Source organism: Cryptomeria japonica, chromosome 1 (assembly GCF_030272615.1).
Source record: "Cryptomeria japonica chromosome 1, Sugi_1.0, whole genome shotgun sequence".
NCBI lineage: Eukaryota > Viridiplantae > Streptophyta > Pinopsida > Cupressales > Cupressaceae > Cryptomeria > Cryptomeria japonica.
This window is the reverse complement of record NC_081405.1, coordinates 471,630,361-471,774,539: the sequence shown is the minus strand read 5'-3', so window position 1 is coordinate 471,774,539 and position 144,179 is coordinate 471,630,361. Positions and strand designations below refer to the sequence as shown.

Here is a 144,179-nt window from a genome sequence, read left to right as displayed (position 1 = left end):
CTTGGTCTATCATATCTTGGACCAAGTTTTTCAATTTGTAGCATCTTGCCGTTTTGTGACCTTTAGTCCTATGATGATCGCAGAAATCATTATCATTCCACCACATGGGTTTGAAAGGACCTGGTTCATACACTATTACTTCAGGTAAAGTGATCATGTTTGTCTGTATTAACTTTTTGAGCACTGACTCAATTGGTTCTCCTAAAGGTGTGTAATTTCTTCTTGGAGCGTTTACCCTGGGGTATCTTGTGTTGGTGTTTTGTGTAGCGTTTACATTTGCTGATGTTGTGTTATTCCCTGTATGTGGGTTTGTTGACTAACTTGTTCCCAAAGATAAAACAGGTTGAGTTCTGTTTATCGTTTTGGCGTCTACAATACCATCATTGGTCACATTTTTGTTTTTTGACCAAAACTTAGATTTGTCATTGTTGTTGGTGTATTCATACTTAATAAGACCTTGTTCTACTAATCCCTTCTCACATTTGAGAGCCTTTTTTGTGATTTGTTTGAATGTGGTTAAACATTGCATTTGTATCGAATATTTAATCTTAGGAATCAATTTTTTTGTAAACATATCCACTTGCTCTATTTTTGGGATAACTGTCTTGCACCTCCTATAGAGAGCCCTCCATTGTTGTATGAAGGATGCAAATGTTTCATTCTCATATTTTTTAGTGGCAAATAAGTCCATCAAAGTAACCAGGGTGTTAATGTTGTGCGAGAAGTTTGCTATAAATTTTTAGCTAATTCTTCCCATGATGTGATGGTTGGTATTAAATGTGAAAACCACTCTAAAGCCGAACCTCCCAGACTTTTAGGAAATAGTCTCATTAGATAAGTATGTTCTGAGGAAACTTCTATATATACCGTAAAAAATTCTCTGATATGATCTCTAGGATCACCCTTCCCTCGATATCTATCAAATTTGGGTGTTTCAAAATGTTGTGAGAAAGGTGGCATGTATAATGTGTGATCGAATGGATAAGGACGTAGGTCCTGCATTGTGTAGCTCTTTTTATCGTTACCAGTTTGCATGGTTGTCATTTGTTGTTGCAAACTCTATATTTGTTGTGTCAGAATATCTGTTTGTGTCAAAGGTATACCTTGTGTTTGTGTATGTCCCACAAAAGGATTCGTGGTTTCATAACTAGGAGGTTGTTGGAAGGTACCAAGATTATAACCTTGTGTGTTGTGCGTTCCACTAGGTACTATGAAATAGCTGATATGCGAACCCATGTTTGGTTGAGTTGTACTTGTTGTATTGGCAAGAGCTAGATTTGTATTTTGTTGACTATATGTGGATCCCATAGAATAGGAAACTAGAGGTTGGGTTGCACTAGGTACTGAGACACTTGATATTATTGGTATGCTCTGTGATGGTATACTAGCATTGATCACTGAGGATGACACACTTGTTTGAAAGTTTGCATTTGTGTTGACATTTGTTTGGATAGGTACGTTTTGAGGAAAACTGGAGGTCGTTGCTTGTATTTGTGTCAAGGGTGGTGTTTGATTGTTATCTTGACCTAAAGTTTTTCCTAGTGGTAAAATCTTTGTGACATCAAAATCCTTAGGTAGTTTTGCCCCATTTTGTATTAACAGTGAAAGATACTTGTCCCTATCACTATGTATAAGTGCATCTAGGATCATGAGGACATGTGGGTCTTGCTGTGCAAACTCAATTTCTTCCTTTGTCAAATGTTGTTGTAATTCGTTTATGGTGGACATTGTCTGTGTACCTGAGTTTTGACCTGTTGACATGTCCATGTTCCAAGTAGGGTTTATAGGTTGTATGTTGTTCGGGTCCATTATTCTTTTCGCTTTTTGTGACCTTGTGACAGGCATCTAAAATTGCCTATATGAAGGTGGTTCTATGCAAGATGATGACCTAACACTAGACAGTAGACGTAAATATGAGGTATGCACAACTATACTAGACTCTATTGAGGATTTTGATGTGAGACCTTTTTAGCATTTCTATATTTCTCTAATGCAAGTCTTTCCATTTGTTGATGAAGTTGTTCAGCCTCAATTTATCTATCAATTATACAGTAAATCCTAGACTCAATGTCAATCTCGTGTATGACTCATATATATTGAGGTGCGCTTCTTAAATCCCAAGCTAAGTTAGCTAGACCATCAATGATTTCTCGTTGACCGCCGTTTGGAACTAGATTAGGTTGCTCAAAGGGAAGCAAACCATCGCCTGGGAGACCTATCAAGGCACATGCTATGAACCTATAACTAACAATGGACTTAGACGTATATGAGGTCTAGATGAAGACATATATGATAATGTAACTAATATGGATGATAATGCAAAAAATACTTAGGACGATAATGAGGACGTAGGTGGGACTATGCAAAAGACGTAGGATGATAATGAGGACGTAAGTGGGACTATGCAAAAGACGTAGGATGATAATGAGGACTTAAGTGGGACTATGCAAAAGACGTAGGATGATAATGGGGATGTAAGTGGGACTATGTAAAGGACTTTGTAAAAGACTACCTAGGGTCACAAGTATGTAAGGACTTTTGAGAATCGATTTCAAAATGGACTTTGTTTTCTGTAACTTAGTGTGTAGGACAATGTTTTGTAGTTTTCCAAATTTGAGAACAATTGCTGGTACGTATGTATAGCTAATTGACTCAATTTTTAAACAATCTCAGAAAATTCAGAGATACGTGGGATAGGGCATGAAATAGCCCAAAGGACTGACTCGATACCGGTCTATCACAACGATACATAAAAAAGCATGGAATACAATCTTAGGCTGGATAGTGGACACCATTCAGTGAGGCCCCCACAACAAAATACCAAAACAAGATGGACAGATAGAGAGTCTGGCAGCACTGGTTCCACTCCACGACACACACTTCTAGAGCATGCTAGTCTCTCTTACCCCGAAGATCCGAAGATCTTATCACCGAGGGATTTCTATCTCATAATGTAAGGTACATGAGGGGTATCTATGGGGTATGATCTGCACTCTCGGAACCACTGAATGTAGGATTCTTGGCAACTAAATTGGTTCTTAGTATTAGGTTTTGAGGTGTCCCGATCCAACAATGGATTCTCAGAGCAAGCCACTTAAGGCTTTAGTTGAGCTTATCGTTGCAGGGAAGGCCCTGACATACATCGAATTCACTCAACACTCTAGCCACCTGACCAATATATTTATATAGCGGCTTGAAAAACCCGCTCGAGAGTACGCTAGGAGAGATGATATCCCCAACGCATCCCAATTCGAAGTACCTTTGTGGGGTGATGAAATCCCCAGTCAAAGATACCCCTCACTATGTAGAACAAAAGAAAATTTGGATGTCGTTTTCACCTTCCTTCTTTCTCCCAAGAGCCCGATGGTGGGTAGAAAGTCAGTTAGTGCAATAGTAGGTCCACCCCAGAAACAATAAAGAGTTCTTTTCCCTTAAGAAAACAAAAAATGATTTAATCTAATGCAGTTTGATTCACATTCGTTTTATAGCCCAAATTTGGGTGTTAGATCTGCATGTGCATGTCAATTTTAAACACCAAATCCAAGAATGAAGGCATACATGTCAATTTTAACCATTTGTTTGATTTTTAAGCACCAAAAACCAAGTGTAAGATACATGCATGTCAATTTTAGCCCATTTTCATTTTAAGCACCAACAACGAAGTGTGAGATTATCCATGCATGTCAATTTTAATTGTTGTTGATTTTAAGCTCTAAAAATTGAAGTGTGAGATTATCCTTGCATGTCAATTTTAACTGTTGTTGATTTTAAGCACTAAAAATTAAAATGTGAAGTGTGCATGCAAAATTACTAATCTAATCCCCTCTGCGAATCCGCCACAGGCTGCAAACAGAAGATTAGTAGTAAAATTAAACCAACAAAAAACAGAAACTCAAAACTTGATAGAGGCGATTGCGTGATACTACCTGAGTGATTGCGTGATACTTACAGTCTGAATGCATAAATCTGATAGACTGAATGTGTAATGGTATCTAGTCGATTGCGTAGCACTAACAGCTCGATTGTGTGACAGAATGCAGAACAAAAAAAGTTAGAAAGAAACAAGAAAACTAAACCCGATCAGGAACCTGCGAAACCAATTGTGAAGCCCTAGCCAAATCCTGCATCATCCATTCAATATTGATTAGATCATATTTAACTGTATAAGAAATAACTAGGCTATTATATCTACCTAAGGCTAGTTATTCTTTCGAATCTTGTATCAATTTTGCTGCCTGGAGAACTTTTGAAATCATTTGGCTTCTCTCCTTTGTTGTTTCGTCCTTCTTGCACCTGAAATCTTGAACTGAACTTTTCTTGCCATAAACAGTGTTAATCAAATTATGAAAATAAAAAGCAATTTGATCCTGAATTAACCAATTTTAAGACATAATTAAACAAAACAGATAACAGACAGAAGAAAAAATTAAACAGCAAAGCTTCATACGAATGCGTGATCTAAACAAGGCGATTGCGTGACCCTATCTAGATGAATGCGTGACCCCAAAGGGTCGAATGCATGATCCTGTCTATGTGATTGCATGATTCTATAAGCTTGCTTATGTGACGGAAAATCTTTTCTTGAAATTCGGGCAACCTACAAAAAAAAAAATGAAAAATCTGCACAATCTGCAAAAATCACACAGAACACAGAAAAAGGTTAAATTGTTGTTAGTTCATGTCGGGTTCACCAAAATGTGGGCATGCAAAATTCATCTTCTATTAACAAAGTAATCAATTAGAAATAAGGGAAATCACGAATCCCTTCTAATCAAAGAATTTAACAAACTAACGATGAAATGATACAACCAAGCAAAATAGGAATTATAAATGAATATCAATAAAAACTCCCTATTTTGTGACTGCGTAGAACTTCCATTGCTCTTCTCCTCTTCATGGTATGATGACTCTCAGATATTGTGCTGGTAACCTGCAAGTGACACAAAGATTCAAAGTTCATGATTGTTGAAAATGGAGATTGGATGCTCAATTTATAGAAAATTGGATGAGATTGATTGAAAGGTGGAACAGATTAATCAAGAGGTGTGAACTCAGGTGAGCTCAAATGAAAATTGATAGTTGAATGACTGATTGTAGGAGTGAAACTCAATAGATTGAATAGATTAATTGAGTCAACTGATTGAGAAAAAGCTGACTGGAGGAAGAAAAAGAATGATTGGTGGAAATAAAGAAGATGACACAGAGAGCTTAATTTAGAAAAAGCTAACTGAAAGATGGAAATAGAAGTTGAAGAGATAAATGATTTAATTAATTGATTGATTGAATTAATTAATTTAGCATGTGCTTGCATTTAGATTTAGATTATTAATTTAATCTTTGCGTGAGATTTATTCAAATAATTGAATTTATTAATTCAATTTGGTATTTGAATATAGTTAGAACTTGACTTTGATTTTCAATTTGGTTTTTGAAATATTGAACATGTAATTGAATTTGGAAGAAATTGAAATTAAATGAAATTAGAATTTGGGGATTTGGAATTGAAGAATTAATTAGATAATTAAATAATTTAAAGAAACTATTTAATTATTTAGAAATAGAATTTAATTAAATAATAAAGATTATTTAAATTGGGGAATTAATCATAATTAATTAAATAATAATTATTTAATTAATATTTAGAAGAGGGTTGAATGATTAGATGCTTAGAGATAGAAATTGAATAATTAGTAACTTATTTAAATAATAAAGATTATTTAAATTGGGGAATTAATCATAAAAATGATTAAATGATGATAGAATAGGAAATATAATAATTAGTAAGATGATGAGGAAATATGAAATTAGAAGAAATAGATTAATTAAATAATAAAGATTATTTAATCAATTAGAGGAATAATTAGTACATGATCAATGAGACATTTTTAGGTGTCTACAATGAGATGATATTATCTTTATGCCTAGAAACTCAAGACCTATTCCTCCTCCTCATGATGGACCTAATATCCTTCCTACACTTTCTATTTCTCCTATATATGTCGTAGTTTCACCTCCTACGTCCTACAAAGGAAAGTGCTTGGCATCTCCTATTTCTCAACCTTGTAGATCTTCTTCTATTCCTCCTGCTTTAAAGGATGAAAATAAGCCTATGTCCATTCATGCTAAGCCTTCACAACCCTCGGCTAAAACTAAAAGAAACAATTGTGCGAGAGAATGTCGATGAAGATGTTGTGCTAAGGCTTGTGAACTTGGTTCTCAATCCAATTCCTCCCCGAAGACACCAATGTTGACTTGGTCCCATTTGTCCAACCTTCACCTAACCCTAGGGATAAATTTCAACCTAAATCGCCAAGCTTAAAAATATTTAAGAAAAATGATGGTTCATGCTAATTCCATGTGAGAGATCCTATTTTTATTAATCTTCATGAAAAAATAGGTGATGATGTTGTTCATGATAGCAATGTTGATTCTAATGTTTTCGATGATATGTTATGTTAGGTTCTCTTTAGATGATCCTTGTCACTTCGTTGGTAAAATGTAATAAAGAGACCGAATCTATTATGATATTCTTCTATTTGTATCTCACTTCTTCTATTTGTTGTCCCTTGTGTTGTCTACTTGGGGAAGATGCAAAGCATTGCAATCTCTTTTGGTCTCTTCCATGTTGACTCAAAAGACACATGTGCTCTTCTTCCATTGCGCTTGTGGTTCCTCTACATTTGGGGGATGAGGTCAATTCAATACAATCATTTCAAGATATACATTATTTATCATAAGAGCACACTAGCCCTAGAGTTAGTGGATCCCTTATGTGTTTTGTGACCATTATCCTTTGATTTGTCCTTTCTTGGGGGTAGCTCATTGTGGTAACATGCTTGCCTTTGGATGCATGCTACCTTAAATCAATTGCTCTTGATAAGGCATATGCAATCACTTTAATGTGTGGGCATACACTTTGCTCAATATTTCACTTTATGCACACACCATAACATGTCTCGATACTCAAGTTTCTTTGCAAACTAAGCCTTTTTCTTTGTAATTTGGTATTTTTCTTTTTCTTGACTCATAGTAAGTGAGCCTTACTAGGCTAGTAGTCATGATTCTCTCTCTCTTTCCTCTTTCTTATGATGTCCCTCTTATCTTGATATTGAAGTAGTAAGATCCTAAAGTCCCTTGGGGACTTAGTGTATCTTGTCTCTTTGATGTCTTAATGAAAGTTTGTAATGTTGACCTTTGTACTTTACTATAAGTATGCTTAGTCTCATACTCCCGCTAAAGTGGGGGCTAAATGTAAAATCCTAAATTGTACTTTCCTACAATTTTGTCATCACTTAGGTCTCACCTTGGCGTTTGTCCTCTGAGGCCTGACTAAAGCTCTCATTCTTCTCACCTCAATTTTTCACTGTCTGCACTTTTTTGCCCCTTAATCCTAGGAGCCCTAATGCCCAAATAATGGCACCCAGTACCATGGTCCTCTCAAAAAGGGCCCATTTTTGGGTCTCATAAAAGTCACCCAATTTGGGTGGGGACCTAGATCCTGTGTCGACTTGTGTCGGAAATTCAATTTGTTTTTCAACCAACAAGTATAAAAGGAGGTCTACCCCTCTTATTTTAAAACCTAATTTGAAATCATGATCAACTTAAGAGAGAAAAATTGAGATCCATCATTTAAGTGAGCAAGAAATCAATCTTCTATCAAGCATTGGAGTAGAAGTGAAGTAAAGATTCAAGAAATAGAGATGATATTCACGTTCCTATGTTTTATGAAGACTATCTTTATGAAGCCCTAATTCCTTGTGTGGACAAACAAAACTTAATTAAAGGTATATCATTAGTGTTACATTCATTTTCAGCCTTTCCCTTAAAAGGAAACCATTTTTACTACAATACTTCATTTACATTTCAATTCTATTTCATGGTTAATTCAAAAACTGGTGTTTGACCTAAGGCAAACCCCTATTCCCAACAATTTCCCATTTTTCATTGTGTGTAAGAATAGGTATAGAGTTGCATTTCAAAGGATAGACAAGATTTGTAGAGGCGAGCAAGTTCCCCTCTTGGCTGTAAAAATTTTGAAGGACCAAGGAAACCACCACGAGGATCTTGAAAAAAGAGCTAAAATTTCTAGGTACAGATCCAAACCTTCACGTTCTACTCAAATCCAAGTTTGTGGCTCCACACGATGACTGTAGCTTATTGTTTATGTATAATCTCTTTAATAATGCACTATCTTGCCCTAATTTTTAAATTATTCAAATTCAATTCAATCTTGAGAAAGAAGAGCCCCATTTAGGAGGCTTGGAATCTAATTAGAATCTTGTTCTATTAGGATTGGATCTATCAAATTCCTATCTTTCCCTAATATTATGGTAATTAAGCAAAATTAATGGTTTCATTATATTTTATAGCGAAACCCTAATTTTCACCACAACACAATTTATATCATCATTGGAGTACTTGATATTTACCTCTATTATGCTCCTTGGCATGGTAGTCGTTAAGAGTCTAGGGGGTGAATATATTGGTTGGATAAACTCTTGTTCTTCCCTTACAATATTCTCTACAATATCCTCAACCACTATTATTTCCCCTCCACTTTCCAAAATTAATTAATTTTTCTTTTTTTGTAGGTTTATCCTTAGGGGAAACAACAAATTGAGAGTGCTCCTAAGTAGTGGATTCACTTGTTGCATGATTATTATGTGGGACTAGAGCACTAGGACCCCTTTAATAGGTTCACTTATCCTTTGCTATGGGGGCCTCTCTAATTAGTGTCTCTACATCTACAAGCATATTTTCTATCCTGAGGATTAGATCCTCCTCATTTGCATAGGCACCATGATAATCAAAATGCATCTCCCTTCTTTTCTCTTCTCCCCTTATGGTACCTATCAATTTTATTCTTTACTCATTCACCTCTTTGATGGTGGAAATTTATTGTAACATCTTCCTCATATAATACCTCATATACAAATGCAAGCCTTTGATGCTTATCTTGATTTGATTTACGAATATTTAAAGATCAAATATCCTTGTGCATTCCAAGCCCATTCTATAAGACTGCAAGATTGGATAAATTTGATCCAACCCATCTTTATTTATATCTAGGAAGTCAGAAAAATTACTAGAAGTTGGGAAGAAGGATTTCTTTTTCTATCCTCTTAAGTGAGCCTTGTCTGACTAATTCAACTACCAAATCACTTCTAGATATGCCAATCTCTTAGGAATAAATTTTGGCAGTATGTGAGGGTTAACTTGTTGCCAATATGTGTTTTCATTGACATCAATCGAATGTTGTCCTTGATTACTATCATCATTAATGACATGGTGATTGGTTGGATCAAGAATTGTTGCAGTTGTTAAGGAAGTGAAGATGGAGTTGTATGCTCATGTTTGTTAGTGTATAAGGAGATTTTTTGCAGTTGATTATTACTTGTTCTCATTTTGTTTTGCATGAATGATATGAAGAGATTGATGTAAAGAGCATATGGATATTGGTTGTAGATGATTCATGGATATCCACCTTCTTTGTGTTTGAAGTCTACACTGAGTATGATATGTTGATACAATTAATGATATAGATAATATGGTTGATGGCAATGATAGCATGATCAGGTTAAGATAACTTAAGATATTAAGATGAGGATTAGATGCATGAAAAAGTAATGAATATATTGTAGTAAGTGAGAAGTTAATATTTTTGGGATATTTTCATGCTTTAAATTTTTATTAAGTTTGTGTAAAATTATTTATTGATGTGTGTCCAGAAGAATTCTCTACATTCCTCCACATTTGTTGATATGGTATTGTAGACTTGGATATAATGTTTATGTTATGTGGACATTTCACTCCTATTATTTTAAGTTGTTGGTGTTGTGGCTAATGTGGTTGGTGATTGTAGTTGGTTGAGAGTCTGGTTGTTTGTTAGAATTGGTCTAAAAAATGCTCCACAGTGATGTTTTAAGTGTTGTAGTTTAGAGGACATGTTTATAGTATTTGTGCTATATGTCTCAGTCAAATTTTAACAAGTTAATGTTATTTGAAAGTAGTGATAATGGTGTTTCATCTTTGATTATCTCTCTTGAAGGGAGTTTTTAGTATCAGTTGTGTTCTGCCAATATTATCTTGATATGAAAAGATAAAATAAGATTTTGAAAATGTTTTTGGACGTACAAGGAATGTCCTTATGTTATTTGTATGGTACGAAAATGTTTGTTTTATAGTGCATTGTGACTAGAATTTGTGTTAACTACTCCTGTTCGACCAATAAAAGATGTTCTTCTACTGGTCATGAGTCATTGGATTTATTTTCTTTCTTTAAATATTTTTTTGCATTGATTTTGGGTCCTTTATTAGTGTGTGGGGATCCACATCGAGTTTGTTCATTTGGAAGCTATGTTTTGGGCTGACTAGAGATGTGTTGCTTACACATTACCTTATTGTCAACCTTTGAGGATGCATGATAGCATGTGAATCATTTTAAACTTCTTAGAAAGAATTGATATGATGTTTGTAGGTCCTTTCTAAATCCTGGATTGGATTGCTTCCACCACAATTATATTTTGGTGGCCAACTTGATAGGACCTATGTTCATCCTTTACTCCGGCCAACCTGATTGATATTTGTAATAAAGAAGATGGTATATATAGAAGATAAAATTGATGCTAATGGTTTTGATGGGTGTATGGATCAATATGTGTGTTGCAATTACATGATTATATCATTTGCAGAAGTCAGTGATGGGAAGTTGTGACAGAGAAAGTTTGTGGTTATTGTTGAGAAGTTGGTTGCTTGAGATAGAGTTTCAAGGATAGCTTCATACTTGGAGATTGTCATAGGTAGTGTTGTTGAAGGTTGATTCATTCTTGCTTCATATATTCATGTACCTTGTTTGGGGACAATGAGTCTTCTCTAAAAGTTTTGTATATTTCCCTAAGGTAGTGCGTCTTAGCCTACAAGTCCTTTAGGGAGTAGTAATCCTAAAAGAATATTGTAATAATTTCATATATTGTGAGTTGAGTCCCACCGTGGTTTTTTCCTTGTTTGTGTTTTCCACATAAATATAGTGTTCTCTTGTGCATGGTGACTCATTATTTCATCTTTATTATTTCTAGTAAGAATAAGGTTAATATGATTGTGGATTGTGAAATAAAGTTTGTATTTGGTCCAAACTAATTCAGCCCTCCTCTTAGTCGTAAAGTGTGTTTGATAGTTGCTATCAAAGACAAGCTCCTCTAGATGAAGCTTAACCATTGGAGGTAGCTTCGAGATGGCACAAGATTTATCTTACAAGATTCCCTAGTTTGATGGAATAAACTACTGCTTCTAGAAGATGAGGATGGAATCATATTTGAACTCTATGAGATTTAAAAATTGGGACTCTATTATAGATGGTTATACTCATCCCTCTACTCCTCTTGCTACTTCGAATGAGATGATAATACATAAGAATAATGTAAATTCAAGGAATGCAATCATAAGTGGTTTGTCTGACACATAACTCTTGAAGCTAATGGACTACAAATTTGATAAGGATGTTTGGGAGAAGCTTAGCATCATATACGAAGGTTAAGAAGATAAAGCAAGGGAAGTTGTAGAATCTTAAAAGTATATTTGAGAATTTAAGAATGTTAGATGATGAAAATATTGATAGCTACTTACACTAGGAGATTGAATTTGCTAGTAAGTTTAGAGGTGTTGGTGCAAAGTTAGATGAAGACAAAGTAGTAAAGAAGGTACTTAGAACTCTACCTAAATCCTTTATTTCTACAGTGTCTTCTACTGAAGAAAGTAGATGTTTGGAAATATACACAATGGATCAACTCTATGAAGCACTCACTGCCTTTGAGATGAGAGATATTGAGCTGGACAATTCCAGGGAAGTTGCATTCAAATGTAGTAAGAGATTAGAAGGCAGTGCTAATCCTGATGATGAATTTGATAATGCAAAATCAAACTTTGTAATAATATTGAAGAAAGAAATTTCCAAATGTAAAGGTAAGTTACCTTTCAAATGCTTTAATTATGGTAGAATTAGCTACTATGCATTTAATGTACTTTTAGAGAAGATAACTGTAAAAGAGGAGATGATGAGAGCAAATCGGAGAAACCTAAAAGAAGTTTTTATTCCAAATAAAGTAGCTACTCATTTCAAGAAGAAGAAGGTGATGTTCAAATGATGAAGCATTGTTTATGGTAGTAAAAATGGATAACATTATCAAATGTGAAAAATATTGTACCTTGTCTAGCAATAATAACAGTGAGAGATCCTTGATTGTGTGGACTGCCCTTCATGCAAAAGAAGAACAAAATGCATGGGCAATTGACAATGGATTCTCTTATCAATATGACTGGAGATGCAAGAAAATTCATTAATATTGAAAAGTGAAATGGTGGACCAGTCAAGTTTGGTGGTGAAGAGGCTACTCAAATCTATGGTAAAGGAACCATAACCATTTATGAAAAAAAACAAAATAGAAAAAGCCCTTTATGTCAAGGGACTAATACATAATATTATCAATGTCAATTAGATATGCAATAAAGGTTACAAACTTACATTTCATGAGAATGGATGTGAAATCAAAAAAGAAAGCTCAAGAAGACTAATTGCAGAAGGTAAAGGATTGTGGAAATGTCTACCATCTAAAGGAAGCCAAAGGAGGAAATTGTCTGATAGCCTAGATTAGTGAATGTTGGCTTGGCACAAAAGGATAAGACGCATCAACTTTGATAACATGGTGAAGATCAAATCTACACATGCATTAAGAGATATGCCAAAAAAAATTAAGCCTTCCAATGCACTATGTAGGGAAGTGTTAGATGGGGAAGCAAACAAAGACAAGATTCAAGAGAAAAGAATTTTCTACTTCAAAACTTTTGGAGATAGTACACACCAATCTATGCAGACCTACCAGAGAAAGAGGACTAAATGGTGAAATATACTTTATGATCTTGTTGATGATTTATCTAGAATGACATGGGTTACTTTTCTAAAAGAAAAGTATGAAGCATTAGATAAGTTTAAAACCTTTAAATCTATGGTTGAGAATGAAATGGACATTAAGATCAAATGTTTCAAATCTGATAGAGGAGGTGAATTTACATCAAAAGAGTTTAATAAGTTTTTAAGGATCGTGGTATTAGAAGACATCTATTTACTCCTAAGACCCCTCAACATAATGAGGTTGCTGAAATAAAAAATAGAATAGTTCCAAAAATGGCTAGGACAATGTTAAAAGTTGCTAATTTGCTTGATGTTTCTTGAAAAGAGGTTGTGCATACTATTATTTATATTTTTAATAGTGTACAAGTTAGAAAATGAAATTCAATGACTCATTATGAGCTATGGAATGGAAGGAGTGCCACTATTAAGTACTTTAGAATCTTTGGGAGTGCGTGTTATATCAAAACAGATGAAGAGGATCTTGGAAAGTTTGATTCAAAAACTGATGAAGGAATCTTCCTAGGATATTCAACAAGAATCAAGTCCTACATATGATATAACAAGAGACTCAAGAAGATAAATGAGAGAACCAATATCTAAGTGGTACAAAATTGGAATTAGACCAATAAATAACTTGAGTATTATGGAATAGAAAGTGTAATCTGCACTACAAAAGAAGAAGAGGAAGATAAGGAAGAAAAAGAAACAAAGGAAAAGGAATCAAACAAGACCCAAAGACCCTAACAAAACATGTTCAAAAGAACCACTCTGAAGATCAAATTATTGGTAATGAGAATGAAGGTGTCCAGACCAGAAGAAGACTTGGCAAGGCAAGTGAACAAGTGAACATTTGTATTTTACCAAAAGTTGAGCCCAAGACTTTTTATGATACAAGCAAGGATGAAGAATGGATAAAGGCAATGGAAGATGAACTTAATTGGCTTGAGAAGAACTATACATGGGAACTTGTTCCCAAACCTATTGACAAGAATGTATTGGAGCCAAGCAGGTATTCTAGAACAAATTAAATGAAGGGGAAGTGACAAGGAACAATGCTAGACTGGTATGTAAAGGATATTCTCAAGTAGCAAGTATTCATTTTGATGAGACTTTTGCTCGAGTAGATAGAATGGAGGTAATAAAAATGTTTCTAGCATTTGTTGTTCACAAGTATTTCTAGGTGTATTAGATGGATGCCAAGTCAACTTTCTCAAATGGAGAACTAGAAAAGTGTATATAAAACAACTTGATGGTTTTCAATCAACAGAAGATCAAGACATGGTATGCATGTTGAAAAAGGAATTATATGGTCTCAAGAAAGCCCCTGGGGCTTGGTATGTGGATTGGAAAAGTATCTTCTACAACAAGGGTTAAAGAAGGGTACTATAGATAGTAATCTCTATTTAGAGATTGAGAATGACAAATTGTTGATTTTTTTTTTGGTTAGTAATAGAGATAGTTTTTATTAATATGAAAAAAGATCATTACACTACTAGATCATGATTTTTATAAATCTTCCCATGAAAAAAGAGATTTCTAAAATCCCCTACATTCAATTACACCTATCACCCTATCATATAGAAAGAAGCAAACACCAAGTTACTTGTTGGTATGAACAAAAAGGAAGCCAACCCTACAATGGGAGGGAAGACAAAAAAACCCCATCATAACCAAAACACCCCCAACTACTACCTGAATACACAAAAACAACTATGAACTTCATAGGCCTATATCTCATTTACAAACACCCAATTAAATACATTTCAGCCACACAAAAAAAATGGGCCATACATTGCAAAACCAAAACCAAGACAAGGAGGAAAAATATCAACATCGCCAAACACAGAGCTACGACACATTCCGCAGAAAGTTACTCATACCCTCACCCGCCACATGCACCTTGGTTGCCACCTCCACAATACCACCCTACCACTTCATCCTTCTCCTTCATCATGCCTTCCCTAGATTGGTGTCCTTTCCTTTACCTTTCATCATTTCTTCCTGCATTGAGAGTCCACAAACACAAGCTCCATGAGATTCCACCTCCTTATCCCTCAAATACAACTTCAGTGAGTCCCATCCAATTATAGCTTCTACATGTCATTCATCCTGATTAACCCCAAATTGCCAATGAATAAATGAGACCAATTTCTTTAGCTCATGCACCCCATCAATGTTAAGGCCCCTCCCCTACATCAAACCCTGCTCCTAGCATGGTTATTTCCACAATTTCCTCTAGTCCACACAACCACTCATCCTCCACACAACCCCTCAAAACTTGCACAATGTTTTCTTCATTCTCTCCCAGTTCGAGCCCCCATGCGAGAACCATGGTAGTTATATCAACATTCATTTTATATTTATGCATTGTCCTCTGAAAAATAAGTGCCCAAAAGGGTTTCCATTTTCTGCACAAATGCCTCATCCCCATGCTTGAAGATACTTTCAATTTGCCTCATAGAGACATCACCTACAAAATCTAGTTGTTGCTTGGATGTATAGAGTGTAAAGGTGGCCTCCATCCTCACCGACACCTTGTCACCAACAACCCCAAGACAAAACAAAAATGGACCCCATCACCTTTAAATATTGCAAACTTCACCTTTTCCGACACATTCGACCTTGCAGGATAATAATTATTACTAATTGTAGTATTATAATCCCCATCCACTTCATCATCTATGAGGTTATTGAAATCCTCAATATGAACTTCGTCCACTTCTACAAATGAGAGCACCCACTTTGAAAGTACATTCGCCACCTCATTCCCCTCCCTCTGTACATGTGAAATGCAGTAATTATTACATAATTTTAAATCATTTGCAATGGAAAAAATAAATTTGTTGAGATGCCAAGCTTGAGCCTCCCCTTTAATGATTTCTTTAATAATTATTTGGGAATAACCTTCTAAATGTAGATTTTGAATACCCAGTTTTCTATCCCAATGAATGACCAACATGGTCGCTTTTGCCTCAGCCTCATTAATCGTACCCACCGACAATTTTTGTGCTCCCATCACCAAAATATTCCCCAGCTGGTCTTTGATTATAAATCCTACCCCTAAAACTTTTGGATTACCTTTTGAAGCTCCATTAAAGTTTACTTTATACCAAATCTATTGAGGAGCCACCCATTTCACTTCACTCCTTTGTTGCTCCACCATATTGACCTGACAAGGCCCATTAACGGGCCTTAACTTTATCCTTGGCCAATATTGTTGAATTTGGCTATCTTCTTTCATGAATTCAACCTTTTCTATATGAAGTTGTGACGCAACTGCTCCAAACATCTCTAAAATTGTTGTGTTTATTCTTTTGCAAACTTTGTCTATAGATTCATATCTATCCTAGAAAATCTGCCTATTTATTTCTTTCCAAATCTCCCATATTATCATCAAAGGAATTAACTTCCACACATAAGAAAAAGTTGACTTATTTCTAACCAGTGGTCACTCAAACAAAACAACCTTTCAACAACTTGCAGAGAGGGCCATACCATTCCAACTTCTGCAAGTCCATCATCTAGCACTATCTGGAAAAGTCGCAATTTAAAAAGAGATGATCCACATTTTGTTATGCCTTCTCACACAACACACACTTTTTTGGTCCCATAAAACCCAAATTTTCCCTTCTTTCTCTATGAGAATTATACCGTTTATGGCCAACCATGCAAAATCTATTGCCTTTGGAAATAATTCCTTTCCCCAACACAAGCTAGTTAACCATCTCTCATCTCTCTCGACTTTGTCAAGAAGTTGAAAAACAATTTTAACTGAGTAGGTGTCATATTTTGTTTCGTACCACACCACCTTGTCCTCTCTCTCTCCAATAAGAAAAACTTCATCTTCCTAAAAATATCCTCGACTAACCTTTTATGATAAGCATTTCTCAACATATTTTCCACTGATTTACAACGTCATTCCATCTTACAATCCACCATTTTTGGTTCCATATAATCTCTCTTTTGATCCCCACTGCATACAAAGGATCCTCCTTACCTCTTCCATATTTTGATCCCCACCTAAGGCCTCCAACCCATCCATGAATCCATCCAAAAATCAACTTGTCTCCCATACCCAATCTACAATGTAATGTGCTTCATGATGATGCTTCTACACGAAACAATAAAGTTCCATATGGCTAAGCCTCTTGGAGAATATTTGATAGTAAGAATTTGTTGATCCTCTTGACTATCCAAATATTTTTCCCTCGGGATTTTAACCCAAAGTTGATTAGGGTTTTTGTACATATACCAAACTAGTTTGGCTCCCATTGCTTCATTTATTTGTTTCCAATTTCTCATACCTGGACCTCCTTCATGCTTTGATCTACAAATTTTTTCCCATGCTAAAAGCAATATTTAGTCATCATCCCCAGCACCATTCCAAAGGAACTTCCACATCTTCTGCTCAACAACTTTTATTACTTTAAAGGGAATCTTCAAACACGTCATAAAATATAAAGGAATCACTGAGATTACAAACTTAAGCATCAAAATCCTTCCAACTAATGTAAGCTATTTACTTTTCCATCCATCCATCCTTTGCAAACAACTATCAACTATATTTTTCCATAGATTAGAATGACTTGCCCCTATAAAAAGAGGGATGCAAAGATATTTCCCAAGTAAGCAGCCAATATTCATATCTAAAATTTTGGATATGTCCCCTTATTTTTGAGTTGAGGTGTTGAAAAAGAGGACCTTAGATTTTATCCAAATCACCATATGTCATGAGAATCTACTATAATTGTCAATGGTGTTCTTCATTACCTAAGATTCTATGAAAGATGACTCCCCTAATAAGAGTGTATCATCAGCAAATTTAAAATGTGAGATGGATCTTATCCCTCGGCCCACATTAACACATTTCCAAACATTTTCACTTCTTCTCTTCGAAATCAAATGTCTTAAAGGCTTCTACCATAATGATAAATAAGAAAGGCAATATCGGGTTCCCTTTTCTGAACCCTCTTGAAGACCTAAAGAAGCCTTGGGGACTTCCATTTACTAACACTAAAAGCTGTAGAGTGCAAATGCAACCTTTAACCCATTCAATGCACCTTTAACAATAACCAAATTATTGTAAAACTTTGATCAAGAATTCCCACCTTACCTTGTCATAGGCCTTTTTAATGTCCAATTTCACAATCATCCTATCCGTACTTGCAATTGTAACTGAGTGAATAACCACATGAGCTATAATTATACCTTCTACAATGGACCTATTAGGGTAAAAACCATTTTGATCTTCAGAGATGAATGAGTCCAAAGTACCTCTTAATCTACTAGCTATGACTTTGGAAACAACTTTTTAAATTGTATTACATAAAGAAATGGGTCTAAAGTCATTGAAGGATACAACCTCATTTTTCTTGGGGATAAGAACAATAAAAGTGTTGTTCAAATCTTTCATCATAAATACACCTCTATGGGATTCCTCCACCACTTGCCATAGGTCTTCAACAAAAATATCCCAAAACTTTAGAAGAAAATTGCAGGGAATCCATCTGGACCATGGGCTTTGTCACCGCATAGAGCAAACAGGGCCTCCTTCACCTCCTCCAATGAGATAATTCTCGTTAGCATATCATTATGAGCTTGCAAAATACAATTTCGTATTACATTCCCAATACCAAAATCATCATCCACTCATGGTTCCTTATTTGTCTAGAATTTTGAAAATATCTTACAATGTCCTCTTGGATACCTTTTTGATCAATCACTAACTCACCATTTTGATTCTAAATAAAGAAATTTTTATTATTAGATATTCTAGATTTCACTATATTATGGAACAATTTAGTATTTCCATCCCCATCTTTTAGCCACATTTTACATGATTTATGTCTCTAGAAAATTTCCTCTCTTGATAGAATTTCATTATATTCCTAATTCAAATATCTCTCCTCATCGAACTCAGTTATAGTCATTCCCCCCTTATGTGACTTTATTATGTAGATCCTCCAACTTATTTTCAATTCTATAGTTTTTCATGAAGATGTTTTTGAATTTCTCTATGTTCCGCTTTTTTAGACACTCATTCAGAAATTGCAACTTCTTAAAGAAAATGAAAGCTCGGTTCCCTGAACGTATAGAAGTAGTTTTCCACCAACCTTCAACCAAATATTTGAATCCTTTTGCCCTCATCCATATTTTTTTAAAACTTTAAAGGACACCTAGCAGTCATAAAATCAGCTTGAATGATAAAACTTATTGTATAGTGATAAGAATGTAAGGGTACAATATCAGTTTCAACAACCCATGGTTGTTCAACCTAGTCCCCTGCAAAGAGAAAATGATCTAATTTTTCAACAATGTAAGAGAAACTCAAATGCCTATTTGTCCAAGTAAAGACTCCTAATTTAAACTTTACTTCCAGCAAGCCATTCTCCATGACAAAACCATTGAAGTCTTTTTGCACTTGACTAAACCACTTAGTACCTCCTATTTTCTCTACTAGGCTTAAGGTGGCATTAAATATAGCACCTAAACCACACACTTCCCCCTCCAAATCCATCAGTAGTCCATAAATTCAATGCCAAATATTCCTTTTACATACTATGTTTGTAGGGCCACAAATATTGAACAATCCAAAAAAATTATGCAACATTTTTTAATAGGCCTTCACCCATTGCCAGTTCTTCTCTTGCTTGATCACCTTAACATAAACTATTGATTTGTTCCAAACAATACCAACACCTCCAGAAGCTCCATCTGCCTTCATGAAAAAATGTCCCCAAGAAGAAAATCTAGTTTGAAAAGAGTTTATCTCATTAGCTTGAATTAAAAGTGTATACACCTAAAAATGGTTTGAAGATGATTAATTAAATAAGCAATTATTTAATTAATCTTCCATCCTAATTTAATTGAATTCATCAACAATTTGATTAAATCCCCCCTTTTCATCTACTTATTAATAAATCTAAGGATTTATTTAATAGGTTCACTTCATAATCCCCTTTAATTAATTAATTCAAATTAATTAATTCCCCCATCAAATTCATCATCAAATTCCTTTCTTATAAATCTCCTAATTAATTAAAACAAATCAATTTATGAGTTGTTGAGATTAATTAGCCTTTCCTATTATTTGAATTTTTAAATTCAAATTCTCCTAACTTCTAACCACCTAACCTAACCTCTTCTAAACCTAACTCATTCCATCTAACCCCGAGTTTAATTAAATCCATCCTAGCTTGCACATCCTAAGCACCATGTCCCCTTTCCTTGAACACTTTTCCCTCTCATGAGCAAAGCTTTGTGACACTTGTCACTAAGTGTTCCCTTTCATCCAACCTCTTCTAGAAGCTTCTTGACACTTGTCACCATAGAGATGACATTGCACCCTTTCATCCAACCCCTTCTCCTACCAACCTCCAAATGTCCCCTTTCATCCAACCTCTTTGACAACCTCCTCCAATTTAACCATTGATATCTTCAGACTTAATCTTGATCGTTGATTCCTGCCACCTCACCCCTAGCCTTGGAAATCCTATAAATAGACCCCATTTTGGAGTTCAAAGGATCTGATCCCGAATCCATCTCATTTGTATTCAAGTATTGTTACTATAGTCATATAACTCTTAGTTTATCATTTTTAGCATTGTTATCATGTTCAATTTTAGCTTCATTCTACCTTATTTTCTAGCATAATCATGAAATCATGTAGCTTAATCATGCTATCATTGCTAGCTTATGCATCTTCATCATTTAAATCCTCCATTTAAGTGTAGTCAAGTCACTGGAATTTGCATAACTAGATCTGAGAGCAAAATTCATACTCGCATTTACTAGGAGGCAATAGATCGATTAGCTATGGTTTTATCTTTCGTTGCTTAATTTTCTAACCATTGCTTGTAATGATTTATTGACTATTTTGTGTTGCAACTATAGGTATAACAGGTACACACTTCACAGAAACGACATTTTGGCGCCCACCATGGGGCCAAAATTATCATTTCTGGCCTCTCAAGCTTCATCAACATTTATCTCTGTCGAGTCTGAATCAGAATGTCATACGAACTCATTTCTAGCCTAGTACGACATTCTTTATGACCTGAAACGACAAGAGATCCTGTATCGTACGATCCTTTAGGAAAGTTACAGTGTCGTACAAGCTCTCATCATGACTCGTATGGTATCAGAAAGTGGCTCGTACGATCAAATAAAGTTTGTCGTACGAAATTCTGCTTCTGTGTTCTGAGAGTAAATTGCATTTCAGGTTTCATACTTCAATTTGATTATGACTAATGCTAACTTTTTTCTGTTTATGAGATTTTTGGCAGCCTAACTCTTTTCTGCAGGACGATTGTCGAAGATACGCTTGTCAAAGACCAAATTCAAAACAAATCAATGACTACTAACAAATTTATTTTTCAAATAGCCTAAGAAAATTCGACAAAACTTTGTGTATTCATTAAAGTTTTCTAGGCACACTTGTCTTTTTGGCTAAAAATGAACAATCATGTATTTTGTGTCTTTGGTGATAGGTGAGTATGCTCTCACCTTTCTTAGGTGATTAGAAAGCTAGACTCATCATTTTCTTTTATTAGTGCATTTATTTAGCAGGCCTGCCCTCCCGAGGAGCTAAAAACTCTTAAAGCCATTAAGGCCGATGTGAGGGGAATGACCTAAGTGGGAATGGCTAACGCCAAGTAATCCAACCCACTATAAAATAAATGTGGTTTTATGAAAATCAATTCAACGGTAGTGCTCAGGAATAGCTCTCCTTGGTACCTTCAGGAATATCAAACCTTGGTTTTCAAGGTTGGGAGACCTCTTAATTGAGTATTATACCCTGACGCGCCGAACGGATCCCTTACTAGTTCCGATTAAAGTAGAAGCTACCTGATTGACCTCCGAAAGGGTGATAATATTTGTGCAAGAGAGATATCAACTCTCCCAAGATACTTGCCATATCGTTCCCCCATTAGCGTTTGGAGTCAGATAATACGGCGTTGAGAATCCATTGCGTGAGACTCAACGGTTGTATTCTGATTAGCTATTGGGTGTGTACCTAAGCTAGCAAGAAAAGGTTTTCATTCTCAGCCAATTTCCTTAGGATTTAGCATGATTGGAGTCACTTATCACATCATGTGTTTGCTGTATATTCATCCCTAACTTGAAAAACCAGACATCTAAATCTGGAAAACATAAGCAAAACACCAAAATTCACTAATCAAATTCGGCAAAAACAAACATATTTTTCATTGTCCTTTTCTCTGTTGTACGAGTCAGGTGATCTGTCGTACGAGATATATGTTTTGTCGTATAGTTCATAAAGATCTGTTGTATGAGTCTCTACTCTTTTAAAGGAAATTTCTGACTTGTCATTTGGTCTTGTATCTTTTGTTGTGTGGTTCATGAACTATTGTCGTACGAGTCTCTGTTTTTATCAGTCTAGAGTTGTCACTTTGCATGACTTTTTCAGATTTGTCGTTCTGCTTGATCAATTTGCAATATTCATAAACATCTGTTATTTGTCATTTGGTGCTTAATTTGTCTTCTTGGTTTGCTTGGTCAAGTTATCATTCGTCAAAATCAGACTCTAGAAGATAAACACCTTAAGATTTTCAAAGTGCTCATCCTCAACAAGTTCAAGATCTAAACATCTCAAAGTGCATTATCACCCTCTTTGGTAAATTGATCACTCAAACATAGTTTCTCATCAGGACCAATCATCCTTTATCATGAAACTGAAATGCTTGGTCAAGACAATCTTGTCCCACATCGTAGGATACATCGTTCCTACTGGACTTGATTTTTATCAAATCATCATCATTGCACTCCTAAATCAAAGATCAAAAAAACTTGCAAAATTTTAAGCACTTGAATCATCTTTTCATGTCATATCATTCTAGCGTATCTACCTTGACAATAGATCACTTACCCAAAACAACTTTTGGACAATCGAATTCTAACACGTGTATGCTCATTCTAACTAGAGCTTAGAGACGAAAAATCGCAGAGACTTAAATTGAAACATTGTAAACAACTATAATCATGGAACATGAAGATGAAATACAAGTTGAAGGAGAAATAACAGAACAAAATATCAGAGACATCAAAAAAGATCTTCAATTTGACAAATTTATGTAGAAATTATTAGAGGAAGAAAAAGAAAAAAACTTCCTAATGTTAGCCAAATTTGGTGCTACACTCCCCCAAGATTTTGATGTGAACAAATTGACACAAAAGAAAAGTGATCCTCCCCTAATAACAAAAAATATGAGGATAATTTTGGTTTCTGCATGAATGACACATCAATTCCTAATAACACCTGACCCAATGAAGAAACTTACATACCCAAAAGAAATGAAGTAGAAATTCTGAATAACATTCAATCCAATGAAGATGCAAGAAGGATTAGAGATGAAACAAGACGAGATCCAGATCCTCCTAGAATAAAAAATCATGGTCATGCAAGAACAAATCATGTTGATAACCCTATCACAACTCTCACACAACAACTACAAACACTGCAAACAAAAATTCAAGATATGCAGAGAGGAAATTTTAGAAGATGCTCACTACAATAAATTTGTCCTTATCCATTCGACAGAAACCTAAACATGATACCATTTCCTATAGGTTTTAAAACTCCTAGATATGAAAAATATGATGGAAGCATGGACCCTCAATATCATATACGAGGATTTTGCACAATGAGTATGGAGTTTGCACATTAGGATACCTACTTAATGAGATTATTTCCGAAAAGCTTAACTGGACTAGCTATGGAATGGTTCTCCAAACTTCCACCTGGAATCAGATCATTCTCAGAATTGGTGGATAAGTTTGTTTCATAATACTCTTACAACATACAACATGAAGTAACAATGCTAGACCTATATAACACCAAACAAAAGAGTGGAGAACCTTTCGTGACATTTTTACAATGATGGAGACGGTTAGCTTCTCGATATCCTCGGACAGTGCCAGAATACGAAAAAATGGACATATTCATTGACAACTTAAATGATCAAATGAGTTATTACTTAAAAATGCAAGGAAATTAAAGTTTTGGAAAAATGGTCGATAATGGAATCAGAATGGAGGAAGCCATGATAAAGAAAGGTGAGTTGAAAATATACAAAGAAGGAGTCCATCCACCTAACAACAACAATAACAACAACCACAATGATAAACCAAAGTTTTGGAATAGAAATTGAAATGTCATCAATGATGGAATAGTGGATAACAACAATGTGAAACCAAAACAACCGATTTTTAATTTATCCACTCACTCAACAATGGCTCAACAAAACAACAATCACCAAAGAGAAACTATCAAAACTTTATTTCAAAGACAATTTACAAACATTGGTGAACACCTTGGGTCAGCACTAAAGACACTTCTCACAAACAAATTGATCACTTTACCAGAAGAAAGGAACTACGAACCTCAAATCAAACCACCTTGGTGGAATGATAACCATTATTGCGATTTCCATCAAAAAAATGGACATCACACAGATAGTTTTCAAAAGTTGAAACATATCATAAAAGATATGATTGATAATGGAGTAATAATAGTGGATGGACATACAACAAACGAATCTCACACAAATTTTAAAACTCCACATCCAAACTATGAGAAAGGTGAATCATCAACAACAAACAATGGTAAGGGTAAAGCGAAGGTAAACTACGCTTATACATATGACAATGTGGTAAACGTGATTGTAGTTAAAGAAAAACAAAATCAAGAACATGCTCATGCTATCACAAGAAGCAAAGCCAAAGTTGTTTTGTCGAGTCCTACAACAAACACATCATCCACTACCAAACAATATAGTCTAGTGGGGCAATTGCAGAAAACACCCGCACAAATATCCATCTTAGAACTATTAAAGCTTTCACCTGCACACAAAGAAATTCTTAGAAAAGCATTAATTGATACAACATTATCCAAAGATCTTTATATCAATCAATTCCAAACCATGGTGGGACACCTCACAACCCCTCACTGCTTATCATTCACTGAAGAAGATGACATGTCCTTACAATATCCCCACAACGCTCCTTTGCATATTGAAGTCTTCATTCACAAAATGCTCGTTAAATGTGTTCTAATAGACGGTGGAGCTGCCCTAAATATCTGTTCATTGAGTCTTGTTCATGCCTTAGGATATCCAAAAGATGGAGTTGATGTCTAAAAAAGGATCACCATAAAAGCTTATGATGAAGAAGAATGTTCCTCCAAGGGAATTGTGATACTACCCATCATAGTGGGACCTTTGCAGAAGGACACAACATGCCAAGTTCTAGACTTGGACTTATCATATAATGCACTCTTGGGAAGACCCTGGATACATGAATTGCAAGTTGTCCCATCAACATACCACCAGTGTGTAAAATTTCCCTACAATGGGCGAGAAATCACAATATCTGCAGATTCAAATCCATTTCAATGCAACAACAATCTAAAAATGACCGAAGAAGTCATTGTTCCACATAACAGGGAGGCATCATCTTCGAACACACAATCCAAGGAACAATCATTTGCCTCTATTCTATCAAGTATGGAAAAATAAATACAGCTAAGAGATAGAGGGAATGAAGAATATTCAATATCACAATTACCACTTTCTCCTAAATCCTTTGGAAAACCATCAAACTCTAAACAACAACCAATTGTGAAACATCTTCCGATATTTGATGGAGAATTTATTAGTGTTGGAACCTTATAAGAGGAAACATAAGACAAAGATGTGCTACAATGGCTATACAAGGATGAAGAATGTCAACAAAAGATCAACAATGTCAGAATACCTACAGAAAAGTATGAAAAAGGATTTAACATTCTTAGAAGAATGGGATATACCAGAACAGGTCCTATAGGAAAAAGAAAAGAAGGTATCTCGGAACCTATCCAACCTTACACTCAGCAGACTACAGACAAAATAGGCTTAGGGTATGGACAAGTCACTCTACCGGAAGACACATCTTTTAATCAACAACAAGAGGAATATGAAAACAAACAAGAACAACTGGCAATTGAAAGAGAAGAAACATCAGCTAAGCAACAAACACGAGCAAACATGAAATGGGAAAAGAAGCAAGCTTCAAATCAACAAGAGAAACAAACTAAAAGCATCTCTAAAGCAACATTAAATCCAAATCAAAACAAGAAAGAAGATAATATAAATCCAGGAGAGCTCATAGCAAAGTTGATAGAACTCAATCTTAGTCCTGAAGAAGTTGAATATGAAAGAAGAAAAGATATAGCCAGAAAGGCAAAAGAAATACTATATGACCAAATCTGTAGACTGCAAGCTGCAAGTGATATAGATTCTAATGAATGGGAATGGGATTCCTATCACTCTGAAGAATCAACTGAAGAAAATTTCTTTGAAGGAGATGTAGGAGTCGATATAGTTCACATGTATGCAGGACAAATGTCAGGAACTAGTTCACTTGAATTAGAATCACATTCGACTGACTTGGACTTAACCGAGGACAATCAGGAACTCCTTATGCGAGGTCATTCTGATGAGAGTATCATTCTAGACATCGACATACATATTGAAAACTTTGATACATCCATCATGACCCTTAAAACCCTTGAAATATCCCAACCTGGAGATCCCCTACCTCTAATCCACCCTGAGCTTATTGATTGGGAAAATGAAAGACATACCGCCATTGAAACCTTTCTGAATGACCATGTCATATCTGTATATCTTAATGCAATCAAACCCGTAACAACTTTCACCGGGAATGTCAACAACGCATCCTCTAGTCAAGTGGGTGCCAAATCTCCTAGTCGCAAAAGTGAAAATAACGAAAAGAATATCAAGTCTAATATTGAAAACCATTTATTGGCAACATTAGATCAAGAAATAGTGAAAAGAAAGGACGCCTCTAACGATGAAAACCTCCTTGAGGCACCGAAATATGGGAGATTTGACACTTTACCTGAGCACTATCAAGAAAGGTCATCCATTTTGATCGAACCAACAGAGGCAGTTAACATTGGCACAACAGAGCAACCAAAGATTCTTCATCTAGTGACTTCTCTGTCCAAAGAAGAAATGCAACAATATGTAGAATTCTTCAAACGACAGCAAATCAATTTTTCCTGGTCATATGCAGACATGCCAGAGTTAGATCCAGAGCTTATTATGGATCACTTAAATGTTAGTCCAGGAGCCAAACCAGTCAAACAAAAGTTAAGAAAAATGCATCCTCATATCGCTCTTCTAGTCAAAGTAGAACTAAAGAAATTATTGGATGTCGGATTCATCAGACCTATAGCCTATCCCCAATGGATATCCAACATCGTTCCTATTTCAAAACTAGATAAAAAGCATCAGAATATGCACAAACTTTAGAGATCTTAACAACGCATGTCCAAAGGATGACTTTCCTTTGCCTAACATCGACATAATTGTAGATTTAACTGTTGGACACTCCATGTTTTCTTTAATGGATGGTTTCTCTGGATACAATCAAATCAAAACAACACCTAAAGACCAAGAAAAGACAGCTTTCACATGTCCATGGGGTACTTTCTGTTGGAATGTCATGCCTTTTGGATTAAAGAACATAGGTGCTACATATCAAAGAGCTATGACAACTATATTTCATGACATGATGCATACATTCATGGAAGACTATGTGGATGACATAGTGGCTAAATCATACAACAGAGAAGAACATATAGAAATACTGGAAAAGATCTTTGACAGGTTAGAACAATACAAGATAAGGCTAAATCCTAAGAAATGTGCCTTTGGTGTTACTTCAGGAAAGCTATTGGGATACATTGTTTCAGCTAGAGGTATCAAAGTGGATCCAACTAAGGTTAAAGAAATCATGGAAATGACATCTCCCAAGAATATCAGTCAACTAAGATCACTCCAAGGAAGACTCCAGTCAATTAGAAGATTTGTTGCTCAACTAGCAGATAAATGTCAACCATTTACTCATCTATTGCACAAAAATGTTTATTTCAAGTGGGACCATCAATGTGAGGAAGCATTCAACAAGATCAAGGCATATCTCATGCAACTACCCGCCCTAATGTCACCAATTCCAAGGAAGTCATTGTTACTTTATGTATCAACCATTAAAGCATCATTAGGAGTTTTGCTTGCACAACAGGATGATGAAGGAAAAGAATGAGCTATCTACTACATCAATAGAACACTAGTAGGATACGAGATCAACTATTCACCAACATAAAAAGCATACTTGGCAGTAGTTTTTGCTTCTCAAAAATTACGACACTATTTACTATCTCACTCCATCAAGTTAATAGCTAAAATTGATCCTCTGAAATATTTACTCAGCAAAGCAACATTAATAGGACGACTAGAAAAATGGATCATGATCCTGAGTGAGTTTGATATTGAGTATATTGACAAGAAAGCTATAAAAGGGCAAGTCATTGCAGATCAACTAGCAGAGGCAACACTTCAAGATGATCATCCTCTACAGATTGAGCTTCTCGATGTTGATATCCTAACAGTCACAACAAAAACATGGCAATTATACTTTCATGGTTCATATACACAACATAGATCAAGAGCAGACATTCTATTCATCACACCACAAGGTCATACAATCCCAAAAGCATACAAATTAAGCTTTCCATGCACCAACAACACCGTAGAGTATGAAGCTTTGGTTATAGGTATCAAAATGGCTATAGAATGGAACATAACACAACTTCAAGTCTTTGGAGACTCTTAGCTTGTCATTAATCAAATAAATTATGACTATCAAACAAAGGATGAAAAGCTAATGCCTTATAAAAAGATGGTTGAGGATATCAAGAAATACTTTGTAGAAATAACTTTCCAACAGATTCCACGAAATGACAACAAAGTAGCAGATGTCATGGCTACACTTGCTTCTCTCCTTCAGACACAGGAAAATCAACAACTTTATGAATTCTTGGTGGAAGAGTTGTTTTACCCTACCTATAATTGTCCTAATTCCCAAACCATCTGTCAACTTATAGGACATGATTCCTCCTGCTATGGCCAAACTTACACATACCAGAAAGATAACACCTTACCTCACGATTTATCGAAGAACCAAAAGAGAAACTTTATTTGCCAATCCTCCCATTTTACTCTCGTCGAAGATACCCTATTTAAACGAGGTCTAGATGGTACTCTTTTAAGATGTCTCGAACAAGAAGAATCTGAGAAGGCCTTACATGAAGTCCATAACGATATTTGTGGCACTCATTCAAGTGGTCTTACCCTTTCAAAAAAACTCATACGCTTGGGCTATTATTGGTCGACTATGGAACGAGATTCTTTTCAGATAGCTAGAACATGCAAACAATGTCAGATCCATGGAAATTTGATTAATGCACTAGCACAAGAACTTCATGCTTTAACAACATCTTGGCCTTTTTGTCAAAAGGGTCTTGATCTAGTAGGAAAGATAAATCCTTCTTCATCTAATGGTCACAAATTCATCCTTGTAGCTACAAAATATTTCACAAAATGGATTGAGGCAGTACCTCTCATAAATATCATAGGAAAACAAATTGCTGCATTTATCTTGAACTATATCATATGTCACTATGGAATACCAATGACCATTATCACTGATAATGGGCGACCATTCAAGAATCAGGACGTACAAGAGCTATGTGATAAATTCAAAATCCAGCATAGATTCTCCACACCCTACTATCTGCAAGGGAACGGGCAAGCAGAAGCATCAAACAAAACTATTCTGAAAATCCTCAAATAGACAGTGAATGATGCTGGAAAAGATTGGCATATTCAATGAAACCCTACTCTATGGGCCTACCATACCAGTATCCGCACACCAATAGGTGCCACACCTTTCTCTCTTGTATACGGATCAGAAGCAATATTGCCAATCAAAGTAGAGATACCCTCTCTACGTGTATCATTAAAAGGTCTCATCCCGAATGAAGAACATCGAGTATCTAGATTGCAAGAGTTAGAACTGATCCATGAACGAAGACAAAATGCCTTTGATCATTTAAAGGCATATCAACAAAGAATGTGTCGGAGCTATAATCACAGGGTCAAACCACAAATATTTCAAGTAGGAGAACTAGTATTAAAATAAAATCCACACAACCAGGCAGATCGAGAAAAGAAAGGAAAGTTTGAACCAAACTAGTTAGGTCCATTTGTGATCACAACAGTATTTGGATCAGGAGCATATCAGCTATCAACACAGGATGAAGATCAGCTTGAGGAACCTATCAATAGCATGTGCCTGAAGAAATTCTATGTTTGAAAATAAATAAAAATAAAAAATAGTGAAAAAACAGAAAAATCAAAAACAGTGAAAAATCAGCAAAAAACAAAACAAAAAACAAATAGTGAAAAAGCAAAGAAAATCTCAAAAAATCAAATATGAGAAAAAGTGCAATAAAAATAGACGGTGAAAACCTGGCAAATAGGCGCTATCTGTCGGCTAGCTCTTTCATCTATTAGTTCATGCATCTTTTTGCTTGCATTCATTTTCCATCAATGCAGTTCATATGCATAATAAAGCTTTTGTACATACGCGGGCATCGTAGCTGCTCTCTCACCATGGTTTGGATCATTGGGTATATCATAATGAATTTGTTTCTAGGCTTGGGGAAAAATCCTGCACTTAGCTGGGGGCAAACCTTTTGATCATTTTGAGCTTAATCAAACAGGTAGAAGAAACGGTTAGACAACTCTTATCAAGCGAAAACTGTGACATATCCAACATTGAATGCAAGATCAAATTATCAACCATCAACCTATCACAAAATCAGCCTAAACACATGGATGATATCTTTTGGATAATGATTTTAACATGATTGTTCAACTTTTCTATATTGATTTTTGCTATCATGATTTCTGAGTAACTCTAGGATGTCTTTGACTAGAGGAACAAGGAAGAAACGTGATATTTTTCTTGTTTGTTGTCTGAAGAATGATCATTAATATGTGCAAATTTGTCTCAGGACATGATCATCGAAGTATCATCGAAGACATTTCCAATTTGCGTATTAAAATGATTAATACTACCTGTTTTACGCAAGCAACACTCAGGTCATCTCGGTTCAATTATACCTTGATGCTTGTGCTAACTTGCTATATCAAAATCCAGGAAAGTAATGCTCAGGTCATCATGGTTTAATTATACCATCGATGTTTGCACTCACTTCCCACATTTAAAAAATATCAATGATGACAAAAATGCAATAATCTAGTGACTGGTCTGCTCGTAGCATTGCATTTCATTCTTGCATGGGATCCCACATGCTCCTTTTATCCAAGGTTCAATCTATCACATGAATCATCAAGGTATCATCACAAGTGTATACGCAATCAGACTGATGACTCATATCTCTCTATATATTGTCGACCCAACGAAAATCTTATGTTACCCTCTCATCAGAACCAACATCAACATATCCAAATCTTTCTGCAACTTGATATCAACAAACTGTCAGTTCTTTATCCAATCAATCTTATAAATTCTATCAATCAATCACATCTAAATTTATTTTCTCATGTCTTATACAGGATGTATCTTTCCTGAAACCAGACGTTCTGATCATATCTTATACAGGATATATCGTTCCTAAAACCAGACGCTTTGATCATCTTTGTCTTATACAGGAGGAGTCATTCCTGAAACCAGACCGAATCTCTATCTTATAAATCTAATCAATCAAACCTTATCAATCATCAAGAACCACATTACCATGATCAAAGAACTCGCATTTTCATCAACCACAGTTGCAGACATCAAATCATTTCTAATCAGGACATCAATCTCATAAATCTCAATTAATCTCCCAAGGAGGCATCATCGTATCGCAATTTATCAAGAGCTGGGGCATCCTATAAAATCAATATTATCATCAAAATGAGATTATTCTTTGAATCAACACATCATCACACCTCGCTTCAAAGAGGGGCAAAATGTATACACCTAAAAATGGTATGAAGATAATTAATTAAATATGCAATTATTTAATTAATCCCTCATCCTAATTTAATTGAATTCATCAACAATTTGATTAAATCCCCCCTTTTCATCTACTTATTATAAATATAAGGATTTATTTAATAGATTCATTTCATAATCCCCTTTAATTAATTAATTCAAATTAATTAATTCCCCCCATCAAATTCATTTATTGTAAATCTCCTAATTAATTAAAACAAATCAATTTATGAGTTGTTGAGATTAATTAGCCTTTTCCTATTATTTGAATTTTTAAATTCAAATTCTCCTAACTTCTAACCACCTAACCTAACCTCTTCTAAACCTAACTCATTCCATCTAACCCCAAGTTTAATTAACTCCATCCTAGCTTTCACATCCTAACCACCATGTCCCCTTTCCTTGAACACTTTTCCCTCTCATGAGCAAAGCTTTGTGACACTTGTCACTAAGTGTTCCCTTTCATCCAACCTCTTCTAGAAGCTTCTTGACACTTGTCACCATAGAGATGACATTGCACTCTCTCATCCAACCCCTTCTCCTACCAACCTCCAAATGTCCCCTTTCATCCAACCTCTTTGCCAACCTCCTCCAATTTAACCATTGATATCTTCAGACTTAATCTTGATCGTTGATTCTTTCCACCTCACCCCTAGCCTTGGAAATCCTATAAATAGACCCCATTTTGGAGTTCAAAGGATCTGATCCCGAATCCATCTCATTTGTATTCAAGCATTGTTACTATAGTCATATAACTCTTAGTTTATCATTTTTAGCATTGTTATCATGTTCAATTTTAGCTTCATTCTAGCTTATTTTCTAGCATAATCATGAAATCATGTAGCTTAATCATGCTATCATTGCTAGCTTATGCATATTCATCATTTAAATCCTCCATTTAAGTGTAGTCAAGTCACTGGAATTTGCATAACCAAATCTGAGAGCAAAATTCATACTCGCATTTACTAGGAGGTAATAGATCGATTAGCTATGGTTTTATCTTTCGTTGCTTAATTTTCTAACCATTGCTTGTAATGATTTATTGAGTGTTTTGTGTTGCAGCTACCAGTATAACAAGTACACACTTCACAAGCACGACAAAAATAATTCTGGTTGGGATTGATCAACATAGCTTTTGATCAAACACTGCTTGTCAAGGGAATTGCAGCCCTTGACATTCCATGAAAGGATCTTCATAGCTTTTAGGAAATGGCATAGCCCTTTCCCAATCTCAATTTTGTTTTTCCTTTGGCAATACCTGCAATCTCTAGCGGAACCCTATTTGGTTTTGGTCCTTTTTGTTTCTTTTCACCAACCTTTGCCTTCTCTTGAGTTGATTCTGATTGATTAAAAGATCACTTCTTAGAAATCTCTCTCAACATGAATACCTAGATCACCTAGATCCTTATTCTCATCCCCTACATCTTGAGAACCTATATTTTCCTTTCCAAGAGAGTTCACATCCTTCATCTCCTCATCTATGAAGTTTAGATTTCAAATGGAAGAAATTTGAATGTCTTTAAATATACCATCATCTAAAAAATCTAAACCCTCACCTTTAGACTCACAATTCAACTGATCATCACTAATTTCTATTGATTCAATGGATGTGGGCTTCAAATTTCTACCCTTTGAATTATTCACACCACAAGGGTTTCTTACACCTTTCATTATACCATCATCTATTGGCTCCCTTACATGACAATTGTGTCCAGCTCATGAATTAGAATCTTCAAGTCCTTACCTTTCATCACTTGGTCATCTTGCTTAGAGTCTTCCTTTACTTTTTCACAAGTAGAATTTTCCTTTTCATAAAGAGAGTTTGGGTCAACATCATTTTCATTAACAAGATTACCAATTTCAACTTGCTTCCCTCCTTGTGTTTCAAAGGTGAAAACTCTCTCAAGGGTTTTATTATTGTCCATACAAATTCCCTGCTTTGAGGGAGTTCCATTATCCTTTGCAGTCTCCTTGCAAGCCTCTTCACTCAACCTAATCAATAAGTCTTGGAGGGTATTTTTCCCCAATTCTTTACCTTTTGAGTTCCTTGGGCATTAACCACCTTTATGCCCTTTTTCTTTACATATTGAGAAAATTTCTATCAAATCCTCTACTTCAATCGTCTACCACCATGTTCCCTCCATATATTTCAATTCTAAAGTTTGCAGAAGAGGGTAAATGGATTGCCACAAAATACATATTCAAGCATACACACTATACTCCTTTTAATCTAGGGCTTTGTTCGCTTTCAAAAACACACCGAGTTTATTTCCAATCATTTTGGGGGTTTCAACATCCCAATATTCACAAGGAAGGCTATATAGCCTAATCCATATAGGAATTTCTTCAATTTCTGCCATTTTAGGGTGAAAGTCTGGAACCCAATGTTTTATAAAATAACCCTTCCCCCCAATGAGAAATGATCCATTATTCAAAATCCATTTTTTATCCTTTTCACTCGGGCAAATCACCAGATAAAAACCATTTGGAAGGGTTTTCAACCCACAGTCCTTTACCCAGTTTTCATCACACCAATTATAGACTCTTGAGAAAGCTGGCCAATCCCCATTTTATTTAATGAAAAAAACCCTTTTTAAAGCATTTGAACCAACTCTTTCCATTCAACATTTTCTAAGAGAATAAAAACAACACTGGAATGGTCAAAACCCGTACATACCTTCTTCACATGTGATTTCGCCTCCTGCTACTTGGGTTTCCAAAATTTCTTCTTGATGGTCATGAAATCAACTCTGGGACTGGAATGAATCACTGTAAAACCCCATTGATTATGCCCTTGATCATGTCCATGAACAAAACCCTTCTTTCATGATATTGACTCAACTCTATCTCTGTTTGCCTAATCTTTCCATGCTCGAAATGGTGGTTGCTATGCATTGTTTTGGCAGCCTTCAAGCCATCGACCTCTGTAATGCCATACAGGTCAAAATATCCTCTCCATATGAAATCCTAGCTCGCACTCCATCGCATGAATCATCAAAATTTTTGGTAATGATTGTTGTTGTTGTTAATGCAAATGACAAACTGTTGATTATTATTCTAGATGTTGATGATATTGTCTTCGGAGGAGATGATGAGGTATGCAAGAAGTTTGCAGAATAAATATGAAGGAATTTGAGATTTCAGTGATTGGTGAGTTGTCTTTATTTCTTGGTCTTCAATTTTCTTAGTTAGATGATGGAATATTTATGTCTCAAGCAAAACATGTTGAGGAGACATTGAAAAAGTTTGGTATGGAGAATGCTAAACTAGTAAGTACCCCCATGGCTACTAGTTGTCTCTTAAGCAAGGATGATGAATATCTAGAAGTCAATCAAACTCAATATAGGTCTATGATGATGGCTTATTATAATTAACTACTTCTAGACCTAATATTATGCATGCAATATGTATGATTGCTAGATATAAAGCTCATCCCAAGCAATCTCATGATAAGGTTGTCAAAAGGATATTCAAATACTTGAAAGGAACTCCAAATTATGGTCTATGGTATAAAAATGATAGTAATTTATTTTTGAAAGCATATACTTATGTTGTTTAGGCTATTTGTGCTAATGACAAAAGAAGTACCAGTGGAAGTGAATTTTTGTTGGGAGACAAATTGGTGTCCTAGTTCAATAAGAAGCAAGATTCAGTGTCCTTATCCATTGCAAAAGCATAATACATTGTTGCAGCATCTTGTTGCCCTTAGGTAATCTAGATGAAGTAGACATTGAAAGATTATAAGGTAATTTATGATGAGCCTATTCCTATCACATTGGATAATACTAGTGCCATAAACATTTCAAAGAATTCAGTGATGCATTCAAGGACCAAGCACATTTCTATCCGACATGATTTCTTAAGGGATAAAGTGTTACTACTTATCAAATTGCCATTAGTTTCATATCCAAAGTCATACTATATATTCTAGTCGGTTAGTATTGCTGAATCATGCAGTCGGTACACACAGAGAAGTCGGTATGAACAGTCTAGTCGGTTATAGAAGAAAGTAGTCACAGAATGCAGTATTCACTGAGTTGTTTACCGAGTAATGTTTCGTGGCTACTAAGCAGTAAAGTTAACTCACCGAGTTGATATTCACTGAGTGAAACATTTTACCAGATACATTGAACCTGGACATGCACATGAAAACGTGTTACAAGATCGAGGCACATCTAACCATTTTTGCATTGGAAATTGCACCAGGAGATTGTGTTGGTATTTTGGTATGGTTTTGTCATTGATGTCAACACCTGCTAAATTCACCTACTTTGGAGATCCAGCAACATTCACCGGCAATCAGTAAACCGTGCAAATAGTTACCGGTATATGGTTAACCGACAGGATATAATGTTCACCGGTACCTGCATTGACATGGAAGTCACTTGGTAATGTCGAAGACATCATGTGGACACTTTACTTTGAAGTAATAATCATTGGTATATTCTTATCTGCATATTTGCTTTTACCGGCAAATAGGTCTAGGTTATCTAGGGTTACACCAACAGGTTTATCTTTTCCAGATCAGCATGGCACACTATGGAGATGATTTATTATTGTTGTAAATGCATTAAGTCGACATGTTCAATCGGTTATTGCATCGGATATTATATTATTTGTAAAATGTTTTTATTGTAATATCTTGTAGAGCCGACCTACTAAAATTGGTCTTAGGGTATGGTATAAATGTAAGATCTTACTTGTAAGATCAAGTGGGGAATGCAAAAAAGATTTAAAGAAGGATATATGTGAGATCAAGTAGAGATATACACGAAGACATCATTTGAAGGTGAAGCTAGGTTTTTGTAGAAGCATATCAGCATTACACCGGTACTGAATCCAGCATATGAAGATGCTATATTGTGCAGTACATTCTCATTGGATTTAACCATCCAACTGTAGTCAGTGTGACTCCCATCTGTGATTGAGCAGTGAGCTCTAGGCTGTTGGCCTTTATGCATGTGCAGACCCCTCTTTGTACACTTACTATCTGCAGTAGTATCATCTGATTGTGGGTAAGGTTTCCCACCATGGTTTTTCCCCTTACAGGGTTTCCACGTACAAATATTTGTGTCATGTGTTGTGGATGACTTTATGTTTATGTTTCATGCATTAATTCTTACCGGTAAAGCAATTTTCTGTTAACATTGTTTACCAACATACTTAACTGTCTTACCGGTACTAAGCATTAAGTTGGTTAATAAGATTTTGGTTGAATTTATTAGACAACTAATTCACCCCCCCCTCTCAGTTGTCCCCGAGACCTACAATTGGTATCAGAGCCTAGTCCTCTTTTTGCAGAAGTTTAAACAACTTGAGGAGATCCAATGTCTACTAATTATTTCAGAAAGGATAGTCCTAAACTTGATGGAACCAACTATGGAATATGGAAAATCAGAATGGAGACATATCTGAATTGCATTGGTAAAGACATCTGGGAAGTTACAAAGAATGGTTATACTACTGCTGTAGCTGGTCAGACTGCTCCCATTACTTTAGCTAAAGATGAAGAAAATGATTGCAAAGCAAGAGAAGCACTTTTGAGCGCATTATCATATCAACAAATCATGGGATTATCAGATAGATCCACTGCAAAAGCTATTTGGGATCATTTGGAAACACTGAATGAAGGGGATTCCACAGTCAAAATTGCAAAACTTGAAAGCTTCTGAGTCAGGTATGAACATCTGAAAATGGAAGAAGATGAAAGAATATCTACTTTTATGGAAAGAGTAAATGAAATTGTTTTAGGTATCAAATGTTGTGGAGGAACCTTGAGTGAAGATGAGATTGTTTCAAAAATCTTAAGAGGTTTTCCACCAGCATATAAGATGAAGGTTACTGCTATTAATGAGTTAAGAACAATGCCTAATACATCAGTAACTAGGGATACATTGATTGGAAAACTTTCAACTTTTGAAATTGAGGAATTTGGTCCTGTTGCTACTATAAAAACTGATTTGGCCTTCAAAGCATCAACATCATCTACTCCATCTTTTGATAAATCAAACTGGAGAGCCTTTTATGCAAGAGAACTTGAAGAAACCAGAAAGGAAAATGAAGAGCTTGAAGAACTTGAAGCACTATTTGCAAGAAAAATGCCAAAAGGTCCCATTGGAAGTAAGTATGAAGGTAAAGCACCCTTTAAATGTTTCAACTGCAATAAGATTGGTCATATGGCTTCAAGATGCCCTGATAGACATGCTAGACTAAGAGAAGAAGCTAGAAGGACATACAAACCTAATCCTGAATATCAGAGATACAGATTTAAGAAAAACAAAGATAAATCTTATTACATTGCTGATGAAGGTGTGACTGATGATTCTAATGAGGATCCAATAGACAATGGATGGGTCTTTGTTGCTATAACAGAAGATCAACCGGTACCTATTGCTCAACTCGTAGAACAAGCCCTAGCAGCTAAAGTTGAATCAAAGGATGAATGGATTATTGACTCAGGATGCTCACATCACATGACTGGAGACAAAGGTAAATTCTTGAACTTTCAAGAATACAATGGAGTTTTAGTAAGATTTGGAGATGACAAAGCCCGTTCAATCAAAGGTAAGGGTTCAATATCTCTTGATGGTAAACATAACACTAACAATGTCTACTATGTTGAAGGATTAAAACATAATCTTTTAAGTGTTGGTCAATTAGTTGAGAAAGGTTTTCAGTTACAATTTAAAAATGGAAAATGCAAAATCATGAATAGAATTGGTTTGGAAATTGCAGCCGGTAATCAGACTAGAGGTAATATCTTTCATTTGAATAACAGTGAAAAGGCATGCTTAATTGCTCATATAGATGAAAGTTGGCTATGGCATAAAAGACTATGTCATGTACATTTTGATTGCATGGTAAAAATCAGTACTTCTAAGGCAGTTAGAGATCTACCTAAAATTATGAAACCTCAGAATACAATTTGCAAGGAATGTCAATTTGGAAAACAAGTTAGAGCTAGTTTCAAAAGTATTCCAGAAAAATCCAATAATGCTCTTGATTTAATCCACGCTGATTTATGTGGTCCGGCTAGAACTAAAAGCTTACAAGGTGATAGATATTTCATGCTAATCATTGATGATTATTCTAGAATGTGTTGGGTTACTTTTCTCAGGGAAAAATCAGAAGCACTTGGGAAGTTCAAACTATTCAAAGCAATGGTTGAAAATGAAACTGGTAAGAAAATTAAATGTTTAAGATCAGATCAAGGAGGAGAATTCACATCTAGAGATTTTAATACATTCTATGAAGTAAATGGAATCAAAAGACAGTTATCAACACCTCAGACACCACAACAGAATGGAGTTATTGAAAGGAAAAACAGAACTATTTTGGATGCAGCAAGAAGTATGTTATCAGAAGCAAATCTACCACATGTGTACTGGAGAGAGGCAGTAAGCATTGCTGTCTATACGTTCAACAAAGTTCACATCAAAGGTGAAACCGGTAAGGCCCCTCATGAACTATGGTTTGGTAATACTCCTACTCTTAAGTATTTCAGAATTTTTGGAAGTAAATGTTATATTAGAAGAGATGAGTATATTGGCAAGTTTAATCCTAGAAGTGATGAAGGAATATTTCTTGGTTATTCATCTAAGAGTAAAGCTTATAGATGTTTCAATAAAAGATTACAAAAAATTGTTGAGAGTACAAATGTAAAGATTGATGAACAATTCAGAGGAACTTCAAGGTATATAGACTCTAAACCGGTAATAGAAATTATGACAAATGAACCAACAGTAAATCCACCGGTACAGAATGATGATCTAGTTACTCCGGTATCATCAGAGGATTCCACAGTAATTGAAGAACAACAACAGACTAAGACAACCCAGTATGTAAGATTGAATCATTCTGAAGATCAGATAATTGGAAGCAAATTTAAAGGAGTCATGACAAGAGGAAGATTGGCAAATGAAGAGGTATGTCTTATTTCTCAAATTGAACCATTATCTATCAATAAGGCATGTGAAGATAAATTCTAGATTAAAGCTATGGAAGAAGAATTAGGACAAATTGAGAAAAATAATACTTGGACATTAGTTCCCCGACCTAAAAATAAAAATGTAATTGGAACCAAATGGGTATTCAGAAACAAACTCAATGAAGATGGTAAGGTTGTCAGGAATAAAGCAAGACTAGTGTGTAAGGGATATTCTCAGAAAGAAGGAGTTGATTACAATGAAACCTTTGCACCGGTAGCCAGAATTGAGGCAGTTAGATTATTTTTGGCCTTTGCAGCTCACAAGGATTACAAAGTTTATCAAATGGATATTAAATGTGCACTTTTGAATGGAGATCTTGAAGAGGAAGTCTATATTGAACAACCTGATGGATTTTCTTTGACAGATGACAATATATGGTTTGCAGATTAAGAAAAGCTCTGTATGGATTAAAACAAGCTCCAAGAGCCTGGATGCAAGATTGGATAAGTATCTTTTAAAAATTGGTTTTACTAAGGGAAATGCATATAGCAATTTATATTACAAAATAACTAATGATGACATCTTGATTATGGAAGTATTTGTTGATGATATAATCTTTGGAGGAGAAGATGGATTATGCAAAGAATTTTCTCTTAAAATGGAGCATGAATTTGAAATGTCTATGATTGGAGAAATAAAGTTCTTTTTAGGATTGCAGATTTTACAGACTGATAAAGGCATATTTTTGAGTCAATCTAAGTACTTGAAAGAACTACTTAAGAAATTTGGGATGGAAAAATCTAAACCGATAAGCACACCTATGACTACAAATGACAAATTATCTCAAAGGGATGAATCTACACCTGTCAATCCAACTAGATACAAATCTATGATAGGAGGTTTACTGTATTTGACAGAAACCAGACCTGATATTATGAATGTAGTATGTATAGTTTCTAGATTTCAGAGTAATCCTAGGGAAAATCATGAATTCGCAGTAAAAAAGATTTTTTGGTACTTGCAAGGCACAACAAATCTTGGATTATGGTATCCTAAAGATGAAAATTTTGATTTATATGCATAAAAAAATGCAAATTAGGCAGGAGATGTGGATGATAGAAAAAGCACCACTGGAGGAGCATTCTTTCTTGGAAAGAGATTAGTTTCTTGGTTAAGTAAGAAACAGAGTTGTACATCTTTATCAACAGTAGATTCAGGATATGTTGCAGCAGCAACAAACTGTACACAGGTACTTTGGCTTAAGCAAATGTTGAAAGACATAAAGGTAAAATGCAAAGAACCTATTACTATATATTGTGATAACACTGCAGCAATTGATATATCTAAAAATCCAGTATTACATTCTAAAACAAAACATGTTTCTATCAAACTGAATTTTCTAAGGGAAAAAGTTGAAGAAAAGGAGATAAAACTGGTTTATGTGAATACCAAAGAACAACTTGCAGATATTTTTACAAAACCTTTGCCTAAGGAAACTTTTGAGTATCTCAGAGATCAGCTCGGAGTCTTACCTCCATTGGTAGAGACTTATACAGTTGATGATTGTCATCAACCGACATAATTAAATGGACAAAACTTCTATTCCAGTATTTGATGAGGAAGCTACTTCTCAGGGGGAGTAGTTGGTATATTGAATTGGTTGGTATTTTGTATGAACTTGACTTTTTGTGACTTTGGCATTTGATGTCAAAGGGGGAGAGATATATGGAAAAACATTAGGGAGAGATAAAACAAAACATTGAGGAGAGATTGGTATGAGAGATTAGTATGAACACATATTACTCCCAGGGGGAGAAATGGAGATTGTTAATTTTTGTACTTGGCATTTCTGTTTTGACACTTTGATGGTTTTTCCATCTTGTGTTGCCATCAATGCCAAAGGGGGAGATTGTTGGTATTTTGGTATGGTTTTGTCATTGATGTCAACACCTGCTAAATTCACCTACTTTGGAGATCCAGCAACATTCACCGGCAATCAGTAAACTGTGCAAACAGTTACCGGTATATGGTTAACTGGCAGGATATAATGTTCACCGGTACCTGCATTGACATGGAAGTCACTTGGTAATGTCGAAGACATCATGTGGACACTTTACTTTGAAGTAATAATCATAGGTATATTCTTATCTGCATATTTGCTTTTACCGGCAAATAGGTCCAAGTTATCTAGGGTTACATCGGCAGGTTTATCTTTTCCAGATCAGCATGGCACGCTATGGAGATGATTTATTATTGTTGTAAATGCATTAAGCTGACATGTTCAATCGGTTATTGCATCGGATATTGTATTATTTGTAAAATGTTTTTATTGTAATATCTTGTAGAGCCGACCTACTAAAATTGGTCTTAGGGTATGGTATAAATGTAAGATCTTACTTGTAAGATCTTACTTGTAAGATCAAGTGGGGAATGCAAAAAAGATTTAAGGAAGGATATATGCGAGATCAAGCAGAGATATACACGAAGACATTAGTTGAAGGTGAAGTTAGATTTTTGTAGAAGCATATCAGCATTACACCGGTACTGAATCCAGCATATGAAGATGCTATTTTGTGCAGTACATTCTCATTGGATTTAACCATCCAACTATAGTTAGTGTGACTCCCATCTGTGATTGAGCAGTGAGCTCTAGGCTGTTGGCCTTTCTGCATGTGCAGACCCCTCTTTGTACACTTACTATCTGCAGTAGTATCATCTGATTGTGGGTAAGGTTTCCCACCGTGGTTTTTCCCCTTACAGGGTTTCCACGTACAAATATTTGTGTCATGTGTTGTGGATGACTTTATGTTTATGTTTCATGCATTAATTCTTACAGGTATAGCAATTTTTTTGTTAACACTGTTTACCGGCATACTTAACTGTCTTACTGGTACTAAGCATTAAGTTGGTTAATAAGATTTTGGTTGAATTTATTAGACAACTGATTCACCCCCCCCCTCTCAGTTGTCCCCGGGACCTACAGATTGTGTATGATTGCAAGGTCAATCTAACCAATGAAATATTTTGTTTAGTTATTCATTCGAGGAATCTTTTTGTAAGATCAAAGTAATGAATCAGATCACTGCTGTAAGAGATCTATTTATACAAAATGATTTTAGGGTTAGAAAAAGAGAGATATACAAGAGATGTGAGATATGAGTGTGTATGCATGAAGGAAGACTGTTACAGAGACACAGAGAGGTCACCGAGAGTGTTATCAGTGAATAGTCGAAGAACAGAGTAAACAGAAGGGTTTATCGAGTTACAATATGGGTTACCGAGGTATGCTACAAGCTAGGTAATCTTATTCTGAGCACATAGAATCTTCTATAACATTTCAGATGTAAAGATGCAGATATTTGTAATGATTTTATTATAATATTTTGAAGTTGTAAGAGAAACCTTTAACAGGGTAAAAGACTCTAACCAAGTCTATAAATTGTAAATCCTTTAACCAGGTGCAGCATTTATATAGGGTTGTAAAATCCTTTAGTAAGGTAGATCTAACTGATCTTGATACTCCTAACAGGGTAAGCTATTAGAAATAGCTAAATGTAGCTCTAACCGAGTGTTCTTTATTATTGCAGTAGTGAAGTTGTGGGTGCCATCCCCACTGCAGTTTTTCTCTCTAACCAAGAGTTTCCGCGTGACCAAAATATATGTGTTATGGAGTGAATCATGTATGATTGTTATCTGTTGATTTTAGTTTTATTTTATGTTACTGCACTATTTTGTTTATGCATAACAGTAAGGTTATTATCAAAGAAAAGTTTTGGAGTACCGATTCACCCCTCCCCTCTCAGTACATTAGCTTTCCATATTGGGCCTAACATAAAGTTGTAGCGAATGAAGTTAGATTGGAGTATGGATTGATGAAGGATTAGATTGTAGATATATTCAATAAGGAGCTCTCAAAAGATGCCTTTGAGTATCTAAATAAATTCTAGGTGTTATTTCCCCTCTTTCCAACTAAGATGCATATATTGGTGCATCCATAAAGGGGGAGAATTTCAAGGTATATCCTTTGTCTTGGATTGATTTTGACTGCTACTCTTAGGGGGAGTAGATAGTTGGTTTGTTGTTAATGAAAGGGAATAATATAAATCAAAGAAAGTACATATGGATTTGAATATATATTTAGGTGAATATATGCAACCTCTATCCTTTATGTCAAAGGGGGATAGATACTATGGTAGAGATACTAGTATATGAAAGGAGAGAATATTGCATTACGTATACATTAGTAAGTGTTTGCATCAATGAAAAAGGGGGAGTTTGTTGGAAATATTTGTTGTTATTGATGTCAACTAGATGTTGTCCTTGATTTTTGTTGTCATTGATGATATGGTGATTTTTGGATAGAGAACTACAACAATTGTTTACGAAAACATGATGGAGTTGTGTGCTCATGTTTGTCAATGTATAAGGAGATTGTTGGGGGCTTGTTTACCAATATATAATTAGATTGTTGGCAACTGATTGTTAGTTGTTGTCATTGTATTTTGTATGGATGATATGAAGAGATTGATGTAAAGAAAATATGTATATTGGCTTTAGATGGTCTGTGGATATCCAACTTCTTGGTGTTTGATGTCTACACTGAGTATGCTATGCTGATATAGTTAATGATTTTGACAATGTGGTTGATGGTAATGATAGCATGATGAGGTATATATAACTTGAGATATTAAGATGTTGATTAAATGGATGACAAAATAATGAAGATATCATACTAAGTGAGAAGGTGATATTTTCGAGACATTTTGGTCCTTGAAAGTTTGATAAAGCAAGTTGGTACAAAAGTATGTATTGATGTGTGTTCAGAACAATGCTTTATATTCCTCCATGTTTTTTGATATGGTCTTGTAGACTTTGATATAATGTTTACACTATGTGGAAATTTCACTCCTATTGTTTTAGGTCCTTGGTGTTGTAGTTGATATGGTTGGTGATTACAATTGGACAATAATCTGGTAGTTTATTAGAATTGATTAGGAAAATACTCTGCATTTCTCCACATTGTTGTTTCAAGTTTTGTAGCTTGGAGGACATGTTTATAACATGTGTGTTGTGTCTTAGTCAAATTTTTAAAAGATAGTATTGTCCGCAAGTAGTGATAATGGGGTTTTGTGTTTAACTAGCTCTTTAGAATGAAGTGTTTAGTGTCAATTGTGTTGTGCTAGTATGATGGTGCATTGTGACTAGAATTTGTGGTAATTATTCTGGTTCAACTGACAAAATGTGTTCTTATATTGGAAGTTAATCCTTAGATATATTCCCTTTCTATTAAGATTATTTTGCATGTATTTTGGGTCTTACCTTGCCATGTGGGGATTTGCATTGAGATTTTTTATCTAGAAGATATGTTTTAGGCCAACTAGTGATGTGTTTCTTACATGTTACCTTGTTTCCAACCTTGGAGGATGTGTGATATCGTGTGAGTCATTTTAAACTACTTAGAAAGAAGTGATACAATGTTTTTAGGTCCTTTCTATCTCCAGATTGGACCAATTTATGTTTTGGTGGCCGACTTGATAGGACCTATGTTCATCCTCTACTCCAGCCAACCTGACTGAGATTTGCAATAAATAAGATGATATATAAAATTTAAAATTGATGTTGATAGTGTGGATGAGTCTTTCAATAAATATGTGTGTTGCACTTACATAAAATATATCATTTGCAGAAGTCAGTGATGTGAAGTTATGACTAAGAAAGTGTGTGGTCATTGTTGTGAAGTTGGTTGCTTGAGATAGAGATTCAAGGACAACTTCATACTTGGATATTTTTGGAGGTAGTTTTGTTAAATGCCTATTAATTCCTGATTCATACATTCATGTACCTTGCTTTGGGACAATGAGTCTTATTTACAAGTTTTGTATCTTGCGCCGAGGGAGTGCATCTTAGCCTGCAAGTCCTTTGTATCTTGCCCTAGGGTAGTGCATCTCGGCTTGCAAGTCCTTCAAGGAGTAGAGAGATTCCTTGGTAGTGAGCCTAAAACAATATTGTAATAATTTCATATATTGTGAGTTGACTATCACTGTGGTTTTTGCTTGTTTGGGTTTTCCACGTAAATCTGGTGTTCTCTTGTGCATGGTGCTTCATTGTTTCATCTTTCATTTTTGTTGATAAGAATATGGCTAAATTGATCATGGATTGTGAAATAAATTTTACTTATTTGGTTCAGACTGATTTACCCCCCCTCTCAATCATAAAGAGGGTTCAAAATACCTCTACATCCATATACTTTGATGGAAATGGTGTTGGCATGTAAAAACCAATCACCCTAGTTATGTTGGACTCATAAGATAGGGTTCTTTTTGTTGGCCTCAACAAATCCATTATATCCTTAGAAAACTTGAATTGGTCCTTTCCAAAGAAATTCAAAATTCTTCTTACAAAGCATCTTTAAGTACTACATAATTAGCATTTTCACAATGCTTATCCCAAATGTAGATCCAATATTTTGAACATCATTGTTATCAGTTGGAAACAACTAAGATCACTTGCAAAAATAAATAATTTCCACAAATTAGCAAGATGCAAAATGAGAAAATGTCACATTATCATTTGTAACCAAATGCACAAAGAGGTGCATTCTATTTAAAGGAAAACAAGAAGAGGTCAGAAGGTAGGAGTCAAACTTTGAATACCTCTCCAAGTATGCAACAAGTGTAGGACTCCATGGACAAGTGTCAAGACGCTTGGTGAGCCTACATGAGTTGAGACAAAAGTATTTCTACCCTCCTATAAGGTGAAGAGAGAATATATCACCCTTTTGAGTGAGCTTAAATTTAGTGTGAATAGAAATAAACTAAGTAGGCTAAAAGAAAACTAGTTAGGTAAAACACCTTTTTCATACTAGCACCCTCCCTTAAGTGAAACTTATGGAGTAAGATAATCAAATAAAAGATGAGTCCCAAAAATATGACCTAATAAGGTACTCATATACAAATAAAGATCTCTCAAAAACAAAGAAAGAGAGAAAACCCTATGGGAACAAAACTCCCATCTAAAAGAGAGAATGAGAAGGCTAAACCTCCTATAAAGATGAACATTAGGATGAATAACTTTTGAATCATGTCAAAAATTGTAAAATCTACCAAAAAATGAACAAGTGTATGCTGGAACTAGTGAATGTCCAAAGATGTAGATCAAGAGATACAATAATGATCAAATAACATAAATAAGAAAGGATGAGTCTCACATAGTATAAAACTTAGAAGTGCTTTGTGTTAAACGAGAATGATCAAATAACACAAATAACAAAGCACCACTGTCATGTAGTACACTACTTAGAAGTTCTCGATGTTCATGAATCTCACAATAATGATCCATCAAAAGAATGCCCCACATGAGAGATACAAAAGAGTAGGTCTATGTGACTCCCTTGCAACTATGTGAAGTCCATAAGACTCCACGGGGTTTCTCCACTGCTCCATTTAAAATAGAAAGCATTAGCAATACAAATGTCAATATTCCCCCCTTAATGTTGATGAGGAAGCGTAATGATGGTAAATCAACTAAGATTAGGCACAATGGAATGCACATGAATAAGAGCCAACATTAGATCTATAATTCCCTTCACAAGGAACACACATTCAATTTTGCAGCACTTTATATAAGTGCATTTACAAAAATATATGTCGAGAATGAGTTCTTACAATGTTTATGTGAAGAAGTGGACAATTAAGACATATATCAAGTTGTCTTTCAAGCCTCAATAAGTTGAAAAAAACAATAAATAAAACCCCCATGATGCAAAAAAAATAGATCTCCTTGAAATTATATAGTGATATGACACTTTATTTTAGTGCATTTACAGAATAGAAAAGATGTACAAGGCATAAAAAAGGCATAATTAGAATTTGATATTCTAGCATATTGTCATCTAAAACAAACATCACCATTATGTAGAGCTCAAAATATCTTTCAAAATCTAAAAAAAATGATGCCCAAAAATGTGCATGTATGAGCCCAAATGAGACTCTTAAAGTTCCAAAAATTGGGATTGTGCGGGGTGCCCTTTGAGAAACAATTAAAAAAAAAATAAAATTGTACACCATTCTACAAAATAATATATCACTCAAAATGACCTATGTATGACAAAGAAATGACCTCTTGAAGTTGAGGTAAAAACCAAAATAGCTCAACAAAAAGGGGTTAAAGCTATGGGATAAAATGATCATGTCAACACATTGACATGGTGCAATGTAGTTTTGGTTTCTAACTATGTGCACATGTGGCAACTGAATGGACAAATTTTGGAATATTCTTTATAGACAATAAAATATTAAATTTTTATTTTAACAAAGTACATGACGTATCACAAGCACTACACCACTACATAGGAACATACCTATACAAGCACGCACATGTGTAGCTACATACCTATGAGGGTACCCAAAAAAGGTACTTTTTTTCATTAAAAAATATATATTTATTTTATGCAAAACAAATTGAAAAACAATTTTTTGACCTACAACAATAGACATACTTGCATGCAAACCTAAATGATAGTATGATGGTATAACCATATAAATTATCGTATGACCCCACTAGGGGAATATTAAGAACACCAAAAAATGAAGTATTATATATGGATCTTTATTTATTGGCCTCTCCGAACGCAACCGTGGCATCCCTTTTGCTCCAACAAACACTATTTTTTGCCTTATGCCCACGAACCTTTTAAAATCAAGCATAAAAGGGAGATATTTTGCAAGTTTTCATCGATACCATATTGGAAACAAGTAAGATCACTTGGAAAAATAAATACTCTCCACAAATAACAAGATGCAAAATGAGAAAATGTCACATTATCATTTGTAACCAAATGTACAAAGAGGTGCCTTGCATATAAAGGCAACTAAGAAGAAGTGAGAAGGTAGGAGTCAAACTTTGACTATCTCTCAAAGTTTGCAACAAGTGTAGGACCTTGTGAACAAGTCTTGCAAAACTTGGTGAGTCTACTTGAGGCGAGATAAAAGTCTTTCTATCCTCCCATAAGGTGAGGAGAGAATATCTCAACCCTCTAAGTGAACTTGAACATAGTGTGAATATGACTTAACTAAGTAGGCTAAAATAAAACTAATTAGGTAAAACACATTTTCACACTAACATTATCTACTTGTCTTGTAAATTATTATGCCATAATCCCCTCACTGCATACATAAGGATGTGGCATAACAAGGAATACTACTTGAACTCAACCTTTTTCTCATTGACCCAAATGACCATCATATGTTTTTGCATACCCTTTGCAATAAATGTAGCATAGCCAATCTCACTAATCAACATTAGAATTTGGACATATGTTGTCATATTAATGAAATGAATGGGAATTTTCAATTTTAAATCCTCTCTTGCAACATGACACAAGGTATAATATGTTTGAATAAAATTTTCCTCAAATGTGTCAAGGACTAGAGAGTCCTCATTTTATGGTAACTTAACTAACCCTTTTCCCAATCCTTTTACCTTGTGGCTAGGGGAATACATTGTTTGTATGTAATTTTATGCACTTCATATCTCTTTGAAAGTATCAAATTTAATGGCTTTACTAGCTACTAGGTTCAAACTAAAGACACCAAAGATGTACTCTTTGGGAAAGCTTATCATTTGTGCACCATTTCTTATCAACACTCTCATGTTCTATGCATCATATATTTGTGCCACAACTCTAATAAAGTTATCATTCACAAATATGTTTGGAACCATGAGCTTGGCTAAGTCTAGATGCTAAGCATTTGCTAAAGGAAATCAAGCTTGTCTATTCCTATACTAGTGCTCAAATAGAGACCATGCAGTCATATCCCTACATCCACCTATACTATCAAGCAATATATATGTGAAACAACCTAGAACACATACATTCATAGGCATCCTTGATGATCCCAAAAATTGAATCAAAAAATCTTCGTCTAGTGTTCTCTTTGAAGTAGATGATTGATCTATTGAGCGTCTCATTTTGTTTAAGCACAAATCTTAGGGTTTCGTTCAATTGTTAGGATTTTTAAATTATTTGTAATTTGACCTTCTCTTCACATAATATAAAATCATAGAAGCATAGAGGAACTCAATAATGGAAAATGCATGAAATTGAATAGTTTTTCAAGCATAAAATCATGACTTGAGTTTTTCTTGCAAACCCTAATTTTTGAGCCAGAAAAATGTAGTTGAGAGCATATTTTACATGAAATTTTTGATGCAAATGAAAGTAGACAATGTAATGACCCAAATGCTCTATTAATTTCATTCCAACAACTAACTATTTTGGAGTTTGAACATGAGCAATTGATTTTATTTTGGTGCGATAAGATCTATGGCCTTGATTGACCAAACTATATTTAAAAAATCCATCGTACATGCATTGAAAAGTCATAGCCAATCATATTTTTTAAATTGAGACTACACTTTCCATCCTATCATAAAGACTGCACAGCCTAGCTTTGACATTGTACATGTGTTGTGGAATCATGAGATCGTGCCATCCACTAGGTTCCTTCTTTTTGATATGCTACTAAGTGGGTTGTATTGTCTCCATACTTTCTCAAATATCTGGTGTGGTCCCGAGATTCATGGTAGAAAATTGTAGAAGTTTAATGCCAAATAAGCTTTAATATTTTGACCTTTGAGCTAGCATACAACCACTTGAGAGTTTCTCTATTGGATGATCCATTCACTTAGCTTTGCAAAAGGTTGGGGCCCACTAGACAAGTGACAACATAACACAAAAGTGTGACTCTAACAAAGAACTGACCTCTAGAGATTGTAGGCATGTATTAGGCTGTGAAGTGTCATCATTGTGCATGCCTGCTCATGGACTATAGACTTATGAAAAATTAATTCTCAATGAATGAATGAATGAAGGAATTTTAATGATGTCCACAAGATCCAGCGGTCTAAGGGACCAAGAAACAAAACTAACCCATTTTCAAGCTCTTTTCCACATTGGTTCTTCTATTATGGATTTTGAGTAAGAAACTCGATGTTTTGTGTATCTTTGTCTCTTCAAAAAGTTCATTCAGACTATCCGCCTTTAATTCATTCTCAAACTGACTGCGAATATCCTCATATATCACACACTCCTTATTGAAATGCCATTATGTTTCTACCGCACTCTTGCTGCAGAAAATGCATGTCCTTTCTTCCCAGTCTTCTTTTGGTAGCTTCCACCTACTAGTTTCGCATCTCAAATGACGAGATCCAGTCCTCAACTGAGCAATTAAAATTTTGGCCTTTTCGCTAATCGTCAATCTCAAATAAACTTTTTTATCATGATCCCAAGTATAGTTAAATTCTTTATTATAGTATGCTTTCTTTCTACCTAACTGTTTTGTCCACATGACATTCTTGAATTTTTTTAATACCCACTTTTTAATCTCCTCTCTAGTGCTAGGACAATCACTCATATTTAGGTCCCACTTGTTCATCCACTTGTTTTGTTTCTTCCATGTCTTCTTTCTACGACATAGCTCCTCTTCAACAATCATTTTGGGTTGGTGATGTTTATCCATACTTTCAAATTTTTTTACGTAGCATATCAATTGAATTATTGCTGAGGCCTCGATTGGGAACATAGTAGCTTCCACTAAAATAATCTCATAAGGTATCATTGATTTGACTTTGAGGTTGCTAGTGATTAGATGTTTTTGAATTCTTTCTATTTGTTGTCATTTGTGCTTTGACATGTTGTTCCCCCAAACTTCACACCCATAGAGGATAACTGGTACCACTAACAAACCAAAAAGAGTTTTCTTAGTTTTCCAATCCCACAACTCAACTTTTCTACATATGTTTCGAAGAAGGTATAAGGCTCTGCATCCTCCTTGGATCCTCTTTGATCTACATGTCTTGCAACTGAGCCTACTGTGAAAATCAATTCCTAAGTATTTGTAGTCCACCTCTACTTCCAAGGGGCTGCCCTTGAAGATGAAATTAGGTTGCTACTTCTTCCTTTTCAACGAAAAAATCACGACTTTGGTTTTGCTAGTATTCAGTTGCATCCCAACCTATTGACAAAAGAGCTCAAGATCCTTTAGATGCTCTCTCAAACCTTGTGCTGATTTTACAATAAGAATAAGGTCATATGCATTTAGAAGTAACTTTACCACGTATTCCACCAATTGGATACCTTCCCCATTGGTATTGTTTAACCACTCTTCAATTTTATCAATATATAAACCAAATAACGTGGGAGACAAATGACACCCTTGTTTGACCCCGATGTCACTATCAAAGCATTCAAACATACCCTCTTTAGTTTTGATTTTGGCTCTAACCTGCTCGTAAAGTTTGTGGATAACAACTCTAAACTCTTCTGCAACTTCCAATTCTTCCATTCTATTCCAAAGCTTATCCCTAGGGACAATGTCAAAAGCTTTTTTGAAATCAACAAATTAAGCAGCAAAAGGCCCCTACCCCTTGTCTATCCCAAACTTTTTCAATGAAGTGTCTTAGAGTGATGCAGTGATCTATAATAAAATGTTTAGATTGGAAGCCAACATGACCTCTTGCCCTTTTTCCCTCTTTTTCTACCCATTTACTAATTATACGCCCTATCATGCTCCCAAAAAGCTTCCCAAAGAGAGGGTTGACCATAATAGTACAATAATTAGATGGGTTATTGATGTCTCCCCTTTTGTGAAGAGGGATAACCACACTAGTTGTCCATTCAGTTGAAAAGATGGTTTGAGTAACTCCATTAAATATCTTCTCGATATGTAGAGCTAGGAGATCAAATCCCCACTTTAATTTTTTTGCCTATAAACAATCAATGTCTTGTGCTTTACCAATTGACAAATTATTTATACCTTGTTTGATGTCTTTCAATGATAAAATCTCAACAAAAGTTTTAATTGTGGGTGGATTACTTTTCTCATTTGTTTGTTCGTATAAGAGCTTCACATATTCTAACTATTGGGCATCTATGATATTGTTTTCAATTTGTTTTCTCTTTAGCTGTAGCTCCTTCCAAAATCCTTTGGGGTTGTGTTTCCCCAAATCAATTAATTCTTTCCTCCTTGAAATTACATATCTTTTTTTTTATTATTGAATCAATTGTTTGTATATTATCTTGTTTTCCCTACTTGAATCCTTCCTTTAAGAGATTTTTTAGAAACTTTGCACTCTTCGTCATACCAAGATTAGTTGGAAAGGTATTTGAAACTTTCTTCATAGTTTAGTTCACTTACACACCTTCAAAGATTTGTGTATCAAAGGGATCAACATGTTATTGCCAACATACTCTTTTTCTCTTTTGTTACCCTTGCATTCTACACTATGTTTTGCCAATTGTAGGTGCTCTTCCAAAGTAGCCTTGAAGAGCTCATGATTTTCTTAATTTATAAGGATTTTACCTTTGTTAACATCCTTCTTGTGATATTGTTTTTGTTCTTCTTGTAGGCCCTTAACATTTATGCCAAGCTTAATAAAAAGAGGCAAATGATAAGAGTTCAACTCTTTGGTTTATCTCTCGATATTGAAGTTCAAAAACTTGGAAATAGAGCTCTGAGAACATATTACATAGTCTACCACGGTTTGCCCATTGTAAGTCTTGCAAGTAACATTGTTGGATCTTGGCCAATTCTTCATGCCATTACATATAAACATTCCATATAAGCTACAAAGGCCTAACAAATTTGTCCCAAAGTGTGAAATACTTTCATTCCTGTCCTGTGAAGTCCGTCTCCAAAGGTGATCCTCATTTTCCCCTTGTCTTCTCCTACACCATTGCTTAACTAAATAGATTGATTATTCGTTGTCCTAAAATTGAAGTCTCTAATTAAGATAATTTCCCCTACGTTGCTATAAGTTGAAATATCTTTTTTTAAATGCAGCATAAGGTTCTTCATTATCCAAATTTATCTTCTTGTAAAATTTTGAACTTTTTGGGGCAAAATATAACAAGCAACCACCCAAATAGTATCCTTAGTGTCTGTTATTTTCAGCCATGTAAACTGTTTATTTGGGTCCTCTTTCTCCAATTTTATAATATCACACCATATTTTATTTATTAATATATTGTTATCCCTCCATGCCCTTTACCTATTTCTATCTCTTCATTCCACACTGAGATTTTAATGTATCATTTAATGTTTGGAACCTCGCATCCATCATGTTCATGTGTTTCCATAAGAAAAATAATGTCTTTTCCATTTGCTATGGGCCCCAAGCTCGGTCCTCTTCTCCATCGGTAACCTCTACAATTCCAACTTGCCATGTTTATATACTCCCAGGGGGCCCCAAATCCCTATTTCTTGTGTGTCCATTGCTTGTTAATTTGATCTTTCCCATTTTTCAGCCATGCCCATTTTCCTACTTCTCTAGCTGATTTCACTTTCTCCCACTCTCTCCTTCGCCCTTCTCGTTACGCAAAAAACAAATCTTCATCTAAATAGATATAAGTACCTCTAAGCATCCCCGTATTTTTTAGGATCATATATTTGTCTGCCAAACTTATAAAAGTAACTCTCATATGTCTATCCTTTCCTTCTCCTATTTTCTTTCGAATCCTATTCGCTTGTTGTATACAACCTATCCACTTTAGTTAGTCCTTGAGAAAATCCCTTGCTAGAATATCCGTTCTTTCCTTCTCTCCAAATTTATTTAACCTTTGATGATGATATTTACCTCCTTGCCTTGTTTGCCTTTTTCTTCTCTTATTTGTCTTTTGATTTGGTTTTCTATGATTTCCTTTTGTCCACTTGTCGATTCATTAACAACTTCAGCCTAGGATTTGGCTTCCTTTATCTGCTCCTTTAGTTTGTCTTCTCTTAATGCCATATAATCCATTATTCGATTGAAACTCCTCCAATTGTGTCATCATATCAATTTTCATTGACTCTGAAGTATCTTTCCCTATTGTTTTTGCTTGTTCTAATCCCTATTGTGTAATGGGATGAGCCCATAGCTAGGAAATTGGCCTGGTAATCAATGAGGCTACAAGACTTAAAGTCATAACTTAAAGATTGACTATAGTGTATTTCAATTCATCGATAAAATATAACTAAAAATCCGCTAGGGGTTGGAGTGACTGCTAGGGCTTCCATACTTAAGAAAAAAGCAAGACTAGGCAATATTAGAAGACCTAGAAAATTAGTATGGTGCTACTATCCTCCATCATCACCTATTTCTACTTTAGAGTTATATGTTTCTTCCTCGGGAACTTCCGTTGATTTATCACAATAAGATATTAATATCAACTTTCTAGATCCTTAGGCCACATTTTTACTTGGCATCTCTTACTTTTTAATAGATTCCCACATTTCAGATCTTGATGATGGTATTGAGGATATACATATTCTCTTTGATGATAGTTCTTGTGCTACTAAAAAGTTCAAAGAGACTTCACTAAGGGATTCGAGTGATTCTTTATAGAAAGACCTCATGTAAGATTCCTTCTTTGTAGGACTTCATGTGGGATTTTTATTATAGCCACATGACATGTATTGACATACTGCACATCACTTCTTTGATTATTATTTCTACATTAGTCTTCACATGGAGCATTTGAGCAACATTAAGAGATTACATAATTGTATTTGGAACTTGTGCATCACTCAACATTGTAGGATCTATTGTCTTATGGCGGTCTCCATAGTCTCTCTTTTCTCTCCTATGGGGGATATTTCTTGTATATTTTTAGTATATCATTTCTCTTTTAGACAGTGGTTTTTATTTCTCAATAGGGTATTCTCCTTTACTCCATTTGTGAGAAATTTGTACAAGAGTACTCAACATGGCCTGGTAGTTGGGACTCATCATCATTCATACATTACTCAATAATTGCATTAAACTGGGGATGCTGGTGTAAATAGTGACATTATGTTATAATATAATGTTATTAGGGTTTACACCCTTAGACCATTCATATATTGTTCTAATATAAGATTATATGACCTTACATGTTAGATGTTTTATTAAGAATATTTCATTTTAAATAATTATAGTCTAATAGCTATTAGATTATTAATTATTTATGAATGAGTGTTATTGAAAATGTGTGACTAATACCCTTTCATGTAGTTTGCCACCCTTCCTGTCATAACCCTTCTTTGGACATTGGATTATTGTGATTGAATAAATACGATAATTAAAACATTTATTAATATTGGAAAATCATCTCATTTATGAGACTTCACAATTTTCCTCTAATATATGATTATTAATGTTTATTATTTGTTATGACTATTATTTATTATTATTGTTTTATTTTAATGTAACGTTCATATTTCAATTATTAATATTATATTAACTATTAAAGAAATTTTACGATAAAATACTATTAAAACATAAAATAGATATATTGAATATATTACACTTATCATATAACGTGCTATTTAATAAATATAAAATATAACATGAATTGTCAAAATACATTATATCATATTAATACGATACCATAAATAGAACCAATATTAAAATACAATACAAATTTTGATCAGATTATGGATAGCTGTTCAATTTCTACCAATTATGAAAAGCCCTTGACAAATCGCCTATAATAGTTGTCATGTCCCCATCTTTGACCCAAAAAGATAACAGAACCCATGAACAATTGTGGGATTAAGATTGGTAGCATTTTCAAGTGGTTATTAAAGTAATAAGTTAAATAGTAGCAATAATAGATGAAAGGGAAAGTTTAAAATATCTTATCCAATTAACATCTTATCCAATTACAACGTGCTGCCAATAACCCTCCATTATTATAACTTTGTAACCACTAGTTCATCATGTAATGGAATATCGATAGTTGTATAAATATATGTATCTCATTGATTTATTTAAAATCCACATTAACATGTTTAGTTGGTGAATAAATGCATAATTAACATTGTATCAGTATATAAAATTAATTATAGTTTATGTGTGATTAATGTTTATATATTAACAGATTGGTTTGTTAATGAGCAGTAAATTAATTATTAATTATTAATTATTATGGATGTTAAACATTAACAAGCTAAACTAATCCTATCGGGCTCCAAAGGAAATACGACTTCAGTAAAAGAAGTCGTGACTTTTGGAGAAGTCACGACTTCCTCTTTGCATCACCTCTGATCCACATGTATACATAGGTGCACGTGGGGGGGTTAAACGGGAGGGCACGATAGAGGAAAGAAGGAAAAATGACGCCCAGATTATACCCAAATGGAAGAAGGAATCTGATTCAGGAAGATCGATATCAGAATACCATCCATTCTCTGTATACATATTCTAAGTATTAAGGATATATTTCAGTCCCAGAACATAGCGTATATATCAGAGAACTAGCCCATTCTCTGTATTAGTATTTTGTGTATTTAAGGATATATTTTCAGTCTTAGACATAAGTAGGTACACCAGAAGATTAGCATATTCCTGCATAAATGTTATGTGTATTGAAGATACACTGTCAGATTTAGAACAGATCAGATCTGTTATTAAATACTGGCAGTACTATCCTTGTTCTAGGTGGTATGCTCTACATAGAGAGTCAATAGCTTGACCGAATTGCACAGGCAACTGCGTACAACATATTTAGAGAGTCAATAGCCTGACCGAGTAACCAGTTATAATATTAATCACCCCTAAGCGACCACATTCAGGTTGACATAATATTGATGAACCAAGTAGGGGACATTACATTTATCAATAATTACGTCTCAAATTTTATGAGAATGATACCTTGGACAGCGTATGGGTGAGAAAGATACGTCTTATGAAGTGGTGCAATCTATGTTATCTTTGAGAGAGTGCGATCCAAAGAAAATAAATTAAAATATTAACAAAACCTTAATAAGAATATGGAATGATTAAAAATGAAGGGGTGTAATTTGTTAAAATACAATGGGGAGTTGCATCTGTAATAAAGAGACGCATTCTTTGAAAAAAGATTACAGCTGTTCGATTAAGTATAAGATATCAGTGGTAATGAATGATGGAGGGGGGGAAGTAAGAAAGAAGATATATCTCATATGCCAAAGAAGATATATCTAATATGCCAAAGAAGATATACGAAGAACTTCGTATCAGATTCATGAAGAGAATTTGGACAGTTTTAAGGGTAAAAATAAAGAGCTCCACTATAGCAAAATTTAAGACGAGAGTAGTATTGCAAACCTATACCAGATTGGTAGATTGATAGCAATGATTGTAAAGATAAGTTCTATCTTTCATACTATTCTTAGAAATTTTAAGTCAAATATTATAATAAAATGTTCTCATATTTGATAAAATTATATTTATATATATATTATAGTTATCACCTTAAGTTGGAATTGTTGTCTCAGGTTTAAATTAAGGAAAATCCCAAAGAGGGACATTACACTTCCTCCTATATTTAAGGAAGTTCTCTCTCATTTTAGAGTGGTGAATTTGGAGTTTTATAGAAGGTGCTATTGGTTATGTGGAAGTAAAGAGAAGTGTCCCCAAGTTTAATTTATTTTTAATAGACTATATTTTGTAAGCATTTTAATAAAAAGATCCTATATGAGGTTTTGTATTTGAAAGGGTTTTTCCCATGTATATCTTGTGTAATGTTCAAAACATATACTTGTATGATTCTCATTTATTTATTTTATGCTAAATTTATAATGACTAGTATCTTAAGATCCTAATTTCTAGCGCATTATCTATTTAGCGAGATTTTAGCCAACCTAGGAGAATTCCTATTCACACTAGTTAAGTCTCCACTTAGGGAATTTTATCTTTTTGTCTCCATGTTGTTGAGACATAGGTATTCACCTATTGAGACACCTAGTTTACACACACTTAACACAATTGTCACTTGATCTTAGATGTGTAACAAATTTGGAGGGGTAGTAAGAGTTTCATTGCCACCTTCTCACTCCTCATCCTTTCCTATATATGCAAGACACTCAGTGAATATTTACATACTTGTAGTTCAATTTAATTCAAGTATTGATACATATTTGTGTATTTTCATTAATCTTAGGTAGTGCATGCATTTGCTCGTCTCACATGGTTTGTTGACACTAGTATTCTATCTAGAGATCCTATAACATATATAGGAATGAGGCTTTGTTTGACATGAAGTATTAGTTTTGATCATACTTAAAAAATGAATCTTGATATATGCCCAATTACTCATTAGATGAGGGTCATATATGGCCTTCCAATCCTATCTGACTTGATTGATGAGATCTTGGATGTAGTTCTTAAGTTTCATGTATTTTGAGAGAGTGTGGTCTTTAATGTGATGGTACTCACAATAATAATTTTCTCTATACCATGTAGGTTTGGGTGTTTTCTCATCAAAATATTAGTTGTATGGAAAGTTTATTAAGCTGGCTTGAATGAGTAATTGAAATGCTACTTTGGTAGTCCCCTAAGGAATGCATTTATGTTTTGAATAATTAGAAGCTTTTTGTTGTCCTTTAGGTATTGAAACATGCATTTGAATATTTAAACATTTAAACTTGTTTGGTATGTGTTTTTAGTACAAGTTTGGAGTCAATTACCTTCTCACCCATAATATTTTTATTCTAAGCCCAAAAGTGTAGTTTGTGATTGGTTTGCTTGTTATTATCTTCGTCTTTGTTATATCTTTTAACCAAACCTTTGGCAAAAAGGGCATTCTTGAGAGTGATCCCTTTGTTAATATTATTTTCAAGAGTTAAGATATAATGGAATTGTAAGTGAGGCTATTTTGGGATTAAGATTTGTGATGAAAATAATGAGAATTTTTTTCTTTCTTGTATTAGTCATGGAAAGAGTCTAATGGGACTTCTCTATGATTGAAGGGAACAAAAACCTCACCTTTTCAAGCTTAGTTAACTTGTGTTTGATATTATATTAAGAAATGGGTTATCAATTTCTTAATCAATTCAACAAAGTTTTAGTGGATCCATGTAGTAGGTGCAATTACCATTCGACTACTTATCCTCCCAAATTTTAGGAAAGATTCTCATAAGATACACACCATAGTACCCAACCTCTTAATATGCCAATAAAAATTCCATGATACGATCTCAGAGGTCCCTTTTCCCTTTATATTTATCAAGTTTTGGTACTTTAAAATTATGAGGGAAAGGTACCATCATTATTGATGTATTGAAGAGGTAGGGAAATAGTTCTTAAAATTTATATGTTTTCTTTGGAGTTAAGATCCCTATTTATACCTGCTTCAACATATCCTTCATCTCTTGATACTCTTAGGTGGAGAGATTCCCAATAGTTGGATATAGGGGGTGAAATGGTAGTTGTTTATGGGTGGATTGGTATATGTTTATTGGTGGAGTGTGTTGTTGTTGATATGATGGTGGTTATTTATAGGTGGATTGTAAAGCATTTATTGGTGAAATATATTATTTATGGGATAGTTGTTGATAGGTGGATTAAAGTGTGTTTGTTGGTGGAATATATTATTGATGGGATGGTGGTTGTTGATAGCACAAGTAGAAATATTTTATTGTTTATAATTTCCATTAAATAAAAAAGTGATTCTAATATGAAATTGATATCTAACAAAAAAATCTATTTAAGGAATCTCTCAAAGGGACCAATTTATAACCATTACTAAAACAATTTTACATAAAATACATAGGATAAACTTTAAGAGCATGTGTCATGACCAAAACTATATAAAAATAATTTCACTTGTATAGAAACTAGCACTTTTCTATCTGATTTTGCACTCATTTTAGTGCCCTCATTTTTAAGCATGGCTTTTGGAACTTTTTTCTTTTACTACCTCTTATAGCTTTAATTGATTACAAAATTATACCTAGTTTCAATGTAGAATCCTAGTCACACATGAATAACTTAATTTCCTCATACTGACAATTTTTGCATCACAGAAGTTAACACATCACACTCCTATCCTTTGAGCAAGATTGTGCACATTTGCATCCTCCACATTTAAAATCAATTTGTTTTGCCCAAACATTTGCCTTTTTACACCCCAAAAGTTGTTGATTAAACTCTAAGAGTAAAAGTGTCATATGTGTATAGAAAGGGATTAATTGAAAACAAATAACACAGAATGAGCATTTAAGACACATACTTGAACATCTAAGACATCATAGGAGCACCCACTCATATAGGAAATATCAACCAACGTTTATTGTTAGACTACCATTGTTGTAGTAGTTACACCTTGCACCTATGGATTATTCACACACTTCTAGAGTTTATTTTTCATAAAATTGTTGAATCAAACTAGTGATTTGACCAAGCTAGATCCCCAAAGGTGCCACAAACACCTTTTTTGTTTAAAAATAAACATTACAAGTTAAAGTACAAATACATACAAATTCATTAGAGTTTGTAAGTTCATGCGAGGAAGTTGTAAAGTATGTAATTGTGGCCATATGAGACACTAGTGCCTTACATGAATACAAATGTGATCATATAAGGCTTAAATGTACAAATGAGATAAAATTAGAACTATACAACATTACTTGCATTCCCATATTTGATAACATACAACTAGAAGATAGATAACTAAACTTATTTTTGAAAATGACATCTTCCTTCCTACTCTTCTTTAATTATCAATATCTACACCAATTATGAATTTTTTTTTTTCAATTTCATTTGTAGTTCAAGCTAATCCTTGAACTATATAATTGTCTACTTTAAAAAACAAATTTAATTAGCCACTAGGCTTGTATTATGTGGGCTTTGCCCACTGGAAGTGTCTCACACTCCCAATAAAAAGTCTCAAGCATTTTAGCAAAAAATAATTAGTTTTCATTATTCAATATATCCTAGCAAAAGTCTCACACATTCCGATAAAATTTAATTGGCATCGATGGTGCGTGGCAAAAAAGAGAACACTAAGGTAGCTTCCAATTTCATGTAGCTGTCAATTAAAAATTCTAGAGAACCTTTACTCAATTTTAATCATTTACATAAAAGGAGGACCGACACTAAAGGAAATGTACTCTACTCTTTCAAATGCCCAAGTCTTGTGGACATTATTAAGTCTTTATTTGATAATTTTTTTATTCTAATCCTCAAAAGTTAGTTTGTATGGACTTTTGTAAGTTGTCTTATGTTTAAGTAAACCAACTAGCATTAGTCCTAGTGTAATATGGACATGTATAATTTATTTGTAAAATTCTCAATATAGGGTTTTAAAATACATGAAAGAATATATTTTGTGTATTCTATATATTATTCTCGTGCAAAAAATTATTTGAGAATAGGCCTAAAATCAAATTTGGATCTTAACATAAAAAAAAATCTTTATTACTAAAAATAATAATAATAATTGGCAATTATGAAACCAACGATTATAATAGCAGACCAATTTTAAGTGTCCAAGCAATGGAGATTTGGAAAATAAGGAGGTAGGATTAGATTTACACTACATTAAAGAGGAGATTTTGTGTATTCTAAATGCTACTCTTCTAACTAGAATTTTATAAATATCTCCAAGGAACAAAATGTTCCTAACGTAGAGGAGAAAAAAGATAAAAGTATGAACTTTGTTATTTTAGATTTTTCTACTACAAATTTCAATCAATTTAAAATGACACAAATTCATAGCTTGAATTTTTGTCTGTTCATTACACACAACATACAACATAAGCTAATATAACTCGAATTTTTGTACTTAACAATATACTTTAGAATATCTTATTCTAAGTTCACTGTAAAAACTGTGATTGAACTATAACAGTGCCTTTCCTTTATCTTGCTTATCACCTTCACATATTATACATAAGTGTGAGCATTTAGGCATCATACATTTACGCTCTTGCCATCATACACTTCAGTTTCATGAGCATTTAAAAGAAACATGAGGTATGAATTAAGGTTGATAAGGGATGACTATTTTAGAGTTCTCGTGCTTTGTTTTATGGTGACAATAAAAATATTAAACATAGCAAATTATAGCCTACATAGATTAGTTTTAAAAGAGAATGAAAGAGGGACTTCTCCTCTTATTTTTGGAAAGTTAAGTTCATCAAAAAAATGATACCTTTACACTTTTATTACCATTCTTAATTTTTAAGAAATTTAATTCATTTACACTTTTATTACTATTTTTAAGTTTTAAGAAATTTAATTAATGTAGAATTTACTAAGAAATTTAAGGATTCATTTATTTTTATTTATTAATTTATTTTAAAAAATAAAATAAGGAGAGATTAATTAAGAAGAACTATATTAATTAGATGTTTATCTACAAATAAAGCTATTTCTTGTATGTAAATTAAGTTTGTTTATTTTTCCCTAACATAAAAATAATAATATGTATAATAGTTTATCCATTATTTTTTTAGTTGATTTAGTCGTCAAGAGGGAAAATTAGATTATAAATTAAGTTTGTTTATTTTTCCCTTACATAAAAAAAATAATCTGTATAATATCTTATCCATCACTTTTTTAGTTGATTTAGTCGTCATGTAGGAAAATTAGATTTTAATATTATCCTCATGTTTAATTTTAGGCATTACATTAGGTAATTATAAGGTCAATGGTTTTGTAAGAATACCCTTGAAACCTAAATGATGGATATATTAACTGCAAATGCAATCAAGCTTTTGATTTATGGAAATGCGGGCTTATCTTTGTACATCCAAGTATTCTCCATATCACATTTTGGGAATGGCCCTCAACAATCTAATCGATATAGATTAGATATTTCTGATGGACAAACACAAAGCATCCTTGCCCAAAAAGTATAACAACCATATAATCTCTCGAGATATCAAAGTTGGATCAATACTACAATCAATTGAGTATAGCTTCTCCAACTCAAGAAAAACACAATAAGCAAATGAGAGTGACATTGTTTTGGAAAAACAATTATCAGATTATTATGTTACAAAACTTCTCGCTCATAGTCTATCTCATTATTCATGTGTAGGTGGATTATAATTACGAGCTTGAAGATTGTATGTAGAAGGCATGACATAGTTAGAGAGCCAGTCTCCCTCGATGCAGACCAAGAATTGCAACAAGAACAACCCACACTTGTTATGTTTGATTCATATGCTAGTACAAATAGCCTTAATGAATCTAATACTCTCATTCAACAAAGAGTACTATTAGGCGTAAAGCCACCCCAAAGTTCAAGTGAAATGTCAATTATACTTATGCTTAAAAAATTTGAATCCTTTCCAACCAATGTGGATTGTCATAGACCATGCAAGTATGAAGAAGGAGATCCATTGATACAACACACATTTATCCCTCTAAAGTCAAATGTACTAAATGTACCCACTCACGTCTTAAATTATACAAATATCCTACGTTATATTTAAGAAGGAGATCCATTGATACAACACACATTTATCCCTCTAAAGTCAAATGTACTAAATGTACCCACTCACGTCTTAAATTATACAAATATCCTACGTTATATTTAAGACTGTCAATCTTTTATCATATATTATTATCGACATTACAATTGCATGTCTATTTGATATAAATGCTATTATTATTATTATTATTATTATATTAGGTTTAGGTACATTCATTGAAGTGATTTACATCAAGTTAAAAAATACTAGGGTAACTCGTACCATAAAAAAAAATGAAATCATTTCATGAACAAATTTACCCAAGTAGAAACCACTTGGTTCTCACCACTGTCGTTAACATTCTAATATTATCGAGCATTGAAGCAGCACGACGTGACTAACTTGCAACTGAGAGAAAAACACACTGCCAATGCACAAAACAGTGTGGGAGGAAGAGGTGGCCCCTCACCCTGACCCTCACACTGCAATTCAGCCATGGGATTCTTTAGCCAGAATGCTGTATTCGCTGGAGTCTTGGCCATTGCTTTTCTCTCACATTTCATACTTTTCAATGTATACGAGAAGAGGAGGAGCAAGAAGAGGAGTGTGGCAGATGGAGTAATTGGTGCCATTGGCAACACTCCACTCATCAAAATTAAGAGCTTGTCCAATGCTACGGGCTGCGAGGTAATCTAAACAACTCATTTCTTGCGTTTTTGTTTTCTTTTGTTATTCAATTAATGCCTCTGACATACACTAAACTGAAATGAATTAATCAAATCTTCTACGGTGGCTCAAAGTCTGTCATGTCTTATCTATCCCACGGTGGTTGATCGATTGACGATCGCTACATGCTATGAAGCTTGCAAGCCTGGATTATTATCTGGCCCCTTCTGCATGCCTTCGCTTAAAGGATTGGATAGAGCTCGCTCCTAAACCTGCTACAACTACCGTAAACCCTAGAGCGGAAATACTACGATTGAATTTTTATAAATTTGAACTGTAGAGATAGAATTCAGAATGCTCCCACAAAATAAATATCTTTTTTCTTTTCTCTTATAGAGACGGGGAGAGCATCGTTAGTATTTTTTTAGCTACCACTGAAACTTCAGTTCAGGCAATTTCTTCTCTGGTATAGAGACCGGAAAAGCATTATTAGTATTTTTATTTTTAGTAGTACTGAAACATAAGCTTAGGCAATAGTAGCGAAATCATTTCTGAGGATGTATGGATTCCAAACTAGGGCAGGGAAGTCTATATGCAGAGATACAGTCCATATGAACCGTGTTCAAAAATCACATGTGTATGTACTCACTCACGTGGATAATTAGGATTTTAAAAAGAATACCGTCATAACTAACAAAACAAAATTGTTTGACCTAAACATGAAATCCAACAGAAATTATAAATGACTATCAAAATTCATAAAGAACCCGAGAAGTTACCAATAAATACCGTCAATGGTCAATTGAGGATTAATCATTTATTAAAGGACACATTTTTAGATTTGAAGGCATATGTTATACCGTGCTTCAACCTTTTGGATTGTTTTCTCTGATTGTTGACACTTGACCGCAATCCTAAAACATTACTGGCATAATGTTGAAAGTAAATTTTCCATATATATGGAGGTAAGGCTTGATGCTTGTTAAATGAAACTAAACTCTGAAAGCTTTTGTTGTTGATTCTTTTCTCTTCGTTTCTCTCTGGGATAGGGGCTGCGTGCTTTTCAGATGTTAGCATATTACAGTGTGTTCACCTGATAAAGTATCTTGATTGCAGATTCTTGCTAAGGCAGAGTTTTTGAACCCTGGAGGAAGTGTTAAAGATAGAGTAGCAGCAAAAATAATTCAAGAGGTAATCCTTAACTTAGAAATTGTTCTTGTTCACTTCAACAGTAGCTTATGAAGGTATATGAAACTTAATCAATATAGAATAAAATATAAAGTATCATTGAAAGTGCACAACTTTATGATGTCATATCTTATCTGTTTTTTCAGCTAAATTAAGTTTATAATTAAATGGTAAATATTTGTCTACCTAATTACATAGCAGGAAGCACCTACCTAATGTTGACATTAGTGAGATTCGTGCTGCAAAATGTGTCAAATAACAAACAATTAAGCTTTTGGGATATGTATTTATGTCCTATGACTTCATATGGAGGGTCACTGTTTGTCAACTTTGGGAATACAATTTGATAGTCTTCATGCAAATTCAAGTCTTTTTGAAAGTTTTGAGCAAAGCAAGAAAGGAAGTTAGGTTTACTATTTAGACCTTTTTCAATATTGCTTTTATGTGTGTTTCCTGTTTATTAAAGTACTATTAGTCTATTTGTGGCTTTTCTTACAAGTATCACATCCACACAGCAGGAGATTTGAAGAAACTAGCATATTGCAGAGTGATTGAGGCCTCACTTTCCATTGGCATTTAGATCCCTTTCTCACTTTTTTTTGACAACATAATGGGGATAATGCAGAAGTCTTTTGCAAGTGTTGGATTGAGCCATTTTCTCAGTGTCAAACCTAAGAAATGTTTCAAAAATTTTACATTTGTAAAACTATGTTACACTTTAAGAATTTGTCTCCTGCTTACTTACATAGGTATATGTCTAGAGGTGGAAATATTTACCTATCATTTATATATATAAGTCCATGAGCTGGTATTTTACTAGATGCAAGAATGGTTAATTATGTTTGATCCTTACTTTGATTAAGAGGAACGAGGCATGATGAACCCTACGTGTTATTCTTAATCAAATGACCTTTCTAGTTGGAGAAGTAGTCACTCTAATTGATGTTTCAATTACATGGTTCCTATGGGTAGGTGTCTGCTAGAGGAAAATGACAGAACACTGTAAAATAAAGTCTCAAATTGGAAAAATGGATATATAATCCATACATGCTGGTTGAGAATGATTGAGGATGTTGAAAAAGAGCTAAGAGTACCTCATCTTTTGCCTGAATTATTCATTCAGGTCTCATTATTTCTCATGATCAAGCAGTTGCAGTGTTTTAGAGTGTAAAGACAATCAATTTCTCATTCATTGTAGCAGCCTTTATTTGGACTCTAATGAATTCACAAAATTGGTTCCATATCAACTCATAAAATTCCTAATGCATTGCATAAATTATCCCTAAGCATCATAATGGTACTTCTATGAATTGTGCTTTGTCAAAGCAATCATGGCGCTAGGTATCATAGTATGCCAGGGCCTTTCCACATGCCATCCTTTCATAGGAAATCCTAAGTCCTTCTACTGAATGAATTATTCTAACAATACCTTAATCCTCAACTTTGCTTGTTGCCAAAATGTGCTGTTAAGTTTAAAAGCATATATTTCATCTTTTAGGTGAGGCAAGGAATTTGAAATTTCAACCTTTTGTCTCACCACTTTATTTAAGTATCACAACTTCATTCAAGTAGAGACAAGGGAGCTGTTATGTACTCATAAATCCATTGACAACTTGATAATATATTAAACCTGTCCCACTTTTGCTCAAATCTGATCTGTAATATCAGGGTCAAGTTTCTCCACTTCATTTTCAAGAATCTTATGCTTATAAGGCCGAATCATTAAGAAGACCCAATATCCTACCTAAAATTCTGTCACTACCACGATGGCACAATTGGGGTTTAGTCCTATCATGGGACCATTTGAGGTTCTTATTGAAGAGTTTCATTACCCACTAGCTTTCCTCAAGAAAAATTCTGCTAACCAGAGATCAAGTGTTCTTAAATTACTTAATAATCAAAATAAGCAAAACGAGTCATGAATATGGAGGGGTAAACAACATCATTCTAATGAATTTATGGCTTGTTGTATTTTATGGATCTTGTAATAAATGCTATTAGCTTTGGGAATGAAGTTTGTTGAGCCTCATTTATAGCATAGTTTGCTAAAACCCCTTTAGAGATGTATTGACAATTTGATTGTTTTTATCAGCCATTTAGTTGAGGGTGATAAGTTGTACTTGGGGTAATGGTGTTATAGACATACTATCATATTTCTTTCCAAAATTTGCTGATATATTTTGAAATGATAATTTGTTATTTACAAAGGAGATGATAACTCGTTAAATAGAGAGTACAAGTGATGTTTTTATAAAACAAATGATTGAAAATGAAAGACAAAAAGGAAACTTCCTAAAACTAATTAGATGACTATTACACGCTAAATATTACAATATTATTTTAATACCCTCCCTTAATGGTCATTCTACTAACTACCCTACAAAAGACTTGACATAATCTGCAAGTCATTTGGCCATGAATGCATAGAAGGCTGACTCCTCTTCAGAACGCTCTGCGACGAGTCTGCTGCTGAGACCCTCCCTGGGTGGACTTATTGACTAGCCAACTGCTTTTTGCACAACTTTTTCATATGACCAAGTTTATCACAATCCTTCCAACATGATGTTGGGTAACGAATCTATCCCTCCTGATATCCAAAGATATGGAAATTGAGATCAGTTTCTCAAAAAACTTCCAATTTTTATTGATAAAAAAAAAGGCAAAAAATTGAAACCCATGATTTAAAAAAAAAAAGTTGTGCAAAAACTCTAAAAATCGATGATTTTTCCAAAAATGATCAAAAGAAAACGAGGTCAAAAACCCTCCATTGCTTTAGAAAAACAGCAACATCCACAATTTTGTAAAAAAACTGTCAAAAACATTTCCAGAAGAACATCGTTTGCCCTAGAAACCCTAGGTGCGTGTAATGTCCCCTACTAAGTTTAGGCTTGTTATAACAGTAATTAATTTATTTCAATATACTTATGACTTAAACTAAATTGGTTAGGAGACAACTCTATTTTTAGCTTTTTCCTTAACATAAATCAAATCTATGATATTTTATACTTTTAAATAATTTATCAATTATTCATGAATAAATTGTCAATCCACCATACTAGGCAATTAATTCTATTATTAGATAATTAATTGTCTCATCCATAATTCTTAATGCAAAGTTCAATCCTTGTTACTACTCCAGTTTTAAGGAAGGAGGAGATGACTATGTTGCCAATCGCTTAGATACCAAACTCAATAGGCTCCCTCAAAGTTTACAGATCCAAGCCCTTACCCTATCTTGGGACTACGCCCTCAAGGTTTACGGGACGCTGATCCCTACCCTATCTTGGGAATCATCCTATTGGCTGGATTTAGACTGCCCCTGTTGGAAACAACTCAATCCCATCTTCTTAAATATTGACAGTAATAACATGATTCAGACTATAAGTATACTAACTTCTCATGTATTATGAATATATATGAAATTAAGTATGACTGCCATACATATTGCAGTCTATATTAATATTACAACTAAATTCTGCATAACAACATTATCAGGCTTCATATATTAAGCATACATATTCAGCACATCCCCATGCATACCACCAAAAACAAAGATGCTACTGCCTGTAACTTAATAACAGTTCTGATCTGATCCAATCTATCGTGTTGTTGCTGGATGCTTTGATTCCTTTCCTTTATATCTCTCAATGTGAGGGAGAGGTCACACCTCTTCATCATGTATGCCCTTTGGCAAGAGACACACCCTTTCACCATTAGCACCTTTTGAAAGAGTGCAACTCTTCATTATTTCTGCCCTTTGAAAGGGACATAACCTTTCATAATCAGATCTGCACTTCTAATTTAAATCAGATGTGCACTTCTGATTCCCAAATTATCCCCCTCCCAAATGAGGTCCTCTTCTCCCTTTTATATCTCATTGTTGAGGGAGTCACAACTTTTCCTTCCATGTCTTTTGACCATTCATTAACTCAATCAAATTTTAATTAATTATATTCTTTTATATTTTAGTTTAAGTTTTAATATTTAAATTTTATTATTATTATTTATTATTAAATTCTATTTCAAAGTGGGGACATTACAGTGCGACCCAAAACAAGTTGCTAGAAACCATGATTTTAGTGGAAAAATCATCAAAAAGAGCACCTCAATTTTGTGGAAAAATCGTCAAACCCTGCTGGCACAAATCCCTAGGCATTGTTTAGAAAAAGAAAAACCTCTGATTTGTCAAAAATCAGGCAAAAATGGTGCTAGCAGAAATCACACATCAAAAACAAAAAAAACTTGGCTGCAGCACATGAAACCCACGATTTTTATTAAAAAAATCAACCAAAACCTTCTGGAAAAATTTTCCAGGTAAATCACATTCTGCAAACCCACATGGTTTTTTTAATTAAAAAAATCCAACAAAAACCAGAAACCCTTGATTTAAAAAAAAAAAAATCGGGCAAAAAACAAGAACTTTCCAGGTAAAGACTGAATTTTTATATTAAAAAAATCATCAAACTCCTGAGCTCTGATACTGATAATTCGTTATTCACAAAGGAGATGAAAACTCCTCAAATAGAGAGTACAAGCAATGTTTCTATAAAAGAAATGATGAAAAACGAAAGACAAAATTGAAACTTCCTAAACTAACTAGATGACCATTACACGCTAAATATTACAGTATTACTTTAATCTATTTTGGTTGTTGGTTGGTAAAGTGTAATGTCCCCTTTTGGGAGGACACTAAATCTTGCCCACTATACTTTTAGAACTATTGCAAGTTATGTATTTTCAGTCTGCTGTGGTAATTTGGACAGATTCAACTCAATGTTTTTTCCCTCTTTGAAAGCTGAATGCTGCTCTCTTGGATGAGTACTATTGCTGAATGGTTTGATCTGTATTTGATTGCTGAAGATTCTTTGCTCTCTTAGGAGAATTGATGTTAATTGTATCGATTTCCTCTATTGATTGATAAGTCCCCTTCAATGCTTGGTATGAATTCTCCTTTATACTTTATTGGTGGAAGGATCAACACCCTTCATAAGAATTGAGTAACCACTTTTCTTTGCTACCTTTGAGAATAATAATTTATTCCCCAAATTGATCTCTCATTTTTTATCTCCTCCTCAAATGAAAACTTCTCCCCTTTATATCCTCCAATGTGAGGGAGAGTCACACCTCTTCATAATGGTCACAACATTTCACAATTACCACCCTTCGAAAGGGTCACAACCCTTCACCATTGCTGCCCCTTTGAAAGAGTCACTTCCTTATCTTCTTCCAACTAATGCTTTTCTTAATTCCTTTGCTCCCTTCTTTCTTCCTTCTCCTGCACTCTCCCCAAATGAAGTTCTCTTCTCTCCCTTTTATATCTCATGTTTGAGGGAGTCGCAACTTTTCATTTCATGCCTTTTGACCATTCATCAAACTTAACTAAATTTTTATTATATAAAATTTTATTTTTATTCTTTTATATTTTAATTTATTATTATTATTTATTAATAAATCCTATTTCAACAAGGGGACATACATTAAAAAAAATCAAATATTTTTCTTTGATTTAGAAATAATAAATTTTAATATCAAATGGTTACAATTTTTTTATCACCAAGATCTCATGAGGGTGAGGTGAGAGCATACGGTGAGTAAATATTATTATTCACCACTTTATACATACATACATACATACATACATGCATACATATATATATAATGCCTAGGAAACTCTAACAATGGATCACACACATAATGTAAATATGTTGCAGCTTAAAAGAATTACACACAAATATGAATAAAATTTTGTAATGTCCCTTTCTCGGCAGTAATTAGTGTAGTTGACCGTTAGCCTATTTTGGAGACCCGTAGGCTAGTCGGAAGCAGAAATTAGGGTTTCCTACCTTTGGGAGGATTTTTTTGCATTTTCGGAGGCTTGCATGTTGGAGTTTGTTAGTTTGGGTTTTGGATTCCTTTTGGGTTTTCAGAAAGCTTCGCAATGAGGGTACATGCATAGTAAGTAATGGAGTTTGACTGACTTACTATTTTTAGTAAGTGGAGGCAGAAGCAGTTGTGTTCTCTGGGTTTTTCTGGGTTTTCTGAGAGCTCTGCGATGGTATAACATGCAAATCAATTTGAAGACCTTTCCGGGATTTACTATTTTTAGTAAGTTCGGCAACTGCTCAGAATGTGGATAAAATCACTTTGGAAACACTTACTATTTTTAGCAGTATGCTGTTTATAGTAAGTACTATTTTTGGCAGCGCTATTTTTAACAGGGGTTCGTCAGCTCAGCTCAGTGTCTATTTCCGACAATGTAGTTAGTATCTTGGCTGTTAGTTTTACTTTCAAATTTAACAATAAACTCAGAAAATAGATGTTTGTTGTTAGGGTTTTCAAATTAGTGAATGACAAAAAGCAAACAAACAAACAGATGAAAATGAGACAAGATAATATTACCTTGGGAAAACCTCCTAGGAGGAAATGTTGATTATAATTAGGGATGGTGGATTCCAATTGCCTTGGGCAACATTGGAATCCGCCTAAGGGGGCTAGCTCCTTCTCCAACGTGTAGGGCTAGGCCCTATACCTCTTGGCTTCTCCTAAAGTCTCCACGCTACACTCAAGCCTAACACGCCATCATGATAGGGCCAACCCTATCAATTTCGCATTAAATAAATTAAAAGGTTTTAATTTTCAAGGCAAGCCAACATGTTTAGGAGCATTGCTCCTCATAAAAATAAGCATATACCTCACATCACAATTCAATCATTCAGTTTTAATACATGCGAAATATATACATATCTGCTCATGTAAAGGTTGAGGTAGCGATTACATATATCATCAGCAAACATCTTCATGTTGAGCGAATTACAATTAGAAGTCAGCGAACTCCATTGAAGGCTCAACAAACCCTATAGAAGGACTGCAAACCAGTTTAAAGGTGCAGCAAACCCTTGTTGATGCACAACGAACCAGTTTAGAAGGACTGCAAATCATGATCTTTGTCAGTGAGCTAATCTTGTAGATTGCTCTGCCATCCTTCTTGTGACAGCAACATCTGTACTTGAGATAAGTGTTGTAACCTTCATATGCATTCAATCCATAATCAGATGTGAGGATCTTTTCTGGCTGGGTTTTTCCTCCTAGGAGGTTGTCATGTCCCCTCCTTGATCGTTATATACATCCTAAATGAAGTAATTATTATTATAATTAATATTATAATAAACAACGAATTTCTATTTGGAATTTATTAAACATTATTATTAATATTTATGATTAATAATATTCTTATCAAAATAAATTATATAAACATAATTTACTTATTCTTAAATGTAAACATGATTTATATATCTAAAATAATAAATATATAATTTAGCTTATATTACTCGATTAAATAACAGTGAACCCGTAAGGGGTAGAGGGGCATGGGTTGGTGTTCAACTTTGGGTATGATCAGTCGATTATTATGAACATACATCTTGCTCCATATCATTAAAAATTACAATTGGTGGTCAAAGTCACCGACCACTTCTAAACACCAGTAGCCATATCTCATCGATAATTACAACTCATCATGCTCTAACCATATTGTATAATCTACTATTAAAGAGTCATAGCCGACGACAATCAAAGAAAGATGGATATCGGGAAAGGAAGAACGATAAAGTTATATTCCTAAGTATTGCGTATTGGCTAAAGACAGAGGTTATTGTAATGGATGGAGGGTCGATAGTCGGCGATCTATATCCAGTAGGTGAAACGATATCTGATAGGCATGAGTATTTGTCCTTAAGAGACGTGGAATAGTCAAATACCATGTACCATGAAAAGTGACTTCAAATGGTGCTAATAAAAATATGGTTATTAGTTAATTATATTCGATCATACTAAGAGATTAAGACTATTACGTAAGGAAAGGGAATTACAAAAAGTCATAACTGTTGTCATGAGAAGATGTGATCCTATTCAATGGACATATAAAAAGTATATAAAGAACGTGCAATGTGGAAGAGGTGGGGGACACATAGGAGAGGAAAATCGAAACTACTAGGCAAGCCATAGACAACAACCATTCTTGTTATCGGTGGTATGCATGAGGATGGCTTAATACGTATGCTTATATATGAAGCCTGATAATGTTTATGCAGACTTTAATAGTAATATCAATATAAACTACAATAAGTATGACAGTCATACTTAATATAGTGGCAGACCAGATCTGACCCATGTTAGATCTGTCTGCCTTTATAGCCAAAGTTATACTACCAACTTATGTTTTTTAGGTAGTAGTGGTATTAGTGATGTATACAAAAAGGTAATTAGCAAATGTATTAATAATTGGTAAATTAATAAATAGGTAAGGGATGTCACAAGTGTATATGCAAATGAATATACTTAATAAATATTTCAATATATATATTAATGTTAATGAATATTAATAATGAATATTCTAATATATATATTATTGAATATTTTAATATATATATTAATGAATATTTTAATACATATGTTAATGAATATAAAATAAATACTTTAATACATATGTTAGTATAGTAATGGACAGCTTAATACATATGTTAAGGAATGTAGTAATTAACAGTTTAATACATATATAATGAATGATTTTTAGATGTTAATGAATATGTAAATGTGGATTGTGGAATGGAAAATAGTAATAAAATGCAAAAATGTATTATAAATGTGATTACATGTTAGAGGCTAGAGGGAGGAAACTCCCTTAGTCTAAAGGAGGGATTATGATAATCCCTAGGGCAGTATTTATACTGAAAACTGATATGCATATGTATGACTTGGTTGATTAAACTCAACCAAGAAGAGACGGATCTGGCCGGTTCCCTCCGAGGACTTGGATGATGGAGGCATCACCCAAGGCAAGGAATAGACAAGGGTTTTCCTTGGATGGCTTGGGTGTAAGAGGTTACACCCAAGACATGATTCGAACTCATCTTCGATTTCCTAAAGGGCTTGGAACCAAGGGGTTCCAAGAAGGTGAGCTTCACGGCCGCCTAAGGACATACTCTCGTATGGCATTCGTATCCTTTTTATTAGATGAAAATTATGATCATGTTAATTAAGTATTAAAGATAGATTGCAAATTAAAAATGGTTTATATATATATTTATATGTTGTATTCTAACAATCTATTTTGTAGGACAGTAATCTCTAACTAATAGGGACATTACAGAGGTTTTCCTAGGGTAATTGTGTCTTGTACTTATTTTGCTCTTTTCTTGGTTATGCTTAAATCTGGAAAACTATAACCTATTCATTTTAGTTAGTAATTAAATTCTGATTTTCTGAGTTTACATTAATCTGAAAGTGTTAAAATCAATAGGAAAAACCGAGCAAGAAGAGATCCTCAGATCTGATAATGAATTATAGAATATTCTGATCACAACACTTATCTCTTTAGGAGGTTTGAAATGGCCACACTTTAGGGCTGATGTAGATGACTAAACAATATCAGGTATGCACCTCAGATCTGCACTATTGTCTTCATTAACCAGTAACCTGATCTGCACTTTTGACGCCATACTCTTGACAGTAGTTTGCACCTTTCACTGTAGATATTCACACCTAAGGGCAATAGATGTAGTTCACATTTATGCACAACAGATACCTGACTATTTTCGCTTCAACTTGAGAGCCAATTCACATGATGAGAGGAAAGATATGATTGTGTCAATGAGGTCAAGTAGTTGTTCATTTATATGAGTCAAGAGGACCTACTTGAGGTTGGCTTGGAGCTGATCCCTTTTATTTATTTTATGACTTTTGGTTTATAGGGTCGGCCCTATTAGAGGGAACACGTTTCCCTTAGAGTGGCGTGTGTCTTTTAGTTATAGGGCCGGCCCTATTAGGGGGAACACGTTTCCCTTTAGTGTGGCCTGTGAGAGGGGAGAGAAGGGCCCAGCCCTTGGCGGATTCCAATGTTGCCTTAAGGCAATTGGAATCCGCATCCTACCTAGTTACAGTCAACATTGGCCTCAGTTCATTTTGGCAGTATTAAGCTTTTGGAAGAGGAAGTATTTTTAATTCTTTATTTTTTATTTTTTATCCATGCCTTAGTTATATTTTTATTTTTGAAGTCATAGTTGGGCGCTCACTTTACATATTATTTTATGTGTCTTATACTTATCAAAAATGGTGATTTATGGTGAATATGAGTTGGGCGAACTTGTTTAAAGGAAATGAAATGAAATGAAACGCCTAATGTTGGTGAAATGTAATGGCATTTGTTTTGGGCGTATTTGGAGTGCATTTGAATTTGAATGTGGCTAGCAAAAAGTTATAAATTAAGGCCTTGGGCTCTCATTTTGGTATCCATTCTTGTTTGATAACAAAGTACTGTTGTAATGCTGTCAGACTCTTTACTTCAAGGGATGGCTACCTCCTAGTGCTTCGGTTTCGTGCTTGAGAGATAGCGCCTAGCTGAATCTGAGACTGTTTCTCATCTAGAAAAGCAGATTGGAGTTCATTTAAGATGAAGATTTTGGTGGCGTTTTGATTTTGGAGTGCTGTAGTGTGTTTTCCATGTAGCTGGTTGGTGTGGCTGAAGCGTGTTCTTGTTTGTTGTTCCTTGTGTGTGCGTCAAGTCATTTTGGATACTTGCTCATTCATTTCCTATGCCTTGGGCGATTCATCCTGTAAGTTTTTATTGAATATCTTGGATTATTAGATTTTATATAGCAAGTCGAACTTTCCAGCTGTAGGCGTCTTTGCTGAGAGGTGTTTGGGGTTGTGTGTTATGCTGATTCTGATTTGTTGGTGCCGTTTTCTTAGTATAGCCTTAGTCGCTTTAAGCCTAGTGCCTTCGGAGTGTGTTTAGATATAATTTGAGTGTGTGGGGAGTGATTTAGAAGTGTTTGTGAGGATTTTAATGTTGCTGGTCTGTATTTCCAGCCTGCTGTTCATTCATATCAGATTTAGTTTTTGGGGTTGAAGCTGGTTTTTAGGTGTGTGAGTCTATTGGTGTGGTGTGAAGAGTCTTGGTAATAAGTTGCAGTTGTTAGTTTGGGTTTTTTGCATTTGAATATCCATGATGAATCATATTGTAATGTTGGTTAGTACTACTAACAACAATTTATTTGAACTCTCTTAGTCCTGCTGCATAAGTGGAAGAGGTTGGCCTTGCCGCCTAGTTTGGATAGTGATTCTAGTAATTTTGTAATCCATGTTTGCATTGTAAAGCTGATTAGTAGTGCTAACAACTATATACTTGGATTGTTGCTCTTTGTCTCACTGCATAAGTGGAAGAGGCTGACTTGCCGCCTTCTTATCTATTGTAACACTGTCCTCCTGCTGAATAAGCGGTTGAGTTGATTGCTATTTCATTTCTAGTCCTCTCGCTACATAAGCGGTCGAGTGATTGTTGTTCTTTTAGTCTTGTAATCTTCTAATTGGCTGGTTGCACCGCCATACTGTTGTAGAAGTTCTTACACCCGTTGGATAAGTGGAAGGGGCTGGCTTGTCGTCTAGTATTGTATTTGAGATTTCATTTCCAGCAATTATTTGAGCTAATGATCCCCTTGACATTGAATGCTCTCACCCTCCCATACTGGGCTCTCGGTGATCAGAAAGTAAAAGGGTTACTTTCAGCATTTCCTTTCTGCGCAAGTTTGATTATTCTAACCTTAACGGGTGAATCTTGTTGTGTTAAAACAAAAATAAAAAATTAAGGGGCATATTACAAACTTATTCCACCTTTTTCCACAATGTAATGCTGCTTCAATGACTGCAAAATATATGCTTCCACAATATGCAAAAGCTTAAAAAATACAAAACATGCTGCAAATACCAAAATATTTGCTGAAATCCAAGCAAAGCTTTGGATTACAAATATAACCTTTGTGTGAGACTGCTCTTAGCATATCAAAAGGTTTTTGTCCTCCAATCTCCAAGAAACCAAAGAGGTTTCATTTTTTAATCTCCAAAATCCAAGGGGTTTTGTCCACAAATTCTATTGCTGAACACAAAGCCCAAACTATGATTGAAAATATGGAATAAATTGGAAGACGTCTCAAAGGCAACCAAGCACCTCAAAATATAGCAGTAGAAGCACACAAATTCTAATGCACCATTTGCCCTATCAAAGAAATAGCCCCCACTTTGTCATAAAACCAACTTGCAACTCCTCATTAATAAACTCATAGAAATCTGTCATAAGGAAGCTACCAAGTCACTTCTAGAATCCCATACCCCACTAAGTCATTATGTTATTATTATTTATTTCTACTACAAATTTCAATGCCTAAATGCCCCATTATTAAAACATTTTCTATCCATATTGGCAAAATAAGGATTGGGCCTACGTAAGCTGAATTAATTAAAATGAGAGATTACGTGCAGGTCCATACTTGAACAAGGAAGAAATTCCATATGCATAAGGTAGAACATGATATGTGGAAGTGTCAAGATACCAAAAGAATAATTCACTATATGATAAAATGAATTGACACAAAAGTGATTGATTGGGTGAGACGCCTTGCCTCTATTTATACACCTCCACTAAGTTGCAAAAGGGTTATCCAACCCATTGAGACTCTAACCCCAATATAGTCATGAGTGCAAGTTGCACATGTAGGTACACTGTCATGCCCCCGCCTTGATAATAAATGCTCACAAAAGAAAATGGTCTTTCTAAAGACTTCACAATTTTTTTATCTCCTAAAACAGACCCAAGCATCAATCTGATCCCGCATTGATACCAGAATGGGTGTCAATAATCAGGAAACCATTCTCATCATAATCAAGTACAAATTGACAATACAGAAATGGCAGGTTCTCATCCACATACAAAGCAGGTCAGCGATTGTGTCTAAGAGATAATGTTGTCTTCATTAGATATCAGCAACTCTCATATGTTCAACTTCGTATTATGGTTGATTCTCCAAATTAGCTGGCTTCCTTGCTGGCTCACATACTACACAACTATGACTAAGCGATTACATTAACGCAGCAATCTGAGAAGTTGGAAGGTACCTGACTTCCTTCCTTGATTACTATACAGCGATCTCCTTATACTTCAGCAATTTGTCTTCACTACACAGCAATTCATCCAAGTCAAATATTGATTAAGTGTAAACAATATGCAGCGATTATAATACAGAATTTGACTATTAAGAAGAGGTGTTATCTTACTAAGTTGGAGTGATTTCATTATGTTTACCAAATGATGTGATCTGATTACAACTGGTTGATTAGAAGAAAACAGTGATTTACAAAAGAATGTTAAAGTGCAATGTTATTAACCAAAAGGTGCGACTTATAGCTTTTGACTAATATTTATCAAAGCTGCAATTCGGCCATAATAATAATGCTTCTTAATAAGGTGTGGTTTAGAGAAAAGAATATAAGGGATGCAAAAAGAAGTTATGTCTCCTCAATGAAACATCTATTCAAAAGGTATGACTCTTCGATGTAAAGACATATATATGAAGATTGCAAATGAAGGAATGGAACAGCAGACAATAGGAAGAGCAATAGGGCAAGAAGAAGCAAGAGCTTCAGATTTAATAATAATAATTGGTAGTTTCAGATATATTTACAAATATTGGGTATGATGCATAAGGCATAGACTGATTTTACTGATTTGTTATATTGACTTCCATGTAGGAATGAATGTAATGAACATATTATTGTTATTGATATTTATATAATCCTATCCCTGCCATTATGATATGCATAATAAAGTATATATGTGTAAGATTCTTTAATACTTAAAACAACAAACTATCCCATTATGGAAGAGATAAGTTACATATGAGGGATGCAAGTAGCTAGGGATCCATTTAGGTAGAGACACCCCAAGTGGGGCTGGGAGGCCAAATGGCGGGTGTCATTCCGTGCTCTTGGGTTTGATGGAACAGCTCGAGGCACCTTGTTTGATCTCCCAAGGGGCTCCATAATGTGCATAGGTTGTTAGGGAAAGTATTATTGAAACCTCATGCTCTTGATCATAAGAGGATGAATAAGGAAGCATGGATAGGGGGTGCAGATACAAGCATTCCACTATGTAGACCACTCCATGCTGGATGTTGAAAGAACCAATTTCCTTTGCATAGTGTGAAGATTAGTTAAAAGAACCAATTTCCTTTGTTTAGTTGAAAACGGCTAGGGATGCCCTCACTTGATTTCAATTTACCACCAATTTGTAAGTTAGATGAATTTAACAGGTTGATCAAGAAGCAATTTTATCTTATTTTTTATGAAGAGGAAAGGTCTAATTGACAATATTTTACGCAAAGACAAGATGAAAGTGTTATAGAATATACAAGCAATCTTCAAAGGTGTTCAAGTTCATGACACTTTGATGATGTATGTTGAAGGAATTCATAGTCATCTTAGGAGATTACTGTTGCTGGTCAAGCTCAAATACATAGATCAGCCATGTTCCCAAGCCCATTAGTTGGATACCGACTAAAAGAAAGGTTTGTCATCCTCTTCAGATGCACAAAAAAAAAGATGTTAGAGCAGTACTGGTTGGTGCGGACCCTTTTGTGCCTACCGATTCCATTACCTCCTCTTCGGGCAATTGATCACCCCCTCTACTTGCCAACCGGAAACTCCATCCGCTCACTTGGGAGGTGTCAGCGGATTCCTCCCTGCCGCTATCAGCATCCTCCTCCTCTGCCTTAGACTCTTTTGTGTCAAACTTCGTTTCTGACATGGTGGGCTTCTTCCTTTTAGTGCCCAAACGTGCCTCAGCGCCATGTGCCAAGACATCGAGATGCGACCAGTAAAATATAGGCGGCTGGTCCGGTGCAACACGACCCTGTGGCTCCAATGGCCGTGAGCCTGGGGTAATCTGCGTGCGGACTGCATCAAGAAATAACCTAATGGCGTGATGGGGCATATAAAATTTCTTATACTGGAGGGTCATGAATTCGTCCATCCTGTCCGCTAGCAGTGATGCCCAATCATACACCACTCCATTGTACAGCCTATTCATCAACACAATTTGTGCGATAGCTATATCAAATGCGGGACTGGCCCCTGTAAGGCTACTCTTTACTACAGAGAGTAAGCATCTCCATACTCCCTTCACCAAAAATGCTTTCTTGACCCCCCTACTCTTACCAACACTTTTGAGGCTATCTTTTTCTGCTTGTGTGAGGTTATTGCGCAACATCAACTGTAGCAAGGTGGCACGGACATCTGGAGTGATTTTTTGTGAAGTATCAATTTTTTTTCCTTTCACCCCAGGTATGCCAAAAACCCTTTTGAACTCGCTTGCCGTGAATGAGACAGTTATCCGCTGGTGCTAGTAGTCAAATACAGACTGGTGGCGATGTCTATCATAGGTGCCAATCATGGCACACAAAACTACGTCAAAATCCTTTATGCAAAAAACTGGTATTTGGATTGCCCAATGTACCTGTGCGTGGCAAAGATTTTTCTTTATTAGGTCGTCGTGAGGTGTCTTCGCCCACCAATTCCTGCAGTCTATTCCATTAAGACCTTCGAACACAATATTGTCCGTTGTTACCTCTTCCTTGTCCTTTGCCGACTGGGGTTTTGGACGATGATTCTTGCTTTTCTAAGTGCTCATCCCGAGGCTGCCTGCAATACGCACACCAGATGGCAAAACTCGCTTGCCTGTGTCTGCACTTGATTTTGAAGTTCTTCACCATCCCTGTAACTTGTCTTCTAACGGCTGCAACTGTTTTCTTCAATCCGCCTTATTCCTGTCTGTGTCCATTGATCCCCGATTAATTTCCTTAATCTGCTTTTATAGCTTTAACTTTCTTGCACCTGGCTTTTTCTCCTTCCAACTGCCAGCGTTTCCCTTTCAGCTCTCGCCGTACTGTGTATGGCTTACAGTGTCCGTGGTACGGTGTACGACCTGCGGGTGTACGGTGTAAGGTGTGCAATGGCAATTGCCGACTCTCCTTCCTCCGCGATTTTTTTCTCCTTCCTTACGGTTGGCGGGGTCTGCAATTTAATTTTGTTTTTCCTTTCTTTTTGGGCGCCACGGGGTATATATGGCGTGTGGGGCACCTGCCTTACCGCATGGTGGGCACGCGGGCTCCACCGCACAGTGGACGCGTGGCCCCACCGTACGGTGGGCACGCCGTGCTACCGCACGGTGGACACGTGGCCCCACCGTTCGGTGAATGCCATCGTACGACGCACTTTCTTCTTCTTTTGTCTTTTTTTTTTTTTGTTCTTTTATGTGTACGGTCACCTGCCGTACGGACTCGTACAGCCGTACGTTTTGTTTTAACGATTATTTCTTCGAGAGGATTCGGGATCGGTCGCCCGTCTTTGCTTGTGATACTGTTTTAATTTCGACCCATTGACAACGTTTGGCATCTCCTTCCCGTCGAGCGTCCACAACTTAATCGCCCCGTTGGCATTGACCTCGTGTACCTTGAAGGGGCCTAGCCATCGTACTTTAAATTTTCCGGGTTTGATTTTGTTCCTCCCATTGAATTTCAACACTAATTGCCCCGAAGTAAACTTCATTCGCCTAAGATGCTTGTCGTGCCAGAGCTTCCGTCTTTGCTAGGCTGCCTCTGTGGCCCATTGTGCCATCATTCTTTTTTCGTCCATCTTGCTCAAGGCATACAATCTCTTCCTTAGGCTCTCCATATCCCAGAGTCCGTTCACTGCAATGCGAAGGCTTGGCACCATGAATTCCGCTGGCACGACAACTTCATGAGTTGGAACGGAGTCTGGCCGGTGGTCACCTTGTAGGTTGTGCGGTAGGCCCACAAGACCGAAGGTAATTTTTCTTCCCAGTATTCTCCCTCGACACCGCACGACTTGTAGATTATGCCCACGAGGATCTTGTTGGTAGCCTCGGCCTACCCATTGGCTCGCGGGTAATAGGGGCTAGACAGTGAATGGAAAATCTTAAATTTCGTAGTGAGGAGTTTAATAACGTGATTCACAAAATGCCCACCCCTGTCACTCGTCAACTGCATAGGGATCCCATACCGTGTAATAATTTGCTCATAGATGAATCTTGTTGTACTTACGGCCAAGTTGTCAGGTAGGGCCCACGCTTCAACCCACTTGGTTAAATATTCTGTGGCTACCACAATGTAGCGACACCTCCTAGCGCGGCTCGCCTTGAGTTGCCCAATAAAATCCAGCCCCCAACACTCGAATAGTTCTTGAGCATGCGAAGGGTTGAGGGGCACAAAATCCCTTTTCAGCGGCCTCCCTGCTCTCTGACACGTATCACAACCTACTACCCATTCTATCGCATCATTATACAATGTGTGCCACCAGAGGCCTGCTAGCAACACCTTCCTTGCCGTAGTGGCCGGTCCCATATGGCCTCCCGCGGGCCCTTCATGTGCCTCCCTCAGGATGCCTGGCACCTCTTCCTCCATCACACATCGACGTAACACCTCGTCGGGTCCCATTTTATACAATAAACCATTAATCAACTGGAATGTGCGGCTTCTCAACACGAGTTTTCTTCCTTCTCTCGGTGGCATGCCTTGGGGGAATACGGAGGTGGAGAGATATTACCCGATGGCAGTATACCATGGTGGTAGTACCGCAATCTTGAATAGGTGGGCATTTGGAAAGTCGTCATTCACCCCCTTTGGCGGCTCCCCGGACCTGATTCGAGACAATTGGTCAGCAATGACATGGCTCTTGCCTGGCTATACAATTATTGTGAACGTGAACTCCTGAAGGAGTAGTAGCCACCTGCTTATCCTGCCTTGGATGATGGGTTTGTTTACTAGGTACATCAAAGCCTGGTGGTCCACATAGAAAGTGAAGGGTGTCGCCAACAAGTAGTGTTGAAATTTCTGTACGACATAGACCATTCCGAGGGCTTCCCTCTCGGTGGTATTGTAGTTCTTCTCGGCTTTCGACATCAACTGATTGGCAAAGTAGATGGGATGATCCAACCCATGTCCCCCTTCTTGCACCAGTGTAGCCACAATGACATAGTTCGAGGCATCCACGTGTACGTGGAATTCTCGGTCCCAGTTTGCATAAGCCAGAATGGTTGCTGCCACCAGTCTCCTTTTGAGTTCTTCGAATGCTTCCCCTTGCGCTGATTCCCATATGTACGGTTCGCCTTCCTTGTGAGTTTGTCCAGAGGAAATGAAAGTTGGGCAAAGTTCTTAATGAACTTCTGGTAATATCCGATGTGTCCCAAAAATGACTTGACTCCCGTCACATCAATGGGCGATTCCATTTCAACAATTACCCGTACCTTATCCGGGTCAGTTTTCAGTCCAACTTTACAAATGATATGGCCCAGCAACTTCCCTTTTGGTACCATGAATCTGCATTTTTGTGGATTTAAGGCGAGCCTCGCCCTCCGGCATCTCTCCATGCACTCTCTTAGCGCTACCAAGTGAGAGTCTTCGCTACTGAAAATTGACCAGTCATCCAAAAAGGCTTTAAAATTTCCCACCGACATCTTATCGAAGATGTGAAGGACTATCCTCTGGAAGGTTGCGGGAGCATTGCACAACCCGAACAGCATCCGGTTGTACGCATAGACTCCATCCTCCACCACAAAGGTGGTCTTCAACTTGTCCTCCTCAGCTATCGAAATCTGGTTGTATCCTGAAAAGCCGTCGAGAAATGAGTACATTTCATTGCCAACCACCTCCTCCAGGATATTGTCTGTGAAGGCTATGGGAAACGGATCCTTGATGGTGACTGCGTTGAGGCACCGAAAATCCACGTAGATTCAAATTTGGTTGGCCTCCTTCTTGAGTGAGATCACAATGGGCGAGACCCACTCACTTGTCTCCACCCCAAAATATGATGCCGGCCTCCAGCATCTGTTCGATCTCTTCATTCACTTTGGCAGCATAGTTTTTATTCATTCGGTACAGCCTCTTCTGTACCGGTTGGGCTCCCGGGACCAATGGTATCAGATGGACACACATTTCTGGCGGGACCCCCTTCAGATCCTTGTAGGACCACGCGAACACATCCTTGTATTCCAAGAAGATTTTGAATGCTGCGGCCTTCAGCACCGAGCTCCAATCGTCGCCTACCCAGATATTTCGGGGGTTGGCAGTGTCTCCTAAGTTTGTCTCCTTCACGGCGGGGTCTTCGTACTGCATTGGCCTATCCTTTGAAAATTCGTACGCCAGAACATCATTTACTTTGGCGTCTCCCTCCTTGTACTCCGTGTATTCTGGCGGAAACTTCTCCTTCTCGCCTGGCTCGTCCGCAATCTGTAGCATGTGACAAGCAGGGTGAAACACTTCATAATCTTCCATTTGCCAATGGAAGAATCCATTCAGTGAGGAAGTGTCATCTTCTAAACATCCACCAAGTTCAAGCACTCCTTCCTCATTTGGTTCCCTCTCGTCTTTACCTTCATAGGAGTCCCACTCCCATTTGTTTGAATCCTCCAAATCCGAATCAGATGACGCAAGTTCCTCGCTGACAACCTGGGTCCTCAGATCAATGGTATACTTCCGCCCCCCTTTCTCCATGGAAAGGGTGTTCTTTTACCAGTTGTGGTTCACCTTTGCTATAACCAGCCACCCTCTGCCTAAGATGGCGTCATACCTCTTCTTCTTGAGTGGGATTACCACAAAATCTCGTAGGAAGGGTTGTGTGCCGATGGTGACCGGCTGGGCCATCAGGGTGTCGAGTGGCTTGATGTCGTGCTGGTCTGCACCTACCAAGTCGAACGTGGGTGGCCATAGTGTTGGCTTCCCGAGCTTCTTCCATGTATCCTCTGGCAGTACATTCACCCTTGAACCTCCGTCCACGATGGTGTCTTTGAGGATAGCCCCGAGAATTCCCATCTCTACTACCGTAGGATGCCGACCACTATTTAAGGCCAACAACATTGGGTCAGCCGAGGAGCTGACCAGAACTTCCGCCCGTGTCGCACGCGAAGGTGCCTGCGCAGTGGTTTGTATGGAACTAAAAATGGCAGTTCTCAACTATGGCATTGTCTCTAGAAGGTTCTTTACCCTTATAGGCACTTCCATCTGCAGTACTTGCCCAATTATGTTATTTTCGGCTTCCGTATGGGATGATGTACTCACCACCTCTTTGTTCCATCATTCTACCGTCATCTCACGCTCAATATTGGCTTTTGCCTTCCGTAATCTCTCCTTCTGTGTACGGGGGTCGGGATAAGTGGCCTTTTTGGTCTGAGCGCAGGTGATTGCCAGTACTTCTTTCTCACCAGTCTTCTCAATGTTGAGGAGGTTAACCCCTGGCTTGGGGCAATTTGTCTCATCGTGGTCTCCAGGACCACACCATCTGCACAAGTGTTGCGATGCCTCCTCTTTCTGGCAGTCCCGCGCAAAGTGTCCCCACTGGTTGCATGGCCGACATTGAATCATCGGCCGTTCCTTGGCATCATACTGCATTCGACTCCGATTATTGCTATTATTATTGTTGCCTCTTCCTCCCCTTCGGTTACCTCCAGATGATGCCGTGGTGTTGGCTTGGGGCTGCGATGTGCCTGTTGTTGCTGACGGCTGCTCCTGGGTGAAGAGCACTTGGTTCCCGCGTGTCTTCATGTTGTAGGGACATTCTTTGGTAGAATGTCCCAACACTTGGCAAATATCGCAAAAGGCCTTTTCTGGACAAGAGCCTTTTGTGTGACCTTCCTCCTTACATTCTGTGCACCATACTTCCTCATTTTTGTTGGTGCTTCCCTTCATGCTCTTGAATTCCTTCATCATGCGGTGAATATCTTTTTGAAGGGCTTGCACCTTTTTACTCGACCCCTTGTCGCTGCTACTTCCGTCGAAGGAGTCCTCCTCTTCAGAGGATCTGTCTTTCTTTTTTCTGGATGTCTTCCCTTTACTCTCCAGGTCCATTGCCCGATTATAGGCATCCTCGTAGGATATGGGGGGTACAATTTTCATTTTTCTTCTAAGCGATGATTTTAGGCCCTCCACGAACCATCTTTTCTTTAACCCATCTCCGGGTTGATTATCCATTCTCCCCAACAATTCCTTGAGGCGTCGACTATATGCGTGGATGGTCTCACTTTTCTCTTTTGCTTGGTGCTTAGGATTTCTGCTACAATTTCATTATCATCTCTGAGGAGTCGAAACTCATTTTCGAAGGCTTTGTGCAATGCATCCCAAGTTGTCAGTTGGGTTTGGTCAGCATCCAAGTACCAATCGATGGCTACTCCTTGTAGGGTGTCGGGAAATTGCACCACCCATTCGGCCCTGTCGACCATGCCATTGGCCGACCAAATTGTCTCACATGTACGACAATGCCGTATAGGGTCTTCTTTCCCATCTCCAGTGAACTTCGGTAATTTTTGCCGATTCGCCATTACGTTTCTTGGCGTCGGCCCGGTCTGCCCTTCGGAACTCGAATTTAACCCTCAAGGAACTCCTCCTCCAGGAACTTGTCCTCCCGAAGGTACTTTGCCAAGATTTGGTCCGTTGGGTCCCACCAAGTTGCTTTGACTACCAGGGTTTGATGAGCCTGTCCCGAACAAATTGCTTCTACTACCGTGACCTTGTGTCCTCCCGACACCTTCTGTCTCACTGGTATCCTCGACCTCTCTATCCTTGGTCTCTGTCTTGTCTTCCCTCTTGGTCTCAGCACCTCTGTATGGCGTTTATGGCTCTACCGTACTCCCGTCACTGATCTCCTCCAATGTTAGGGAAAGGTCCCCTCAACCGTTTTCTGGTCGTTTCTATTAGTGTGGAAACATGGCCCTCGCCAGAGCTATTGCTGCCATTTCCGCCGCTTCCTTTCTCGGCAATCCTCTTAAATCTTCTTCTTCGTTCTACTTGTTGCTCGAGAATTAATGCTTGTTGGGCGGCTTCAGAGTCCCCAATGTATTCCTTCTTGTTTTTGTCTTTATTTAGCAGATTGGGCATTAATTCTAAGTTCTCTTTATGCAATAGAATGAGGCATCATATTGAAAAGAACACTTTTATTAATTCATCGCTGGTATACAATGTATGTCACTACAGTGGAGGTGTTCTTGTTTTATTCTTCTCTGGCAGTACACATTCACGGATTATTCATCCCTCGGTCGGTTTCATTGCGCTCCTCTTGGCGCTCGTGAAACTCCCGTAGAATTTGTTGGCGTCGGTTCTCCCGATAGGTCTCTTCCTTGTGGCTTTGGAGAGCCAAAAATGCCTGTACCAGAAGGCTGGGCAAATTGCTCATCAACCGATTTACCGCCGGGCTTACACCAAGCGCATTCCACACAGTGTCCTTTGGAACATCCTCGGTGGTGGCTTCCCTTCGTACGTGTGTTTCAATCACCACTCAGAGGATGCAGGAGAAATCCTTCGTGAGTGCTAGTTCTCCGTCGAATAGTTCTTCAGGTTCTTCGTTCGGGTTACTGCTCGTCCCTTCAGCCAATGGTTGTCCCATTATCTGTGTGCCATGAAGTATACTCCCGTGCTGTAGATTGTCAAACTATCTTCAACCCTTTCCAGATTTTGTTTGAAAGTATCAGAGGCATGATTCAATTTCTCTTCAGTGGCCTCCAACTTACACATCATTTGGAAAATGTCTTTCAGCAGTTGTGCACATAGATCACGAAGTTGATCCACCCAAGAATCCAGTGCTTGTACTTTTTGGGCAGCTCTCTCAACTCTACGAATTGGTTCTTGAGAACCGGAAGAACTTGTAGGATTACTCCCTTCACTAGCAGGTTTTGTAATTTTATGAACAGCTGCAACAAGTTGCCGGTTCTCCTCTTCTAGCTTGTCTTTCTTTGCTAGAAGTTCGTCATACCACTGCACTAGTGAAGCTACATATTGCTGGGCATCATGTTTGACCACTTCATGCATTTGTTTGCCCAATTCTATCATTGTAACCCTGTAATCAACAACTTGCATTTCCTCACGTGGCTTATCTGCAAGGGGCTCGACAATTTCTGCCACTTTCATCTTATTGCTATCAACAATCACTCTTGAGATTGTCTTGGCCTTTTTAGCAACCTTGGGCCTAGACTGTTTGAGTTGCTGATAGTCAAAGACATCAGGAGAGATTTCCTGCTTCTTCCTCTTTGGGGTAAAAGAACTAAGCCATGGAGGTAAAGCAACTAGTTCTCCTTGAGTAGCTGCTGAAAGCGAAGGGAAGCAGTTTCTGTTTGAACAACCGTGGTCACCTTGGGAGGAGTATCTGTTTGGATGTTGACCATGGTTTGCTTAGTAATCAATGGGCATGAAGATTGCTTCATAAATTCTTCAAAGCCAGAAGTGGAGGTATCAATTTCTGACAACTGGATACATGCAGGAGTATCCTCAGGAATTTGCAACACACCCTCTTGTTGATGATCAGGAGGCGGCTCAAATGTTGAAATAGGAACGACATTCTGAGGAGACTCTTCCACTATTATGTCAGGAGGAGAAAGAGGTGTCTCAATGGAAACTGAGGAAGGAATCTCATGAGGTGAGTCCGAAGCTAGAGACTTAGGAGCATCATCAGATTGCTGTCCTTCTTCTGGATTGTCAGGATCAATCACATGATCATGAAACCGAGACTTTTCCTTTCCACGAACTGTTGCCTCTTCGAGAGGAAGCACTACTGCCCGACTAACCCGCAATTTGATCTTGGTGCCAAAAGATGATGCACCTTCCTTGTTGTCAATCTGAATCTCAGACTTACGTCCAAGAGGCCCCGTAGAGTCATCTTCATTCCCAACCTTGATCTTGATGAGTCTAACACCATTACCTTTGAGCCAAGTGTTGGTGTTAGCCAAGATAGGCTGAAATCTTTCAAGAATGGACGTGCATTCTTTGTGTGACCATTGGATTAAAGGAAGTGGAGCTTCCTCAACCCTTCGTGAAATATATTCAGGATCAAGTACATGCCCATCATCAATCATCCCTTGCGGGATATCCACCAAGTTCAAATCAATAACCTGTTCAACAGTAAGCCTGAAGTAATCCATTTTGAGAACCTCCACTTCTGTACGAAGATCTACCCAGATATCCTCAATACGATGCACGTGTATGAAGGATTTCTTGATTTTTTCCTTCATATCTCGATAATCAAAATCTGCCCTAGACTTAAACCTTTTGAGTTTAATCTCTTGCATTTCAGTCTCCATAGCTTTGGCTTTGACGGATGTGACAAGAGAATACTGGCCAATTTTCAATGGGTTTGTTGTAGAAATCCCCATTCCGACCTTATGTCTGATAGACTGATGAGCGTGAACAACCATGATCTGTCTTCCCAACTCCATAAGTATGATCTTATCAGTTGGGTATCTAGGGAGCATGTATGGCTGCCCACTATAGCATCCGACTCTCATATAGGTAAAGGTTGGGAATTGAAGAAACAAGCACCCATACTCATTCACTCTTTCCCATGCCTCATCTGACACCCTTCTGTTCTTTAGAGTCTTGTCAAACTGGCACATGAAGTAGCCAAAGAATGCATCTTGAACTCTTCTGAAATGCAATCTGTTGGGTCTCAAAGGCAGCTGATCATAATATTCCCATACAGGTATAAGCGAGCGGTCACCCTTGGTAGAAAGACTAGGGAAATGTATGAGTGATGTTGCTAAATACACTAAGTATGAATTCATGTAGAAAGTCATGGTGGTAGGGACTACTGCAAGTTGCTCGCACAAAGCATCGCTGATAATCTCTCCCCATGATATATGATGGGATTGCCTTATGAACATTGTAAACTGATACATCCAGGGTTCAAAAACATCGGAGTGTTCAAGACCCATCATCCTGCTGAGGAGAGTTATGATGTCTCCAATTTCCCACTTAAAGTCACAGCGGTACAACTTAGCCCACCTTGAGAAGGTGGCTCGTGGCTCATGAATCCACCTATTAATATGATGTTTGCAATCCTTTTCCCTCTTGACATAGTACTTGGTTGCACTATCCTTTGAAATTTCCATATAAACAGGTGCTGGTGGTATTCTGAAGACTTTCTCAATTGTATCCGCATCAAGGCGGATTATTGCTTCACCTTCATCATTTTTAATGGTTCTTGTCTCCTTGTCAAAGCGATGGGCGCAAGCGAGAACAAATTCAGGTTCTAGGGCAGCCACCGGAAAAGACGATGCGTGATGGATGTGGCTGTCCAACAGCCGCTGCATATTACTATCCTGCGGATCCTCCACTCTCTTGACAAATTCTAACATGTCCACATGCCCTATTTCCGTATCTTTTATGCGATCCAAAGGAGAGGAAACTTGTGAAGGTGAAACTTCATTCTGGTACTTGTCATATTTATACTTCATCTTCTTTGGAATAGGAGAGGATGGTAAATTTGACATTGAAGGACAACCTGGTATACTGCGATGAAGACTTAAAAGTGTTAACGCAACATCATAATCAGCTGCAACTAAATAATCAGCTGCAACTAACATTTTTCCTTCTTCAAATGGGAAGAACTCCAACCCTTGCACTTCACGATTTTGTGGGAGAAAGATGGGAAATAAATCGGAAATGCTAGGAATATTGACTTTGACCAATTTCGGATTTTGGGGAAAATTTTACAAGTATACAAGCTGGGAAGAATGCACATGCAATCGGATTTTTAAAACCCGAATGCAAGTATACTTGTAAAACGGAAAATGGAGAAATGAGTGAAAAAGGAGAATTAGACTTGTGGGAAATGACGTGAAGGGAAAGTACGGATATAGGTGATATGGATTGATAAAAATGGGAAGATTTTGGGAATGTCACTTCCAAGAAAATGGGAAGAACTTTAGACATGCAATCCGGTTTTAAAAACCCGATTTTGGAAGGATGGGTATTTTTCATCTTTGCAACTTGGAATTTCAACAAAAGATGGTTAAATTTTTTTAACCGTAAGGGAAGAGCAATGATTTTCATTCAACTTGTAATCAGGATTTAAAATCCTGAATACAAGTAAAGAGGTAAAATGGGGAAGAACAATGCAATTCATAAATTGCTTTACAAAGGGGAAAATCTTTCTCACAAAACCGATTTTTGGGGCAAAATAAACATATACACAAATTTGCAACTAGAAAGGAAAAACAAGAAGACAAGAAAACAAGAAAATGAAACAAAGAAAGGAAAGAAATCATACCTTGCTTCAAACTGAAAATGCCTCTTCAAAAGATGATCAATCTTTGAAAGAAGGAAGAAGAACTCTTAAATAGAGAATAAAGTGTATTCTAAACCCTTGCCATGTTTTACAAAAACGCCTTGAGCAGAAAAACATGGCACCAAATGCAAATCCAATGGCACAAGAAGTGGTCAAATCTTCCTCCAACTTCAACGCCTAGGTGAAGGAAGGCAAAATGATTTAGGAGATTGCTGCTTTGTGGAGTTTAGATCCACCAAAACGTGGGTCTTAGGAATCATGTGGAAGGCATTTTAGCAGAAAATCAGCAAACAAGAACCCCAAATGGCATGAAAGATGTTTGCAAATGCATCAGAATAGGGAAGAATCCCAAACGCCTTCTATCTCCCAAAAAATCTCCACAAAAAATGCTTCAAATTTCCAACAAAATCGCCTTCCTTAAGCTGGTCGGGTTTTGGAAAAAGAATGCAAGTTTTTTTTTTCATGCAATAGAGAAAATCGGGTTTTATTTCCCATATAGCAAGTTTAAAATGTTACTTTTCTCTCAACAAGGCAAAATCGGGTTTTAGAAATGCAATTACAAGTTTAAAATTCCCAATTTGCACTTTATGGAGAAAATCGGGTTTTTTGGGCAAAATAGCAAGTTTCAAATGTTACTTTATTTCATTTCTAGGCAAAATCGGGTTTTGGAGAGAGATGTGCAAGTTACAAATTACTTGTAAAGGGAAAATAAAATCCCTACAACAAGTCTTAATAACTTAACACATGTAATAGGGGTTTAAAATCCCCACTACAAGCAAAAGACATTAAAATAGGGGTTTTAAAAAAGAATTACAAGCTATAAATAAATATGCAATTTAAAATTAACTTGTAACTTATTCAGAAAATCCCTATTATAACTTAAAAAGCCAAAAGGCATCAAGGGAGAAATAAAAGGTAAGTTACAAGTTCTTTTTTCAATAAAGTGCACTTGTAATTAGCCAAAAATTTCCCTACAAAGACTAAAACAAAGGAAAACATTAAAATTTGCAATTCAAGGAAAATTTCCCAGCTGTAGTCAGGGAGAAAAAAACCCGAAATTGAAGGAAAGACATAGCAAACGATCCCAAAATGCAATGAAATTCGAAACGTGGTTCGAGGATGGGATGAAGATTAAGTGAAATTTTGCCTCGAGAAGCGTGCCATAGAGAATTTTTCATTTTTTGACAAAAATTTCATGTAATGGTCCTTCTTTTTTGAAAACAAAAATGAGGACAACAGGTTAGGTAAGTGAAAGTTTAGGTGAAGGTAGGGAAGTAGAGGAAGTGGAAGGAGATGGAAGTTAAAGGAGGTGGAAGTGGTAGTGGGGGGTAAAGGTAAAGGTAAAGGTAGGAAGGGGAATGGGAAGGTAGATGGTGGATAGGAAGGTGTAGGTGGGTAAAGGATATGGGGTAAAATGAAAGGCAGTGAGGGGAAGTGGAAATGGTGGGAGATGGAAGGGAAGAAAAGAAGGAAGGAAGGTAGGTGAAGGGAAGGGTAAGATGAATGGAAAGAAATGGAATGAGATGAGAGGGAGTGAGGGAAAATGGAAATGAAAGGGGAGGTGTGGGATAGGAAATGGAATGGTGAAATGGTGATGGCAATGGTGAAGGATGGAGATGGGAGTGAACGAGTTTGGGCACCCACTGGCAGTGCTAGGAGAAGTGGAAGTGATAAAACCTTGGCTGGGCAAAGGAAGTGCTGTCAAAGCCTCGGTTGCTGATCCAGGCGATCAAAGGAAATTTTCATGTCTTAGCCAAATTTAGCATTTCATCCCTAGCCTTGGAAGCAAAAGATGAGTCATTCATTCCAAAAGCCTTGATAACTGACTGACAAACCTGACTTGATTAACTTTTGACCCATTGGCTTCTTCAACACAAAGGTTAATAGCAAAAGGCTCTACCACTATCCTAGAAAGCAAAAAAAAGTGGGGGTTCCCATTTGCAATGGGGCAATGTGTGAAAACGTCACAACATGAAGGTAGTGAGCTAATAAAATCACAAAGAGATAGTGGGAAGAGAAAGCAAACCGCCTTACACTTTTTGGAATTTCTTCCTACATTGGGTTCTCTAGGGTAGCTTCTTGTTTTATGCTTTGTACTAATGCTGTTGTCACTTAATGTTTTGTTGTATTTGTGCATACAGTAATTTTTTGTATTTACGGGCTCTTAACCAACTCATTGCTAGCCACAAGTTCATTTGTTTTCTCATGTAAATTCAAAGTAGATGATCAGACTTCTAACTAAGAATTTATAAGAAATTAATTAAGATTTGTAGTTGGTGAAGTAGATATGGAGTATCTGTGCTGATCATGGATCGGTTTTAAGTATGAAAAATATCAGGTCATTGAAGAGCACTGAAAGCTGCAGATTTTGTACTCATCTATGCCCCGGTGTAAAGAAAAATTGTACAAGGTTCCTTTATGCTGCGAATGCAAGAACTATGTTTATCAGGTTGAAGTTCTCAGGAAGTGGGATGGGCAGGAGTATTGTTGGAAGCTTTGCATACAATTCTTAAGTTTTAACCACTATAAAGTATAATCTATTAATGAATGAAACTTCACTCAGGTTATTGACTATTACTTGTTGTGTCCCTAAATTATTCATTTTTAAATATTATACATGAAATTGAGTTAAATTTATTTGAATTGATTGATTTTTTCATTCAAATGGTTACTATTTCCATATTTTCAACTTCCTAGAAAGTGCTTCAAAAAATTCTATTGCAGCACACTTACATTTGCTTCCTTCTTTCAACACATAAAATTTGGGCAGTTTTTCTATGAAGCAATTAGTGTAGAAGTCTTTTTTGCTTGTTCTTTAGTCGACCCCCTTTGCCATTAATCACCATACCTTCTCACATCTAATTTATATAACCATCTGATCATCTTTGTCTTTCAGGCTTTGCAATCTGGAGAACTTGTTAAAGGAGGAGTTATAACAGAGGGTAGTGCTGGAAGTACAGCAGTCAGCCTTGCCACTGTAGCTCCAGCGTATGGATGCAAATGTCACGTTGTCATTCCAGATGATGCTGCTATTGAAAAGGTATTTATTCTATTTAAAATTACTGGCATTGCCTAAATTGAAAGATTACAAGTTGAACGTAATCCTTTTTTGTTGCATGTTTGCCTATTAGGTACCCTAGCCCTAAGTCTTATTTCTATCGTGTTTATATAAGAATGAACTCTAATGTTTGTTGAGGACACAAATTTAAGAGTGTAAATTATAAACCAAAAATTCAGAGCATAATTTGAAATTATATATTGTCTTATTAGGCATACATACCATACCTCCTTTCTATTAGGAAATTAACAGGTTGATCCAACCACTTCTTGCATAACTCCATGAAAGAAAAACATGTATACAAGCTTATAGAATAACCTTAATGTAAAGATCAAAGGCATACCAGAAGATTACACAAAATAGAACTTGGGAAAACCCTCAAGAGGGAAAATCCTAACCTTCAAAAGCATTCACACTCAATATATTATTCAGTAATGAAATATTACAATCCACTTATAGAGTCTCAATGGATACTTTTGAAACATCAAACTCCTCGAATGCATCCTTCATGTGTCCAAGCATATATCCATAGATTCCATGCTAATTTTCACATATGCACTCAACAAGAGAGCTCGATACAAATGACAGTCACTAAACCAGCCAACTAGCTAACAAGTCAGCCTGAACCACTAAACATGTGTTTTCTTTTATAGATTTAAGCTCGCACAAAACAACCAAGTGGTAAGGTAAAACCATGTGCCTCAAAACCATGAGTGCACAAAACCATTGACCCCAACATGTACTTTTTGGCACTAAGTTTTCCTAATATCAATTTTTTCCCATGTCCAACCCACACATAAAATATATAACCAATGTCACATGCAACTTTAGAAGTGAACCCAAATAAATTTTTAATGCGGCTAAACACATCTCCTAAAGATACACCACAAATAAATATTTATTTTACATAATTAAAATAATTCCTTCATGTGCAAGGTGTACAACACCCTTTTCCTAACATTTTCAGATTTGTACATGTGCCTCCTTTGTAGAGTACTTAACCCTTCACCATCAAGCCCACTTGGGCTGTATATATACAGTGAACCACGGGGACGCGTCCCCCCCCTTTTTGGGCGCGTCCCCCCGTCAGAGACGTCTCGGGGACGGGGGGATGGGGACGCGACGTCCCCCGCCGTCCCGCCACTGCCACCCAAACGCCGCCGGGACGTGGAGACGTCCCCGCGTCTCCGCGTCTCCCAGGGAGACTGGGAGACGTCTGGGTGTCTCCCCGTCCCTCAAGAGACGTCTAGGCATCTCTCGAGGGACGGGGAGACGCCCAGGCGTCTCCTGCGTTCCCACGCGAAAAAAGACTGTTTTTTAATTTTTTTAAGTTTTTTTATAACATGTGCTTTTTGGGGGGGGGTTAAGGGGTAACCCTAATTGGACGTGGGCCCCCACCCTACCCCCCAAAACAACACAAAAGCATGTTTATTTTGGATTTCACTCTCATTTTGGAAAACTGATTTTTTTTCCAGCAACTTGAAGAGGAGGAAATACTTGAAGAAGATTGATTGAAGGGGTGAGAAAAGTGATTGCAAGCGTGATAGGAGCTAGAAGAAGCAAGAAGAAGAGGAAGAAGAAGATTCTTCTACATTTTGGAGAGATTTTTCAAGCACAAGGAAGGGTTTTTCAACTTCTTGTTTTTTTTTTGTTTTACTTTCTGATTTTCATTGTTCTATGTCATTTTTGGTTTTTTTTTCCCTATTCATCTCAAGACTCAATATGAGATTTGATGTTGAATCTTGAGGGCAAAATGATTCATCATTTTGCCCTCAAGATTCAACATCAAATCTCATTTTGAGATGAATAGGAAATTTTTTTAAAAATATATTGTTAAACTAGGCTGATTTTATTTTTATTTTGTGAAATGCAGTGTCAATTTCACAATGAGCTCCCAAGGCATGAGTGAAGATGACATGGAAATCCATTCTCATAGTGAGAATGATTCAGAATATGAACCTGAAAATGAGGGGGGTGACCATGGGGCTGATCCTGGAGCCCAATCTAGTTCTATGGCAAGTGCACCAGCTAGTACAGGTTGCCCTTCAGAGTTGTTGGCACCATATGCTAGGGGTCATTTTGATCCTAAGTCTCCTCTAAAACAGTTTGCTTCACAAATATCAGTACAAGGCACTGCATCACATTCAAGTGGGGGAACAAGGAAGTGGAAGTGCAATATTTGTGACAGAGAATGGTTCGGTAGCATTAGCAGGGTGAATGCACACTTTTTGTTTTGGAGAGGAAAAGGCGTGAAACATTGTAAGTTTTTGGAGGAACCCAAAAATATACAGTACAGAATTGAGTTTAACAGACTTTGGGGGGTTCCAGATGACACAAATATTTCAATGCCTACTACTTTGTCTGCTAGGGCATCACTTCACGACAACCAGAATGTGCCAGTGCCACATACTTCTCATGCTTCGCAGGCGGGAGGAATGATGTTTGGATCTCCATCTACTTCCACTTCTACTGCTGCCAGGGCTGGGAAACGTAGGTTGCATACACCACAGAGCAACCCCATTGCTGATATGTTTAATTTGCAGCTGAGAGATGAGATAGATGAATCCATTGGCAATTTCTTCTTTGCCAATGGCATTCCATTTCATGTTACACGGTCTCCTTATTATAGGAAGATGATGGATATGGTGGCCAAGGGAGGACCATCTTATGTGCCACCAGGGGAGACGAAAATGAGGACCTCGATCTTGGATAAAAGCTATTCCAAGATCAATATTTTGATGGAGAAGATGAAGGCATCTTGGGCGGCATCGGGGTGCAACATAGTTATGGATGGGTGGACGAACATTAGCCATCGTCCACTCATCAACGTCATGGTCACATGTGCAGAGGGCCCATACTTCCTTAGAGCAGTTGATTGTACAGGGCATCGTAAAGATGCTGATTTCCAGTTTCAGGTCCTCAGGGAGGCTATTGAGGAGGTTGGGCCACAAAATGTGGTCCAAGTAGTGACAGATGCAGCCTATGTGTGTAGAGCAGCAGGGAGACTCGTTGAGGCAGCCTATAGACACATTTGGTGGACCCCATGTTGTGTGCATGCCATGAACAATGCACTCAAGGACATGGGGAAGATTGACTGGATTAGAGGAGTGGTCACCGATGCGAGAGATGTGCAGATGTTTATCTGCAACCACCACACTTCACATGCACTCTTCAGGACCTTCGCGAAGAAGGAGTTCTTGAAACCAGTTGAGACTAGATATGCATCCTATTTCATTCTCTTGGAGAGAATGATTGAGTTGCAAGAGGCATTGCAACTCATGGTTATGACTAATGAGTGGAATAGGTGGGCTGAGGCCAAGACAGAGCAGGGGAGAAGGGTGAAGGAGATAGTGAAGAGTGATGTGTTTTGGACTGATGCGAAATACATTGTCTCCATCATTTCTCCAGTATTCCAGGTGATCAGATATGGGGATGGGGATGCATCTAACCTTGGAGAGGTGTATGAGTGCATTGACTCTATGCTTGACCAGATGAGGGCTGCTGTGTGAGTGAAGGACCCCTCTCTAGCATTCTACAATGAGCAAATCCGGCCTATCATTCAGAGTAGATGGGACAAGTTGAACACTCCTTTGCATATGGCTGCCTTTGCCTTGAATCCTAAGTGGTACAAGGCTAGACCGGGTAGAATGACACCGATTCAGGATGATGAGGTGAAGGCGGGTTTCTTTAGGTGCATAGAGAAGATGTTTGATTCCAGAGATGCCGGCACAATGCGCACTGAGTGGGGAAGATTTGCCACTCTTAGAGGTTATTTAGATGCGGCAAAGATGGATATAGACACTATGGCACAGGAGGACCCACTTTTGTGGTGGACTTGTCATGGCCCGAAATCTTTGACCACCACTCTAGCCATCCGTCTGCTATCCCAGGTTTCCAGTTCTTCAGCTGCTGAGAGGAACTGGTCTACATATAGCTTCATCCACTCTCTTAAGAGGAACAGACTTACCTCTAAGAGAGCAGAGAAGCTTGTGGCTGTACATAGTGCTTTGCGTCTCATTGACCGCAAGACACTTATGTACAAGGAGGGTCCAGTGGCACGATGGGATGTAGAGCCAGAGGAGCCTTCACAGATTGATGAGGATGATCCTACCACTTCAGATGCAGGGCTAGTTGGTGTGAGCTTGAGGGACCTTGATCCTCAGGAATCCAGCAGTTCCAGTGAGGAGGAGTTCGCAGATGATTAGAGGCCTCCATTAGCTACAGTTTGAGTTTTCACTTTTCAGTTTTGTCATTTTGTATTTGACTCGTCTCTTTTGTAATGCTATTGCTACACGTATTTGTATTTGGCTACTCATTGTAATGATGAATCATGTAATCATCTTTATTATTAATTTATTATAGACTTTGCAATGGCATCAGATATTCATATTTTTGTTTTTCGTTTTCCTTTTTCGATATTCATATGATAGAAATAAGAAATGAGAAATCTCCAATTTGACAATTTCATTTGTCAAATTTTATTTACTTTTAGCAATTAGTTACATATCACTAATCTAAGTAATCTTGGTATTTCCTATAGTTTCATTTGAAATCTAATTCTTATACTGTTATACTGTTATACATCTTTTCAAAACTAGTTTTTCAAGTACTATATGTATATATATGAGCACCACCACCCCGCCACCCCCCCGCCGCCGTCCCCCCGCCGTCCCCAAATTTAGGCCCTTGGTCCCCCCATCCCGGAAACGCGTCCCCCTCGTCCCCCCGTCCCCCTGTCCCCAACGCCCGTGGAACACTGTATATATATGTATATGGTATAGGTGGGTTGGTGAGGCTTGTTTACTGCCTTGCATGGCCATGAGGTTTAGTCCTAGAATTGTAAAAAATCGAAACAATATTTAAGGAATATTGGAAAAGTTCACTTGCTTTGATTGAGTTAGCTAAAGGGGACCTAAAGAATCATCCTTGCCTTTGCCACAATACGGTGGATTAATAAGTTTTGGTTTATTCTTAAGGTTAGTCTTTAGGTCAAAGCTGAAGAGTACAAAATTTGAACCCTAGATATGGTAAGTTGAAGCCTTGCGTTCATTTATGCGGAAGTCTCATATACCAATTTCAAATCTGGTTTGGTCATGACTGAAAAATAACCTCATCTTTATCTTATATATAGTTATTATTTGGTTAACAGTCTTACATTGAGTTCTTCATGTGTTATCCCTAGTTTTGCCCTAAAAAAAAACATTTCTACCACCATTTTGTGCCCCCTGAACACAATGGGTCCATTTTACATAGTTGCCATTTCGGCAAAGGCAGCGTGCACATGGAACATTTCCTTGAATTGAGGTACCTTAGAAGGAAAAATTAATAGGATCTATCTTGCACACCTCCTAGCTAAACAAACTATCATGAGAAAATCAGTAAAATGATATTTACCTAGGTCATGATGTATTACATAGTTGTAAGCAAAAGGAATACTAGGTTTAATATTTCAAATCATTTTTTGTCTTCTTGAGCAAGTAGGGGGAAGGTTTAGAACATAATCAGCACTTTACCTATAAATCAAATACCCTAGGTCACTTTGCATGTTAAATTACTTGACCATGCGATTGAATATTACTGGGAATCTCTAATGTTCTTTGTTTTAGGCATTGCAAATGATGCAGTATAGAAGTAAAAGGTGCACTTTTTGTGATGTAAATGAATCACGAATTTCAAAATCACATGTCATGGTAGACAAGGATGAGTGTTGCCCTAATGTAAATTTGTTTGGAATGAAGAGGGGTGATGCAGTGAGTCTTGGAACCTTGAATGTTTCACCTTCTTGAGTGACTTGTCCTACTCAACCCTACAACTACTCAAGTCCTTCCTATGGCACTTGACAAGGGTTATGACAATGAGACCTCCAAGGTCTGAACCTTCTTGACTTGCCTCTTAGGTATAGCCAATGGTTTCTGGACAATCACCTCCTCCACTTGAGGTTGTCACTTCAGTTACTAACACTCACCTCTCCTGGGCTCCAACCCCTCCTGCTAGGATCTTAACACACAAACTCTTCTTATGGTTTCCCAATGCATTCATAAGGTGTCTTTATTGTGTTTTGAAGTTTAAGACTCACCAAATCCATCGCCATGGTTTCTCAAGCCTTCTAGGTCTCTACTGGCACCTAAATAGGCCTAATTGCATTAGCCCTCCTTAAGCGGTTTTTGGGGTTTAATTTTCAAAAATCCCAAGCAAGCCTAGGAACAAATCATGGATTTGAGTACCCTTTTGGAAGTTGTAGACAATATTATAAAAGTGCATCTGGGTTGTCCATACAGGTGTGGTTTCCAATGCTGCACTAATTTGTGGGGTTTTAGGCTTAACCGGTGGATTGACAAAATTGGTCTAGAACCTTTCACCAGTCAAATCTCCTGCTCTAAACACCTTGGGAACCTTCAAGGGCACTCAAAGGGCTTTCCATTCATATGCCACTTGGGCCTGCATCAATCTCCATGTGCTCACAAATTGCACTTTGCTTACTGTCCTAACTCACCTACTCCCAGCGGCGAGCCTAGGCCTTCATTGTTTCTCCTCCTCCTGAACCTGCAACATCACACACCCTATTCCAAAACTATATACAGACCCTAAACTAGCATTCTTAATGATTTCAACAAGTGCCATCAAAGAATGCCTAGGCTAGAGCCATTTCTTGCTCTTAAACCCTACTTGCAAGGGTTTTGCTCCTAGTTGCAAAGAATGAGAGAAATCTCTACAACCTGGAACAATCAAACCTGCAAATCAACCTTATTGAAAGCAAATACAATGAACATACAAAGATGGCAATGAGTTTACACCATCTAGTCCATACTGGACCATACAAGCAATGAAGAAACAAGACAAAACTGTCAAAAACCAGTGGAAACAAGATTGCTTCACAAACCAAAAACTTGCTCTTGCATTTCCAATCCTTCCAACCCGTACAATCAAGTGAAATTTGGCTTATATCCACTTGTTTCAGTCGGTTCAACCAACTTCCTAATGCCCATAACCAAAAATGCAACTTTTGCAAGAAATTGCAAAATGTTGCTCAACAACTTTTGACAACTTTTTCTCCAGGATGCAAATTTGCATTCTCTTGCATTCTAAGACTCCTAAAGGTCCTCAAGCACCCTAGAAGACCTAAACACAACTCAATTGACTCCCAAATCATGAATACATTCATCTGGAGTATTTTGCCTGTGAACTACCTAAGCATCTCACTTCTTAGGCTAACAGCATCCTGAGCAGAGTTGACTCAAACCAAAATTTGGACATCTCAACCATGGCTCTACTGAGTACTCAATGGTTGGTCCATTATACATCACACATTACCTCACAAACTAAAAAGAAATCAAAGCTTACATTCTTGGAGTGCTAGGTGCCCTGCACAAAGGGGTAAGTGTCCCTTGCAAGGATGAAGAGTTGAGAAACTGTTTATTTAGTTTTAGTGCAGTTATCAAGTAGATACTACCATATCTCATGTGATGTATAAAAATAATAAAAAATAAAAGAAATGGTTTCCTTCCCTTGACTGTTTGTGGCTTGCAATTGCTCTTTGTATTTTCAGTATCCTGACTTATTTTTTAGAATTGCTTTATTTTTGAGAAAATGATGTGTGGTGGTGGCAAATAATGAAAAAAGTTTTTGCACATTAATCTTTTAGGCCAGATATGGTACTTAGTAAGTTCAATTAATATGAAATTAAATTTATTTTTATTGGAATTTTTATTGTTTGTTCAGTAAGTTTCATGTGCTCACCTTTAGAACTTAGTCTTTGTATTTGAGACATTATGGTGATAATACTAGTTATGATATTGGAAGGGTACTCTTAGTGTAGGTTTCTTTTTATGATATTGCCAGACTGAATTTCTGGTAAAAGAGAGCTGGTGAACGATGCATTTCCATTTATAAAGGAGTTTGTGCCATAACCAGGTAATAACCAAATTTTTATGTGTTTTTATTTAGCCTTTATCATTAGCATAATTGTGAGAGTTGGACATAGCCAAAATTTTTTGCAATGTGATAGGAAATATAACATATAAATATTTGCTTTTTAACAATTATATTTTTTTTTTCTCTTTCAATTTTTAGTTATTTTATTTTTTCCTTTTCTTTTGAGCTAGACTTTGTGTGTACTCACTAAGTTTTTGAGATTTTACACAAACTTGTCATTCTCACCAGGATTCATCTTCCCTCAAAAAACCTTCCATGCATATTCACAGGTTGAGATTGTCAAAGTTTTGACACACATGAAGAACAAACTAATTTTATAACAAAGAGGACATTGAGGAAAAAGTCACTCATGGTTAAACTTTGAAGAAATCAACCAGGAGACATACATGCAAAAAAGGCTGAATTTTCATTCAATTACATTATATTTGCATGAATTAGAAATAAAGAAACTTAAAGAAAATGAATAAAACTAAGTTGGATAAGTGCATGGGTCCCAGAAGACTTGTCTACCAACATTATCTTATCATTGACTTGGGAATCAAGGGGGGAAACTCTAGATTATCCTCCCTTATTGATAACTTCCTTCACCCCTAATATTGAATGCTTGGTTGTTACTAACAATTTAGTAAAGATGGCCAGCCCAATCCTTTATGCAGTAGTACTGCCCATTGATTGCCTGAACTTGGATGATTTGTTAGATGAAATGCACGTGGATTTTAATTTGTTAAGTGTGCTAGTAAATTAACTGGGCTGTAAATCACATGGATAACACTTCAATCATCACACCAAAGGGTAGTGGATTTCTCTTGATGAAGGCCGAACTTGGTCAAAAACTAAGTATCCAAAAAGCGTCTTGGGAAGCAAGAAGTTGGAACTGCTCCCTTGTACAAGGAAATGCAATACCTCTTGTATGGACAATTGATGGGATGAGAGTCGATATGATAGACATGGTAAGAAGTGGAATTGCAATGAACACTGTCTGCCCAATTTGAGTCATTATACGCTATAAGTTTAGCCAATTTCCCAAAATTGTACTCTATGCTAAATTGATTAGTATCTTGGATATATCAAAGTATGTGTTTTGATGCTTTCAAGTGGCTGTAATGTGGGTCTTGTTTTAAGCAAGAGATAAGGCTAACAGCAAAGGAAAGATGAGGGTGGCTATGAGTCAATTATAGAAGATTGCTCAACAACTCTAGGTACAAAATGACATAGACCTATCTGGAACAATCGGTAGACAATTTGATTCTAGAGTGAATAGGAATTGGGGATAGTTTTGATAAAAGCATTTGGAAATGATGAAGCAAGCCCAAGACATTCTTTTGCTATGAAATATTGATCCTAGGCCTAATCACTTGAAAACTAAGAATATAGTGAAATAGAACCAAATCAAACATTTGAAACCCTCCATTTGTCTGACTTGCACTTTCGATTAAAAAGGTAGAACTCTCTATGACAATCAAGTTATCAACATAAAGCACAAGCTGCACAAGTATGAAGAACTCATCATCTAACTTCTTTGTGTACCATATTAGATTTGAGTGACCTCTAGAACAATCTAAGACAAGCAATAAATTATTCATCTTTTAATACCAAGCTGAAAAGGTCTATTTGAGTCTATAGAAAGATTGTCTAAGCAGACTAAGCCTATACATCCATCTAGTGAACTATCCAAATCTATGATGTGACAAGGGGAAGGACAGAGAAAAAATAATTCATTTTTTCAATAGGTACGAAGGTTTTTGACTAGTCACCTACTTAACTTGTGACAAACCCTTCTTTTATGGGTAAATTCTTTTGACCTGGAGTTATAAATTGGTGAAGTCACAAACAGGGGATCTCATCCCTGACATAAACAGTTCACAATAACAGCCCAATGGGGTTTGAACCATGGTGGCAAGAACCACAACACCATAATTTAACCATAACACTGTACCAATACTGGCAACTTGTGACTTTCCCTTTGCAACTAAGCATGTGCTGTACTTCTTATCCAAGCATTTTGCTATATGCTCAGTCTGATATTCTCATCTGCATTGAATTAATTAGGGTCTAAAGATGATAGGTTTTGATGTCTTTGCAAGAGCCAACAAAGACCAAAGGTTGTCTTTTCTTCTCCATAGCTTGCACATTTCATAGCAACAAATGCTTGGGTCTCACTACCAAAGACACAAGTTGGAAACATAGGGCGTCTGTTTATTTCAAGCCTCTTCTAGGGTGATTTAATGCACTACTTGGAGAGGACTGCAACTTTGAATGTAATTTGTATAGTGTATGGCCTCAACCCAAAACTAAGGGGTCATGCTTCTTGGCATGTATCAATGCTTAAATGATGTCATAATTTTTGAAGTTGCTCATATATTCTCTCCTACTATCTATGTGGATTTGCATGATTTTAGGTCTTGATTGCTCTCTACCAAGACTTTGTAGGCTACAAGTGTTTAGAGACTTTGAAGTCAATAAGTGCTTAAGGACTTTGAAGTCTCCAAGTGTCAGAGGACTTTACTTGTGTACTAAAGAAAGTACACCCATGTGCACCTTAACAAGTCATCAAAAGACATCACATACTTCACCCCCAATAAATGGTGTGTTTGAGAAAGACAGTCAACTGTTGTGTATCAATTGAAGTGGAGCTTTGCCTCTCCAAGCCTTTCTTTCGCTTGTCAAACACCATCTCAATAGGAGCCTTAGGTTGGCTTGTGAACACATTTTGTGTGCTCAGTTGCTGCAAGTACAAATAGTTGAGATGTCCAAATCATTAGTGTTATAACTTGCTTATTTTATTGGTGTAAATGTAATGTCCCCTATTTATAGGCTGTCAATTCCCAAAGGGAAACATACATTACTACCTAGTATATTGCATTAATTCAGATTAGATAATTAAAGCTGTCCATAATTCAACTTAATATTGTTGTTACTCCAGTCCTAATTCCTAATCCCTTCTCATTCCTAATCCCAGAAGAGGGCATTGGCTTGTCTAGGGCGCTATGACACCACCTCCCTAATTCAGCCCAGACATCAGGAACATCAGTCTTTTCATCCTTGGGGCCCTTTTATCTTGGAGTGGATTTACTCTGCCTCTCTCTAACAGCACCTGTCTCCCTTGGGGATAGAATTAGAATTGATTAAGTACTTAGACTGAATATATTTGTCATTCAATTATTATGAATGTATATAAAATTAAGTATGACTGTCATTCATATTGCAGTCTATATTAATATTATTAATGTTACTACTAAATTTTGCATAAGAATATTATCAGGCTGCATATATTAAGCACACCCCCATGCAGACCACCAAGAACAAGGATGTTACTGCCTGAAACTTAATTACAGTTCTGATCTGATCTGATCCATGGTGATCTCACTAGATGCTTTTGATTCCTTTCCTTTATATCTCTCGATGTGAGAGAGAGGTCACACCTCTTCATCATGTATGCCTTTTGGCAAGAGACACACCCTTTCACCATTAGCACCCTTTGAAAGAGTGCAACTTTTCATTATTTCTGCACTTTTTAAGGGATGTTAATGCATAAATAGCTTCGGTAAGATAAATGATTGAATGAGAGATAAATGAAGTCTCTCATTGAATCATTTATCATATCGATTATTAAAATGAATAACCTCAAGCCCTCAATTGATAAGCATTCTTTATTTGTATATAATTGTTCATTATCATAGAATCCCGATTTGATAATTTATTATACTAGTTGCATTCACCGATTATCAAATCAGGATAACCATTGCAAATCCGATTTGATGATTATCGGGTAGACCGAACATCAATTAGTATTGATGATTATTTATGCTTGAACCGATTGTTATCGGGAGATATAATAAACACACACCATTGATATCGGGTGTTAAGGCAAGCTTTCAAAATGTTAAATATAATCATACACCGATTGGTATAACATCGATGGTTATCAAATATAAACATACACCGCTTGGTTAATAAACACCATGCACTATTGTTATAGTGAATGGGCACGATCAAGTGATGTCTTGATCAGCCATGTCCAAAAGACATGGTCGGTCAAGGCATCGCTTGACCGTACCCAGCCCACTATATATGTCAAATGGTATGTGTGAGAATGGACATCAAAATTTATAAATGCTCCTCTCACTTGCCACATAAAAGAAGATAGTTAGATTCATATGTTAATTCTATAATATACAAAACAAGATAATACTAAGTAGAATATAACTTGCATGTTGAATGTAAATTGAACATCATTTACATGGTATCAGAGCTATAGTTAAATCGAACTTGAGGCTGTTCAATTTTACGTAAAATTCAAATCAAGCATATATTCAACATCACAATCCTATCAATGGCTAGCGCTATCAGATTTGAAGACAGACTCGCAGGAGGTGACGACTTCTCCACATGGAAATTCAGAATTCAAATGATTCTGAAAGAAAATAAAGTTGAATCATTTGTAAAGACTGAAACTAAAGAACCTGAGACTAAACCTGACAAAGCAATTTGGAAAGAAGGAAATAATAAGGCTATCAAATTCATAGTTGATGGGGTAAGGAACAACATTATGCCCATTATAAAGAAACATGAAACAACCTTCAACATGTTCAAAGCACTTGAAGACGCTTTTGAAATATCGAATGCCAGTAGAACCTTGGCTCTAAAAAAGAAAAATAAATCACATAGCCATGATAAAAGGAGAATCAGTCAATGCCTACTTCATGCGAATATCTACCTTAAGGGATGAACTGGCAACCCTTGGTTATGAGATCCAAAGCAAAGAATTAACCCTCATTGCTCTAGATGGGTTGCCTAGCATCTGGGAAACATTCGTCCAAGGCATCAGTGCAAGGGATAACTTCCCAAAATTCGATAGGCTAAAGGCTGACTGTCTCCAAGAGGAATCAAGGCAAAATAAGAAAGGGATCAAATAGAAGAATATAGATGAAGATCTTCAAGTTCTAAATACGAACTCAAATAAGAAAGGCAAGCAGAAGCAATTCAGGAAGAGAAAAGGTCATCACGGCAAGAACTCCTTCAAAAAGGACTTCTCTCAAATTCAGTGTTACAGATGTGACAAATTTGGGCACTATGTTGCCAAATGTCCAAAAAGAGCTAAACAAGCCACATTTGCCAAAACAGGAAAATCCAAAAGGGAAGAGGACTCAGACAAGTATGTACTCTATTCAACACTCACAAATCAAGCATCAAACAAAGTGAACTCTTGGGTGATCGACAGTGGCTCATCCAAACACATCACAGGATTCAGAGAAGTACTAGACTCCATGAAAGAGGAGAATGACGAGGAAGTAACCATCGGAGATGACTCTACTCACCCTGTCAAAGGAGTTGGAACCTGCACCATCAAACTAAAGTCAGGTGTATCATTACAACTTAGAGGAGTGCTATAAGTTCCAGGCATTAAGAGGAATCTAGTCTCAATATCAGCATTGGAGGACAATGGATACAGAGTGACCTTCATGGACAACAAAGTATTGGCTTGGCCAAAGAACTCATCTATCAAGAAAGCTAAAACAATTGGTCAAAGACAAAGCTACTTGTATGAGCTATGCACAGAGCCCAACTTAGCCCTAATTCATGAAACTATAGATGCCAATGAAATCTGGCATAGGAGACTAGGCCACCTAAATTTTAGAGCTTTATCATCAATGGGAGACCTTGTCACAGGTCTACCTAAGCTAAAGCAATATCATTCAGGGGCATGCAGGATGTGCCCTAGGTAAAAATACTAAGGGTGCTTTTTAGAGTAGTACTAGGAAAACAAGTAAAATTTTAGAGTTAGCTCATTCTGATGTGTGTGGACCTATGCCTGTACATTCATTGGGGGGATTTCTATATTATGTAATATTTGTTGATGACTACTCTAGGAAAACTTGGATCTACTTTTTGAAATGTAAAGAATCAGAAGAGATCCTTAATAGGTTTAAAGAATTCAAATCACTAACAGAGAACTACTCAGGAAACAAAATTAAAACCCTAAGAACTGATAATGGGTAGGAATACACATCAGAATTATTTAAAGAGTTTTGTAAAAATTCAGGGATTAAGAGGGAGTTAACAATACCTTACAACCCTCAACAAAATGGGATAGCAGAAAGCAAAAATAGGACAATCGTTGAAGCTGCCAAAACTATGATTCTTGATCAGAATCTAAATATCAATCTTTGGGCAGAAGCAACTAGCACTGCTGTATATATTCAAAACAGATGTCCTCACTCTCATCTTGAAGATAAGACCCTTGAGGAAGTCTTTACTAAATCAAAACTGGATATAAGCCACCTTAGGATTTTTGGATGCCTTGTCTATATTCATGTACCTAAGGAGAAAAGATTAAAATTAGAGCCTTCTGGAAAAAGGGGAATCTTTGTAGGATATAGTGAAACCTCCAAGGCCTACAGGATATGTATACTTGGTCAAAAGAATATTGAACTAAGTAGGGATGTGATCTTTGAAGAAAACTTAGCCTTCAAAAGAGCCCAAAGCTCTCTAGACCCTGAAGTCTATATCCCCACCCCTAGCTTAGATAGAGATCCTACTCCTGAGCTTCAGAGGGAGAATCCTGAGGAAACTATGAGTGAAACTCAAAGTCCACCTAGAGAAAACCTCGAGAAAAGACCACTATGGGCAACCAAAATTGTAGAAGAAGCTCAGAAGTTTGTTGCTCCTTTAGGAACCTTCAGAGAAAGCAAAAGGCCTAATAAATTCACTAGCTATGTTGCCCTTATGAATGATCTCTCTAAAGCCGAACCAAACAATGTATCAGATGCACTTGAATATCAAGTATGGAAGGATGCCATGTCTGAAGAGTATCAGTCCATTATGAAAAATGATGTTTGAGAGATTGTTCCTAGGCCAACTAAGAAATCTGTGGTTTCATCTAAATGGCTTTTCAAGATCAAACATGCTGCAGACGACAGTATTGAAAAACACAAGGCCAGATTTGCAGCTAGAGGGTTCTCACAAAGGGAAGGAATAGATTATGAAGAAACTTTTGCACCTGTTGCCAGGTATACATCAGTAAGAGCTGTATTAGCCATTGCAGCAGCAAAGGGCTGGAAGGTACACCAGATGGATGTTAAGACAACTTTTCTAAATGGTGAGATCTCAGAAGAAGTCTACCTAGAGCAACCTAAAGGATTTGAAATTCATGATGTAGAGTCTCATGTGTGTAGACTCAAGAAAGCTTTCTATGGGCTTAAACAGGCTCCCAGGGCCTGGTATGAAAGAATTGACACCTATCTCTCAAGATTAGGCTTCTCCAAAAATGATGCAGATCCTAATCTCTACTACAAAAGAAATAAAGGTGATATGCTAATATTGATTTTATATGTTGATGACTTATTAATCACAGGAAATGATCATCTTATAGATCAATGCAAGAAAGATCTATCCAAAGAATTTGATATGAAGGACTTGGGACTCCTTCATTACTTCCTAGGATTGGAAGTATGGCAGAATTCTGACAACATTATACTAAACCAAGGAAAGTATACCTTGGATATTTTGAAGAGATTCTGAATGCTAAACTGTAGACCCATGATCTCTCCTATGGAAACCAATTTACATAAACTTAAAGAAGCAGTAGCAGAGTCACAACCCACTGATCCTACTCAATACAGACAGATGATTGGTTCTCTGATGTACCTGGTAAATACAAGACCAAATATCTGTTATGCAGTTAATGCTCTAAGTCAGTTTATGTGTGAACCGAAGGAGATACACCTGGTTGCAGTAAAACACATTATGAGATACCTACAAGGTACCCTAAACCTTGGTCTCAAATATGAGAAAGTTGATATAGACCTACATGGATTTACAAATTCAAATTGGGCTAGAAGTGTGATTGACAGGAAAGACACTTCAGGGTGTTGCTTCAGTCTAGGTTCAGCTATGATATCTTGGATCAGCAGGAAGCAGTCTTCTGTAGCTCAAAGCTCCACCGAGGCAGAATAAATTGCAGCTTCTATGGCTGCCCGAGAGGCAGTATGGCTTAGGAAGTTGCTTGTGGAGTTGTTTGGAGAACCTATGAAACCCACTGTTATACACTATGACAACCAGAGCTGCATAAAACTTTCAGTAAATCCTGTGTTTCATGACAGATCCAAGCATATTGAGATTCCATACCACTATGTGCGAGATATGGTAGATAGGAATGCAATCCAATTAGAATATGTTTGTACAAGAGATCAAATTGCAAATATTCTGACCAAACCCCTTTCCAGAGTGAAGGTTGATCACTTCAGAAAAGGTTTAGGTATGATAGAAAGGTAAATTGCTTTGTAATCTGTATTTGCATATCTATAAGATGTTTAATGCATAAACTTCTTTGTCATGATAGGACATTTTTTGGATTTTATCCCTTGGGTTTATATCTAAGAGGTGACGATCTCTCAAGATAATGAACACTTGTATGGAGACATTATAAGGTGACGATCTTATAATGTCCAAACCAGTTATCATGTTGGATCTCTGGTGTATCATGGATGAAGCCATGATTGTGCTGTGGTAAAACATTCATATGAAGTGTTAGTGCTCTTACCATAACTTGGATAAAGGTGAGAACTGAATATTTTCTCATATGATTATCCTTAAGTATTGTATGCTTAGGCAATACTGATATCACGTGCTAAGGTGATATCCTGTCATCACAAGATTAATGTGATAGACATTTTGTATCACGTGGTTAGGTGATACTTCATATCTTGTGAGTAGGTGATATGATCCCCTAGAAAGTTAAATTATGAAAAAGAATGCTAACTATCATTTGAATTGTGATGCTTGATACACTACTCTTATTTATCTTACCCAGCTAAGAGGGAGTGTTAATGCATAAATAGCTTCGGTAAGATAAATGATTGAATGAGAGATAAAGGAAGTCTCTCATTGAATCATTTATCATATTGATTATTAAAATGAATAACCTCAAGCCCTCAATTGATAAGCATTCTTTATTTGTATATAATTGTTCATTATCATAGAATCCCGATTTGATAATTTATTATACTAGTTACATTCACCGATTATCAAATCAGGATAACCATTGCAAATCCGATTTGATGATTATCGGGTAGACCGAACATCAATTAGTATTGATGATTATTTATGCTTGAACCGATTGTTATCGGGAGATATAATAAACACACACCGATTGATATTGGGTGTTAAGGAAAGCTTTCGAAATGTTAAATATAATCATACACTGATTGGTATAACATCGATGGTTATCGAATATAAACATACACCGCTTGGTTAATAAACATCATGCACTATTGTTATAGCGAATGGGCACGATCAAGTGATGTCTTGATCGGCCATGTCCAAAAGACATGGTCGGTCAAGGCATCGCTTGACCGTACCCAATCCACTATATATGTCAAATGGTATGTGTGAGAATGGACATCGAAATTTATAAATCCTCCTCTCACCTGCCACATAAAAGAAGATAGTCAGATTCATATGTTAATTCTATAATATACAAAACAAGATAATACTAAGTAGAATATAACTTGCATATTGAATGTAAACTGAACATCATTTACAAGGGACACAACCTTTCACAAACAGATCTGCACTTCTGATTCCCAAATTATCTCCCTCAAATGAGGTTCTCTTCTCCCTTTTATATCTCATGTTTTGAGGGTGTCACAACTTTCTATTTCATGTCTTTTGACCATTCATTAACTGCAACTTTTCATTATTTCTGCTCTTTGAAAGGGACACAACCTTTCCCGAACAGATCTGCACTTCTGATTCCCAAATTATACCCCTCAAATGAGGTTCTCTTTTCCCTTTTATATCTCATGTTTTGAGGGAGTCACAACTTTCCATTTCATGTCTTTTGACCATTCATTAACTTAATTAATTATTAATTATATTTAAGTGTATTCTTTTATATTTTAATTTAATTTTTTTTTTAATTCTTCTGTACTTTTAATTTATTATTAAATTATATTTCAAAGTGGGGGCATTACAGTAAATAAGAAAAGGTTGATTGGCCTAAGTGTGTTAAGGCTCTCAATTAATCTCTTTACACTAGATAAGACTAAGGAAATGAAATGTTTTCGCTATTATTTTGTGATAAAGAATAATGGTTTTTCAACTTAGCCTCATCTAAAATATTTTACCTAATCAAATTATGTCTAACCAAGCAAAATATAGAGTTGGGAAATGAAAATGAAGAATATTGGAATTACAAAAATAGAATGGAAAAGCCAATCACAAAACAGTAAATAAGAAATGAGAAGGAATTTGGAAAGTGAAATCAGAAGCTCATAGGTATGGACATCAGCATGCCTGTGCTGTTATCTGCTTTTTGTGCTGTCATTTTGGGTTGCCTATTGTCATCCCAGAATACCAGAAGAAAAAGTTGCTTTCCAGATATTAATTTTCTGTACACCCAGAGATGGAAGCACACAATAAAAACCGGTTTGAAGTTACTATTTCTAACAAAAATCTGAAATGATAGAGGTAGGAAAGAGAAGCACAACCCTCTGTGCATTTGATGTCCTTCAAGCATCTGTTCTGGGTCAAAGAAAATTTTTGGGACTACTTGGGAGCTTGCCAAAAGTGGCCAATCCCCTAGCTTTTAGCCTTTTGGCTTCCATGAGTAGTCAATGGAATGAGGAAAAATAGATTTTTGTGTGTATACTTAATCAGCATGTGTCCAGGTCAGAAAACAACACTATAAATTATGGTAAAGTATTAAATCCTAGGTCTACAAGGATTAATACCTTAGTGTGTATGAGGAGAATGAGTAGGATGTGAAACCCCAAGGTGCTAACCAAAACAACAATGACAAATCAGCAACTACAAGGGATTCACAATAAACAACAAAAATAATAACAATATAGAAACTTAGAAAGTACACAAGAAACTGAAATGACGATCTTGCAATATCACCTGTCTAGGAAGAACTTATATGAATGCCCTCGAAGTTGGTGAATTGGAGCCTTCCAATGCAAATGCTCAAATATTCAATCGAAGTGAAGTGATGAGGAGCTCACGAGATTCAAACAAAATGGCAGAATGCTGCTAGTGAGGTTATTTTGTCAAACGATGCTAATTGCTATAGATGCTTAGCAGAATTTTTGTTGAATGCTAGAGAATCAATTAAAAAATCAGCTGTTTGGGAAGATGGAAAGGCATGCAAAAGTGAACTAGCTATTGAGATTCACCTAATGGATTGAGCAATTGTTTTGCTTGCATGTTTGGACGTTGAAAGGTGGCAAGTTTGTGAAAACCAATTGTTGTATAGTAGTGTTTTTAGAGTGCGACAGTGCACTCACTTAGACGTCTGAACGTCTGCACTATATCCCGAATACAAGAAGGCCGGAAATGATGTAGAATGGATACATGATGCCGGAATAGCACAAAAAATATATACAACTAGATATAAAACACTTTGTGCGGAGGTTGTGATGTCCCCTTCTTGCACCTAGTCAATTTGGATTTCCATTAGCCTATTCTTGGGTTGCCATAGGCTAGGTGGAGTTGGTTAGAGGAATCAGTGTTCTGTGGAGAGGTCTAGCAGGTGATTTTAGTGTGTTCCAGTAGAGTTTCTATTTTTATCATATGCTATTTTTAGTAATTGCCGTTTTGGGCACTTGGTCCTGTTGACGTGTTTTTTATGACAATGCCTAACACGGAATAAAGTTGCCTAACGGTTACTTCACTCTCTCTTGATCAAAGTGCGATTGCATGCTAAGATTGCAGGAAGTTCAAACAATTGACTCCAAGGTTCCTTTATGCTATGGACGTGACTCAGTTGGCATATGTGATTGCTGGTAATCCAAGGGGCCTTACGCTTGGATCGTTCTTTCACTTCTTTGCTGTCGCCGAAACTCCATCATCAGATATGGCAATTCTGCGATGCTGATGCTTCTCCTTCAAACAAACTAAAATGAACTGAAAATAAAGGGGAAATGGTTTAGAAGGATCTAAATCTACTCCTAAGGGCAATGATATCAATGAAAAGTGCTCTGGTGGACAAATTCCAAATAAACCAAGCTCTGCTTCGCCAAGATTAACTACAACTCCACAAGAACCGGTGCAATCTTCTAAGAATGTTGAAGGATTTTCACATTGAGAAAGTGCATTTGAATACCCAACACGACGCAATCCAAATAACTATTCACAATCAAACTTAGCATAAATTTGGGGTTCAGGCTAATTTTGCACTGCATCTTATAATCAACAAGATGCAAAAAGTATGAACCATGGAAATTCATCAAACACCATTACATTCTTCATTGAAATCAAAGCACTTTATCTAACAATTGAGAAAATAAAATTCTACTCGGAGTGAGGAAGGTGAAACCATGCAAGTTTTGAAAAAATAACTTAAGTGGACACCATCAAAGAACAATGTTTCACTGTTATTATCTCAAAACTTATCGCAACAATTTCATACAAATCTCCCTCCTGTTACAAATGAGGGGGATCACCCCCATATATAGGCTTCCGGCCTTGGCTACAGGCAAAACCCTAATTGGGGTTTTCCCCATAAGATTCTCCACTCAAGATGCAACAAGGTGGGAATCAACAATTAATACCCATGAAACCCATATACAATCAATTTAAATAAGCCCAAAAATGGCATCCATTTGTGCATTAAATGCACCCCATTACATCAAATTTGCTCAATATACAATGAATATTCCCCATGCAGAAATAAATGCCCATCATTTCTTCATGTTACAGCGACATGCGGAAGGAATCTGTCATAAAACCATAAATATGGCGGCTGCATGCAAGAGATTCTTCATGCACTGATCGGGCCACCGCTTAGTCGAAATATTCCAACAATAAATGCATCGCCACGATGCCTTCACGTGACGACTGAATGCAGAAGATGCTCCATTGACTCAACATGCGCTGACCCAATTGCCACTTGGCGAGAAACCCCTGGAGAGAGAAAACTTTAGGAGAGAAGAATTTGATCCATGAAGAATTTTCTTGAAGTTTTTCAAACTTTCCACACCTTGGAGGAGATTTTCAACACCTTTCCATCATCTCCTATTTTTTAGGAATTTTCCTAAAATTTAGGACCCGGGTCTAGGAGAGAGAGAAATATGTCACAAATCCAAATATACAAAAATTTATGAATTCTGATAAGATTTAGTGTCTAAAAAATGGAAATTTTAAAATTTTTCTCGACGGGATTTCTTGCTTTTCATTCCTCCTTAACCCTTGGATTTTCATGCCTTAGACAAATTTTCAGTTTTCCAATTTAGGCGTGGAATTAAGCCTTAGCTATTTTGATACCTCTCCTTTACCAAGGCATTGATTCTTCCTTGCCATGGAAAATTTCCTCCCTTGGCATGGAATTCACTGTGTGAAGAAATTCACCATCTTGGCATGTAAGGAAGGAATTCACTATTTCTCATGCTTTCCACACCTTCCTTTATTTGGCAACTCATCTCCCACCTTGGGTGCTAAATCCACTTTGGCTTGGAATTTTAATGCTTTGGAGTTTTCCTTGATAACTCTAGTTTGGCGCTCCTCCAAGGTCTTGGGCACTAAATGCCCATGAGCAAGGAATTTACACTCTTTTCATTTCTCCACGGTGATGTGACTTTAGCGCTCCTCCTAAGGTATGGGCGGTATTTTCCAAGGAAGGAGGAATCTCTCCTTTTTCCAACACTCCAAGAGCATTCCATTTTGGCGCCCTACCTTGGCTTGGGGTGGATTTTGACTATAGCCAAGGAATTCACACTTTTTTCCACTCTCCTTGTTGACCATGTTTTAGCGCCCTTGCCCAAACTTGGGCGCTGAATTGACTTGGGGAAGGATTTTCATGATTTTTTTTCCCTCATTCTCTTTATCAGAATGTATACATGAAATATGTCTTTCAATATGAATTGTATACATGAAATATGAAATATGAAATATGAAGTATAAGTGGCATTTCAATATGTCTTTTTCCTTTCTTATACTTTAAGTTATATTTCATGTATATATTGGCAGGATGTTTGAGAGTGGTTTCAGATCTCTAGGAGTTATAATGCAAATTCTAGGTTTTAGAAGATCTTTTAAATTTTTTAGATAGTCAAATTTCAGGCCATTTCCGGATCAGGATGACATTTGTGGATTGATGTGAATTTCCAGACTTAGAAGATTTTGCATGCTTTCCACTTCTGGAACAGGAGTTCCATACTTAACCATTTTTTTTTCATCCAACTTGTCTGCCTTTTGACTCTTCCGGATTTAGAAATGATCTTCAGGAATGTTTAGTCTTCAGTGTCTTCAGGGATGTTCAGTTTTCGGTGTTTTCCTATGAACCTGCCAAAAATAGCTTTTCCCAAATAGTAAGTGTTTCAAAATGTTAGGGTTTGGACAAAATAGGTAAGGAAAACACTTACTAAAAATAGTAAGTTTGATTTTTGGCAAAATTAGACCAATCCGAGAGGCAGTGAAACTTACTAAAAATAGTAAGTGCTCAAAATTCGCTCAAATTTTACTCGGAGGTTCCTTGAAGAGTCCTAATTCTAGTTCTACGTTCAGTTTTTCCAAAACCCTAAAAGAAAACCCTAAAATCTAAGACTGAAGGCAAAAACCCTAAAATTGACAAAACGAGCCTTAGACTTAACCAAATTCGCTCAAATGAAAAGAAGACTTGATCAATATGACCCCCAAACACTTGCAAAGTAGAGAGACTGCTACGAAAAGACCTAAAAAACAAAGCCAAAAGACCGGAACGGCCTAAAAAGTAGGGGGTCCCCATTTGCAATAGGGCGATGTGTGAAAACATCACAACTTCTAGCCCCCACCCAAATAAATGTTCCCAAAAATTTCAAAGATAAAAAATCCAATCCACAAGGAAAGTGTTGAAAAAACACTTAGGGCAATTGTTTTGCAGCTTTGCTTGCATGTTTGGACGTTGAAAGGTGGCAAGTTTGTGAAAACCAACTGTTGTATAGTAGTGTTTTTAGAGTGCGACAATGCACTCACTTAGACATTTGAACGTCTACACTATATCCCAAATACAAGAAAGCCAGAAATGGTGTAGAATGGATACATGATGCCGGAATAGCACAAAAAATATATACAACTAGATATAAAACACTTTGTGCGGAGGTTGTAATGTCCCCTTCTTGCACCTAGTCAATTTGGATTTCATTAGCCTATTCTTGGGTTCCCATAGGCTAGGTGGAGTTGGTTAGAGGACTCAGTGTCTTGTGGAGAGCTCTAGCAGGTGATTTCAGTGTGTTCCAGTAGAGTCCCTTCTTTTAGCATATGCTATTTTTAGTAAGTATCGTTTTGGGCACTTGTTCCCAGCCTCTGTTTCCTCTTAGTTGAGTGTGAAATGTTTTTGAATTCAGTTCCTTGGTGGGTTCTAAGTTTGGATGATAATATTTTATTTAATTCACTTAAGTGCTTTTATAAAGTGACTTAAAAGTGCTCATGTTATGTCCCCAAATGCTACGCCTACGAAAGGGGAGCAAACTTAAGTTTTAAAAAGTTTATTTTACAAGACCAAAAGGGGACGCCAAGGAGAGAGGATATTTTAATATTTTAAAAGGTAAAAAGTGAGGGAAAAGTATTCAAATTCAAATCGGCTGCATATATTCTTCCCTCCACTCTGTAAATATGAATGTTGGCTCTCATTTTGATAATTCTGAATTGACAACTTAACGAGATGCTGCTGGAATGAACTCAGAGAGTTCTCTTGTTTCTGGTTGAGGACGAAAATCCTCTTCAGTGGTTCTGGTTTCGGTGGTGAAATATCCACCCTAGCTGGCTGGAGTGTCCATACTTAGTTTTCAGTGATTTTGGCTTGCAGTTGATGATATGGATTTGAAAATGATGGTCTTTGAGATTTTCTGATGTGGGTATTCAATTTTTGGTTTGGTGAGTTCATTTTGAGAGTGTTGTTCCAGTTTTGTGGTGTTTTGGATACTTTTTCAGTATGCTTGTCTTCATTTTTAGAACTTCAGAAAAACCATATTTTGCTCGTAACTCTTGGAGGAAGGCATATTTGCTTCTGGGTATTGTTTAATACCTTTTTCCTAGCCTGGGAGACTCATTTTGACGTGTCATTTTTGAAGTTTGATGAAGATACATTTTAAGATGCAAATCGCCCCTTTAGCCTAGGTGCCACCTTCTTTCCTTGGCATGTGTGGTTCTTTGGAGGTTCAAATCTGCATTTTTTGGTGTTGTTTATCTTTCTTTCCTGAGGCATTGGAGCTTGGAATAGTTTCTTCCACCCACTTGAAATCTGTTTTTTTGAATAGGCATATTTTATTTTCTTTGAGTTTCTCTTATTAATATATTAATAACTTGCTTTATCCTCAACTTGTTACATATGCTCATTCATAGGTTGGCATCGCAGAAGCTTTTGTTGAACATGTAAGCAGGATTTCAAGTATTTGGTATTGTATGAGTCTTGAGAAACAGGGCGGTACTGACCCAACAATTTCACTTAATTTAGAGGTGTTACTGTGTCTACAAACTACCTTTAACTAACAAATCAGAAAGCCTGTGATTTACATACAGCCGTGTTGATGGGCATTTAAGATATCATTTTTAGATTGTACTTATTTTTTTCCGACCTGGCGTCATGTGAGTTTAAGACGCTCAAACATGAATAGAAATCTCAAATCTGTCTTTGGTTTCCTCTGTGACCTGTTTAATTTATGTTCACATTTCATTGGGTAAGAAAGGGTTGTGAAGTGATTGGACAACACTCTGTAATTAAAGTTAGATATCGGCCATTTGTTACTATATAACGAGAAAGCAATGCTAGCCAATCTGCCATTGCTTTCTCTCTGTCATATGCAGTCAGCTTTGCCAATACTTTTTTAGTCTCTTAATTACAGTAAAGTTAACCTGTAATCACACTTCCCCCCTTTCTTATTTTTCCACCCACTTGAAAATTTGTTTTCTCTGAGCAAACAGATTTTATTTTCTTTGAGTTTTTGTTTTAATATGTCCATAACTTGCTACATCCTCTTGGTACACACACACACTCATTCATCGGTTTACATTGCAGAAGCTTTTGTTGAACATGCAAGTATGATTTCATATATTTGGTATTGTATGAGAAACAGGGCAGTACCAACCCAACAATTTCACTTAATTTGTACTTGTTTTATCATGTATGTACTAATCTTTTGAAAACTAAAGTCAACCTCTGATACAGTACTTGGCTTAATTTCTTCCCATGGTTCCTTTTCCATTCTCTTGAAATTGGAGATACTTTGCTGTCATTTTCTGACTAGTTACAAGGTATAGCAGGTTTTCAAAAGGTATTCATGTTCATTGAACCTCTGAACAGTGGAAAAACCAAAAGCACCCAAAATTTGTGCATTTGGTAAAGTAACTGACCACAAGATACTAAAACAAATTAAATATGTTCATTGTTTACTTGGATCCATAAGCTAGAAGATTAGAACCTTAGATAAAATCATGCTTTACCTTCATTTGTAAATGGTTATAAACCATCCTCTTCAATGTGGATGAATGATTATAATCCAACCCCTTAAAGGTTGATATGTGTTACCTAAAGGAAGATTCTTCAGCTTCTTTCTTTAGAGAATAATGCATTGACAACTCCTGTGTGCAGAATTCAATGGTTATGAAGATACTTGCACTGCATCCCAAATTGTTTCTAACATTTTGCAGTTATTTAGGGTAACAATTTCAGACTAACACCTGTCTCAGGTTTTGTTCTCAATTGGTTACGTTAATTTTTGAAACTAGAGAAATAACAACTAGGCCATGTACTTGAGAAGTAATTACTAATTAGTGAATGTTCAGTAGCATGGTTGATAAGTTAACTGATAGATTATTAAAGGAAAGATGCTTTAAGATGTTTAAGTCTTAGATTATAGAATAAAAATATAAACATTTAATAATCAGTCTATCTTGCTTTTGGTAAATTTTATTGTGCTGTCATATGGATGCAATGTTGGTGTGGTATGGTAGTTGATTTTGTCTGTAGAGCATATTTCACTTTATGTGAACCGTCAAATTTTCTTTCAAATCTTTCAGTAACCACTGCAGATATCTGATAAATAATATTATAATTGCTAGAAATTGGTTTATGTCAAGCGATACTTGAAGTTAGTCGGAATGAATCTATAAACTCTCACTCTTCGAGATTCTAAAAATATTTTTTGTTGAGGAGACTCAAGGTTAGTTTCTGTTCATTACAATGAATAATGACTCACTAAAGATATTTGAACTCCACTTGTGCATTTTTTTTCTCTCTTTCCTAGCTGAATTTGGAGCAATTATGTAAATTTTATGCAAAATGAAACTGAGGTTTTTACACAAACTTTGCAATATTGAGCCTTCGCAACTTTGGTTTGAACTCTTTTGAACTATATGAAAATTTATTGGTTTTGGGATTGTTTTTGTTCAATGTAAAAGTTCTTGGAAAACCGACAGAGTGGCTCAAATTGGATTTGTCTTCTCTTATCTGAAAAAGTGTGAATTTCTTATAGGCCCAAATCTTGGAAGCACTTGGTGCTACTGTGGAAAGAGTGAGACCTGTCTCCATCACTCATAAAGATCATTTTGTAAATGTTGCAAGGAGGAGAGCTATGGAAGCCACAATCTGTGCCAATGAAAAAGAAGTGAAGCCATGCAAAAATGAAAACCTCATGGGGAGTTCTGATAGCTTCAATGACTTTTATGATAAAGTTGAATCTGAATTATATAAGACTGTCAATGGCCAAATCCTGGTTGACCATAGCAAATTGGTTAAAGAGAGTTCAGATTCTAGCACTAATTTCTCTGGAAATGAGAGTAAGGGAGGATATTTTGCAGATCAATTTGAGAATCTTGCTAATTTCCGGGCACATTATGAAGGCACTGGTCCTGAGATCTGGGAGCAGACGGGTGGCAGTCTGCATGCTTTTGTTGCTGCGGCAGGCACTGGTGGCACACTTGCTGGCATTTCTTGCTTTCTTAAGGTTTATGGTCTTAATTTTACTCTTTCTTATATCAAATAACTGGTTCAATATGTTTAACAAAATCTATGCATGCTCTTATTTCTGCAGGATAAAGTCTCTGATATCAAGTGTTTCTTGATTGATCCTCCTGGTTCTGGCCTATTTAATAAGGTTACACGAGGGGTCATGTATACACGTGAAGAGGCAGAGGGTAAACGGTTGAAGAATCCATTTGACACCATAACAGAGGGTATTGGTATTAATAGAGTAACTCGAAACTTTCAGATGGCAAGGTTAGATGGAGCTTTCCGAGGCACAGATATGGAGGCGGTTGAGATGTCTAGGTATGATTAAACTTTTTGAATTGTTGTTTATTGTTGTGAAGGGGATTTAAATTTGTCCTGGAAGTTAACTTTTTTCTTTTTCCTTGTAGATTTCTCTTGAAGAATGATGGTTTATTTGTTGGAAGCTCCTCTGCTATGAACTGTGTTGGGGCTGTCCGAGTAGCACGTCTTTTAGGTCCTGGCCACACTATAGTTACAATTTTGTGTGACAGTGGGATGAGACATCTAAGCAAATTCTACAATCCCCAGTATTTATCTGCTCATAACCTTACACCTTGTGCATCAGGGCTAGAGTTCCTAGGTAATACATGACAATAGACACAATATAATAGCTTAGTTATGAAAACACTAATAACCTACTTAAGTTGATCTTTAAAGTGTTGCCTCTGAGTTGGACTGCCTAGTCTTGTTACTCGCCAGGACAATGCATGCATTGCATTTAGAAAGTTGTTATAGAAGAAGCCTGGAGAAAAAGAAAAATATACATCTGAAATGAAATTAATCTTTGATCGATGATCTTGGGTGATTAAATATCAATATAAATTCATTGACTTTCTTTTATTTCTGAAGAATTTTATTTTTTGGAAAACCCTTTTTTCTTTTATAATGGTTGTGCTGTGAATTTAGTTTTTTTATACTTAGCCAAATTACATTGGGTTGGGTTCCGCTTCAAGTCTCTTATTAGTTTCTATTTATCCCATAACTTAAGCATTTCTTCATCTATCTTTGAGCATTTAACGCTCACCATGCTACCATCAACATAAGATTAGGCCTGCATTAGGAAAGTTGAATCATCAAATTGTAATTATATTGCCAAAGAATGTGGAGCCCTTATAAGGTACCATAGAAATTTTGTTAACATAAAAAGTATAAAAAGTTTTGTGATGGACTTTTGCAGATGATCAAGAGTCTATTATATAACTATAACTGAGTTGAACTATTTTATTTATCAACTCAATTCAAGTAGACCATGTGCAGTTACAATATAGGTTACAATATAGGTGATTAACACTAGAGATAATACGTTAATCATCTAGGGAGAAAATGTTACCATGAGGACTTTTCAATAAAGTTAACTCAGGTTTTAATTTTTCGTTATGCTTTTTTTGTATTATTTCTTATCTTTTTGAAGCCCAAGTGGGTATTTAGCTGATGGTTATGTAATATTTTGAAACTGGGTTTTGAGTGATTTTTTTAGATGAGAACAATAAGTTGGACATTTCCTACAACAATGGTTCATAATTAATTGATGACTTGTAACCATAGATACAAGCCATAGTGGAAATATTTATTTTTAGAAACTAATTGCTAACTTGATATCATGAACTGCTTATATTTAGTGTTCCACAAGTATGTCTTCCTTGCAAAAAGATACCATATTTCTAGATGGGGATGTTTTTGAGACATTGCGATGGTAGGAAAAATCCCTTCATTGTGTCACCATCATTGTTACTGGATAAGAGACATCCTTAGGATGTCTCCCTTAGAGAGGGACATTTTTGGGGTGCCCCTCCTTGATGGGGATGCTTGAATTTCCTAGGGACCCTCAAGAAACTCAACCATGTCCCTTGAACATCCCATAAACTTGCAAATGCCCCTCACATCTACAATTAAAAAAACTTTATAAAATGCATTTTTTTTGAATTTTGGCTTATCAACCAATTGCACTATTTTTGGTCCATTATTAAAATCTTATTTTACCCATCGAAATCATGATGTTCAAATCTTAGGGGTCTTTTGAGTCTTCCCATGTTTCTTTAATTCCACTAAAATACCTTTTAAGTCTTAAAACACTTAGTCTTTTTGCCTAATTTCGGCCTTTTGAGTTGGTTTTGAAACTATTGTTGGACCTCGATGGAGTTCTCACAACCCATCAAAGCCTCGATAAAGTTTTAAATTTCCATTTTGACCATTAAGAGTCGTAAAAAATACATAAATCATTTTCTCCCAAATGTTGGTCCCAGTCTTGGTTCTCACAACTCTTTCGGGAGCTGCCAAGGTTTTTAAAACCTTGTGCTCTTCCAAAAAAGTTCTCCTTGGAAAAGATTGTCTTCTTCAAAAACTCAAATGTAGCTTCTCCACTTGGTTTCGAAACCATTCTCAAGAGCCAACAAGGTTCTTACAACCTTGTCGGGCTTCGACATCGAACCCAAAACTTCTAGCCACCAAAGAGAGAAAATTTTCAAAGCTTGGGAGAGTTGTTAATGAGTTTCAAAGACTTATGTGGGGCTCAACAAGGTTTCCATTACCTTGTCAATGCCCAACGCCCAACTCATAACCTTCTCTCCTCTTCAAGATTTCAAGAGCTCTCAAAGGTAAAAAGAAACAAACAAACAAAGAAGTGAGGGAAATAGAATAAAATGAAGACTAAAAGAGGTTTTGAAACCTTTGTCAAACCTTGACAAGGTTTTGAGAACCTAGCAAAAGCTCGCCTCTTTTGTTCCAAGAAAATAGTTTTAGAAATTTGGCGCCAATGGAAGCCACCTACCCAACATTGAATGTTGTCAAAGCTGAGTAGATGAGTTAATGCCATGGTATAATAAGGGAAAAGTGATTAAATTAAACCATTCCAAAGCATTTGCAAGAAAGAGTTCAGGGTTTTTAGAGCATGCAGAGTAACAAAGGTATCAACTACAATAGAAACAAAACTCGATTCAAATATATTCTCATAGACTGTAAAACCGGTAAGCTCACCATCCTATGCACTCCAGTAGTCCAATTTGTCACCCACCTTGAGCATTTTTTAAGCAATTTCCAGAGTAAATGTTGTGTACCCTAGTTGTCACTCTATCAAAAACTTTCCAAATTTCAAAAAACATAAAATTGTTGATCAAGAGGCTTGGGGTTATGATCAACTTCCTCATAAGCTGCCCAAATATGCAGAGGATAAGTTCATTGTCATTGAAATCTACAGACAAGTTGCTAAGATCAATAAGAGGTGTGCTAAAAGAAAAAAGGTAGGTATCCAATGCCCAATTGGACTTGGATAATACTCATACTAGTCTTAGTCAGATCCTCTCAACATTGAGAGAGATTTGTCAAGTATACCACTTCAACATATGAAATGAGATTCCTATTTGATAGCAAAGACTCTGTCAAGAATAATTTGCAACTAGGTCTCGATTTCCACCATATTCCTCACATGGAAGACTAATGGGTTTATTGTACTGATAATTATCAGTTCAAGAAAAGGAATTAGATCATTACACACCTCTCTCTATCCCCCTCTATCATTATGCACCATATTCCTACATGTATCGCTACACACCTCTCTATCCCCCTCTAGGTATCTAGCCTCTAGAGAGAGGTGTGTAATGATACATGGAGGAATATGAGTTTAAGATGCATTCTACCATAAGAGTTATCATTCTACACTTAGTTTGCCATCTCTTTCCTAGCCATCTACCGTAAGTGTAGACGGATAACTCTCTTTCACGACTAGGAAAGAGATGGTAAACTAAGTGTAGAAGGATAACTCTTATGGTAGAATGACTTGGGAATGGGTGAAATACTTGAAAGCTAATGGGTGAAATACTTGAAAGCTAAAGGGCCTCCTTTTATTGAGCAACTAAGGATGGTTTATGATGATTTGATTCTAAAGAGAAATGCTATCAACACTGAGATAGAAAACACCAACTAGGAAGAATCTCTTTGGTTGGAGGCTAACCAAGAGCTTAAGGAAATCCTAGACATGGGCTTAGATAAAGCGTCAACAAAGCAAATTGTCATAGCTATAGGCAACCACAAATGCATCATGTGGATAAAGAGCATTAAATGGAAAGATTCATTCCTCAAGCAAAATATCAAGGAGGAAGGTAAGCTGCTAAAAGAATACAACTGTGTTTAGGCGGACCTCATCAAAGAATTTTGAGATATTGGATGCCAACTAAAGAAGAAAGACAACATAGGTGATGCTACAACATATGAATTGAAAGAAGAATTTCAAAAAAATATAGATGCACTTTCAGATGAACAAGCCTTCAATAAAGTTAATTTGAAGAAGTTGGCGAGAATTGATTCGGCTTTGGCATGGTATGATAGTCATCTAGCCAACTTTACTACTAAAATTGACAACATTCGTGGCAACAAGGCTCTTTGCAAGCTCAAAACTAAAAATGTGAATATTCGTTAGCACACTAAAATTCTAGCTATCACCCAAGTGTTGAAGAACTATAAAGCACATGTTGCAGCCACTTAGCAAGCCCCTATGGACGGAGCTAATGTAGGTTGACAAGACCCACCACCTCAACAACAACCACAAGTTTATTTTTTGTCTTTAAAGGTTTGTAATATTTTTAAATGTATTAAGCTTTTAATTATGATTCTTTTAAAGTAAGACTTGAGTAGTGGCTACTTTTGTAACTCTTTAAATATGTATTCAAAAGACATTTGAAGGGGCTGAAATTTTTATCCCAAAAACATTGTATTGTGTTAGTGAGACACGATCAAGGGAAGGAATAAATAAAATTCTACCCATTTTATAGAGGATTAACAAATTTGTGTGCATGTGAAGTTGGATGTTATGCTTTGATATTTATGTACAAGTCTGTGTGCTCTAGTGAATATTTGGTTATCATTTTTTTGTGTAAATGTGATGTCCATTTGTTTAACATTCATTTTCTCCCATGGTGTGGTGAAATTTCAATATGAAGTTATATGCCATTCACTTGCATTTCAATCTTTACATTAGGATACTTTGTAAAATTCATTTTATTCAAAAATTTTAGTTTCCAAACTTGTGCATTTAATAGTTATTTAGAAACCTTTTAATTGTATCGAATCCCACAATTGCATTTGTCATGGCTATGCACAAATGTTAGTTTTCCTTCTCTACTTCCAAGTTAAAAGTTTACCCCATCTTTTAAAATCTAAAATCCAAACAACTTAATCATAAAAGGGAGCTATACATAATTAGAATTGAGGGAAGTTAATTAATAACGTACCCCACAATTTGTTAATAATTTGTATTCACTTTTGGGAAAATATAGTCATAATAATTAATTGTTTAAGAAGACAAATTCTTTTAACCAACACAACCCTTATTCTAATGGTCTAATGGGCCCCACCCATGCTCCAAACACTCAAAAAAAGCAATGAAATTGCATAGCCCTAATTGATTGACTGGTTATATTCTTTAGCTTCATTGATATAAGATTGAAGATTTGGTTAGAAATATTGAAATAGTGAGGACATGGTGATAGAGAAGACATTGATAAAATTATGAAAATACCATGCATCATGAGGCCTTAATTTGGGCTTGTTGGTGCTATTGCTTGATCTTATGAGGGATTCTACCCCTAGACCCCCACTTGACCTCTATTGTTGGCATTTTGATGATGTTGTGATTGTCATTGATGGACACACACTTGTTTTGTGATCACTTTTTGTATGTATGAGTTATGCTCAACCGGTATTTGTCACAACCGGTATTATGTATTATAGTCTTTAGACTATCGGTGTTTTGCAGAAGGTGTTTACTGGTCACAAACTGACTGAAGACCTCAAGCGGTTCGAGGATCTCAAGCAGAACGAAGGAATAAAGCGGCAGTTATCATTTTTCTCAGTCTTCATTTTGACAAACCGGCAATTGGTAAAATGTATGAACTGGTATTACTGTGTCATGAGTTACCAACCGGTATCTTTGTGATGAGTTATCATCCACCGACACTTTGGCAGTGATTCTGTGTCGTGTTACCAAATGTGTCTAGATGCACTGAACCTAGGAACTTGCAATGTAATCCTATTGGACCGACATGAAATTAAACTCCTTTATAAGGACATCATGTCTAGGGTTTTAGTAGTTGTTAGGGTTTAAGCTGTGCATGAGATTTTTGTATGTGCGATCATAGAAGAGAAGATTAGGTCTGTGTGAAGAAACAGAGTGTGGAGATACTGAAGACTGACGTAATGCTAAATGTGCATTAACAATGAGCTATCAAGGATCTAACCAAGCATACTGTGCTAGTATCTAGATCACTCACTTGTTGACTACTTACATCTTCGACAAGTCTGAAACCCTTAACCGGGTAGGCCCAGAAAAGCCTTTGTAAATCCTCTAACAAGGTGGTTCACAACTGTGGATTTGAAATCCTCTCACAAGGTAGTCTTTAATAGGACTTATCTCCTAACAGAGATCTAGATTCCTAACAGGATCTGTTCTGGTGAAGAACATTGTATGATCTTAACCGGTCTGGTTACTATTCTGCAGATAGTTACTTGTGAGTTTCAACTCACCGTGGTTTTTCCCTTTTGGGTTTCCACGTCAAAACCTCTTGTGTTATGGTGATTGTGCTCTTGTGGGTGAATGCTTTATTTGCTATTTGGTTTGCATTTGTCTTAACCAGTTTGTTAGTAAATATGTTATATCGGTTAACTGCTAAACTGTTTAAGAGTTTAAGTCCACTAATTTTTGGTATACTAATTCGCCCCCCCTTTTAGTATTCATCAATTGGTATCAGAGCCAACCTTTCTATAAGTTTAACCACTTGGAAGGAGATATGGGGGAATACACTGTGAGGGAGCTTACTCATCGTCTCACTCAGACTGAGAAAGCCTTTGATGAACTTAAAGTCAAATTATAAATATAAAGCCTCTTTAACAAAGAGAAGAGAGCATGCTGAGAAATTGATGGAGCTTACTGAAAATAGTTCTTCTGATGAAGCAGACATGGAAGCCCTAGTTGAAGAAGTTGAAAAACTGAATGAATATAATGCCAACCTAAGAAGGGAACTGGAAGGACTGACTATCAGAATGTGTCAAGAGCTTGAGAACCGGAGGAAAGCTGAAGACCTGGTAAAAGACAAAGATCATGAGATTTCCAAACTGAAGCAAGAAATCAGTGCCCTTACCGCTCATCTCCAAGAGAGTAAAGTGGAAAAAGAAGAAATGCAAGGTGAACTAAACATGGCTATTTCTGAGAATGCAACCTTGAAGGAATCCAATGCTTCTATTTCCAAGGAACTCACCAAGACAAAGGAAATACTTGCCAAATTCAATCAGAGTGTTGCTAAGTTAGAGCAAAAGCTTGAATCAACTAAACCGGTAAAGAATACTAATGGACTTGGTTTCTCTGGTTATTAGGCAGGTGAAACCTCTAGAGCAAAAGATGTAGCATCAAAGAAGCAACCGACATCAAAGGATAAAGGTAAGCAAAAGTTCAAACCTGTTTGCTTTAATTGTCTCAAGGAAGGATATATTGCTAATGTATGTATAAATAAGGCTTACAATAATTTTCCTTACTTTCTAAACAATAAGCCTAGATCCAATAGATTCAATGGGAACTGTTATGCATGCAACAAGTTTGGGCATAGAGCATTTGAACGCAAGTCTGTCGTGCACAACACTAGAAGATATCCTCAAAGGAGTCAAGGAGTTTTTTCTAAATCCTCTGTGAACCGGAATCCAAACCGGTATAATGCCTATGACCATCAGTCAGGTGGTGGTAGCTATCAAGTGACAACCGGTTGGAGAGCAACTTGTTTGACTTTCCATGGTAGCGGTCACATTGTTGCAACATGTAGGAGGAAGAATGGTAGAATGAATAACCGACCATGGAGAGCACCTGGAATGGTATTCTATCACTGCAACAAACCGAGACACAACTAGAATCTGCAGGATGAGAAAGAACATATCGGATGATATATCGGTCACTTCGGAAGGGAAGATTGATTTTGAAACCGTTCAAGCAGGAATGAATAAAACATGGAAAAAGAAACCTGAAGAAGTGTCACAAGAAGAACCGATTTCTGCACCAAGTGTGGAAGTTGCCGAACCGACAAACTAAGCTTCAAAAAAGCTTAGGGGGAACAAATCGGTGAAATGTTTCGAACCCCCGGTTTACATCGGTAAAAGATCTTAACTGGTATGTGTTACTTGTCAATCAGCAGAAGAACGAAAACGGTTAAAGGCAAAATTAGGGTTTATGCCCTAATGGTGATGCATTTATTATGGTAGGTGAAGAATTTGTTTAAAAGGGATTCTTAACGTCATTTTCACTTATCAATTTGCGAGCGAAGAAATTTTCAAGTGCAGAGTGACCAAAGGCGATTCGACTTGCGATTCAGAGTGAATTGAAATCTAGCAGAAGAATTCTGAGGTACTTGCAACCTATCAGTGAAGAACACTAAGCGATATTCAAACAATCGAGTGGTGAAGTGTGCAATGTATTGACAAACCCTAAATTTCAAAATTCTTAAGGTATTTATCGAAATTCTTGTTTATCAGTTAATCATGGCTTCTACATTGCACTCCAGTTTTAGTGCACCTGTTGATTCAGTGGATTTTATCCAATGGAAGATGAAATACAATGCCCTATCCCAGACACTCGATGGAGTTATAGTGGAAGGTGATATTTCAGGGTACATTGATTGTAAATTAGAAGACCTAGGATCTCTAGTGATCCATTCCCAGCTAGGTCTGTTCTGCGGGGATGACAAAAAGATCAAACCAGAATACAACATCCTGGAGAGGAAGAAACTTCACAATGCGGTGTACTTTATTGAAAAATTCACAGAAAATCACATCCGCATCATCCTAAGCAGATTGCACGGCGACAAGATGTATCTCGAGAGGACACATGACATTACGCCTGAAGCTATTCATGTCGTCACCGGTTTCTGCAACACTGGTGAGGTGCCAGTCCTAAGGAAAGTCATCAAGACTGAAATGACTAAGCTCACCGGTTCTGTGAGCGACCAACGGGGAATGACTGTCAACACCATCAAGGATGATTTGGTCAAGTATGCTTGCATGGTGACTGGATACCAGATGTTTTATGCTAGCAGAATAAACTCTGTCTTTGCTGTTGCGGTAAATGCTGCCTACAGAATGATCATGGAAGATGTCTCATTTGATCTATGCACCTGTATGCAGAAGCAACTTCTAATAAATTTGAAGTCCATCAAACATGAGAATGCCCTAAGATTCAAATTTGGACAACTTTTGGTAGGTCTGTTTTTCTACTTTCAAGGTTATTTTTCGGGAGTCGGTGATATTCAATGGTCTGCTAACCAATTGGGTACCAAACAAATCAGAGAAAGTCTTCAAGCGATGGGAACCAGATATCCTGAAGTCTTGAATAAATACTATGATGAATTCAAACGGAAGATGAGCCAGAGGATGAGGATATCTGGAGATATCGTTAAGAAGTATGAAGAGGACATCTGCTTTACCATTAGAGTAGATGAGTGCATAATGCAGGCGGTTGAGCCCAGAAAGGAAAAAGTTGAACCCATGGGATATGAGGTGATGTATGACATGCTAGATGGGTATGCCTCTACCCTACTTGCCTCGCCTCTTGATCCAAAGAAGAAGAGAACCAACACCTACTTGGAAAGGATAAAACCGATTGAAGAACCTTCAGTGAAGAAGGGAAAGGCAGTGCCATTGGTATCGACACCGGTTACCTCAGCAAGTCCTAAAAAGACCAAGCGGTCACCTGCCAAGAAGAAACCAGAAGTTGCACCCGCCAAGGTTTTTGAAAGAAAGCGGAAGACCAAGAGCATCTCACCAGATTCTGAGGATACGGAACCTAAAGTGCAGCCTAAGAAGGCTAGGCAAACAAGGAAGAAGGCAAAGACAACCAACAATGAACCGACATCGTCAGCACCGGTAAATATAGACATTTCCTCTTACAAACCATTGACACATTGTCAAAGGAGTATCAAGAATGTTAGGAGAAAAGTGCTAAGTGATTTAATAGACCACTTTGATGATTTTAATGATAATGAAAAAGAGGAAGTTGTACAGGAAGTCATCAATTATCTATGTATTAATGACTGGTTGCCATAAAAAATTAGATCGATGACACCAGATTCTTTATACGATTCTTTAGATAACAAATGGCGCATTGCCATTGAAAAAGAACAGGAAATAAGAGATGAAATCTTTGCACAATATTTTCCTGATGTGTCAAATTTTGAGCTCTATGAAATCATGGATAAGAACAAAGGGCTCTTCTTCATAAGAAGAAGAAGACTCAGGCTGCTTGAAGGCAAAACCTCTGAAGTAGAGAAGGATACTCATCTGCATGCCAAAGCTGTTGTCTGGTTGCATCAAGTGTCTGAGGCCAACAAGAAGGCCGAACAGGAATCGGAAACTGGAAAACCGGATGAGGAATTTGATGATAAAGGAGAAAGAGTAATAGAACAGGTAGACACGATTGATGTTGATGCATTAGATGTTGAAGATGTCACTCCAGATGCTGAAAAAGAAAAAGCAGATAAGGAGAGACACGACAAAGAAAAGGTTGACAAAGAGCAAGCAGAGAAAGAGAAAGAGAAGAAGAAGAAGTAAGAAGAGGAGAAGAGGAAACATGAAGAGGAGAAGACGAAACAAGAAGAGGAGAAAAAGAAAGAAGAGGAGAAGCGGAAAGAAGAAGACAGAAAGAAGGAGGAAGAGAAGAAAAAGCATGAAGCGGAGCTAAGGGAGAAAGAAGAGGAAAAGAAAAGAGCGGAAGAAAAGAAGGAAGCAAAAAAGAACAAGCAAACTGAGACTCCAAAGGCAACCAGTGGTCAAGCCAAACCGGCTAACATCACCAGTCCTATTGACCTCCAATCTGCAAACGAATTGGAGCTGCTCCAAAGCATTAAGCTTGCACAAGAGCGACTGGAAGCATTAAGGAGGAAAAATGAGCAAGATGTTATTCAAACTGCGGTTGACACTCTCACCAGTTTGATTCCTGGTACTAATCTCCCCAGTACCGATTCCTCTCTGGCCCAACTAAAGCTTCTCTGTACAGTTGTAGAGGACCATGTACAATGCCTAGAAGAAGTTGCTGAAGGTAATGCACAGAAAAAGCATCAAAAGGGACTAAACACTGCCTTGGTAAAGAAACTGAATGAGCTCCGGTCTCAACTTCAGAAAGGGCAGAAGGATATAAAAGATGCTATGGATGAGGGAAAACTACTGCTGAGTAAGATAAGACAACCCCATCTATTTTGTGATGATGTGCTTGCATAGAAGGATAAACTGCAATCTGATTTGTAGACATACATAAGCAACTTTAAGACGCCATATGATTCTTTCACCACATATGGGCAAACGATTCACCGATTTCAGCTCCAGTATGCTAGAATAGAGTTGGAGATTAGCAATAGGACTAGAGATTTGCAAGAACTTCAACTGGTTTTATTACCCAGACTGCAAATACTTCAGAAGTGCTTTCTCAATCTGGAAGCTTTAACGGTCACTCAAGAGATGAGTACAATTGATGCCATAGAAGAACATGTATCCCAGACGCAGACGGAAAGTGAGGTTGCTACCTCATTACTTGAGTCATGGTTGTTATCCATGAAGACCTTAATGTAGGATTTAAAATCGGTTTTTGATATGTTTCACTCATTATTGTCATGAACATTTATTATTTTAATGATAATGAGAAACAGGGGTTATTCTACAGTATTTTGTCATTGTTGGCAAAGGGGGAGTAGTATTTAAATTTTGATGAATGTTATGTATACTTTCATGTTTATCTCTTTAAGGGAGTAGTATACATTGTATTTTCTAGCAAAAGAGATAGTGTATATGCTTAGGGGGAGTAATTTTGATTATGACATTTTTTTTTTGTAAAACACTTAGATGTCAAAATTTTCCTAAGTGTTGCCATCAGTGCCAGAGTGGGAGATTGTTGGCATTTTGATGATGTTGTGATTGTTATTGATGGACACACACTTGTTTTGTGATCACTTTTTGTATGTATGAGTTATGCTCAACCGATATTTGTCACAACCGGTATTATGTATTATAGTCTTTAGACTATCGGTGTTTTGCAAAAGGTGTTTACCAGTCACAAACTGACTGAAGACCCAAAGCGGTATGAAGACCTCAAGAAGTTCGAGAATCTCAAGCGGAACGAAAGAATAAAGCGACAATTATCATTTTTCCTAGTCTTCATTTTGACAAACCAGTGATTGGTAAAATGTATGAACCAGTATTACTCTGTGATGAGTTACCAACCGGTATTTTTGTGATGAATTGTCATCCACCCACACTTTGGCAGTGATTCTGTGTCGTGTTACCAAATGTGTCTAGATGCACTGAACCTAGGAACTTGCAATGTAATCCTATTGGACCGACATGAAATCATACTCCTTTATAAGGACATCATGTCTAGGGTTTTAGTAGTTGTTAGGGTTTAAGTTGTGCATGAGGTTTTTGTATGTGTGATCATAGTTATGAAGATTAGGTCTGTGTGAAGAAACAGAGTGTGGAGATAGTGAAGACTAGAGTAATGCTAAATGTGCATTAACAATGAGCTATCAAGGATCTAACCAAGCATACTGTGCTAGTATCTAGATCACTCACTTGTTGATTACTTACATCTTCAACAAGTCTGAAACCCTTAACCGGGTAGGCCCAGAAAAGCCTTTGTAAATCCTCTAACAAGGTGGTTCACAATTGTGGATCTGAAATCCTCTCACAAGGTAGTCTTTAACAAGACTTATCTCCTAACAAAGATCTGGATTCCTAGCAGGATCTGTTCTGGTGAAGTACATTGTATGACCTTAACCGGTCTAGTTACTATTCTGCAGATAGTTACTTGTGAGTTTCAACTCACCGTGGTTTTTCCCTTTTGGGTTTCCACGTCAAAACCTCTTGTGTTATGGTGATTGTGCTCTTGTGGGTGAATGCTTTATCAAATATGGGCTTTGCTCCCCAAACCCTACTAGCTACCACCCCCTTGCCATCCCCAAATTAAGGTCATTGGTCCCCCATGCTTGAAACTGTTAGAACATAATGTTATTAGGGATCACATCCTTATAACATTTATATATAATGTTCTAATATAAGGTTATAAAACCTTATATATTATATGCTTTATAAGCATATCCCATTTGAAATAATTATAATCTAATAATTATTAGATTATTAATTATTTATGAGTGGGGGGTTATTGAAAAGGTGTGACGAGTAAAGCCACCCTTCCTCCTATATTTATTTAGGTTCGCTCTCATTTGAGAGTTGTGTGAATTTGGAGCTTTGTGGTGAGTTGTATCACTATGCACAAGAGGAAATATTGGCCATGTGGAAGTATTTGAGGAGTGTCCTCAGGTTCATGTCTATTTTGTGATAGACTATATTTGTAAGTGTTTTAATTCAATGATGCTTTATGGGGTTTTTTACCCAAAAAGGTTTTCCCCATGTATATCTTGTGTAATGTGTACATTTATGCATGTATTTTTCTCATTTCATTTACTTTATGATCTTATTTATAATGATTAGTATCCTATGATCCTAATTTCTAACAGAAAACCATCCCTCCTTCCCCTCATTCTAGTATGTGCAACATAGATTATAAATTCTTTCGACATGATATAAGTTTTATATAGTTGATGTTAGTTTGAAATTTAGCTTACAATCCTTATAATAAAGAACCTATTATGAAAATGTTACTATATTTATCATAGAATCTAGATGGTCCTTCCAAATACCTTGCATAGATGCTCTCTCTCTCTCTCTCTCACACACACACACACACACACACACACACACACACACAAATCTTTAGTTGTTGATACTCTTAGCTAATGCCCTATTGTAGATGTGTTTAAAAAATAGTTTGTAGGCCTATAGTTTAAAGGGAATATTTCTCCAATATGCCCTAGCTTGCAAATGTAAAAGACACATCCCTTCATATTAATGGATTGTTGTAAATTACTAGAAGTTATGTGTATTGGTACACAAGTACATAAATAAAGAGGTATGGTTGAACAATGAGCATTGTTTATGAAATGTCTTGAACACAAGGGACTAACTCAAAGAGAAAAACACAATTAAGTTGTGAAATTTGCACATTAATGAATAAAACTTATACCCAACAAGGTTAAATATAATCCAATTGCGAGGATATATAAATTTTGTAGCAATTGCATACCCAACATACAAACTTAGGACTAATACATTTTTTTGATGTATTTCTAACTATCATCCATGTAAGTTTGTAGTTTGATTTTAGCCTCAAAGAAACAAAACGATAAAGTTGAGACCTTTAGAATATATCATGTTATCAATAATTCACGCACAATATTTGTAGTTTATTGTCACAACCCTCCTTTATCACTTTTTGATTTAAATGCAATTCTATTATATTTTTGGTTAAGCTATTTAAAATGATTGAATAAATGTTATAAAAGAATAATAATAATAATAAACACACACACACACTTGGAGAATATAATTCAAAGGCATTATTTTTATTTTTATTTTATTTCTTTTCACTCCCAATTATGGCACATGTTGTAGGAGGATTTGGAAGCTTCTAGAGGAATCTCCACCACCTTGCATGTAACTCCCCCACTAAGTTTTAATCAATTTGCATGAGTCCAATAGTGGAAAATAATCTCTTTTTTTAATTAAATTCTCTAGATAGTGGAATGGAGGGATTTTTCTTATAAAATTGTATGCAAGTTTCAAGGAAGGGAGTTGTTGATTATGTTTTGAAGAAAATTTCCCAAGTTTTTAGTAGTAGAATTCTTCTTTGGTAGTCTCATTTTTCATTGCAGGATTTTTAAGTTGTTGTTTGAAAGATTTCTCTCAAGTTGCAAGGAAGGATCAAAAGGATAGCTAGAGGATTCAACATCAAGCTTCGATAAGCCAGGTTCTGTTCTTGTCATCTCTCATTTTGCATATGAGAAATTTGTATTATAAAAAAAAAATAGCTTCTAGATCTTCTTTTAAAAACAATAAAATGAAAATTATTAGATTGTAAATCTTTACTTCTTATTTAGGGATAAATATGGATAAAAGAATTTTCATATTTTGCATGCAAAGGATAGCTTTATCATTTAGATATTAGATCTTGCTTTTGCTTTTCCAAAAGGATTTCTTTCTTTTATCTGTGCAAAAAGAAATCATATTCTCGTTATTTAAATTTCTTTCTGAGATTAAAATCTTCTCTGTATGAATCCGTCCTTGTTATTTTTCTCTTAAATTCATTACTGGATTGGGAATTTAAATATAAATCTGTCTCTTACATTCAATCTTACTTCTCTGTGAACAGAAAATGTCTGATAATAAAATATAAACCTCATTGTATTCATTACTCTCTGTGCAGAATGAAGTATAAATCTCTCTGAAGAAAAAAGAGGAGGAGAATGATGTAGTATAAATCTCTAGTTTTATACATTGCTAAACAATTTAGTTCTCTGTGTTATTTATCCCTGTGATTAGATTCTCATTCTCATTATTTTTTTTCTTCTGTTATTTATTTATTTAAGAACCCCTCTCCGTGAATACTATTTCCTTGGAAATCTCATCAAAAAATTTATTTTCTCAACATAAGACAGAATTGTTGAATAGGATCTCTGTGAAATCATATCTCTCTGTGTTTATAATTTGATCACCTGTGGATTGAAGTTATTTTTATTTTATTATTTCTCCTTTAATAAATCCCTTCTCCTCTCTGAATATAGATTTGGATTAAATCTTAAAACCTCATCTCTTCCCTCTGTGATCAACTTTACCTCTCCCCTCTGATCAATCTTATGAGATGATTTCATTTGTATTCACTGTGTAAATTATTCCCTATTAAACTAACTCATGAATAATCTATAAAATTTACGCTATTATCATTATTATCTGTATTATTATTCTTATTCTCCTGGAAAAGTTAATGAGCCCATTTTCATATATTATAAATAATTATAAATAAATAAATGTATATTTATTTGCATTTTTTTGGTTTGTTTCAATGAATTCGACGTTACAAAAATTATATGAACATTACACCGTATGAAATTTGGTATAGGACGTTGCAAACTTTAATGGAATGGGCGTTCAAATGGTTAGTGGAAGGTAAGGCGAGCATGTGGGGCCCCACCGACCCCACTCCCTACGGCTTCTGCTAGCGCAAGGTGTATGGGGTGGATGGGGGCCCACCTTCCCATTCCCTCTTCCCTCGTTAACCCCCACCTTTGTCACCTCATGCATCCGGTTTTCAAGAAATGGAAGAGACTTAAATGTCTAGTAAATATCGTATAATCGATGGGTAGTTTATTCATTTTCTTTTTATTTAAATTGCAAAATGGAAATTATTAACTTAAATTTTAGTTTAGTAATGATAAACTTGGATAAACTTGTAAGCAAATTTTGATTCATTGTTAACTAATACTTTCAAATAAATCTTTAGTAAAAAAAAATTATAATTGTAGTTTTAAATAAAAATAATAATTGGAATCTTTAAATCCAATTGGAATTTATTGGGACATTTAGTTGGCATCTTAGATTCATATAAAAAAAAATAAAAAATTAATTTATACGATTTGATCCAAAATTTGTTTAAAGTCTAAACTAATTGTGCTTATTTCTAACTAGTGACTCTATTTCTAAATAATCTCGTAATAGGAATGAATATTGCTTAACCTTGCACGTAAATTTCACTATACTTGTATCGTGCGAATTTTTGTTACCTAATTAGTATTTATTGATTAGCAAGCTACATTTTATTTATCTTCATGTAAGTTACACGTTTAATTATTAATATGCAAGTTTCATGATTGTCATTGTTATGCAAGTTATATTTAAATTTTGAATATTAATAACTTAGTTATGGTTTTATTCCACGTAGTTCACCAAGTAGTTATTTCAATTAGTTAAGCTTTGCAATGTCTAATTATGCACGTTCAATTCATAATTGTTTTTCAAGCATGATGTTTTTCATAGCTTCTTAGTTAGAAAACTAAATAAAAAGAGTCGGAAAACCAAAACATAGCAGCGTTCGGTATATACAGTGCCTCTGGGTCACGCTTACGGGTAATGCCGTCGTGTTGAACTATTGCACTTAATGGCTGATAAAGCTGCATCAACGACATCTGTGGCATCGCCCCTATAAATCGTCGGGGAGTAATAAGGGACACTTGGAATTTAAAATCCAAGGGGCGGGTAATCCCCCTTGGATCGATAATTTAATAAGATAATTCTAAAATGATCTTTCACCCGCTAAGTTAAACCATAGTAAACTCCTATAGGGATGATGAGTGAAATGCTCTTATGAAATTGATTTAATCTTGAAGAATTGTTGTCGATTGACAATTTGGTCAAGGGTGACGCTTATGATTAGAATTAGGATCTAGTTGTTTTAGGCCACAAGCAATAGGCCATCTTGAGCCTTTGCTTAAGCGCTACCACTGTGGGTAGCAACTGCAGAGAAACTGTTTGGGACATTGACCCTAGAAAGGGTTGCATACCCACTAATTAGTTTACATCAAACCATAGAGTAGAAAATAGAACTACATACTTTACGCCTTGATCCCGTGCCGAAGCGGGTATGTAGGCAGTCTTGGGATGGAGTTGTCCCTCGTACTTAGGCGTTCGTGGGTGGGGTCTAGGCTTGGTATAGAAGGATTGAATAGAATCCTAATTTGAAAGATAAGTATAATAAAAAGGAAAAATTAATTCAATGCATACTCGGAAGGAATCCCGTATGGATTCGCTTGACTTCCCGAGGCTTTAAGCCAAATTCCGAGGCGGAATTCAAGCTTCTATTATGTTATTTATTTACTCCTAAGGATGACGACCTCGGTGCACTTCTATTAGAAGAGTGTAGTACTTAGTGAGTGGCTTAGGACCCGAATGGTCCCGATGAGTCTAAGTCTCTGGCCAAAGCACCTCCTATCCTGATTGGATAGATGCCTACCCCGTATGGGTAGATGCCTATCCCGTATTGGATAGATGAAATCTTATGTCCCGTATGGACCGATGCCTAACCCGTATGGTTAGATTCTCATCCCAGATGGATGAATGCCTAATCCAAATGGATGGATGCCCAGAGTATGAAATTGAATCAAACACAATGATTAAATTAAGCAAAAAAAAATTTAAAAAAATGGTCAATTTTGTTGGTTTAATAATGGTGGGAAATTACATGTGGTATCAGAGCAAAGGTTCAAATCTAGGCCTTGTCCTCAATTGCATTTATACAACTAAGGGAATGTTTTGCAATGGTAGAAATTAAATTTTAAAATCTTAAATCAAGAACTAACTACATAATTTAACTTTCAGGTAAAACCCTAGAATGGCTGGGGAAGTAACTAAGTATTTGCCGGGGGCAAGGATATAATTTCTTGAGTTTGAAACAAGGGTAGACCTCTATGTGTCACCCCTAGGATTATATGATGTAATTATTGGAATGAGTTGGTTAACAAAGCATCAAGCTAATGTAGATTGCTATAACAAGTTGTTAAATGTTTGGATGATGAGGGGAAAAGGGTCAAAATTGAAGGCAAGTTTAAACCCATTAGTATAGAAACCATATCAGCCATGCAATTAAAGAAGGAAAGAAGAAGAGGAGGCCTAATCTATATGGTTGAAATTGATGAAGGAAAAGAGGAAAATACCCCAACCTTTGAAAATACCCCTTTCTTACAAGAATTCAAGGATGTTTTTCCAGAAGAATTACACGGCTTACCCCCTAAAAGGAAGTTTGACTTTTCTATCGAAGTACTACCAGGAGCTGAACCAGTATCAAGGGCACCTTACTGAATGAACACAACTGAATTACAAGAGCTCAGGCAATTAGAGGAACTCTTAGCTAAGGGATTAATAAGGCCAAGTGTATCACCATGGGGGGCGCCAATCTTATTCGTTAAGAAAAAGGATGGAACCTTAAGACTATGCATCGACTATAGGATGTTTAACATGGTCACAATAAAGAATAGGTATTCCTTACCTCGAATAGAGGATCTTTTTGACCAAACGAAAGGAGCAGCATTTTTCTCGAAGATAGACCTCCGATCAGGGTACCATCAACTCAGAATTAAGGAGGAAGACATTCTGAAGACAACTTTCAAGACTAGATATGGGCATTATGAATTCACAGTAGTTCCTTTTGGTGTAACCAACACCTCAGCTGCATTTATGAATGTAATGAATAGTGTACTCCATGACTACTTGGATAAATTTGTTTTGGTATTTCTGGATGACATATTGATTTACTCTAGGAATGAGGAGGAACATTTAGTACACCTACAAATTCTTTTGCAAAGTTTGAGAGAACATAAGTTATATGGGAAATTGTCAAAATGTGCCTTCTTCGAGGAAAAGATTCACTACCTTGGGCATATAATATCAAAGGAAGGAATAGCAATTGATTTAGATAAGATAAAGGCAATAGTAGAATGACTGATCCCTAAAAACGTTTCAGAGGTAAGAAGCTTTATGGGGCTAGCAGGTTACTATAGGAGGTTTGTGGAAGGATTCTCTAAGATAGCAAACCCTATCACCTCACTACAGAGGAATGGTAAAAGGTTTGTGTGGACAGAACAAAGTGATAATGTATTCCAATTCTTGAAGGGAAAACTAACTTCAACACCCATTCTAAAAGTACCAGATCCGAATGGACACTTCACAGTCGTAACTGATGCTTCTATTGAAGGTTTAGGAGGAGTACTTGTCCAAGATGAAGGGGTAGTAGCTTACGAATCCAGGAAGCTGAAGACTCATGAGGTTAATTATGCACCCCATGACTTAGAGTTAGCAGTGATTGTGAATGCCCTACAGAAATGGAGGCACTTCTTATTAGGGAAGCCCTTTGAGTTAAAATCAGATAACCAAGGACTAAAGTACATCTGTACCCAACCCCACTTAAATGCTAGACAAAGAAGGTGGTTAGAGTTTCTAAGTGAATATAATTTTGAAATTGAATATATTCAGGGGAAGGGAAATAGGGTGGCAGATGCTTTAAGTAGGAGGAGACACTTAATGACTATAGTAACATTCAAAACTTCTTTCAAAAGGCAAGTGATGGATGAGCAGGGTCACGAACCATGGTATGAGCAAGTCAAATTGACATTAGAACACGATCCAACCGATCCTAAGATTGAAGCGTATACATTAGACGAAGATGGGTTGCTCAGATTCAATAATAGAATCTATATTCCTAATTCAGGAAACTTAAGGGAAGTATTCTTGTCGGAGGCCCACAATGCCCCTTATTCAGTGCACCTAGGAGCTAACAAACTTTATGCAGATTTAAAGAAGTTATTCTTTTGGCAAGGGCTGAAGAATGACATAGTCAAGTATGTGGCTAAATGTTTGGAGTGTCAAAGAGTAAAGGAAGAACATAGACATCCACCTAGATTGTTACAGTTACATGATGTACCTCAGCACAAGTGGCAAGTTATTAGCATGGTTTTTGTGCAAGTTGCCCACGTCACCTTCTAGGCATGATACAATAATGGTGGTAATTGACAAACTCACTAAGGTGGCACACTTTATACCAGGGAACCTGACGGATGATGCACCTACCTTGGCTAGGCGCTTTGTTAAGGAAATATTTAGGTTGCATGGAATGCCAAAGAAAATCATATCAGATAGAGATGCTAGATTCACTTCAATATTTTGGACAACTCTTCAATCAACTCTGGAAACTCAACTAAATTTTAGCACTGCATACCATCCTGAAACCACTGGTCAACAGAAAGGACAAATCAAATTATGAAAGACCAATAGAAGAAATGGGAAGAGTACCTACCTCTGGTAGAATTTGCTTAAAATAATGCATATCAAACATCTTTGGGAATGACACCTTTCGAAGCATTGTATGGTAGGCCATGTTGAACACCTTTGAGTTGGGATAGTCTTGAAGATAGAATAATAGTTGGACCAGATATGTTGAAGGAGATGGAAAGGAAAACTAAGGAAATTAGGCAAAGATTGAAGGAAGCCTCAGATAGGCAGAAAAGTTATGCAGACAAAAACAGGACACCAAGGGAGTTTGAGGTGGGAGAGAAAGTCTTCCTAACAGTTAGGCCACACAAGAGTTCCATAAGATTTGGGAAACAGACTAAGCTTGCACCTCGTAATGTTGGACCCTTTGAGATATTGGAAAGGATTAATCCAATTGCATACCGGTTGGCCATACCTCCCCAGTTGAGCCAAATCCATGATGTCTTCCATGTATCACTTCTTAAAAAGTATGTACTCGATGAGAAACACATTTTGAATTGGGATGCTTTACAGGTCCAGGAAATGGGAGGAATGATGATAGAGCCATTCAAAAAATTGGAGAGGCACTAGTGCCAATTGCACAATAGAGAGGTTGATCAATGCAAGGTGCAATAGAATCAGTATGATGAAAAGAATGCCACGTGGGAGGATACTAAGGAAATGCAGCAATTGTTTTTTTTTTGGTTTTAATCATAAACTATAGACTCTTTTGGATGCGTTCAATAAGTGCATCGAGACGATGCACAAATTAAGGGGGGGAGGATGTCACAACCCTCCTTTATCACTTTTTGATTTAAATGCAATTCTATTATATTTTTGGTTAAGCTATTTAAAATGATTGAATAAATGTTATAAAAGAATAAAAATAATAATAAACACACACATACTTAGAGAATATAATTCAAAGGCATTACTTTTATTTTTATTTTATTTCTTCCCACTCCCAATTATGGCACATGTTGTAGGAGGATTTGGAAGCTTCTAGAGGAATCTCCACCACCTTGCATTTAACTCCCCCACTAAGTTTTAATCAATTTGCATGAGTCCAATATTGGAAAAGAATCTCTTTTTTTAATTAAATTCTCTAGATAGTGGAATTGAGGGATTTTTCTTATAAAATTGTATGCAAGTTTCAAGGAAGGGAGTTGTTGATTATGTTTTGAAGAAAATTTCCCAAGTTTTTAGTAGTAGGATTCTTCTTTGGTAGTCTCATTTTTCGTTGCAGGATTTTTAAGTTGTTGTTTGAAAGATTTCTCTCAAGTTGCAAGGAAGGATAAAAAGGATAGCTAGAGGATGCAACATCAAGCTTCGATAAGCCAGGTTCTCTTCTTGTCATCTCTCATTTTGCATATGAGAAATTTGTATTATAAAAAAAAAATAGCTTCTAGATCTTCCTTTAAAAACAATAAAATGAAAATTATTAGATTGTATATCTTTACTTCTTATTTAGTGATAAATATGGATAAAAGCATTTTCATATTTTGCATGCAAAGGATAGCTTTATCATTTAGATATCAGATCTTGCTTTTACTTTTCCAAAAGGATTTCTTTCTTTTATCTGTGCAAAAAGAAATCATATTCTCCTTAATTAAATTTCTTTCTGAGATTAAAATCTTCTCTATATGAATCCGTCCTTGTTATTCTTCTCTTAAATTCATTACTGGATTGGGAATTTAAATATAAATCTGTCTCTTACATTCAATCTTACTTCTCTGTGAACAGAAAATTTCTG

At 36.3% G+C, this 144,179-nt stretch overlaps 1 protein-coding gene across 1 annotated transcript; it reads left to right on the top strand.

Moving 5' to 3' along the window:
• The first annotated feature begins 64,336 nt into the window (after nt 1-64,336).
• On the top strand, nt 64,337-122,566 carry LOC131071389 (cysteine synthase 2). The gene is made up of 6 exons (XM_058007206.2): nt 64,337-64,658; nt 65,754-65,828; nt 94,669-94,812; nt 121,212-121,682; nt 121,770-122,005; nt 122,095-122,566. The coding sequence occupies exons 1-6, from the start codon at nt 64,467-64,469 to the stop codon at nt 122,315-122,317; spliced, it is 1,341 nt and encodes a 446-aa protein (XP_057863189.2). The 5' UTR covers nt 64,337-64,466; the 3' UTR covers nt 122,318-122,566.
• The last annotated feature ends 21,613 nt before the right edge of the window (nt 122,567-144,179 follow it).

What these genes read in the sequence shown, in the direction of transcription:
- LOC131071389 (XM_058007206.2), top strand. Translation starts at nt 64,467, where the DNA reads ATGGGATTCTTTAGCCAGAATGCTGTATTCGCTGGAGTCTTGGCCATT. An exon ending in CAGCAAAAATAATTCAAGAG is followed by an intron (nt 65,829 to 94,668) that starts GTAATCCTTAAC and finishes TTTGTCTTTCAG; the next exon opens with GCTTTGCAATCTGGAGAACT. An exon ending in GCATTTCTTGCTTTCTTAAG is followed by an intron (nt 121,683 to 121,769) that starts GTTTATGGTCTT and finishes TTATTTCTGCAG; the next exon opens with GATAAAGTCTCTGATATCAA.